At 38.8% G+C, this 144,179-nt stretch overlaps 1 long non-coding RNA gene across 2 annotated transcripts; it reads right to left on the reverse strand.

Moving 5' to 3' along the window:
- Positions 1-51,484: 51,484 nt before the first annotated feature.
- Positions 51,485-117,021, reverse strand: LOC129059563 (uncharacterized). Of its 2 annotated transcripts, none has more exons than XR_008525538.2 (3): positions 116,666-117,020; positions 95,743-96,063; positions 51,485-51,557 (listed from the first exon to the last, which is right to left on the reverse strand). It is a non-coding gene; the product is annotated as an uncharacterized LOC129059563 (long non-coding RNA). The 2 variants fall into 2 exon arrangements; XR_008525537.1 differs by lacking the exon at positions 51,485-51,557 and adding an exon at positions 56,978-57,136 and having other exon boundaries at positions 116,666-117,021.
- Between the last annotated feature and the right edge of the window lie 27,158 nt (positions 117,022-144,179).

Consider the following 144,179-nt stretch of genomic DNA (forward strand, 5'->3'; position numbering starts at 1 on the left):
CAGACTATCGCAAGGACAAAAAACCAAACACCACATATTCTCACTCACAGGTGGGAATTGAACAATGATAACATTTGTATATCTTCTTTTGAGAATTGTCTATTCATGTTCTTAACCCACTTCTTGACAGGATTGTTTGTACTTTTCTTACTGATTTGTTTGAGTTTATTGTAGATTTTGGATATTAGTCTTGTCAGATGTATATATTATAAAGATTTTCTCCCATTCTGTGGGTTGTCCATTTACTCTGCTGTTTCTTTTGCTGTGCAAAAGCTCTTCAGTTTAATTAGGTCTAGCTATTTATCTTTGTTTTTATTGCATTTGCTTTTGGGTTCTTGGTCATGAAATCCTTGCCTAAGCCAATGTCTAGAAGGGTTTTTCCAATGTTATCTTCTAGAATTTTTATAGTTTCAGGTATTAGATTTAAGTCTTTAATCCATCTTGAGTTGATTTTTGTGTAAGGTGAGAGATGAGGATCCAGTTTCATTCTCCTACATGTGGCTAGCCAATTATCCCAGCACCATTTGTTGAAAAGGATGTCATTTCCCCACGTTATGTTTTTGTTTGCTTTGTCGAAGATCAGTTGGCTGTAAGTATTTGGGTTTATTTCTGGGTTCTCTATTCTGTTCCATTGGTCTATGTGCCTGTTTTTGTACCAGTACCATGCTGTTTTGGCGACTATGGCCTTACTGTTTAGTTTGAAATCAGGCAGTGGGATGCCTCCAAATTTGTTCCTTTTGCTTAGTCTTGCTTTGGCTATGAGGACTCCTTTTTGGTTCCATATGGATTTTAGAATTGTTTTTTCTAATTCTATGAAGAATGATGGTGGTATTTTGATGGGGATTGCACTGAATTTGTAGATTGCCTTTGGCAGTACAGTCATTGTCACAGTATTGATTCTACCCATCCATGAGCATGGGATGTATTTCCATTTGCTCATGTTGTCTATGATTTCTTTCAGCAGTGCTTTATAGTTTTCCTTGTAGAGGTCTTTCAACTCCTTGGTTAGGGGTATTCCTAAGTATTTTATTTTTATTACTTTTTTTTGCAGCTATTGTAAAAGGTGTTGAGTTCTTGATTTGATTCTCTGCTTGGTTGCTGTTGGTGTATAGAAGAGCTACTGATTTGTGTACATTAATCTTGTATCCAGAAACTTTGCTGAATTATTTTATATGTTCTAGAAGCTCTCTGGAGGATTTGTTAGGGTTTTCAAGATAAACAATCATATCATCAGCAAACAGTGACAATTTGACTTTGTCCTTACCAATTTGGATACCCTTTATTTCTTTCTCTTGTCTGGTTGCTCTGGCTAGGACTTCCAATACTATGTTGAAGAGGAGTGGTGAGAATGGGCAGCCTTGTCTTATTCCAGTTCTCAGAGGGAAAGCTTTCCAAGGTATAGTTTAAATCCATTGTTTCTTTGTTGATTTTCTGTCTTGATGACCTGTCTAGTGCTGTCAGTGGAGTATTGAAGTCCCCCACTATTATTGTGTTGCTGTCTGTTTCATTTCTTAGGTCTATTAGTAATTGTTTTATGAATTTGGGAGCTCCAGTGTTAGATGCATATATGTTTAGGACTGCGATATTTTTCTGTTGAACAAGGCCTTTTACCATTATATAATGTCCCTCTTTGTCTCTTTTAACCGCTATTGCTTTAAAGTTTGTTTTGTCTGATATAAGAATAACTACCCCTGCTCGCTTTTGGTCTCCATTTGTATAAAATGCCTTTTTCCACCCCTTTACTTTAAGTTTATGTGAGTCCTTATGTGTTAGGTGAGTCTCTTATAGGTGGCAGATAGTTGGTTGGTGAATTCTTATCCATTCTGCAGTTCTGTATCTTTTAAGTGGAGCATTTAGGCCATTTACATTCAATGTTAGTATTGAGATGTGAGATACCCTTCCATTCATTAGGCTATTTGTTGTCTGTGTACATTGTTTTTATCTTTTTTGCTTTTTAAATTGTATTTTCATTTTACAGGTCCTGTGAGATTTATGCTTTAAAGAGGTTCTGATTTTATGTGCTTCCAGGATACGTTTCAAGATTTAGAGCTCCATTTAGCAGTTCTTGTAGTGGTGGCTTGGTAATGGCAAATTACCTCAGCATTTTGTTTGTCTGAAAAAGACTGTATCTTTCCTTCATATATAATGCTTAGTTTCACTGGATACAAAATTCTTGACTGATAATTGTTTTGTTTGAGGAGGCTGAAGATAGGGCCCCAATCCTTTCTAGCTTGTAGGGTTTCTGTTGAGAAATCTGCGTTAATCTGATAGGTTTTCCTTTATAGGTTACCTGGTGGTTTTGTCTCACAGCTCTTAAGATTCTTTCCTTCATCTTAACTTTACATAACCTGATGACAATGTGCCTAGGTGATGATCTTTTTGTGATGGATTTCCCAGATGTCCTTTGTGCTTCTTGTATTTGGATGTCGAGGTCTCCAGCAAGGCCAGGGAAGTTTTCCTCAATTATTCCCCTAACTATGTTTTCCAAACTTTTAGATTGCTCTTCTGCCTCAGGAATGCTGATTATTCTTAGGTTGATATCGGGGGAAATTCAGCCAGATATCGGGCGAAATTCACCTCCGATATTTCACATAGGTTCTTTTCTATACTCCCTAAGTTTCGGCTGGTCTGAGAAATAAAGGGACAGAGTACAAAAGAAAGAAATTTTAAAGCTGGGTGTCCAGGGGAGACATCACATGTGGCAGGTTCTGTGATGCCCCCCGAGCCGTAAAACCAGCAAGTTTTTATTAGTGATTTTCAAAAGGGGAGGGAGTGTACAAATAGGGTGTGGGTCACAGAGATTGCGTGCCTCACAAAGTAATAGAATATCACAAGGCAAATGGAGGCAGGGCGAGATCACAGGACCACAGGACCAGGGCGAAATTAAAATTGCTAATGAAGTTTCATGCAGGCATTGTCATTGATAACATCTTATCAGGAGACAGGGTTTGAGAGCAGACAACCGGTCTGACCAAAATTTATTAGGTGGGAATTTCCTCGTCCTAGTAAGCCTGGGAGTGCTATGGGAGACTGGGGCTTATTTCATCCCTACAGCTTTGACCATAAAAGACAGCCACCTCCCAAAGCGGCCATTTTAGAGGCCTACCCTCAGGGACACATTCTCTTTCTCAGGGATGTTCCTTGCTGAGAAAAAGAATTCAGTGATATTTCTCCCATTTGCTTTTGAAAGAAGAGAAATATGGCTCTGTTCTGCCTGGCTCACTGGCGGTCAGAGTTTAAGCTTATCTCTCTTGTTCCCTGAACATTGCTGTTATCCTGTTCTTTTTTCAAGGTGCCCAGATTTCATATTGTTCAAACACACATGCTCTACAAACAATTTGTGCAGTTAACGCAATCATCACAGGGTCCTAAGGTGACATACATCCTCCTCAGCTTACGAAGATGACAGGATTAAGATATTAAAGTAAAGACAGGCATAGGAAATCACAAGGGTATTGACTGGGGAAGTGGTGTCCATGAAATCTTCATAATTTATGTTCAGAGATTGCAGTAAAGACAGGCATAAGAAATTATAAAAGTATTAATTTGGGGAACTAATAAATGTCCATGAAATCTTCACAATTTATATTCTTCTGCCATGGCTTCAGCCAGTCCCTCCGTTTGGGGTTCCTGACTTCCCTCAACAGGTTGGGTCATTTATCATAATACCAGACATCTTGGAGGCTTTTTTCATATTTTCTTATTCCTTTTTCTTTGTCTTTGTTGGATTGAGTTAATTCGAAGACCTTGTCTTCAAGCACTGAATTTCTTTCTTCTACTTATTTAATTCTATCGATGAGATTTTCCAGAGCATTTTGCATTTCTATAAGTGTGTCCAATGTTTCCTGAAGTTTTGGTTTTTTTTTTGTTTGTTTGTTTGTTTTTTGTTTTTTTTTATGGAGACAGAGTTTTGCTCTTATTGCCCAGGCTAGAGTGAAATGACGCAATCTTTGCTCACTGCAACCTCCGCCTCCCAGGTTCAAGTGATTCTCCTGCCTCAGCCTCCCAAGTAGCTGGGATTACAGGCATGCACTACCACGCCCAGCTAATTTTGTATTTTTAGTAGAGATGGGGTTTCAATATGTTGGTCAGGCTAGTCTCGAACTCCTGACCTCAGGTGATCCACCCACCTCGGCCTCCCAAAGTGCTGGGATTACAGATGTGAGTCACCACACCCAGCCAATTGTTTTTTCTTTATGTTATCTATTTAATTGAATATTTCTCCCTTCACTTCTTGTATTGTTTTTTGGATATCCTTGCATTAGGCTTCACCTTTCTCTGGTGCCTCCCTGATTAGCCTAATAACCAACCTCCTGAATTCTTCTTCAGGTAAATCAGGGATTTCTTCTTGTTTGGATCCATTGCTGGTGAACTAGTGTAATTTTTGAGGAGTGTTAAAGAGCTTTGTTTTGTCATGTTAGCTAAGTTGGTTTTCTGGTTCCTTCTCATTTGGATAGGCTCTGTTAGAGGGAAGGTCTACGGCTGAAGGCTATTGTTCAGATTCTTTTGTCCCACAGTTTGTTCCCCTGATGTAGTATTCTCCCTCTTTTCCTGTGGATGTGGCTTCCTGAGAGCCAAGCTGTATTGTTATCTCTCCTCTGGGTCTAGCTACCCAGCAAGTCTACCAGGCTCTAGGCTGGTACCAGGGCTTGTCTGCACAGAGTCCTGTGATATGAACCATCTATGGGTTTCTCAGCCATGGATACCAGCACCTGTTCCAGTGGTGACAGGAGGGTGAAATGGGCTGTGTAATGGTACCGAGCTTTGGTGATTTAATGCTCTATTTTTGTGCTGGTTGGCCTCCTGCCAGGAGGTGATGCTTTCCAGAGAGCATCAGCTGTGGTAGTATGGAGAGGAACCAACAGTGGGCAGGGCCCTAGAACTCTCAAGTATATATGCCCTTTGTGTTCAGATACCAGGGTGGGTAGGGAAGGACCATCAGGTGGGGACAGGGCTAGGCATGACTCAGCTCAGACCCTCCTTGGGTGGGTCTTGCTGTGGCTGCTATGGGGGATAGGCATGAGGTTCCCAGGTCAATGGAGTTACGTACCTAAGAGGATTAGGCCACCTCTCCTGAGTCATGCAGGTTGTCAGGGTAAGTGGGGAAAAGCTGGCAGTCACAGGCCTCACCCAGCTCCCATGCAATCTGTAGGGCCAATCTCACTCCCACCATACCCCCACTAACAGCACTGAGCCTGTTTCCAGGCAGTGGGCAAGCAGGGCTGAGAATTTGTCCCAGGCTACCTGCCTCCCAGCTGTGAAAGAAAAAGGTCTTAGTTCTTCCGCCACGTGTGGAGTCTGCACGCCAGATTCATGCCCTCCCCCAACTTCTGGCCAGGAGGTTTCTCCACTGGTTCAAAGTTCAAAAGTTCAAAGTTCAAAAGCTACAAGATTCAGCTGGGGGCTTCCTTCTCCCTGTGGCATATTCCCACTGCCTGTGGCTGCCCTCCCAAAGGACCTGTGATGCTAGGCAGGAATGGCTTGTGTGGGGACCCAGCAAGCTCCCAGGGCCTTTTCCACTGCTTCCTTTACCCCTGTATTTCACTCGGCTGTCTAAATTGACTCAGCTCCAGGTAAGGTCAGAACCTTCTCCCGCAAACTAGACCTTCAGTTTCCCCAGCAGGAGTGTGAGTCTGGGGGCAGAGGATCTCCCTTTCCCACTTCCACAGTTTGGGCACTCACAGTATTTGGGGTGTCTCCCAGGTCCTTCTTGAAAATATGCAGTAAATTCCTGCTAACCATATTTATGCAACAGTGCCATAGAATACTAGAAGTTATTCCTCCAATCTAGCTATAATTCTCTATCCATTAACTAACCTCTTTATCCTCCATTCCCCCTAACCTTTGCAGCCCCTAATAGCTACAATTCTACTGTCTTCTTCCAGGATCTCATTTAATTAATTTATTCATTTTTGCCTCCCACATATCAGTGAGAACATGTGTATCAGCACTTCATTCCTTTTTATTGTAGAATAATATTTCATTGGTCATCACACATTGCATGCATGTATTAAAATATCACTTTGTATTTCACAAATATGTACAGTTACTACATGTCCACTAAAAGTAAAAGAAAAAAGAGAAAAAAAACTACTGATACATGCTACAACATGGATAAACCTGGAAAACATTATGCTAAGTGAAAGAAGCCAGTCCAATAAAACCACCTATTATATGATTCCATTTATGTTAACTGTCCAGAATAAACAAAGCTTTAGAGACAGAAAACAGATTTTCCATTGTCTAGGGCTGGGAGTTGAGGAAATCTAGGGAATAACTGCTAGTAAGAACAAAATTTTTTTCAGGTGGTAAATAAAATGATCTAAACTTTAAGGTGGTAATAGTTGCACAACTATGTGAACATATTAAAGACCATTTAGTTGCATACTTTAAATAGGTAAATTGTATGATATGTGACTTATATCCCTATAAAGCTGTTGTTCAAGAAGAATAGTAGTGAAATAAAGTCATTTTAAGATGAAAACTAACAGACTTTAGCAGTAACTACTTATGCTAAAGGAAATCCTAAATTATATTCTCCAGGAACAAATCTGAGATACAATGATTAGTGAGCAAAGAAACTGTTGGAAATATAGATGAACCAAACCAATTATATGCATGTGAGATAATAATAATATTTATTGTGTATTCTTTAATAAAAGAATTAACCTACCGGGCAAAAAATAGCATAAACTTGGGAGGGATCATTGGAGTTAAAGTATTATGATTTCCTTGTATTGTTCAAGAAGGTTATTAAGATATTTGAACTTTCTTTAGTTAAATAGAAAGTTTCAAAAGTAACTACTAAAAATTATAAATAATTTGGCCTAAGTTCTGAAAGTATAAATAGAGAAAAATGGAATAACTAATTTAAGATAAACAAACAAAAGACAGTAGGAAAAGCAGCATATAAAAAGCTAGACAAATTATCAGTATTTAAAATCCAAAAGAATCTATGAACACATTATTTACTATAAAAGTTTAACAAAGTGGCTAGATATAAGACATATAAAAATTTATTTTATTCTAACATAGCAGTAATAAAAGGTTAAATCACAATTTTAAAAAAAATTATATATTATTAAAATATCCCTTTTCCACAAATTTATCTGTATATTTGGCAGAATTTTAATGTAATATAAAGGTATTTTAGAATGGTAAATACTTTCCTGAAGAAAATGATAAGATAGTTTGGTGGTCAGGAAGAAGAATCACTTTTGCTACTAGATATAAGACCTCATTTAAACTAAAGCCACAGGCCAGGAGCGGTGGCTCACACCTGTAATCCCAGCACTTTGGGAGGCCAAGGTGGGCAGATCATGAGGTCAAGAGATCGAGACCAGCCTGGCCAACATGGCAAAACCTCGTCTCTACTAAAAATACAAAAATTAGCCGGGTGTGGTGGCGTGCACCTGTAATCCCAGCTACTAGGGAGGCTGAGACAAGAGAATCACTTGAACCCAGGAGGCAGAGGTTGCAGTGAGCCAAGATCATGCCACTGCACTCCAGCCTGGGTGATGGAGCGAGACTCCTTCTCAAAAACAAAACAAAACAAAACAAAAACTAAAGCCACAGTAATTAAAACAATGTAGTGGCATTGACACAGACTTAGACAAACTGAAGTGAAGTAGTATATAAAGCCAAAAAACTGATACATGTATCTGTGGAAACTTGAGATAGACAGACAGATAGATAAATAGATAGGTAGGTAGATAAGTAGGTAGGTAGGTAGATATCCACACCTTGTGGATCATTGTGGAAAGCAAAGGTTATTCAATAAATAGTGTTAAAATAAGCATTTCCCCATATAAGGCTCTGAACTGTTTTTGCTCATACTTCTGACGGCAAATGCATACAGCTTTTCCAACAGCGCTCTCCAACTCTCCAACACCAGCTGGGTGGTCTACATTTCAATTCAATTCTGACACTGTCTGCCGGGAGTTAGCATCAGATCCCACAAGTTAAGGCCTCAGCCCCACAAGACTGCCTTCATTTCAGATGCCAGTTGCAAGTACCAAGTTGTCACCAGTATGTCAGATGACCAGCCGTAAGTTCAGGGATTCTCATGCCTCCACCCAGATTTAATAACTCACTAGAACAGCCCAAATAACTCACGAATGTGCTTTACTTATTATTACCACTTTATTATAAAGGATATAACCTGGGGACATCCAAATGGAGGGCACACACATAAAGCAATAGTGGGGAAGTGTGCTGATCCTCCATGGCTTCTCAGAGCATACCACCTTCCCAGAACCTTGATATGTTCACCAACTCAGAAAGTCTCCAAACCCCATCATTCAGGAGTTTTTATGGCAGTTTGATTATATAAGTATGATTGATTAAGCTATTGGTTATGGTTGATTAACTTAATCTCCAGTCCCCCTCACTTCCCTGAAGGTGAGGGAGAGGGATGGGACTGAAAGTTCCAGTCTTCTAATCATGTCTCGGTCTTTCTGGCAACCAGCCCCTATCCTGAAACTATCTATGGACCCCCAGTCACCAGTCATCTTGTTTGCATACAAAAGACACTCTTACTGTCCTGGAGATTCCAAAAGGATTTGGAAATATGTTCCAAGAACTAAAGACAAAGATCAAATATATATTTCTTATGCCGTAAGGGAAAAAATGAAACTATGTATCTTTTCTTATCCCACACACAAAAATAAAATCCAATTGGATTAAAGGCTTGAGGTAAGAAACACAACTGTAAAGGTTTTATAAGAAAATAGAGAATATATGTATAAAATCACAGTAAAAAATTATTTCTAAACAATGCACTAAAAGCACTAATTATAAAAGAGATTTATAAATTTGGCTACATTAAACATTAACAGTTTCTGTTCATCAAAAGACCCCAGAAAGAATATGAAGCATCACGCCACAAACTAAGAAAAGATATTTGCAACATGTGTAATCAACAAAAAATTAATAGCCATTACATCCAAAGAGCTCCTATAAATCAATGATAAAAAATTAAACAATACAATGGAAAAAATGTCAAAATATATCAACAGTAATTTTATAGAAGAGAGGAGCAAATATCCCATAATCATAATACAACAATCAACCTCATTAGTAGTCAGGAAATGCATACAAAGATACCATTTTATACTTACCAGAAACACAAAGTTTGATAATATGCTATTGATGATACCAAGGGTTGGCTAATACATAAGGATCTCTTAAACTCTGCTTGCAGTAGTATAAATTGGTACAACTATTTCTGGGAAATAATTTGTCATTACCCTTCAAAGATGAACTTTCTCATATTTTTATAGTCTATGAACTAGCAATTATACTACCAATCATAACATACAGAATCTCTTGTCCAGAACACATGTACAAAGACATTCATAACACTTTTTCCTTACAGCAAAAATCTACAAACAACTCACTGACCATTGACAGGAAAATAAATAAATTATTTACTACATATTTATATAATGAATTGTTATATAGCAATGAAAATGAATGAACTGTAGCTGTGCACATCATCATGAATAAACCTTAGAAACAAAATAATGAATTAAAAAACAGGTCACAGTAGACCACAGACAGTTTATGCTAGCATTTTTATAAAACATATTTATTCTCTTCAAATGCAGACAGCAAATAGTCATTTTTTTAAATTCCAATAAAAATCCAACATCTTTTTTTTCTCTAATCAGAATTATTGGAATTCACTGTGTGAAGAAAACATAATGTATGTAACTGTAATTCTCTTGCTTGGTTAAGCAAATCTTTAGAGTGAGCCAATTCGTGTACTGAAGGAAGAACCAAACAGCACTGTAAGCCTCTGGCACTGTCAGAAAATGGAAAACTGTGGTTACTGAAAATGTATACTTTAAATAGAGTGACCACTAAAACCATATGTGGATTACAAAGTTAAAAAGGACTATAAATGTACTATAATTCTTGACTTCCCTCCATCTTACCAACAACTATTGTTGGCTCTACTTTCAAAATAATCAACTAATCTTTGACAAAGTTGGCAAAAATATACACTGGGGAAAGAATACCCTATTCAATAAACGGTACTTGGAAAATGGAAGGTCATATACAGAAGATTGAAACTGGACCTCTGTCTCCCATCATATACAAAAATTAACTTCAGATGGATTAAAGACTTAAAAATAAGACCTGAAACTATAAAAATCCTAGAAGAAAACCTAGAAAAAAAACTCCTGTGGAAATTGGCCTAGGCAAATAATTTGACTAGATCTTCAAAAGAAACACAACAAAACCAAAAATAGACAAATGGGATTTAATTAAACTTAAAAGCTTCTGCATAACAAAGAAATAACCAACAGAGTAAGCAGATAACCTACAGAATTGGATAAAATATTTGCAAATAATGCATCTAACAAAGGGCTAGTACCCAGAATCTACAAGGAACTCAAACAACTCAATAAGAAAAACATAATAACCCTATTTAAAAGTGGGCAAAGAAGAGCTATTTTTCAAAAGAAAGCATACCAGCAGCCAACAAACATGAAAAAATACACAACATCACTAATCATCAGAGAAATGTAAATTAAAACCATAATGAGATACCATCTTACACCAGTCAGTATGGCTATTATTAAAAAGTAAAAAAATGTAGATATTGGAAAGGATGCAGAGAAACGGGAATGCTTATACACTCTTGGTGGGAATGTCAGTTAATACAACTTCTATGGAAAACAGTACGGAGATTTCTCAAATAACTAAAAATGGAACTACCTTTCAATCCAGCAATCCCACTACTGGGTATCTACCCAGAGGAAAATAAATCATTTTATCAAAAAAAGATACCTGCCCTTGTATGTTTATTGCAGCACTATTCACAATAGCAAAGTCATGGAATCAACCTAAGTATCCATCAACAGATGAATGGATTTAAAATGTCATGTATAGGCCAGATGCGGTGGCTCATGCCTGTAAATCCCAACACTTTGGGAGGCCAAGGTGGGTGGATTACCTGAGGTCAGGAATTCGAGACCAGCCTGGCTAACATGGTGAAACCCTGTCTCTACTAAAAATACAAAAATCAGCTAGGCATGGTGGCAGATGCCTGTAGTCCCAGCTATTCTACAGGCTGAGGCAGGAGAATCACTCAAACCTGGGAGGCAGAGGTTGCAACAAGCTGAGATTGTGCCACAGCACTCCAGCCTGGGCGACAGAGTAAGACTCTCCCCCCCCCAAAAAAAAAAGTCGTGTATATATACCATGGAATACAACTCAGCCATAAAAAAGAATGAAATCATATATTTTACAACAACATGAATGGAACTGGAGGCCATTATCCTTAATGAAATGATTCAGAAACATAAAGTCAAAAACAACATGTTCTCACTTACAAATGGGCGGTAAACAATGGGTACACATACCTATGCAGAGTGGAATAATGGACATGGGAAACTTCAAAAGGTAGGACAGTAGAAGGGGGTGGGTACAATGTACCCTATTCAGATGATGGGTACATTAAAAGCCCAGACTTCACCACTATGGAATATATTCACATAACACAACTGCATTTACACCCTTGAATCCATAAAAATTTAAAATAAAATAAATATCCAGAACCAACTATCTCTCACAACTGCCAACACTACTTTCCTAGTCCATACCACACCACCACCATTTCTCAGCAAAACCATAGGAAAAGCTCATTACCTGATCTCCATACATCAACCCTGGACTACCTCTCTCACATAACAAAGCTCTTCTCAAAGTAGCAATTACTGTTTGAAAACTTAACTTCTAATCAACAATTCTAATCAACCCATCCACAACCACTACCAGTGGCTTCTCATCTCACATAGAATAAAATCCAAGTTCTGTATGATCATGGCCCCAGGCTACTTCTCCAACTTGATCTTATAATATTCACTCAACTCATCATGCTGACCCCTTTCCATTTCCTTATATGTGCTAAGCAGGGCCTTGGCAATTACTGTTAAATAGCTAACTAAATATAATATGTCCTGGATGTACAAATGGTGAAAGTGTGCCATGCTTCAATGTTTATTATTTATCCAATTCAACACACCTGTGACCCAATAAAAAACATCCTTATTAGGCCTGATATGGAGGAAGTGGTGTCTTCCTTTTGAAGAATTTTGGGAATATTTTACACACATGACTTGGGAACTATTTACACATTGTATTTTACACAGAACTGTCTAATTGCCCAAAATATACTCTCTCTACAAGGCAATTAGGCAATCTATACAGGTTCTATTAAGCATACATATATATCATCTCCTCTCTCCTCACCTCCCCAACTCCCAAACCCGTCTGCCCACCCCTCACAAGAAGAAATGTGTTTTCTTTATTGAATGCTTTCTGGAGAAATCTGAAGGATTCTTGAAAAATGCATTCTTTTTTTTTTTTTTTTTTTTAATACGGATTCTCACTCTGTCATCCAGGCTGGAGTGCAGTGGCGCCATCTCAACTCACTACAACCTCCGCCTCCCAGGTTCAAGCAATTCTCCTGCCTCAGCCTCCTGAGTAGCTGGGACTACAGGTGTATGCCACCATGCCTGGCTAATTTTTGTATTTTTAGTAGAGATGGGGTTTTGCCATGTTGGCCAGCCTGGTTTTCCACTCCTGATCTCAGGTGATCCCCCCACCTCAGCCTCTCAAAATGCTGGGATTATAGGCATGAGCCACCGCACCCAGCTGAGAAATGTATTCTTAATGAGATTTTGAATAATAACTTGAACTGGAAGGAATAACCCCTTTATCATAGCCAGCTCCTCCTGTTCTTTCAGGAAGAACTATGATCTCTGGTTATTAACTGAGCATTTTATGGGCAGAAAATGGAAATTAAAGACAAGAGAACCATGATATAAATCCTGATCTGGCCTCTCAATTAAAATGATATTAAAAAGCAGTATAATTTTCCACCTCAGCCCACGTGGAAAATGGTTGCAGAATGAGTGGACTTCCTTTCTGGAAAGGAAGATAAAAAATGCTTTTAGCCCAGCACAGCTTGTAGCACATACAGAAAGTCAAAAGAAATTCAGAAAATGGGCAAGGAAGGTGGTTTGAAAATTTGCTTCGCCTGAGCTGGCTGAATTTATTCCTGGTCCCAGAAGAGTAAAAATTAGTGTTTTCAAGTCTAATCTACCAGAACCACTAAGTCAGCCCAGCTTTGATAGCCTTAGCTGCACGTGGCTGTTCAACAGACAAATGGAGCTTAGGAACTGCTCCTAACACCTGCCTCCTAGGCCCAGGAGCTCTGGAAGAACAGGGTTGTGACTGGGCCCTAGGGGTCCTTGAAACAAGTGTCAAGAAGAGATTCTAGAGCAGAAAGGTCGCACTCTATGAGGAGAGAGTATGAGTAGCCTGGTGTGCACATCTACATTTGTCTCCCAGCCCAAAGGCAGTTTTGTTCAAGTCCTTTTTCTTTTCAAGGAGCATCTTGACATTTTGTCAGTACTTGTGGTTTCTACTTAATGACAGATAAGAAGTGCTGGGTCCTGACCTCCCTTTGTGTACTTATCACCGATGAGAGGAGCATGCCTGCCTATGGGAATTTGGAAGTAAAGTGGCCCATGAAACAGGCAGGTCTATGACAGGTAGATTTAGAAACCAACTATGTGAAAACCACAATGATGATAGTAACAATTATAACAAGTATGGAGGCTTAATATGTGCCAGGCACTTTGCTAAATTCTTTAGAGGAATTATCTAAACTTGATCCTCATAAAAACTCTATGGGAAAAAATATTGCTGTGTTACCAGTCCCTTTTTATAAATGAGGAAACTGAGGCATAGAGGGCTTTAAAACTTCTATACTCTACTGTCTCCTTAAGTAGGATAAAAACCCATCTTGCACCATCCTTTTAAAATGCCTCCTTCATAATGCTTTTTTTTTTCTTTTATTATTATTATTATTATTATTATTATTATACTTTAGGTTTTATGGTACATGTGCGCAATGTGCAGGTAAGTTACATATGTATACATGTGCCATGCTGGTGCGCTGCACCCACCAACTTGTCATATAGCATTAGGTATATCTCCCAATGCTACCCCTCCCCCCTCCCCCCACCCCACAACAGTCCCCGAAGTGTGATGTTCCCCTTCCTGTGTCCATGTGTTCTCATTGTTCAATTCCCACCTATGAGTGAGAATATGCGGTGTTTGGTTTTTTGTTCTTGCGATAGTTTACTGAGAATGATGATTTCCAATTTCATCCATGTCCCTACAAAGGACGTGAACTCATCATTTTTTATGGCTGCATAGTATTCCATGGTGTATATGGGCCACATTTTCTTAATCCAGTCTATCATTGTTGGACATTTGGGTTGGTTCCAAGTCTTTGCTATTGTGAATAATGCGGCAATAAACATACGTGTGCATGTGTCTTTATAGCAGCATGATTTATAGTCCTTTGGGTATATACCCAGTAATGGGATGGCTGGGTCGAATGGAATTTCTAGTTCTAGATCCCTGAGGAATCGCCACACTGACTTCCACAAGGGTTGAACTAGTTTACAGTCCCACCAACAGTGTAAAAGCGTTCCTATTTCTCCACATCCTCTCCAGCACCTGTTGTTTCCTGACTTTTTAATGATTGCCATTCTAACTGGTGTGAGATGGTATCTCATTGTGGTTTTGATTTGCATTTCTCTGATGGCCAGTGATGATGAGCATTTTTTCATGTGTTTTTTGGCTGCATAAATGTCTTCTTTTGAGAAGTGTCTGTTCACGTCCTTCGCCCACTTTTTGATGGGGTTGTTTTTTTCTTGTAAATTTGTTTGAGTTCTTTGTAGATTCTGGATATTAGCCCTTTGTCAGATGAGTAGGTTGCGAAAATGTTCTCCCATTTTGTAGGTTGCCTGTTCACTCTGATGGTAGTTTCCTTTGCTGTGCAGAAGCTCTTTAGTTTAATTAGATCACATTTGTCAATTTTGGCTTTTGTTGCCATTGCTTTTGGTGTTTTAGACATGAAGTCCTTGCCCATGCCTATGTCCTGAATGGTAATGCCTAGGTTTTCTTCTAGGGTTTTTATGGTTTTAGGTCTAACATTTAAGTCTTTAATCCATCTTGAATTGATTTTTGTATAAGGCGTAAGGAAGGGATCCAGTTTCAGCTTTCTACATATGGCTAGCCAGTTTTCCCAGCACCATTTATTAAATAGGGAATCCTTTCCCCATTTCTTGTTTTTGTCAGGTTTGTCAAAGATCAGATACTTGTAGATATGTGGCATTATTTCTGACGGCTCTGTTCTGTTCCATTGATCTATATCTGTGTTTTGGTACCAGTACCATGCTGTTTTGGTTACTGTAGCCTTGTAGTATAGTTTGAAGTCAGGTAGTGTGATGCCTCCAGCTTTGTTCTTTTGGCTTAGGATTGACTTGGCGATGCGGGCTCTTTTTTGGTTCCATATGAACTTTAAAGTAGTTTTTTCCAATTCTGTGAAGAAAGTCATTGGTAGCTTGATGGGGATGGCATTGAATCTGTAAATTACCTTGGGAAGGATGGCCATTTTCATGATATTGATTCTTCCTACCCATGAGCATGGAATGTTCTTCCATTTGTTTGTAGCCTCTTTTATTTCATTGAGCAGTGGTTTGTAGTTCTCCTTGAAGAGGTCTTTCACATCCCTTGTAAGTTGGATTCCTAGGTATTTTATTCTCTTTGAAGCAATTGTGAATGGGAGTTCACTCATGATTTGGCTCTCTGTTTGTCTGTTATTGATGTATAAGAATGCTTGTGATTTTTGCACATTGATTTTGTATCCTGAGACTTTGCTGAAGTTGCTTATCAGCTTAAGGAGATTTTGGGCTGAGACAATGGGGTTTTCTAGATATACTATCATGTCATCTGCAAACAGGGACAATTTGACTTCCTCTTTTCCTAATTGAATACCCTTGATTTCCTTCTCCTGCCTAATTGCCCTGGCCAGAACTTCCAACACTATGTTGAATAGAAGTGGCGAGAGAGGGCATCCCTGTCTTGTGCCAGTTTTCAAAGGGAATGCTTCCAGTTTTTGCCCATTCAGTATGATATTGGCTGTGGGTTTGTCATAAATAGCTCTTATTATTTTGAGATACGTCCCATCAATTCCTAATTTATTGAGAGTTTTTAGCATGAAGTGTTGTTGAATTTTGTCAAAGGCCTTTTCTGCATCTATTGAGATAATCATGTGGTTTTTGTCTTTGGTTCTGTTTATATGCTGGATTACATTTATTGATTTGCGTATATTGAACCAGCCTTGCATGAAGCCCACTTGATCATGGTGGATAAGCTTTTTAAAATTCTTGCAATAAATATACCCTTTGAAATGAAAACCCCTATGAACTATAGATATTATCTGGAAAACACAGTACATAATCAGCCATTAAAATCTTAACACAAATTAATTTATCACATTAGCTTGCAAGGAGCAGGGCCCTAACTGTGAAGGAAAACAAGGCATTTAAGCTTTAATGGGGATGAAAGATTCAAGATATTTTTGGAAAATGTCTGCTCCTTGAGGTCAAGGGGTATGACTTTTGTCTTAGCATATTCAGACTCTATTATGCTACTAAGTGAAAAGTATGTGCTCAAAAAAATGTTTGGATGGATAGATGGATGGATGGATGGATGGGTGGATGGATGAGTGGGTGGATAGGTGGATCTGTGGATAGGTGAATGGATGAATGAGTTATTCTCTCTAAAGACCACTGGGTTTCATGAGCGGTCAGTGGGTAAGTGGAGGGCAATGGAGCAATGAGGTGATTCCATAATTGGGAAGAAACAGCACTGGTTGACTATGGAAGGGGAACTGGGTGACTGGAAAAGGTGGTAGAAAAAAAGCTTCCTTTTTTAGTGTATACTTTTTGTGCCCTTGGGTATGCCTTACCTATTCCAAAAATTAATTTGCTTTAATTTGGTACAAAAAAGGACAAGGAAGAACTGTAAGACAAACATTCTCCATTGCACAAGCCTGCCTTGAGTGAGTCTGAGTAAGCTCTATCAGTAACAACCCATTAACTGTAAAAGCTGTCTTTTCTTTCCTTAAAACATGTTCTTCCTTGTGTCTGGTTGTTAGCCAAGATAAGAAAAGCCAGAGTCCAAATAACTTTTAGGATGCAAGACCTTCTAAAAGATTTGGATGAATGAAAAGAGGTACTATTCACCCAAAGAACTACCATGAGACCATGGGGAAGGCCTGGGTGGCATACCATTGGCTGCCTGATTTAGAAAGTATGTGCACCTAAGACTGAAAAAGAAACTACTGCTCATCTTTTAGGTCAACATATACATAAAACTCCTGGCATTCTCATTATTCCTGTGACTACTAGAATTCTACAGTCTAACGCATTTTTTAAGAGAATATATAAACAGAAAATATATACTCTTGGTGCTTACCTATCTCCATTAGATGTTCTGCCACTGAGTACCATGCAGTTTGGGCCAAATCAATTAATTTCTCTAGGACTCAACTTTCCTCATATGTGAAATGGGGATAAACCACTACTTCTGCTTTCAAAGGATCATGGAGATAATTAAAAGAAGTGATTGTGAATGTACTTTGTAAATGAAGCTCCACACACAAATGTAAGAGCACAACTATTCTCTTCCCAGTATGCACCCAGCCCCCATTTATAGAACTTCTTGAGAAAATGTTGAGTCCAGTGATCCCCCAACCACACCAGCTTTCTGTGGAATGTTATCACACAACAAAGTCTCTTCTAAGAAACTAAGCACCTGGAAGACCTTATTAGGTGCACCAGTTGGCAAGTCACTGCTTCAGAATATCAGTCAGCCAAGAATCTGTGTGGCTGTGTGCCTGCCTCATTCTCAGAAATACCATAACTAAAGGTCTTGTCTCACTCCCAGTTATAAGCCATGTGACCCTGGAAGAGTCCTCCAACCTACCTGATCCTCAAATTTACATTTACAAAATGGGAATCATAATACCTTTCTTCCTTATCCTACAGGCTTGTAGGGTATGAATCAATAAGACAATAGGTCATCACAAAAAGTTATTCTCATCATACACATTGTCTGCCCCTATTGAAATGTAAGCACCATGAGTTCAAGGGGTTTGGACTGTTTTATTCACTGACACATTCTCAGCATCCAGAATAATACCTGGCACATAATGGGCATTCAATAAACATTTGTCAATGAATGAATAACTAATAAAGGCAGTAACTCTATATTGTCACCAATATTATTCTTCCAAATGTTCATTTAAAATTGGAAGTCCAAAACTTAAAGCACACATTTTGTGTACATATTCATTTATTTGTAATTTAACTCTACAATGTACATTACATACTAGAGAAGTGATTTTCCTTTAAAATACAAAAGAGAAACAGAACATAAAAAACTGTACCTCAGGCTTCACAGTGACCATTGCACCTGCAAACAGGGAAATCAGTCTTTGAAAATTTGGCTCTAGATATTTTCTGGAATAATTAACTAATTGCACTATTTAAAATAACGTCTGATCCAGTAATAAGGGGAATGCTGAGGTAAAATAAATAATAACCCCTTAAGGCCTAGCTAAGCAGGAACTGAGACGCTAGGTCTTTGCAGACTGGTTATAATTGTAGCTCCCAAATCCATTGTTCTGCCTCAAACCATTCTGTGAAACCTCTCTCTCATCCTTAGGTAAACAAGCCTCAGAGGTCTATATCTCTCTCTTTCTTAGGGTAATTGTAAATACTTCAAAACGGCTACCATTGACACCCTTCCTAGAGCAGAATTTAACAATATTTATCAAAAAAAATCACTGAACTTTAACATTGTTCATACCCTTTCACCTGGTTAATTGTAATAACAAAAATTACAAATCACTTAAAGATCTAACAATAAAAAGTTGATAATTTTTAAAACTAATTATTTTTAAATGGTGAATATTAGAAAAAAACCACATTCAGAAAGCTGCTTGGTGGTTTCAGTGGACACAGCTCTTCTTGTATACAGAGAATTTAATAATTTATAAACCACAAATATAATATCACTTGTGACTCTACCTGCTCAGGGAAAGGTAGGACTGAGAATGTACCCATTTTGCAAATTTTGAAATATTCTCCATAAGTTTAGAAAGTCTGCCTGTAGAAAGAACCTGGTAGGTAGTTGTGACTGGAAAAATTCTAAGGCAGCCCTCAAGAATCCCACACCCTGGTGTACGCATCCTCTATAATCTCCCTTGAGTGTGAGTTGGACTTATGTATGTAAGATAACACTCCATGATTATGTTACATTATATGGCAGAAAGGATTTTTCAGATAAAATTAAGGTCCCTAATCACTTAACTTTGAGTTAATAAAAAAGAAGCCTATCCTAAGTGGGCCTGACCTAATTAGGCAAGCTCTCAAATCCAGTTAGAATTAAAGTGAGACAGAAATCTGCTCCCAGTCATGAAGGAGAAAGTTCTCATGGTACGGAGAGGGCCATGTGGCACCATGTGACAAGCAGCATCTAGAAGCAAAGATTAGCCCCAGTTGAAAGCCATCAAGAAAGCAGAGACCTCAGTCCTACAGCTGAAAGAAAATAAATTCTGGCAACAACTCAAGGGAGTGTGGAAGTGGATTTTTCCCTAGTCAAGCCTCCAAATGAGGACACAGCTGACTAAAGACCTTGATTTGAGCCCTGTAAAATGCTGAACAAAGGACCAGTGAATCCATGCCTAGACTCCTGACCCACAGACACTTGGAGACAATAAATTCTTGTTGTTGTAAGCCGTTAAATCCATAATAATTTGTTATGCAGCAAATTTTTTAAAAACCTAATATAGTAAGGAGACATGTTCTAGAATCAAGTTACTCACCAGCTAGAGACTGATTTTCAAGTCCGATGTGTTTCATGTACCTCCAGTTCCCCAGGTCTAAGGTCTGACTCAGCCTCTGCATGAATAGCAAACTCTAGTTCACATTTTCCTGGCCCTCTCTCGTCAACCACAGCAGAGGCAAATGGCCAGCAACAGAGAGAATAAGCTACATGTCTGCAGGACCAAGAAAAGCAGCTCCAATCATCTTCAATGATCCTACAGGACTGCTCCATTTGACAACGGAATCAGACAAGCTCTGAGTTGGGAAGCTTTGCATCAGCACACTCCAATATCATGCTGTTTGCTATTTTGATTTCCTAGGGGAGAAAGAAAAATTTCACAAGTACACTCAATTGCTGTCAAATCAGCCGCCCTACTTGTGTTTCTCTGGAGCTGCTGCTGCTGGCTTTACGTCTCATTAGAGTAAATGGGCATGGTTTTCCCTGATTCTCACCCCTATAGGCAAATATGGATCTCTTAGAAAGCAATGCAACCATTTCCAAGTAATTTTGCGAAATACTTCCTGATGTCCAGCAAACTCTGCCACAAAGATGCAAAAGCCATGTTCCCTGCATTCCCATGGCAGGAGACGGGATCCTTTCCTCCTCCCACTGGGAGAGCACAGATGCCTCATGTTAGATAATTGCTAGAAACATTGCTTAACATGATATAAGCCCCATGTGCCCCAGCTCCCGCAGGCAACCAAGTACATTCTGCACATCAGCAGGGTGAGGAGATAATCCCAGAAAATAGTTGCTCTTTCTTTCTTCCAGTGTGGTACATTTTGTGGCAATGTAAACACAGACACATTTGCTGAAACAGCTGCAATAGTCTCAAAGTTAGTCTTCTTCCTTCTGGTCTTGCTTCTTGCAGTCCCTGTATTTCAATCTGCTGAGAGTTATCTTTCCAAAATAAAAACATCACTGGGTCATGCAAACACTCTGCCTCTCCACTCCCAAAGCAAACACTGCTGCAAATTCTCTCAGGCCTTCAAGATAAAAATCCAGACTCTTCAGCATGACACACCATGTTCTATGATCCCCTTATCCCTCCAAACACCTCGCACTCAATGGTCAACCAGTATTGAACTAACTTGCAATTCTCGAGACCCACCATGATCATTCTCACCTCTAAGTTATAAGGTGCTATTTCTTCCACTCACTCAGAATATTCTCCCTCTATTCCTTTCACCTGATTAACTCCAAGTCAGTTCCTTAGATTTCAGCTTAGAGTCATTTCCTCTAAAAGCCCTCTCTGATGCCCCTACCCCAATGGTGGGCTAGGGCATCTAACAAGATGCTTCCCTCCCTCCCTGGCTGTTGAGGCATTCAACATACTGTAATAGAATTACTTATGTAATAGTCTTTCTTCCTCACTAGAAACTCTTCAGCTTTATCTAGTTCACTGCTTTATCTCCATAACAGTACCTGGCAGAATTCAGGCACTAAATAAATGTTGAATAAAGGAAGAAAGGAATCAGTAAATGAAGTTATTCTTTTAAAATATACTTTTGCTAAAATTTTATCTGCGTATTCAAGGCCTTCTAGGATCAAAGCTTAGCCCAATCTTCCAACGTCTTATACAACATCTATCAACACTCTGTAGCAGCCAGTCACAGTTAACCATCCCCTATTTCCAACCCACGCTCCACACAGTCCTACCTCTGAGGCTTTGTTCACACTGCTCACTCAACAAGAATGTGCACATATCAGAATGCTACTATCAAAACACTCCCTCTTTAAAGACTTAGTTGGTTTCCCTGATGCAGATTTAATCTCTGCATCCCTCTTGTCCTTAAAGTATGGTGCTTGTACCTTCTGTTTAGCACTTTCAGGTTTTTGTCTAGGATTGTTTGTGTCTGTCTCTTCAACTGAAACATAAATTCCTTAAGGACAACAGTTTTTATATGCCTTCGTCACAGAATCTAAAATGGGTTTAGTCATCACAGAATCTAAAATGGTTCTTAATAAATATTTATAGTATTATATAATATAGAGTTCACTTTATACAAGATGATTCTGTGCCTTAATGTGGTTTTAGGATTAAATAATAGCAATAATAATGTTTAATATAATATATACTAGGTATTAACTTCATACACCGAGCTCTGGTTGAATACTTTATATTCATTACTTGTGATCTACTCAATATGACATGGCAGATATTAGCATCCCCACTTGAAGAAGAAACTGAAATTTAATTTATGTAAGCTGACAGAGATCACACAGTGAATAAATGGCACTCAAGCCTGTCTGGCACCAGTGCCTGAGCTCTTGCCTCTAACATTCTGTCTTTGGCCACTTTGAGTGTGCAGCATGACTCTAAATGTTTGCATCATTTCAACAGCATAAGCCTCTAAAGTGAAGCCTGGCTTTCCACAAGGTCCTTCGATGTTTGAAATAAATCAGACCTACAAAGTTTCACAAACCTTTCGCCTACTCTGTCTTGCTGGCCACAGGCTGTCAATGATCTTTTAGTGAGAGCTTTACTCCCTAGGGCATATCCATAGGTGATACCCATAAGCTGGACAACACTCGTCTCTACCTGCTCTTCAATCCTGGATCTGGCTTACACATTTACAAATCCATACACCTGTGATAAAATAAATACCTCTGCACTTGTGGCAGCTGAACCATGAGTGTGGACTCTTCGCAGGGAAAGTCAAGGAGTAGGAGGGAAGACCATTGAAGGCAACACGGTAGCAGCTAAGAAGCGAGGCACAGCACATTACCACATCCTGCTGAATTATTTTCCAGTTGCCTAGCACTATTCTAAGCACTTTACATTCATTATTGTGTTTCATCCATACAACTCCCTACGATGGGTGCTATTGTTATACCCAATGTAGAGATGACAAAACTGACAAAGTAGTTAACTAATATTGCTTAGGTCACTCAGCTAAGAAGTAGAAGAGCAGTAATCAAACACAAATCTGTCTAACTCCATAGCACATGCTCAATGCCATTCTGATATACTGCTTCTGACATCTATCCATCTCGGTCTGTATAATATACTGACAAGCATTACCCAAGCTTATATCTAAACAGTGTGCTCAGAATTGCTCTCTTTCTGCATAAGTGCTTAGAACAAAACAAAGAGAGCCCCAGGCACATCAACCCAAATAACTTCTCACTCCAGGGCGCTTCTAATCCCAAAGCTACTTTCTCAAGCATCTGGATATATGTCCCAAATCCTGACCTATTTCAAACTTGCGTAATTATATTGTCTTCCTAATTGCCCTTGGGTATTCCACTGTGTGAAACCATGGCACAGCCAGTTCTCAGCCACTAGGCAATGTTGCTAGGCAGCCATTAAACAGCTGTTTCTATCCACCAGAAGAAGTAGATACATATCTAAAGGGAATGAAAATATTCTTTCCGAGTTTCACCACTTAAACAACAGAATATTGCCTGGGATTTCTTTTGGGGGCAAAGGTTCCAAACTTTGAAGATGTGCACTCTTAAAGGATTAACCCAGTGATCAAACTGTAGCCTTAGAGAAGCATTACTGAATTATTACATTTTTTAAAGCAAATAATTCCTCTGGAGGTGAGATAATCATCCTTTCTCCCTTTCCAGGCTATTTCCACTATTTTCAAAATTTATCTTTTTATCAAAGTTATTCTATCAATGGAAAGATGAAGTGAACTGCTCAAGGCAGAACACAGTCAAGCAGAGAATAGACATTCATCATTTACGGGGTCTAAATAAAGGCCATTTGCCTCAGACGGGAGGTTAGACCCAAAGACCCTTCCAACTGGAATTATCTCACATTCAATTCAGATCAGAAACTGACCATGAAAAAAACCAGTTCTAAAGGTCTTCAGGTATACTGAAATAGTGATAATATTAACAAACAACGTTTATTGGGCACTGCATAACAGATATTTTACCTGCATTATTTCATTATAACCTCATAAAAATCCAATGAAGGAGATACTATCATTGCCTCCATTTCATATGCCAGCAAAGAAAACATGAGAAAGGTGAAGCCATTCGTCCAGTGCCCCATGCCTGGGAATGGTGGAATCAGGAAATGAACCCAGGTACCTCTGACTCTAGAACCTAGTCCCCTCATTTCTGCACTGTGCTATGTCCACACATTTTCAAACTCTGTTTTCTCTTTGGAATAGTCCTAAGGTCTTGCCCAGAATTGGGACTTCTTCGCCAAAAAAAAAAAAAAAAAAAAAGAAAAGCATTTCTCAGAACTGAATCATATGGTTAACTCTCAGAAGAAAACTTGAAGATGAAGGTGAAATGAATAATGAATAACCAGTGGGAAGAAAAACCCAGTATAAGAAGAAAGCACATGAGGACCAAGAGAATTTAAACACTTTTTTCATTTAGTAAGAGTGTGGGAGGAAACATAGAGGTCATCAGTTCTAACTGCCTCTTTGAACACACACATGGGAAGGGGAAAACCACTTTTTCGAAGTCTTTCTTTTTTCTTTTATTATTATTATTGTACTTTAAGTTTTAGGGTACATGTGCACAATGTGCAGGTCAGTTACATATGTATACATGTGCCATACTGGTGCGCTGCACCCATTAACTCGTCATTTAGCATTAGGTATATCTCCTAATGCTATCCCTCCCCACTCACCTGACCCCACAACAGTCCCCAGAGTGTGATGTTCCCCTTCCTGTGTCCATGTGTTCTCATTGTTCAATTCCCACCTGTGAGTGAGAACATGCGGTGTTTGGTTTTTTGTACTTGCGATAGTTTACTGAGAATGATGATTTCCAATTTCATCCATGTCCCTACAAAGGACATGAACTCATCATTTTTTATGGCTGCATAGTATTCCATGGTGTATATGTGCCACATTTTCTTAATCTAGTCTATCATTGTTGGACATTTGGGTTGGTTCCAAGTCTTTGCTATTGTGAATAGTGCCTCAATAAACATACGTGTGCATGTGTCTTTATAGCAGCATGATTTATAGTCCTTTGGGTATATACCCAGTAATGGGATGGCTGGGTCAAATGGTATTTCTAGTTCTAGATCCCTGAGGAATCACCACACTGACATCCACAATGGTTGAACTAGTTTACAGTCCCACCAACAGTGTAAAAGTGTTCCTATTTCTCCACATCCTCTCCAGCACCTGTTGTTTCCTGACTTTTTAATGATCGCCATTCTAACTGGTGTGAGATGGTATCTCATTGTGGTTTTGATTTGCATTTCTCTGATGGCCAGTGATGGTGAGCATTTTTTCATGTGTTTTTTGGCCATATAAATGTCTTCTTTTGAGAAGTGTCTGTTCATGTCCTTTGCCCACTTTTTGATGGGGTTGTTTGTTTTTTTCTTCTAAATTTGTTGCAGTTCATTGTAGATTCTGGATATCAGCCTTTGTCAGATGAGTAGGTTGCAAAAATTTTCTCCCATTTTGTAGGTTGCCTGTTCACTCTGATGGTAGTTTCTTTTGCTGTGCAGAAGCTCTTTAGTTTAATTAGATCCCATTTGCCAATTTTGGCTTTTGTTGCCATTGCTGTTGTTATTTTAGACATGAAATCCTTGCCCATGCCTATGTCCTGAATGGTAATGCCTAGGTTTTCTTCTAGGGTTTTTATGGTTTTAGGTCTAACGTTTAAGTCTTTAATCCATCTTGAATTAATTTTTGTATAAGGTGTAAGGAAGGGATCCAGTTTCAGCTTTCTACATATGGCTAGCCAGTTTTCCCAGCACCATTTATTAAATAGGGAATCATTTCCCCATTGCTTGCTTTTCTCAGGTTTGTCAAAGATCAGATAGTTGTAGATATGCAGCATTATTTCTGAGGGCTCTGTTCTGTTCCATTGATCTATATCTCCGTTTTGGTACCAGTACCATGCTGTTTTGGTTATTGTAGCCTTGTAGTATAGTTTGAAGTCAGCTAGCGTGATGCCTCCAGCTTTGTTCTTTTGGCTTAGGATTGACTTGGCGATGTGGGCTCTTTTTTGGTTCCATATGAACTTTAAAGTAGTTTTTTCCAATTCTGTGAAGAAAGTCATCGGTAGCTTGATGGGGATAGCATTGAATCTATAATTGACCTTAGGCAGTATGGCCATTTTCACGATATTGATTCTTCCTACCCATGAGCATGGAATGTTCTTCCATTTGTTTGTATCCTCTTTTATTTCCTTGAGCAGTGGTTTGTAGTTCTCCTTGAAGAGGTCCTTCACGTCCCTTGTAAGTTGGATTCCTAGGTATTTTATTCTCTTTGAAGCAATTGTGAATGGGAGTTCACTCATGATTTGGCTCTCTATTTGTCTGTTATTGATGTATAAGAATGCTTGTGATTTTTGTACATTGATTTTGTATCCTGAGACTTTGTTGAAGTTGCTTATCAGCTTAAGGAGATTTTGGGCTGAGATGATGGGGTTTTCTAGATATACAATCATGTCATCTGCAAACAGGGACAATTTGACTTCCTCTTTTCCTAATTGAATACCCTTTATTTCTTTCTCCTGCCTGATTGCCCTGGCCAGAACTTCCAACACTATGTTGAATAGGAGTGGTGAGAGAGGGCATTCCTGTCTTGTCCCAGTTTTCAAAGGGAATGCTTCCAGTTTTTGCCCATTCAGTATGATATTGGCTGTGGGTTTGCCATAAATAGCTCTTATTATTTTGAGATACGTCCCATCAATTCCTAATTTATTGAGAGTTTTTAGCATGAAGGGTTGTTGAATTTTGTCAAAGGCCTTTTCTGCATCTATTGAGATAATCATGTGGTTTTTGTCTTTGGTTCTGTTTATATGCTGGATTACATTTATTGATTTGTGTATATTGAACCAGCCTTGCATCCCAGGGATGAAGCCCACTTGATCATGGTGGATAAGCTTTTTGATGTGCTGCTGGATTCGGTTTGCCAGTATTTTCTTGAGGATTTTTGCATCAATGTTCATCAAGGATATTGGTCTAAAATTCTCTTTTTTGGTTGTGTCTCTGCCCGGCTTTGGTATCAGGATGATGCTGGCCTCATAAAATGAGTTAGGGAGGATTCCCTCTTTCTCTGTTTATTGGAATAGTTTCAGAAGGAATGGTACCAGTTCCTCCTTGTACCTCTGGTAGAATTCGGCTGTGAATCCGTCTGGTCCCGGACTCTTTTTGGTTGGTAAGCTATTGATTATTGCCACGATTTCAGAGCCTATTATTGTTCTATTCAGAGATTCAAGTTCTTCCTGGTTTAGTCTTGGGAGGGTGTATGTGTTGAGGAATTTATCCATTTCTTCTAGATTTCCTAGTTTATTTGCATAGAGGTGGTTATAGTATTCTCTGATGGTAGTTTGTATTTCTGTGGGATCGGTGGTGATATCCCCTTTATCATTTTTTATTGCATCTATTTCATTCTTCTCTCTTTTCTTCTTTATTAGTCTTGTTAGCGGTCTATCAATTTTGTTGATCTTTTCAAAAAACCAGCTCCTTGATACATTAATTTTTTGAAGGGTTTTTTGGGTCTCTATTTCCTTCAGTTCTGCTCTGATTTTAGTTGTTTCTTGCCTTCTGCTAGCTTTTGAATGTGTTTGCTCTTGCTTGTCTGGTTCTTTTAATTGTGATGTTAGGGTGTCAAATTTAGATCTTTCCTGCTTTCTCTTGTGGGCATTTACTGCTATAAATTTCCCTCTACACACTGCTTTAAATGTGTCCCAGAGATTCTCGTATGTTGTGTCTTTGTTCTCATTGGTTTCAAAGAACATCTTTATTTCTGCCTTCATTTCGTTATGTATCCAGTAGTCATTCAGGAGCAGGTTGTTCAGTTTCCATGTAGTTGAGTGGTTTTGAGTGAGTTTCTTAATCCTGAGTTCTAGTTTGATTGCACTGTGGTCTGAGAGACAGTTTGTTATAATTTCTGTTCTTTCACATTTGCTGAGGAGAGCTTTACTTCCAACTATGTGGTCAATTTTAGAATAGGTGTGGTGTGGTGCTGAAAAGAATGTATATTCTGTTGATTTGGGGTGGAGAGTTCTGTAGATGTCTATTAGGTCTGCTTGGTGCAGAGCTGAGTTCAATTCCTGGATATCCTTGTTAACTTTCTGTCTCATTGATCTGTCTAATGTTGACAGTGGGGTGTTAAAGTCTCCCATTATTATTGTGTGGGAGTCTAAGTCTCTTTGTAGGTCTCTAAGGACTTGCTTTATAAATCTGGGTGCTCCTGTATTGGGTGCATATATATTTAGGATAGTTAGCTCTTCTTGTTGAATTGATCCCTTTACCATTATGTAACGGCCTTGTTTGTCTCTTTTGATTTTTGTTGGTTTAAAGTCTGTTTTATCAGAGACTAGGATTGCAACCCCTGCCTTTTTTTGTTTTCCATTTGCTTGGTAGATCTTCCTCCATCCTTTTATTTTGAGCCTATGTGTGTCTCTGCACATGAGATGGGTTTCCCAAATACAGCACACTGATGGGTCTTGAGTCTTTATCCAATTTTCCAGTCTGTGTCTTTTAATTGGAGCATTCAGCCCATTTACGTTTAATGTTAATATTGTTATGTGTGAATTTGATCCTGTCATTATGATGTTAGCTGGTTATTTTGCTCGTTAGTGGATGCAGTTTCTTCCTAGCCTTGATGGTCTTTACAGTTTGGCATGTTTGTGCAGTGGCTGGTACCGGTTGTTCCTTTCCATGTTTCATGCTTCCTTCAGGAGCTCTTGAAAGGCAGGCCTGGTGGTGACAAAATCTCTCAGCATTTGCTTGTCTGTAAAGGATTTTATTTCTCCTTCACTTATGAAGCTTAGTTTGGCTGGATATGAAATTCTGGGTTGAAAATTCTTTTCTTTAAGAATGTTGAGTATTGGCCCTCACTCTCTTCTGGCTTGTAGAGTTTCTGCCGAGAGATCCACTGTTAGTCTGATGGGCTTCCCTTTGTGGGCAACCCGACCTTTCTCTCTGGCTGCCCTTAACATTTTTTCCTTCATTTCAACTTTGGTGAATCTGATAATTATGTGTCTTGGAGTTGCTCTTCTCGAGGAGTATCTTTGTGGCATTCTCTGTATTTCCTGAATCTGAATGTTGGCCTGCCTTGCTAGATTGGGGAAGTTCTCCTGGATAATATCCTGCAGTGTTTTCCAACTTGGTTCCATTCCCCCCCTCACTTTCAGTACACTAATCAGACGTAGATTTGGTCTTTTCACATAGTCCCATATTTCTTGGAGGCTTTGTTCATTTCTTTTTATTCTTTTTTCTCTAAACTTCCCTTCTTGCTTCATTTCATTCATTTCATCTTCCATCACTGATACCCTTTCTTCCAGTTGATTGCATCAGCTCCTGAGGCTTCTGCATTCTTCACATAGTTCTTGAGCCTTGGCTTTCAGCTCCATCAGCTCCTTTAAGCACTTCTCTGTATTGGTTATTCTAGTTACACATTTGTCTAAATTTTTTTCAAAGTTTTTAACTTCTTTGCCTTTGGTTTGAATTTCCTCCTGTACCTCAGAGTAGTTTGATCGTCTGAAGCCTTCTTCTCTCAACTCGTCAAAGTCATTCTCCACCCAGCTTTGTTCCGTTGCTGGTGAGGAACTGCGTTCCTTTGGAGGAGGAGAGGCGCTCTGCTTTTTAGTTTCCAGTTTTTCTGCTCTGTTTTTTCCCCATCTTTGTGGTTTTATCTACTTTTGGTCTTTGATGATGGTGATGTACAGATGGGTTTTTGGTGTGGATGTCCTTTCTGTTTGTTAGTTTTCCTTCTAACAGACAGGATCCTCAGCTGCAGGTCTGTTTGAGTTTGCTAGAGGTCCACTCCAGACCCTGTTTGCCTGGGTATCAGCAGCGGTGGCTGTAGAACAGTGGATTTTCATGAGCCGCGAATGCTGCTGTCTGATCATTCCTCTGGAAGTTTTGTCTCAGAGGAGTACCCAGCCATGTGAGGTGTCAGTCTGCCCCTACTGGGGGGTGCCTCCCAGTTAGGCTGCTCGGGGGTCAGGGGTCAGGGACCCACTTGAGGAGGCAGTCTGCCCATTCTCAGATCTCCAGCTGCGTGCTGGGAGAACCACTACTCTCTTCAAAGCTGTCAGACAGGGACATTTAAGTCTGCAGAGATTACTGCTGTCTTTTTGTTTGTCTGTGCCCTGCCCCAGAGGTGGAGCCTACAGAAGCAGGCAGGCCTCCTTGAGCTGTGGTGGACTCTACCCAGTTCGAGCTTCCCGGCTGCTTTGTTTACCTAAGCAAGCCTGGGCAATGGCGGGCGCCCCTCCCCCAGCCTCGCTGTCACCTTGCAGTTTGATCTCAGACTGCTGTGCTAGCAATCAGTGAGACTCCGTGGGCGTAGGACCCTCCGAGCCAGGTGCAGGATATAATCTCCTGGTGTGCTGTATTTTAAGCCCATCGGAAAAGCACAGTATTAGGTTGGGAGTAACCCGATTTTCCAGGTGCCGTCTGTCACCCCTTTCTTTGACTAGGAAAGGGAACTCCCTGACCCCTTGCACTTCCCGAGTGAGGCTATGCCTCGCCCTGCTTCAGCTCGTGCACGGTGCGCTGCACCCACTGTCCTGCGCCCACTATCTGGCACTCCCTAGTGAGATGAACCCGGTACCTCAGATGGAAATGCAGAAATCACCCATCTTCTGCATCGCTCACGCTGGGAGCTGTAGACTGGAGCTGTTCCTATTTGGCCATCTTGGCTCAACCTCTCAAAGTCTTAATGTTAATGTTACAGTGATACAAACACAAAACCATTCTTTTTTTTTTGAGATGAAGTCTTGCTCTGTCTCCCAGGCTGGAGTGCAATGGCACGATCTCGGCTCACTGCAACCTCTGGCTCCTGGGTTCAAGTGATTCTCCTGCCTCTGCCTCCCAAACAGCTGGGATTACAGGCGTGCACCACCACATCCTGCTAATTTTTGTATTTTCAGTAGAGACGGGGTTTCACCATGTTGGCCAGGCTGGACTCAAACTCCTGACCTCAGGTGATCCCCCTGCTTTGGCTTCCCAAAGTGCTGGGATAACAGGCCTGAGCCACCACTCCCAGCCAACCATTCTTAATATAATTCACAACTGTCAGTTTCCTCATTGCTAGTACTATTATTGATATTAGTGCTACTACTACTACCAGTACTATTAATACAACCACTGTGATTTTACAAGAAAATCCAGGAGATGCCTAACTTAAGCTGTTCCATGCTGTGTTCTCCACTAAATGGGCATTACAATATATTCTGGCACTTGTGCTTTATTTATGTGATAATGATATACACTACTACGGCATACTCAAAGCTGCTTCTATCCTGACAACATGGCCTCCTCACCCCCTTCCCACAGACACACAGTCACCCTCAACTCCATTCCTTTGTTTAATTTTTTCCAAGTACTTATTATTATCTAAAATTATTTTTTATTCATTTAGATGTTAACTGTCTATATCTTACCCTTGCTATTCAATGCAAGTACTAGAAGAGCATAAGCCATGTCTGTCTTGGGTGCCACTATATACATAGAGCCTTAACAGTGTTTGTTGAGTGAGTGAAGGACAGTGCCACTGGCATGGGTCAGTTCAAGTACGTGAATGTTTCCTTCCTCTGGAGCAAGATAGATTCTATGGCCAAAAAAACAGAAAGATGAAAGAAACACAGAACATTTCTATATTTTATGTCTTATCATGATATTATCTCTGGCATCATCATTTGTAAAAAATAAAGCTTGTAAGTAGCATACATCTCCCTCAGCACCCAAGAAGCAGAGAGAAGAAAAATGGCATGTTGTCCTATCTTGTTCTATAATGAAAATTTGTGTAGACATTGTTCAATACTTGCTACTTCTTGGTATAGGAGCTTATGCCAGCTTTGGTTGCCCACATGACTTTGTGGGCAAGCTAGAGTAAAATAGTGTTTTAGATCTTAAATGGTGTTTTAGACCTGGTTTAGGTATTTTGGACTTAAGAGTCTATTCTTCAAGATAATCAGTAGTCAAATAAACAGCAAAATATGAAAGAAGTAGATTGGCCTTTCCCAAAACATATAACTCTAGCTTTAGAAGACCACTTACAAAGGTCCCCACACAGCAGGTTTCAAACTGTAGCTAATAGTTAGAAGGAAAACCTATTGCATATATAATTCTAAGAAGATAACTTTGGGCCCTCTTATTTTGTTAAGAGCAATCTCAGTACGATCATATACTGATCATAATAAAGATGTGGAGGAAAGTGAAATAATTATAATAAAACTCACTTCTAAGAAGAAAGAACACAGCTTGAAAACCAGAGGGAGGAGGGCAAGAGGGCAGGTGGGATCACAAAGGTCTAAGCATAGTAGAATGCATTGTTTTTGCCATCTAGAATCCTCTTATTAAAATGCCCCATGCTATAATTCCCTGAAAACCGTCTCAAACATTTAGAGCTAAAACATCTAGCATTGAAATAATTACTTCGGAGTCTTGGGGCTCATAGAACTATACTCTGGATCCACTGATGAGCTCACAAACATAGCACCTCAATGTCACATTACAGCCCCAAGAGTCTTTGCTTCAAACTTATGCTTCTATCTGCTTTTTTCCTATTCAATGTGATCTGGAAAGTATACAAATCCAATGTTGGGAAAGTGCCTTGGGTTGGGCCTCAGGGATATTTTCTTTAGTCCACACATTTCATAAAGAATTGAAATAAGATTTAGCAAAAGTAGGTATGAGCTGAGAGGTACAGAAAGAAAAAAAGACTTAATAAATAGAAAAATTCATATTGAAAAAGAAAATACAACTTCCCAGATTCTCCTGAATTTTGTTTTTTCTCTTTAACTTAGCCTATACTCCCAGATTGCCAAAAGCAGTGGAAGCTGATGAGAAGTGCCCCTTGGAAAAGGGCATGTGTTCTTCAGTTTTGCACAGTCCCCACCACCCTCTATTGTCTCTTAGCCTTACGGCCTGTATATTGGCATTTGTCATTACATTCACATTGATGGGTTTTTTTTTAATATGTAGTATACAAATGTTTCTTGGAATTGGTGTCTCTATCAAACATGCGAAATCAAAAGATGAAGAGAGCTGTGATGGTTCAACAAAATTCACTTGGAAAGGTGAAAACCCATCTGTACTGAAAAAATACAAAAAAAAAATGGCCGGCCATGGTGGCAGGTGCCTGTGCTGCTGGCTGCTCCAGAGGCTGAGGCTGGAGAATGGCGTGAACCCGGGAGGTGGAGCTTGCAGTGATCCGAGATCGTGCCACCGCACACCAGCCTGGGTGGCAGAGCAAGACTCTGTCTCAAAAATAAAAATAAAAATAAAAAAAGAAAGAAAAGAAAAGAAAATTCACTTGGAAAAGGCAAGGCCAAGTGTCATCAAGACAGCTTTGAAGTACAAGTTGGAGGATTCACCAACCCCCCAATAACAAAACATATTATAAAACTATAGTAATGAAGACAGCATGATATTGGCACGTGAACAATAAACGATCAACAGAACACAACAGATGCTAACTCATATACATGACAAAATGATATATGATGAGTGTGGCATTACAAATCAAGGAAGGAAGAAGGTCTGCTCAATAAATAGTGGTAGAACAATTATTTAATTGATCTCAATGTTGTAAAATAAATTGACATATAACCATATTTTATACCAGGCCCTAGTGGGTTAATACCCCAAATTTAAAGAAAAAACAAAATTTAAAAATTTGAGAGACTATAGAGCAATACACTTACAATATTGGGGTAGAAAAGGATTTGTTTAAATAATGTATATAAAGTGCAAGCCACAGGAAAAAGTGAGGTAAATTTGACTATTTAAAACCTAACAGTTCCTCTCAAAAAAAAAGACACCATCAATAAGTTAAAACATAAATTACAATATGAGAGAAGATATTTGTAATATACCTAACTGGCAAAGGATTAGTATGCAAAACTACTATAAATCAATCAGAAAAAAAAGAGAGAAATAGGTAAAAGATGTTAGCAGACAGGTCTTAAAGAGAGAAAATCTAAATGGCCATTAACACCATAAAGAGATGGTAAACTTTGTTAAGATATCAGAAACACAAAAGTTAAAACAACAATGAGATGCCATTTCACAAACACTAATGACAAAAAAATGTAAAATTGATAATATCAGTGTTAGGATACAAAGAAATGGAGATTTTCTTTTTTTATTATTATTATACTTTAAGTTCTGGGGTACATGTGCAAAACATGCAGTTTTGTTACATAGGTATACACTTGCCGTGGTGGTTTGCTGCACCCATCAACCAATCTCCTACATTAGGTATTTCTTCTAATGCTATCCCTCCCCAAGCCCCCCCCAGCCCCTGACAGGCCCTGGTGTGTGATGTTCCCCTCCCTGTGTCCCTGTGTTCTCACTGTTCAACTCCCACTTATGAGTGAGAACATGTGGTGTTTGGTTTTCTGTTCTTGTGTTAGTTTGCTGAGAATGACAGTTTCCAGCTTCATCTATGTCCCTGCAAAGGACACGAACTCATCCTTTTTATGGCTGCATAGTATTCCATGGTGAGTATGTTCCACATTTTCTTTATCCAGTCTATCCTTGATGGACATTTCGGTTGGTTCCAGGTCTTTGCTATTGTGAATACTGCCGCAATATACATACGTGTGCATGTATCTTTATAGTAGAATGATTTATAATCCTTTGGGTATACACCCAGTAATGGGATTGCTGGGTCAAGTGGTATTTCTAGCTCTATATCCCTGAGGAATCACCACACTGTCTTCCACAATGGTTGAACTAATTTACACCCCCACCAACAGTGTAAAAGTGTTCCTATTTCTCCACATCCTCTCCAGCACCTGTTGTTTCCTGACTTTTTAATGAATGCCATCCTAACTAGTGTGAGATGGTATCTCATTGTGGTTTCGATTTGCATTTCTCTAATGACCAGTGATGATGAGGTTTTTTTCATCTGCTTATTGACTGAATAAATATCTTCTTTTGAGAAGTGTCTGTTCATGTCCTTCGCCCACTTTTTGATGGGGTTGTTCATTTTTTTCTTGTAAATTTGTTTGAGTTCATTGTAGATTCTGGATATTAGCCCTTTGTCAGATGAGTAGGTTGTGAAAATTTTCTCCCATTTTGTAGGTTGCCTGTTCACTCTGGTGATAGTTTCATTTGCTGTGCAGAAGCTCTTCAATTTAATTAGATCTCATTCGTCAATTTTGGCTTTTGTTGCCACTGCTTTTGGTGATTTAACCATGAAGTCTTTGCCCATGCCTATGTCCTGAATGGTATTGCCTAGGTTTTCTCCTAGGATTTTTATGGTTTTAGGTCTAACATTTAAGTCTTTAATCCATCTTGAGTTAATTTTTGTATAAGGTGTAAGGAAGGGGTCCAGTTTCAGTTTTCTGCATATGGCTAGCCAGCTTTCTCAACACCTTTTATTAAATAGGGAATCCTTTCCCCATTGCTTGTTTGTGTCAGGTTTCTCAAAGATCAGTTGGTTGTAGATGTGTGGTGTTATTTCTGACACCTCTGTTCTTTTCCATTGGTCAATATATCTGTTTTGGTACAAGGACCATGCTGTTTTGGATACTATAGCCTTGTAGTATAGTTTGAAGCAAGGTAGCATGATGCCTCCAGCTTTGTTCTTTTGACTTAGGATTGTCTTGGCTATGCAAGCTCTTTTTTGGTTCCATATGAAGTTTAAAGTAGTTTTTTCCAATTCTATGAAGAAAGTCAATGGTAGCTTCATGGGGATAGCATCGAATCTATAAATTACTTTGGGCAGTATGGCCATTTTCATAATGTTGATTCTTCCTATACATTTGTTTGTGTCCTCTCTTATTTCCTTGAGCAGTAGTTTGTAGTTCTCCCTGAAGAGGTCCTTCACATCCCTTGTAAGGTGGATTCCCAGGTACTTTATTCTCTTAGTAGCAATTGTGAATGAGAGTTCACTCACGATTTGGCTCTTTGTCTGTTGTTGGTGTGTAGGAATGCTTGTGGTTTTTGCACATTGATTTTGTATCCTGAGACTTTGCTGAATTTGCTTATCAGCTTAAGGAGATTTTGGGCTGAGACGATGGAGTTTTCTAAATATAAAATCACATCATCTGCAAACAGAGATAATTTGACTTTCTCTTTTCCTATTTGAATACCTTTTATTTCTTTCTCTTGCCTGATTGCCCTGGCCAGAACTTCCAATACTATGTTGAATAGGAGTGGTGAGAGAGGGCATTCTTGTCTTGTGCAGGCTTTCAAAGGGAATGCTTCCAGTTTTTTCCCATTCAGTATGATGTTGACTGTGGGTTTGTCATAAAAAGATCTTATTGTTTTGAGATATTTTCCATCAATACCTAGTTTTTTGAGAGTTTTTAGTATGAAGGGGTGTTGAATTTTGTCGAAGACATTTTCTTTATCTATTGAGATAATCATGTGGTTTTTGTCATTGGTTCTCTTTATGTGATGGATTAAGTTTGTTGACTTGTGTATGTTGGACCAGCCTTGCATCCCAGAGATGAAGCCGACTTGATCGTGGTGGATAAGCTTTTTGATGTGCTGCTGGATTTTGTTTGCCAGTATTTTATTGAGGATTTTTGCATCTATATTCATCAGGGATACTGGTCTGAAATTTTCTTTTTTTGTTGTGTCTCTGCCAGGTTTGGTATCAGGATGATGCTGGCCTCATAAAATGAGTTAGGGAGGATTCCCTCTTTTTCTTTTGTTTGGAATAGTTTCAGAAGGAATGGTACCAGCTCCTCTTTGTACCTCTGGTAGAATTCGGCTGTGAATCCATCTGGTCCTGAACTTTTTTTGGTTGATAGGCTATTAATTACTGCCTCAATTTCCGAACTTGTTATTGGTCTATTCAAGGATTCGACTCCTTCTTGATTTAGTCTTGGGAGGGTGTATGTGTCCAGGAATTTATCCATTTCTTCTAGATTTTCCAGTTTATTTGCGTAGAGGTATTTATAGTATTCTCTGATGGTAGTTTGCATTTCTGTGGGATCCGTGGTGATATTCCCTTTATCATTTTTTATTGCATCTATTTGATTCTTCTCTCTTTTCTTCTTTATTAGTCTGGCTATCAGTTTATCTATTTTGTTAAACTTTTCAAAAAAAAAGCAGCTCCTGGATTCACTGATTTTTTGGAAGGGTTTTTCGTGTGTCTATCTCCTTCAGTTCTGCTCTGATTTTAGTTATTTCTTGTCTTCTGCTAGCTTTTGAATTTGTTTGCTCTTGCTTCTCTGGTTCTTTAATTTTGATGTTAGGGTGTCAATTATAGTTCTTTCCTGCTTTCTCTTGTGGGCATTTACTGCTATAAATTTCCCTTTATGCATTGCTTTAAATGTGTCCCAGAGATTCTGGTATGTTGTGTCTTTGTTCTTATTGGTTTCAAAGAACATCTTTATTTCTGCCTTCATTTCGTTACTTACCCAGTAGTCATTCAGGAGCAGGTTGTTCAGTTTCCATATAGTTGTGTGGTTTTGAGTGAGTTTCTTAATCCTGAGTTCTAGTTTGATTGCGCTGTGGTCTGAGAGACTGTTATGATTTCTGTTCTTTTGCATTTGCTGAGGAGTGTTTTACTTCCAATTATGTGGTCAATTTTAGAATAAGTGTGATGAGGTGCTAAAAAGAATGTATATTCTGTTGATTTGGGGTGGAGAGTTCTGTAGATGTCTATTAGGTCCACTTTGTCCAGAGTTGAGTTCAAGTCCTGAATATCCTTGTTAATTATCTGTCTCGTTGATCTGTCTAATATTGACAGTGGGGTGTTAAAGCCTCCCACTATTATTGTGTGGGAGTCTAAGACTTTTTGTAAGTCTCTAAGAACTTGCTTTATAAATCTGGGTGCACCTCTATTGGGTGCATATATTTAGGATAATTAGCTCTTGTTGTTGATCCCTTTACCATTATGTGATGCCTTCTTTGTCTCTTTTGATCTTTGTTGGTTTAAAGTCTGTTTTATCAGAGATTAGGATTGCAACTCCTGCTTTTTTTTTTTTTTTTTTTTTTTGCTTTTTGCTTTCCATTTGCTTGGTAAATATCCCTCCATCCCTTTATTTTGAGCCTATGTGTGTCTTTGTACATGAGATGGTCTCCTGAATACAGGACACCAAAGGGTCTTGACTCTATCCAATTTGCCAGTCTGTGTCTTTTAATTGGAGCATTTAGCCCATTTACATTTAAGGTTAATATTGTTATGTGTGAATTTGATCCTGTCCTTATGATGCTAGCTGGTTATTTTGCCCATTAGTTGATGCAGTTTCTTCATAGTGTCGATGTTCTTTACAATTTGATATGTTTTTGCAGTGGCTGGTACCAGTTGTTCCTTTCCATGTTTAGTGCTTCCTTCAGGAGCTCTTGTAAGTCAGGCCTGGTGATGACACAATCTTGCTCAGCATTTGTTTGTATGTAAAGGATTTTATTTCTCCTTCACTTATGAAGCTTAGTTTGGCTGGATATGAAATTCTGGGTTGAAAATTCTTGTCTTTAAGAATGTTGAATATTGGCCCCACTCTCTTCTGGCTTGTAGGGTTTCTGCAGAGAAATCCACTGTTAATCTGATGGGCTTCCCTTTGTGGGTAACCCGACCTTTTTCTCTGGCTGCCCTTAACATTTTTTCCTTCATTTCAACCTTGGTGAATCTGACAATTATGTTTCTTGGGATTGCTGGGGTTGCTCTTCTCAAAGTGTATCTTTGTGGTCTTCTCTGTATTTCCTGAATTTGAATGTTGGCCTGTCTTGCTAGGTTGGGGAAGTTCTCCTGGATAATATCCTGAAGAGCATTTTCCAACTTGGTTCCATACTCCCTGTCACTTTTAGGTACACCATTCAAAAGTAGATTTGGTCTTTTCACATAGTCTCATATTTCTTGGAGGCTTTGTTTGTTCCTTTTCATTGTTTTTCTCTAATCTTTTCTTCTCACTTTATAACATTAAGTTGATCTTCAATCTCTGATATCCTTCTTCCTCTTGATCTGTTCGGCTATTGATACTTGTGTATGCTTCATGAAGTTCTCGTGCTATGTTTTTCAGCTCCATCAGGTCATTTATGTTCTTCCCTAAACTGGTTATTCTGGTTAGCAATTCATCTAACCTTTTTTCAAGGTTCTTAGCTTCCTTGCATTTGGTTAGAACATACTCCTTTAGCTTGGAAGAGTTTGTTATTACCCGCCTTCTGAAGACTACTTCTGTCAATTTGTCGAATTCATTCTCCATCCAGTTTTGTTCCCTTGCTGTTGAGGAGTTTTGATCCTTTGGAGGAAGAAAGGCGTTCTGGTTTTTGGAATTTTCAGCCTTTTTGCACTAGTTTCTCCCCATCTTTGTGGATTTATCTACCTTTGGTCTCAGACTGCTGCTGTGCTGGCAATGAGAATTTCAAGCCAGTGGATCTTAGTATGCTGGGCGCTGTGTGGGTGGGACCCACCGAGCCAGACCACTTGGGTCCCTGGCTTCAGCCCCCTTTCCAGGGGAGTGAACGGTTCTGTCTTGCTGGCATTCCAGGTGCCACTGGCGTATGGAAAAAAAATAAATAAATAAAAACTCGTGCAGCTAGTTCAGTGTCTGCCCAAATGGCTGCACAGTTTTGTGCTTGAAACCAAAGGCCCTGGTGGCAAAGGCACCAGAGGGAATCTCCTGCTCTGTGGGTTGAGAAGACTGTGGGAAAACTGCAGTATCTGGGCCAGAGTGCATGGTTTCTCAGGTTCGGTCCCTCATGGCTTCCCCTGGGTAGGGGTGAGAATTCCCCCACCCCTTGCATTTCCCAGGTTATGCAATTCCCCACCCTACTTTGGCTTGCCCTCCGTGGGCTGCACCCACTGTCCAACCAGTCCCAATGAGATGAACTGGGTACCTCAGTTGGAAATGCAGAAATCACCCAGCTTGTGCGGCTGTCTCACCGGGAGCTGCAGACCAGAGCTGTCCCTATTTGGCCATCTTGCCAGCAATCTGAGAAATGGAGATTTTTATACACAACTAGGGGAGATAGACATTGCTTCACTGCCCATTTTGGTAAGGAATGAGTATAACTAGTAAAGTTGAAGATGTATATATTTTTTAAGAATTTATTGTAGTAAAGAAGATGCGTACAACTTTTAGTTCAGTAAGTCCCTAAACAAAAGAGTTCCTTCTGAAACTCACACATATATGCTAAGGAGACATGTTCAAGAATGAACTAATACTGTGCGTATCAACATGAATACATCCCTAAATAAAATGCTGGAAGTTTTTAAAGTGGACTACAGTGTCATTTATAGAGTTAAACACTAAATAATGTTTGAAAGGATGCAAACAGTACTGCATTTTGTTAGCAGGTCCATGCATATAAGACAAAAAGATGTTTTTAAATAATAAATAATAAAAATAATAAATAATAAAATAACAAAACTTTATCTTCAAGTTAATAGTTATCTTTGGTGAGGGAAGGAGATTATTAGGATTGAGTTTTCATTTTTTGTTAAAAAGTCAGTTGTCAGTTTTATTGTTGGTTCATGAAAGTAATTTTTTTCTCTCTGCTATTAAGATTTCTTCTTAGTTCCTGGTTTACCTCAGTTTTATTTAGATGAGTTTAGGTGGTCTTTTTTGTATTATCCTCCCTGGGGTTTGAGGCTCTCTGTAAATTAATAGATTAAGATTTTTTGACAATTTAGAAAAATACTTGATTATTACATTTTCAAATACTTCTGCAATATCCTTTACTCTTTCTCTGAGCCACCCATTATAGATATATATAATAATATACATATATAAATATATATAACATAATATACATATAAATACATAATATACATATACATTTTAAACCTTTCATCGTGTTTCGTCTTTTATACAGATAGTCCCCAACTTAACAATGGTTAAATTTATGATTTTTCCACTTTATGATGCTGTGAGAGTGATAATCATGCAGTAGAAACCATACTTTGAGTACCTATAAAACCATTTTGTTTTTCACTTTTCATACAGTACAATCAGGTCTCCAAATCCATAGGTTTCCATATTTTTGCATTCAATCAACCACAGATCAACAATATTCCAGAAAGAAGCAATAAAAGAGAAGGCAAAAATAAAAAATAATACAAATAAAAACAAAACAGTATAACAACTATTCCTGTAGTATTCATATTGTGTTAGCTATTATAAGTAAGCTAGAGATGACTAGCATGAGGGAAAGTGTGTGTAGGTTATATGCAAATACTATGCCATTTTATATAAGGGACTTGAGCATCCACAAATCTTGGTAGCCTTGCAGTGGAGGGACGGGGTCTGGAACCAATCCCCTACAGATATAGAGAGATGACTGTGTTCAATAAATTACATTACATATTTAATACTTTATTATAAAATAGGCTGTGTGTTAGATAATTTTGCCCAGCTGTAAGCTAATGTTAAGTGTCCTGAGCACATTTAAGGTAGGCCAGTCTAAGTTGTGATGTTCAATAGGTGAGGTGTATTAAATGCATTTTTAATTTATGATATTTTTAACTTATGATGAGGTTATCAGGACATAACCTCATCGTAAGTCAAGGAGCATCTGTACTCTCTTTTCTATTTTCCGTCCTTTTCTTTCTCCACACTTGAGTCTGGTTGTTCTCTTCCGTCCTTCAGTTTACTAATTCACTTATCAGCTGCATCTAAGCTGTTTAAACTGTCCATTTAATTCTTTATTTCCGTGATTGCATTTCAAGGCTCCAAATTTTGTATTTAGATTTTTTCATAGTTTCCAATTTTCCATCAAACTTCTACATCCTGTCTCTTAATTCCTTGAACGTATTAATTGCAATTGTTTTAACACTAATATCTGGATCTGCTGTGGGGTGGTTTTCACTATCTGTTTTTAATCTCTTGCTTGTTTTATTGTCTGTTTTTATCTCTTGTTTCTTGTTGTTTGGGTCAAATCTTCTATGCAGGAGATATTTTATTGAGTATTATATATTACATATGAGAAATGTAGAAAATATCTGCAACTCTGAAGGATGTTATCTTCCTGCAATGTTTCAAATTATATTGATCCAATCACAGAGTGAGATCATTCAAAGTTGGACTTGAATTTCTCCAAGAACTAATCTATTTTTAATTCACCATCACTCCTAAGATCTGAAGTGAAACTTTAAAGTTTTACCAAGGACCCTCTTCCTTAGCATGCCCTGAATTCTATTTTCACCATTTTGCCTGATGAGGATTCTTAATGCTAAATTCAGCTTCTCGGTCCCTGAGCTACTACTTTTGAAATCAACAATCATCTCAAGGAGACGAGTAGCACTGAATGCCAGGATCACCTCTATGGGATTCTCTGCTCCCAGATCTTTGCCCGATCCTCTCTTTCTTCGTGGCTGTCTGTTTCCTTCATCCATAATTTTTAAATGTATCATTCCACCTGTTTAGTTGTTCTCATCCAGAGTTTTGGTCAGAGACAATCTGATTTGGCATCACCAGAAGCAGAATACTGCTAAGGTGAATTTTGAGCATATTGAATAGCATATATATATATCTCTCTCTCTCTTTATTGTCTCAAATATATTTTTTGAATTTGGTTAAAATCTATTCAGTCATTTTCACACAATATAACAACAAGCAAACAGAAAAAAAGTAATTTTATTTATATTCTTATAGAGGCTCTTCACAGGAAAAAAAAAAACCTAGAACTTGAAATCTATCATGTCTTAGTTTTAACTTATTTTCTGTGATACCTCATGCAAATGACACCGACTCGGTTCCAAGATGGCCGAACAGGAACAGCTTCAGTCTACAGCTCTCAGCGTGAGCGATGCAGAAGACGGGTGATTTCTGCATTTCCAACTGAGGTACTGGGTTCATCTCACTGGGGCTTGTCAGACAGTGGGTGCAGGACAGTGGGTGCAGCCCACCAAGCATGAGCCAAAGCAGGGCGAGGCATCCCCTCACCTGGGAAGCACAAGGGGTCAGGGAATTCCCTTTCCTAGCCAAGGGAAGCTGTGACAGAAGGCACCCGGAAAATCAGGTCACTCTCACTCTAATACTGTGCTTTTCCAACAGTATTAGAAAACGGCACACCAGGAGATTATATCCCGCATCTGGCTCAGAGGGTCCCACGCCCACGAAGCCTCACTCATTACTAGCACAGCAGTCTGAGATCGAACTGCAAGATGGCAGTGAGGCTGGGGGAGAGGCGTCTGCCATTGCTGAGGCTTGAGTAGGTAAACAAAGCGGCCTGGAAGCTCGAACTGGTTGAAGCCCACTGCAGCTCAAGGAGGCCCGCCTGCCTCTGTAGATTCCACCTCTGGGGGCAGGGCATAGCTGAACAAAAGGCAGCAGAAACCTCTGCAGACTTAAATGTCCCTGTCTGACAGCTTTGAAGAGAGCAGTGGTTCTCCCAGCATGGAGTCTGAGATCTGAGAACAGTCAGACTGCCTCCTCAAGTGGGTCCCTGATCCCCAAGTAGCCTAACTGGGAGGCACCCCCCAGTAGGGGCAGACTGACACCTCACACGGCCAGGTACCCCTCTGAGATGAAGCTTCCAGAGGAAAGATCAGGCAGCAACATTTGCTTTTCAGCAATATTCGCTGTTCTGCAGCCTCCACTGCTGATACACAGGCAAACAGGGTCTGGAGTGGACCTCCACAAACTCCAACAGACCTGCAGCTGAGGGTCCTGACTGTTAAAAGGAAAACTAACAAACAGAAAGGACATCCACACCAAAATGCCATCTGTACGTCACCATCATCAAAGACCAAAGGTAGATAAAACCACAAAGATGGGGAAAAAACAGAGCATAAAAGCTGAAAATTCTAAAAATCAGAGTGCCTCTCCCCCTCTGAAGGAACGCAGCTCCTCACCAGCAACAGAACAAAGCCGGATGGAGAATGACTTTAACGAGTTGAGAGAAGAAGGCTTCAGAAGATCAAACTTCTACAAGCTAAAGGAGGAAGTTCGAACCCATCGCAAAGAAGCTAAAAACCTTGAAAAAAGATTAGACGAATGGCTAACCACAATAACCAGTGTAGAGAAGTCCTTAAAAGACGTGATGGAGCTGAAAACCATGGCACAAGAACTACGTGACGAATGCACAAGCTTCGGTAGCAGATTCAATCAACTGGAAGAAAGGATATCAGGGATTGAAGATCAAATGAATGAAATGAAGTGAGAAGAGAACTTTAGAGAAAAAAGAATAAAAAGAAATGAACAAAGCCTCCAAGAAATATGGGACTATGTGAGAAGACCAAATCTACGTTTGATTGGTGTACCTGAAAGTCACAGGGAGAATGGAACCAAGTTGGAAAATACTCTGCAGGATATTATCCAGGAGAATTTCCACAACCTAGCAAGACAGGCCAACATTCAAATTCAGGAAATACAGAGAACACCACAAAGATACTCCTCGAGAAGAGCAACTCCAAGACACATAACTGTCAGATTCACCAAAGCTGAAATGTAGGAAAAAATGTTAAGGGCAGCCAGAGAGAAAGGTCGGGTTACCCACAAAGGGAAGCCCATTAGACTAACAGTGGATCTCTCGGCAGAAACTCTACAAGCCAGAAGAGAGTGGGGGCCAATATTCAACATTCTGAAAGAAAAGAATTTGGGAATTGAACAATGAGAACACATGGACACAGGAAGGGGAACAACACACTTAGGGGACTGTTGTGGGGTGGGGGGAGGGGGGAGGGATAGCACTGGGAGATACACCTAATGCTAGATGACGAGTTGGTGGGTGCAGCGCACCAGCACGGCACATGTATACATATGTAACTTACCTGCACGTTGCACACATGTACCATAGAGCCTAAAGTATAATAATAATAATAATAATAATGACAATAATAATAAAAAAAGAAAAAAAAAAGAATTTCAACCCGTAATTTCATATCCAGCCAAACTAAGCTTCATAAGTGAAGGAGAAATAAAATCCTTTACAGACAAGCAAATGCTGACAGATTTTGTCACCACCAGGCCTGCCTTTCAAGAGCTCCTGGAGGAAGCACTAAACATGGAAAGGAACAACCGGTATCAGGCACTGCACAAACATGCCAAAGTGTAAAGACCATCAATGCTAGAAAGAAACTGCATCAATTAACAGGCAAAATAACCAGCTATCACCATAATGACAGGATCAAATTCACACATAACAATATTAACATTAAACGTAAATGGGCTGAACGCTCCAATTAAAAGACACAGACTGGAAAATTGGATAAAGAGTCAACACCCATCAGTGTGCTGTATTCAGGAGACGCATCTCACATGCAGAGACACACATAGGCTCAAAATAAAGGGATGGAGGAAGATCTACCGAGCAAATGGAAAACAAAAAAAGGCAGGGTTTGCAATCCTAGTCTCTGATAAAACAGACTTTAAACCAACAAAGATCAAAAGAGACAAACAAGGCCATTACATAATGGTAAAGGGATCAATTCAACAAGAAGAGCTAACTATCCTAAATATATATGCACCCAATACAGGAGCACCCAGATTTATAAAGCAAGTCCTCAGAGACCTACAAAGAGACTTAGACTCCCACACAATAATAATGGGAGACTTTAACACCCCACTGTCAATATTAGACAGATCAATGAGACAGAAAATTAACAAAGATATCCAGGAATTGAACTCAGCTCTGCACCAGGTAGGCCTAGTAGACATCTACAGAACTCTCCACCCCAAATCAACAGAATATACATTCTTCTCAGATCACATCACATTTATTCCAAAATTGACCACATAGTTGGAAGTAAAGCACTCCTCAGCAAATGTAAAAGAACAGAAATTATAACAAACTGTCTCTCAGACCACAGTGCAATCAAACTAGAACTCAGGATTAAGAAACTCACTCAAAACCACTCAACTACATGGAAACTGAACAACCTGCTCCTGAATGACTACTGGGAAAGTAATGAAATGAAGGCAGAAATAAAGATGTTCTTTGAAACCAATGAGAACAAAGACACAACATACCACAATCTCTGCGACACATTTAAAGCAGTGTGTAGATGGAAATTTATAGCAGTAAATGCCCACAAGAGAAAGCAGGAAAGATCTAAAATTGACACCTTAACATCACAATTAAAAGAACCAGAGAAGCAAGAGCAAACACATTCAAAAGCTAGCAGAAGCAAGAAATAACTAAAATCAGAGCAGAACTGAAGGAAATAAAGACACAAAAAACCCTTCAAAAAATCAATGAATCCAGGAGGTGGTTTTTTGAAAAGATCAATAAAATTGATAGACCGCTAACAAGACTAATAAAGAAGAAAAGAGAGAAGAATCAAATAGACGCAATAAAAAATGATAAAGGGGTTATCAATACCGATCCCACAGAAATACAAACTACCATCAGAGAATACTATAAACACCCCTACACAAATAAACTAGAAAATCTAGAAGAAATGGATAAATTCCTCAACACATACACCCTCCCAAGACTAAACCAGGAAGAACTCGAATCCCTGAATAGACCAATAACAGGCTCTGAAATTGAGGTAATAATTAATAGCTTACCAACCAAAAAAAGTCCAGGACAAGATGGATTCACTGCCAAATTCTACCAGAGGTACAAGGAGGAACTGGTACCATTCCTTCTGAAACTATTCCAATCAATAGAAAAAGAGGGAATCCTCCCTAACTCATTTTATGGGGTCAGCATCATCCTGATAACAAAACCTGGCAGAGACACAACCAAAAAAGAGAATTTTCAACCAATATCCTTGATGAACATTGATGCAAAAATCCTCAAGAAAATACTGGCAAACCGAATCCAGCAGCACATCAAAAAGCTTATCCACCATGATCAAGTGGGCTTCATCCCTGGGATGCAAGGCTGGTTCAATATACGCAAATCAATAAATGTAATCCAGCATATAAACAGAACCAAAGACAAAAACCACATGATTATCTCAATAGATGCAGAAAAGGCCTTTGACAAAATTCAACAACGCTTCATGCTAAAAACTCTCAATAAATTAGGTATTGATGGGACGTATCTCAAAATAATAGGAGCTATTTATGACAAACCCACAGCCAATATCATACTGAATGGGCAAAAACTGGAAGCATTCCCTTTGAAAACTGCCACAAGACAGGGATGCCCTCTCTCACCACTCCTATTCAACATAGTGTTGGAAGTTCTGGCCAGGGCAATCAGGCAGGAGAAAGAAATAAAGGGTATTCAATTAGGAAAAGAGGAAGTCAAATTGTCCCTGTTTGCAGATGACATGATTGTATATTTCAAAAACCCCATCGTCTCAGCCCAAAATCTCCTTAAGCTGATAGGCAACTTCAGCAAAGTCTCAGGATACAAAATCAATGTGAAAATATCACAAGCATTCTATACACCAATAACAGACAAACAGAGAGCTAAATCATGAGTGAATGCCATTCACAATTGCTTCAAAGAGAATAAAATACCTAGGAATCCAACTTACAAGGGATGTGAAGGACCTCTTCAAGGAGAACTAGAAACCACTGCTCAATGAAATAAAAGAAGACGCAAACAAATGGAAGAACATTCCATGCTCATGGGTAGGAAGAATCAATATCATGAAAATGGCCATACTGCCCAAGGTAATTTATAGATTCAATACCATCCCCATCAAGCTACCAATGACTTTCTTCACAGAATTGGAAAAAACTACTTTAAAGTTCATGTGGAACCAAAAAAGAGCCCGCATTGCCAAGACAATCTTATGCCAAAAGAACAAAGCTGGAGGCATCATGCTACCTGACTTCAAACTATACTACAAGGCTGCAGTAACCAAAACAGTATGGTACTGGTACCAAAACAGAGATATGGATCAATGGAACAGAACAGAGCCCTCAGAAATAACACCACACGTCTACAACCATCTGATCTTTGACAACCTGAGAAAAACAAGAAATGGGGAAAGGATTCCCTACTTAATAAATGGTGCTGGGAAAACTGGCAAGCCATATGTAGAAAGCTGAAACTGGATCACTTCTTTACACCTTATACAAAAATTAATTCAAGATGGATTAAAGACTTAAATGTTAGACCTAAAACCATAAAAACCCTAGAAGAAAACCTAGGCAATACCATTCAGGACATAGGCATGGCTAAGGACTTCGTGTCTAAAACACCAAAAGCAATGGCAACAAAAGCCAAAATTGACAAATGGGATCTAATTAAATTAAAGAGCTTCTGCACAGCAAAAGAAACTACCATCAGAGTGAACAGGCAACCTACAGAATGGGAGAAAAATTTTGCAATCTACTCATCTGACAAAAGGCTAATATCCAGAATCTACAAAGAACTCAAACAAATTTACAAGAAAAAAACAAACAACCCCATCACAAAGTGGGTGAAGGATATGAATAGACACTTCTCAAAAGAAGACATTTATGCAGCCAACAGACACATGAAAAAACGTTCATCATCACTGGCCGTCAGAGAAATGCAAATCAAAACCACAATGAGATACCATCTCACACCAGTTAAAATGGCAATCATTAAAAAGTCAGGAAACAACAGGTGCTGGAGAGGATGTGGAGAAATAGGAACACTTTATTACACTGTTGGTGGGACTGTAAACTAGTTCAACCATTGTGAAAGACGGTGTGGTGATTCCTCAAGGATCTAGAACTAGAAATACCATTTGACCCAGCCATTCCATTACTGGGTATATACCCAAAGGATTATAAATCATGTTACTATAAAGACACATGCACACGTATGTTCATTGCGGCACTATTCACAGTAGCAAAGACTTGGAACCAACCCAAATGTCCATCAATGATAGACTGGATTAAGAAAATGTGGCACATGTACACCATGGAATACTATGAAGCCATAAAAAAGGATGAGTTCATGTCCTTTGTAGGGACATGGATGAAGCTGGAAACCATCATTCTCAGCAAACTATCGCAAGGACAAAAAACCAAACACCGCATGTTCCCACTCGTAGGTGGGAATTGAACAATGAGAACACATGGACACAGGAAGGGGAACATCACACACCAGGGCCTGTCGTGGGGTGGGGGGAAGGGGGAGGGATAGTATTAGGAGATACACCTAATGTAAATGACGAGTTAATGGGTGCAGCACACCAACATGGTACATGTATACCTATGTAACAAACCTGCACATTGTGCACATGTACCCTAGAACTTAAAGTATAATAAAAATAAATAAGTAAATAAATAAATAAAATGACACAGACTCTCTGTTCTTAGTCTCCTTAGCCTATCTCACATGTTTATTTGCAAGATTAATTAGAACACATAGACAAAAGCATCTAGTACAGTGCCTGGAACATGCTCATTACTTCATAAATATTAGTTTAATTATAATGTGTAGAAATAAGAGAGTATTCATTTTTTATCTTGCTATTCAAAATTTTACTGCTGGACTTGCTGGAAGGAAAGGGGTCAAACAGATAATAATAATAATAATAATAATAGCTGATTCAATAGAATTCTCAGCATGCATGCAAGGATTTAGTGTTACTTTAAGGATTCTGGTGCATAATTACACTATTCTTTCCCTTAAAATGGATCCAATTGTGAATTTTGTTAAAATAGAAAATCAACGTGAGAAGAAGAGTTTTCAAAAAAATAAATAAATAGGCATGCTCAGATGTGAAAATTACTGGATGACTCTATCCGCTGGCCTCATCAAGGATACATTAGCTGAAAGTGAAATGAGGATCGTGGCTTATGCCTGTAATCCCAGCACTTTGGGAGGCTGAGGCAGGCAGATCATGAGGTCAGGAAATCGAGACCATCCTGGCTAACATGGAGAGAGCCTGTCTTCAATTAAAATACAAAAAAATTAGCCAGGTGTGGTGGCACACACCTGTGGTCCTAGCTACTCAGGAGGCTGAGGCAAGAGAATCATTTGAACCCGGGAGGCAGAGGTTGCAGTGAGCCAAGATCATACCACTGCCCTCCAGCCTGGGCAACAAAGCAAGACTCCGTCTCAAAAAAAAAGAAAGAAAGTGAAATGAGCCCTTAAGTGCTAACAAATACATCAGGCACAAACTCTGGACTCCTCAAATGTTGACTCTGCCTCAGGGACAGGTATCCAAGGTTACTTCTCCAAAAGGGAGACAAAGACTCAAAAAGACTAATTTTTTCTCATGAATTCTCTATGCTAGTATCTATGATGGGTTAAGCATTCCACAGTCATTATCTTTCTGCATCCTCTCAAAATCTCAATAGTAGAGGTATCATTATTCCCCCATCTCATCCCATATTCTACGAGTTATATAAATAACATGCTCATAGATGTCATATAACTTACCAAAATCACACAGTCAGTGTGCTACAGACAATTCAGTTAACATATTGAGTACCTCTTGTGTGCCTGGCAATGTGTTAGGCACTGAGGCTACAACAGTGAACAAAACGTGTCTCTGCAAAAAAGATAGGCCAATGGCCATGCTCTAAAATCATCTCCTTTTATTAAGAGATGTTAATGTGACAAGTGTTAGGACTATGAAGAAAAAAATGTTAAAGGAAGAAGAGTGAAAGCAAAACCATAAGGCAGATAGAAAATGTGGTCAAAGGGTAGCCTTGTACCCCACCAAGTTCCATTCCCTGCATAGACCCAGCCCTAGACCCCTCCTGAAATTCATACTCAGTTCTGCACTTAATGGAGCATGCATTTCCATTGAGATGCAATATGTGATAGGATCTGGATGTGTGTCCCTCCAAATCTCATGCTGAAATGTGATTCCCAGTTTTGGAGGTGGGGCCTAGTGGAAAGTAGTAGATGATTGGGGCAGATCTCTCATGAATGACTTAGTGCCATCCCCTTGGTGATGAGTGAGTATTTGCTCAGTTAGTTCACATGAGATCTGGTTGTTTAAAAGAATCTGGGACCTCTCTCTCACTCTCTCTCTCTAGCTCCCTCTCTCATATGTCAGCTCCCTCTTTGCCTTCCATCATGACTGAAAGCTTCCTAAGACCTCACCAGAAGCAGAGCTGATGCTGCTGCCATGATTCCTGTACAGTCTGCAGAACCATGAACCAAAATAAACCTATTTTCCTTATAAATTACCCAGTCTCAGGCATTCCTTTATCACAATGCAAACTAACACAACATATAAATCAATAAATAAGCTAGATAGTTACAGAGTAAGGGCTAAGAAAAAATAAAACAGAGTAGTGGAACAGAGAGTAACTGGAAAGGGGGTACTTTAGGTACTGTGTTTCAGAAAAGCCTCCATGAAGATGTGGCATTTAAGCTGAAATCGGGAAGATGGGAAGTTCAAGGCAGATGCATGAGAACTCAAGGCAGAAAGAACTCAGCAGGCTGGGAAAATGAACCTACAGCAGAGGGAGCAAAGGAGAGTCTGACCTAAGAGGAGGCTGGAGTTAGGGAAGGGTCGGATCACACACAAAGTGGTAGGGCTATGGCACAGATTTCAAGGTCAGCAAGCTGGTGCCCATCTCACTCTCCAGCTGGCAATAGCATACTGTTATTCTCTAGATCACAGAGACTACTCACCAATAGCCCAGGCACTGGGGCAGAATCAAGTCCAGCACCATTATCTCATTGATTCCATCTGGAACTTGGTAGCTGGTTCCTTTTCACTTCAGTTCACAATTAGAAACTTCCTTGTCCCCATTTTCCCCTTTTATACCCTATGTGTACATTTATTTCACCATATCAGACTATAATACCATTTTATGGCAGACTCCACAAAAACTGTCACAGTGCTTTACACATAGTAGGTGTTCAACAAATGTTAGCTAAGTTGATTATCAAAAGCAGACATGGATCTAGCAGCTGGAAAGTTGGAATATTCAAAACTGTAGGCTGGTAGGAGTCAAGAAGTAAAGGACTCTCCTAGCTTAGAATGGGATATGGGGAAGGCGTGGTGGAAAAGGGACTCACTGGCATGCCTTCCCTGTTTCCTTCTTTGAATTGCTTCTGTCACTTATACTTACCCTTAAGCTTTGTGGAGGGAGATATGGACCTCAGAATGTGGCCTCTGGTCACCCAGCCTCATGTAAATGCACTATCGATTTTTCCAGAGACAGCAATTCAAAGAAAAGGAAAAATACATTTTTACTGTTATGAATAACGTAATACAACTTCATTTAACACTGTAACTGAATACTTACAATTTTTTTAAATTGTATATTTAGTATTGAAATATGGTGAGTCTATGTGGGAAGGGATAGAAAAGAGTAGCAGGAGAGTACTTAATGCCTAGAAAAAGACCTACGATGCAAAATAATAATCATCACAACTCTAATATTAATAATAGTAACAGTAGCTACCATATATTGAGCTACAGTGTCAAAGGGATTGAGCGCTTTATCATTTTCACCTCTGCTTACAAAATCGCCATGAGGATGATTACTCCATTTTGAAGGTAATGGGAAACTCAGGTTCATGGAGGCTGTCTCTTGCCTAAGGATTCATAGTGAAGGATGAGCAAGGTCAGGAATCACAGGTTCCTCTGGAGGACAGCACAGTGGTTAAGAGTATGGCCTTTGGAGTCAACAGAAGAGACATCCTGGGAAACATGCCTTCCCTAATCTTGTTGTGTTTCTTTTCTAAATTATGGAGGTGTTGAATTCCATCATCTCCACAGCCCTTTCTAGCTCAATGGTCCAAATTATCACAATCCAGCCCAAGGCAGGACCACACTACTGTGTCTTTCTTTCCTGTTCTGATCCTCCTACATCAGCTCCTGACTCCTCCTCCTAACCCTCTAGGCAGAATAAAGCCCAAAGGTAAATTCGAGGAGACAACTTATTCCTATATTCTATTACCGATAGGGAAGACTGAGAAAAGATGCACTCACTTGATGGCTCCAGCACTAACAGCTGTGCTTTCTAAGCCACCAAAAGGACTCTTGAAATAAAGAATTAATGGACGCCAGAACAAGCATCAGGCCTATTGGTGCCAATGGGGTTCTGCATGCATAATTTAGTGTTATACTGTCAACTATGAAATATCTTTGGGCAACAGCCTACATTTCCTTTGAACAACATGAATCTTCAGAAGAAATAGGAACAGGAGAAGGGAGAACAGTGTCAAAAGCACTATACGAAAGAAGATATCAAAAATGCATCTGAAGAGTTTGAATAAAATTGTCTTAAAAAATATAAAAGTGGGAAAAAGCAGTATTTCTAAATTAATATATTACCTCTTGAAGTATGTATGTGTAATGAACTAAATAAACACTATTTGTAGATCGGCAACTATAGTATTTCGTCTACAGACTTAGAAGTATATATGTTCAATTGAACCAAAACTTTTTTTAAAAAATCTTATTCTTTTTGGAGAAAGTGCAGGATCACCTAATACAAGATTGCCTTACATTGGGGCATATGAGGTAAAATAGCAGGTGCTAGCCTCAATCTTACTGCTTAGGTTACAAAACAGTTCTTGAATGCCTTCCTTACGTCAGGCATCAAGCTAGTCTCCGGAAATAGAAAAAGGTACAAAACACTCTAGCATAGTGATTTCCAACAAATGTTTGAGTAAAAGCATTGTCTTCCTTAACTTTGACTTTCATATACATATACAAGGCCTGCTTTTCCTTACGTTTCAGTAAGCATACGGTCTCTTTTGGCACCAGCTTAATGGTATGCTATGTATCTTTTATTTGCGCCAAGTCTTACTCAACTCTGTGTAGCATTGCATGACCCACTTAACTATAAATTGGAACAGATGTGACTTTACCCACATGAAGCCTCAGTTACAGCAAAAATCAGTTCACATATTATTATTAATCATTTGACAGCTCATTTCTGCTAGGGATGCTGGTTGAGATCCACTGCCTGGAAGTATTCAAATAGAAGAATGGACCCTGTCACTGTATGATTCAATGAAAACCTCTAAACCAAAGGTACTTCCTCCACTGGCCTGTCACAATGCCTGAGATTCACACCATGAACATGATTCCAGGATGTTAAAAACAAACAAGCCATTTAAAAAAAAAAAAAAAAGCATGTTATGCTTGCAAGTGCCATTTAGAAGGGAAAATACATTAGCCACCTGAGAATAAGTTATTCTAAACAGCATGTAGTCAACAAGCTAAGAGAAAAGGTTCTGCAAGAATGTGACCCAGGATGCTGCTGAGTGAGTTAGAATTGAGGAAATAATATAAAAAAAAAGATTATATTTTCTCAAGAAAAGAGGGCCCTGCCCTGGAGACAATAAGCATCTCAGAACAGTGTAAAGAATAAATAGAGCATGGCCAAAGGAGAGATGAGCAGAGCCTGAATTGGCACTCTGCTTACTGCATAGTTTTGTCAAGAAATGCCTAAGCTAGATGAATATACAGGATTCTGTTTCCAAATCATTTTTCCCCAGCTATAATTGAATATCTCTGAGTCCAATGCAGGCACTTGTCTAGATCAATAGCCCACTGTGAACAGATCTTGACAGCTGCTGTTTTTCACCCTAACAAGATGCTGGTGAACTCTCAAGCAGAGACCATGGACCAACCATTCCTAGCTATCAGCCATCCGTTCTTTGGCAACAAGTAATGAAATCATAGAGAAAACCAGAGAGACATGAGATCAAAGGAGCAAAATGATTGACTAAGACTGGATTCGCATATGAGAAAAACTGTCTCCCAAATCTTATTGTGGAAGCTCACTTTGGCCAAATGCATTGCTTTACTGATCCACTCCATTTCTTGGCTTCTCTCCCACATCCTTAAGTCTCCTGTTCAGTACTTGCTGGATTACAGTGTAGGGAGAAAGAAAAGGGCAATGCTCTTTGGTAAGCAGCTATTTTGTCTTTGTTATAGCTTGAATGCCCCCTTCAAAACTCATGTTGAAACTTCAACCTCAATGTGGCAGTATTGAGAGGTAGGGCTGTGAAGAGGCTATTGGATCATGAGGGCTTTGTCCTCATTCATGGATTAATGGGTTAATGGATTAATGGGTTGTCATAGGAGGGGAATTGGTGGCTTTATGAGAAGAGGAAGAGAAATCTGAGCTAGCATGTGAACAGGCTTGGCCCCATTGTCTGTAATTCTCTGAGCCACCTTGGGACTCTACAGAGAGTCACCACCAGCAAAAAGGCTCTTACCAGATGTGGCCCCTCACCCTTTGACTTCTCAGCCTCCATAACTTAAGAAATAAATTTCCTTTTCTTTATAAATTACCCAGTTTCAGGTATTCTGTGATAAGCAACAGAAGACAGACCAAGACAGTCTTCAAACCAGAAGTACAGATTCTACACCTGTAATCGACAGTGAAAATATAATGGCTTCTCATTCTTTTTTATGTTTTCTAAATTATTATTATTCACAGAATACTCATTGAATGGCTTCTGATTCTCATGGAATTTCAGAAATGGTCTTCAAAAGAAATGAGAGAATCAGTGAATTTATAGATATGTGACATGCTGAGGGAAGTGCAGTGTATGAAGAAGCCATGGATCATTTTCTCAAAGAGTTACCTTCTAGCTAGAGAACCAAGATGCAAGAATGACAAATGTGCAGCACACAGGCCTCTTCTCACCTCACCTGCCCCATGACAGACATTACTGTCGATCATGGTGTCCTTTCCTACTAAGCTCACGTGCAACCTCAAATTCCTTTCCAGCATAGCACTTCAATAGATGCTATCCATCTTTCAAAGTTACAACATGATTTGAGATATATTTGCCATCTCTAGTCACAATTGAAGAGAAACAATAACTGCATATTACCACCAGATATTCATGTAAAAAGCCCAGTTTTGTGGTACAAGCGGTAAGACAGCAGGAATTCAGAGGGAAGCTTCACGGAGGAAGGGACTTATACTGGCTGTGGACATCCATGTAGAATTTAAAAGTGAAATAGTGAATTTGGTAGTGAAACAACTACTTTAAAAAAGTATTTGTTTATACACCCCCTAAAATAATCTAACGTGTCTCCATTAATAAGTCTTTATTAATATGTGCCACACCAGCATTAGTGATTAGGAGGATGGGTCTTGAAAGCAAAGTAGATCTGAATCCTAACCCCAACTTCATCACTGAATGTCTGGGAGACCTTGGGCCAGTTAACCAGCATCTCTAAATGTCCTCATTTGTAAAATTGGCAAGTAACAGAACCCAATGCATAGTGTTATTCCGAGGATTAATTGAAGAGATTCCTATAATGTGCTCAGCAGTGCACCCATTATCATTATTTTTAGAGATTTTAGGTCATTCTATTTTATCCTGGCTAGGGACATCTGTTCCTCAAGGCATTTTCTATACCAGAATATATCAAGGTAGAATGAAACGACAATGGTCTAGAAATTAGATAGATGTGTCATTAAATCCAGGCCTCAACATTTGCTAGATGTGCAGGCTGCGTAAGTTACTTCTGTAAACTCTACTACTTCATTTGTAAAATGAAGGAAATATTGAAGAATGTAAATAAGTCATAAAGAGGAAGTGCTGGTAAATTGTTGTTCCTTGGTAGATGGTAATTCTTTTTATATACATTATTGTGTCCAGATTTCCTTCTCTGAATTTTTGAAAACAGATATTGACAGGCTTTTGAAATTTGAAATCCTCAGTTGTTTCTCTGCTTTAGATCTACTTTTATTTGTTGTAAAACCTTGGATTCTAAAAAATAATTCTCCTTTCCATTTGAGCAAGCAAGAACAAGACTATGCTAAGAAGCAGAATGAAGAAGGCCATCAGAACCTTAGCACCCAAGAACTAGGTTTCTTTCTTCCTGGCTCCTGTGCCCTCCAAATGAGGAATTTCTCTTCTTGAATTGAAATGCAAATTGTATATGACTCTAAAGATCCTTTATGTGACAGATCTGAGAAGAACAGCTCTTCTCTGCTATCTGTGGGGTGGGCCACTTCTCTTAACTCTGAAGTTCCTGCTTTTTTTAATCTAACTCTTTGAGCCAGCAAAGGAATGCACCCCCCGCCCCACTGCCCAACATTGTCCTTTCTCCAGTGAAAGCTCTCACTGTAGCCTTTAACCCAATGGGCTTCAAGGTGGCTCTGGCAAAACCACTTTGACAAGTGGATAGAGTAGCTCTGTCTCCATTTATACCTTTTCCTTTCAGTGTAGCACTCCCTCTCCAGCAGTAACTCCAGCACGGCTTTGCTGAAGTGGACTCCTGCTACAAGGAATGGTCCTGAGATCCATATCTTATTTCACAGCAGCTGCCAAGGAGCTGTCAGAAGGTGGTTCTTATGGCCACAGGTCAGATTTAAAGCTGTGACCTCAAGGAAATGCACATGCTTCCTATCCCATTAAAAGTAGCTTGAGCTAGACACTGGCCCCCATGGAGTCCATCAACTTTGTTTTGGTTGCTGGATTAGGGCTGTTGCTTGCATTGAGAGAAGAAGGAAAGTTGCAGTCTCTCTTAGAGACTGAGATTTCACCCAAAATATTTTTTTTCTGCTCAGCAAACACTCACCTATTTACTTCTACAAGTTAAAAAAAGAAGAGTTTTAACTCTACAATACAACCTAAGAATCTAAAGCAAGAGTCAACGCAAGAGAGTTTCAGTCCCATTACGGCATCCATATCAACTACTTACTGAATGGTCTGGAAGAGCAGGTAGATTTCAATGTGAGCAGCAGAATTGACAAATCATTGGCAATCGCTGTCTGGAACACTGTGCTGAGAATGCTACATTGGAAAGGGGGTGGTCAATTAGCAGTCTGCTTTAGATCCAGAATTGGGAAAAGACAGCAATCATGCCATATATTTACTGACTTTACTCAATGCCATAGCCTCTAAGTCAACTTTTCTGCTTACACGTCTCCATACTTCAACCCATTCCCCATTCTGCCACCATAGTCAGTAATTTAACACTCACATCTAATCACATCATTTCTCCTATGGCTCACATTGCTCTTATGGGTATGTTCCCTAGCATGGTATATAATGCCTAGTATGATGTACAATGTATAACTGGGCTCTAGCCCATCTCTCCAGCCATTCCTCTTATCACTCCCCACCACAACACTATGTCCTGGTCATCCCAAATTTCTCATATTCCCTAAAATGTTGATTCTTTTTGCACATACTGTTCTTCTCTGAAGTGGCTTTCCCTACCTTACTCCACTTGTGAAATTCTATACATCCTTCAAAGCTCAATTCAAACGGCACTCCTTAGTCTCTCCATCCTGGATGCCAGGACTTTTTGTTCATACGACTATTATGGCACTTTTTATATCATAGTCATATTAATGAGAAACTTTTTTTGTAAGTGATAGAAACCAATTCAAACTGCCTTAAGAAAAAATAGCAAACTTGGTTGTTTTTTTTTTTTAAAAAAAAAAAAAAAAAAAAGAAAGTACTATTTATTCTCTTATGTTAACAAAAAGTTTGGAGATAGAGTCTTCAGACATAACTGGATCAAGATGCTCAAATTGTGTCTTCACAGCTGGCTCCTTCCTCTCCAGGTATTTCTCTCCTTTATGTTGACTTAATTCTAAATGGTTGGTTTCTACTTGGAGAACACTCCAGCTTCAGGTCTGCGAAAAGAGATTTCTTTCCTAATTGTTTCAATAGAAGGTCCAGATGTGAATCTTATTTGTCTGTCTTGGATTATTTGCCCATCCTTGAAACCATCACTGTGACCAAGACAAGTGAATTTTCTGATTCTCAAGATATGAGTCAGCTTCCACCTCTGAAGCAGGAAGGGTAAATCAACTACTCCACCCAAGCCATACAGAGCTACAATGGGAAAGACTAGTTTGACCAAAGGAAGACTGGGAGTGTTCTTTTTCAGAAAAGTGAGGCATCTATTCCAGACAGGTAAAATATAACAACTGTACATACACACAAAATGGTGAGTTTTTAGTTTATATGCGTCTTTTCCCCACCAAACTGAGCCCATCTCACTCATTCATAGTACCCTGTGGCACGGCGCTCAAGGACAATATAAGGACAAGCACTTTTCCTTAGCTTTTTGGGAATGTGTAGTAGCTCCATTTAGTCCCTTGAGAACATGGTTATTAATTATCTGTGTTTACTGAATATTTCCTCATTCTGTGAAGCAATTTATGAGTCTTGGTGCAGCTTGCAGAGACAAGCATTTCTCGAGTCCTTGCTTGACAAGCACGGAAGGAAATTTATGTGTTGTACTGTGATATGTGTTATGTTTACTTGCTAATGAAATTTACCCCAGTTTTTGTGTTTATTTATAGTACACCAATTCAGAACTGATGCAGTCATTAGAGAATGGCTTATACGTGACCAATTTAAGATATTTAAAACCTCTTATTGTAGTGACAAAAGATAAGGGAGTTAAAATGAATAAGGAAAAAGAAGTTTTTGTTACTGGCAAAAGACAAAACAGGGAATGAGAGGTCTCTAGTGAATACAGATATATTTGCATTTTATCTGAACATTTATTTGAAATCATATTTGATTTTTAAGTCTCAATATGCAGAGAAAAATCCTAGTCACTCATGGCTAATCCAGAAAAGTCTAAGAAGATTGTATGACTATTAGCCTTTGAGTGGGTTATAATACCTTTAGTAGGTTTTTTTTCCTCTGTAACTCCCCAAAGTCTCCCATTCTGTACTTGATACAGTAGGAAACACACTGGCTTTAAAGTTTTAAAGACCTGCATTCAAGTTTCTGCCTGCAATATTCTGGCTCTATTATCAAAATACACAGTTGTATATTTTGATCACCAAGGAAAGGAAACCAAGACAAATTCAAATGCATTGTTCTATGTGCTTTATATATATTTACTCACTTAATCCTTAATACAAGTTTTTGATGCAGGTACTTCCCATTATACAGGTGAAGACACTGAGGCACAAGGCAGTTAAGTAACTTGCCTAGATTGCACGCTCAGTGAGTGACAGAGTCATCAATTTGACACAGGCAGTTGATACTGCAGTTCACGCTTTTGACCATGCAGTATGCTGCTATTTACTATGTTGAATGGCTTCTCCAGTATGGCTTGGGAGTAAGACAGGTCTAGGATCAAACTCCATCTCTACTACCTGCTAACCAGTCACTTAGGCAAGTTATTTCAACTCTCTAATCCTAGGTCTACATCTGTTAAATGACGATAATAATATCAATACAAACCCACTAGCACCACACCTTGCACACAAATGTTAGCTTTCTTCCTGCAGACACACACGCCAATTGTAGACCGGCTTAGTGTCTAACCTCAGCCACTGAGTGTATGTGGCTTTAGTAGAATATTCAAAAGAAAGCACAATTCTAGAAGTCACCCAGTGAGTTCGGGTAGAGACAAAAAGAAAAAAACAAGTATTTCAGGCTTGATGCGCAAAAGCAAGTTTTGGCTTTGAATCATCCAATTCATTTTGGGAGTGTCAACCTAACTTGTGAAATGTTGTCAGCGGTCCAAAAGTCACATTAGAATTTCAGGAAAGAAGAACTAGGCTATTGATCTGCACATTCAAGAAATATCAAAGATTTAGTGTTCCCCTGTGACAGAATAAGTGAATGTGTACTGCCAAAACAATCCCTACACAGTGGTGTCATATGTATGAAATCCTTCAACAAAAGACAGGGAGGCCACAGCCAAAGAGAAGATTCTGTCTCCAGTAACCACCCAGCTGGTGTTTTCTGACAACCTAATGACCAAATTGAATCATCTGCATAACGAATCTAATTGATTATATTGAAATGGATTATGAAGGTGGTTAAAAAAAAAAAAGATATCCAGGCAGTCTAGGGGTACATTTGCATGTCCCTATAGATACCCAATATAAATCTAGATTTTAAAAAAAAGGCAGTATAGCTGTTTATTTGCTTCCAAACAGTTGGCTAGTATATGACCTGCAGACACATAGCCATATGTAATCACAGTCCATCCTTACTGATATAAAATATGAGAAGGAATTATTATTCATCTCCATAGCAACAATTTATTGAACAACTCTTTGTTGGGCACTGGGCTAAGCACATAAGGTATATTATATAATATAATCCTCACAACCCTATTTCAATGGAACATGTATAACTATTACCTACATTACAGATAAGGAAAGTGGCTCAAAGACTGTAATCAGCTTTCTCAGGTCCACACAGCTGGTTTATTGGTTTCAATACTTTCATCTGCAAATCAGAAAAACCTAAGTTCAAACTAAAGACTTTATTATCCCATGTAACAGGAAGGATATTAGAGGCAGAGTGAGCCCTGGAGATGATTGATTTGCTTGACTAATAGCTTAATTGTCCTGTTAAGGTCAGGTCCAAAGTTCTTTTCTATTTCTCAGCTCCCCCTTTCACAGGCTGCAGCAGTTTCATATCTAGAGTCACTTCCTGTGGATTTCTTTTATGAGACAGAAACTTTCCTCAGACACACATCCCCGTGCTCCCCAGCTTCCCTTCATGTCTTCTGGACTCAGAATATGTCACATAGCCATTCCTAAGCCAATTACTTAGGAAAAGATATAGAATTATCGTTAAACTAATTGGGCCACATGGAGGCAGTATGATGCTCAAAAAATACTGGTTTCAGATTATTGGATAGGAAACAATATTGGATGGGAAAACAAATAGCAGATTGGCTCTTTGTTTTCCTCTGGTTGTTGGCTATAAATGAACAGTAATAGTCATTGCAATCAAGATATCAATAAAAAGCAAACACAGTTGTGTCCAAAGTAGGTGTTCTTAATTAGTGAATTCTACCATATGGTTGGTTTATATTCCACTGTCCAGATAAACCAGGGGTCTTTATCCCAGTGCTATCAACCCAGAGACACTGCAAAACTCCTGTTAACTGGTCATCTTGGGAGGCGATCAGTGCTTCTAGACATAGATCCAACTGTGTTAGCCTTCAAACTGAACTATTTGCTTCTGTTCTTGCCACCTTCCAGTCTGTTTCTCATCATGGCTCAAGGGATCTGATTCAAATTTAAACCAAGTCATGCCATTTTATGTTTAAAATCCTCAGCAGATATCTATAGTTATTGGGATAATGGCCAACACCTTGAATGTGGCCCACAACCATGCATGTTTGCCTCCTGCCTATCTCTCCAGTAGCCTCTCTCTACGCTCTGGCAACATTGGCTTCTTTCACACCATCCTCTCATGATTTTCACATGCTAGTCACTTTCTTGGGAATTCTTCTCCTACTGTCTTTACCAAATCGACTCATTCTTCTGATCTGGGATAAACCATCTCTTCCTCAGAGAAGTCTTTCCTGACCCTTGATAATATCAAATCCCCATCTTAGAGCCTCTTATAGCACTACGTTCACCTGCAGCAAACTTACTAAATTCAGCGTGAACTATTATGCTCACTTACCAGTTTCATTTTCTATTTATTTGAGAGGTAAATTGATTAATCATATGTGTTCATTAGTCTATAAGCCCACTGTCTTTGTCCATTTTGTGTCACTATAAAGAAATATCCGAGGGTGGGTAATTTATAAACAAAAGAGGTTTATTTGGCTTGCACTTCTGCCAGCTGTCCAAGAAACATGGCATTAGCATCTGCTTCTGGTGAGGGCCTTAGGAAACTTCCACTCACAGCAGAAGGCAAAGAGAGAGCAGGTGTGTCACGTGGCAAGAAAGGGAACAAGACAGCGAGGGGAGGACAGTGCCAGGCTCTTTTTAACAGTCAGATTTCACAGAGACAAAGAGTGAGAACTCACCCAATCTTATGAGAATGGCACCAAATCATTCATGAGGGATCCATCCCCATGACACAAACACCTCCCCACTTGGCCCCACCTTTAACATTGGGGATTAAATTTCCACATGAGATTTGGAAGGCTCAAACATCAAACCATATCACCCATGAAGGCAGAGATAGATTCTGTGTTTGCTCATTTGTATCCCTGGTTTTTAGCACATTGCCTGGCACACAGTGAGTGCTCAAGACATACTAGTTAAACTAAAAATAAACTAGAGAACCTAACAGTCCCACTCTCTATTGCCTTAGCCTCTTCACTACTGTAATTCATCTCCATTCATTCTCCCTCTCCACCTCCACCTAAGCAGATTCACATCTTGACCCCAACCTCCTCACTCCCAATCTCTCTCTGTCTTTTTTGGCTCTGAAAACTCTAAGGAGTTGGACTCACCTCCAGGATCTTTATAACTGATGCATAGTGTAGCCTGATCTCAGTAGCTGGATCCAGAAAACAACTAAAATGTTCTCTTCTTAAAATGTATTGTAAATAATGAATAAGCAAACAAGTAAATAAATTAGCAGTACAGTGTATGATTAAAAGCCCAAGCTTTGCAACTTACAACAGTGAGAGATCTTAATATACTAAATATATACCCAGGTTAGCTACATAACCTCTCTGAGCATCAATTGTTTCAGCATAAAATGGGGATAATGATATTGATTTCACAAGATTTTCATAGGTATTCAATAAGCTAATGTATGCAAACATTTAGCCCAGAAATGGGAGCTATTATTAACAAACCAAATTTCATATAATGACAAAAATGTTCCTCTCAGAAAATTTGTCTTTATAAAGAGCCAAACTCTTTAATAAAATGATGGAATGAATTAACGAAAAGGGGGTTAAAAACTATCGCTATACAGATTTCAGGCAATGGATATAGTTAATATAAATTATTCACAAGGCAAAGCGCTTGACTTTTTGAACCCAGTTAGTCCATGCTGTGCTCAGAATCCCAACAAAACTTTTAGGTCCAATAGAGTACTGAAATCCTGGTCAATTGTTCTGTTTCCCAAAGTCCAGTCCTAGATTAGATTCTCTGAATTAAAAATTTTTCTGTATTAATTAACTCACTCCCTTCTGCTCTGTTAAACTTGGTATTATTCTGCCACTTAGTTTTGACAACAAAGAGCAGTTGTCAACAGCAGTTTTGGATGTTTGCATATTCTAGTTGTCTTCTCTGTCACTTTAGCTGTATGTCAAAAGAAAAGGCAAGAAGAATGTTTTCCAGCAGCTGTGGCAGAGTCTATGGCATATAAACCATTCACCAGCATTCGACACCGACAGCAGACATCATTAATCAATTAGAATGTTCTTTCCCACTAAAACCCACATGGGGTTTCTTATTCCTTTTTAATGCCAACCTACAGAAGCTGCACCACTTAATTAGAGTTGATATGTAAGATATAACCTATTCTCCATGCTGGACTTAGGAAAATGTTCTATAAGAAACCAGAAATCTAGTTATCATACCAAGAAACGCAAGTGTAACCTTATAAAGGTATCACCCATGAGGACTAGCTTTGGAATGTTATCGCAATCAAAGAACTACAGCACAGAAATAAAAAAGAACTGCAATCCAGAAACAAAAAATTATAATAATGGTAAAATTGCCCAAGTGCTTTACTTTATTTTCAAATGCCTTGAATGGAATACCAATGAGCTCGGACATACTCTATTTTAAATTTTCACTTTTCTTTCTTCTCCACTTCCTTCACGCACTTCTTCCATGGCTCACTTGTCAAAATCCTCAAAATATTTGTCACCAAGCCCTATAACATCCCCTCTTGCCCTTGTTCTGCTCCGAATTTTCTCTAAATTTGTATCACTGAAGCACAAAAAGCTAGTCTGGAATGATATAGAAGGGGAAAATACTGAAAAGGGTCATATCAGCATCATCTTTCACAGCAGGGTTAAAGAGAGGATTCAGAATTCTCACACATTAGAAATTTTTGGATAGACCTAGGCTGTAATTTGGGGGCCATTACTTCACCCTTCCTCCATCTTGGGAATCAACAGTCCCCATTACCAGTGCTGGCATTCGCAAAAAGGATCCCAAAAAGCCAAATCTAAGTGCAGCTTTGACATAAGGAATGGCTTTTTTGAAGCTAATGCTCAGAATTCCCCATGGAGCTTGTGGAAAAAAAAAACAGCCACTTCAAATGATGAGAGCCTATTTCCTCCTGTATAGCCACCTTCTGTCTCTCTCATCTCTTCATCATGTAACAGAAAATGTGAAATGAGAGGAGACTGCTAAGAAGGAAACAGCCTTGATTTCATTCATTAAAAGAACCAAAAATTAGAAACAAGTAACAACTTCATTGGCTTCTACCTCATCTCAAAACATAAAGGCCCTGAGCAATAAAAGATCCAATAAAAACACAAAAAAGGACTGATAGAAAATGCAACCCATCACCATCAATTCCCTAACTTTAAAGGAATCTTGATCTTTCCACTGAATGCAGAATTTTTCTTCTAGCTTTGAGTCATATAAATTTTCCTTGGTGACATCCAATTTTATTTGAATTCTAAAACTTTTAGAATATGTACCTTACACAGCTATGAAACCCAGGATAGCACAGCTTTCCCTAGGGCCCTCTGTAGTTCAGGACAACCAAGCACCTATGTTCTGATTCTATGAGGGATGAATAAGACAAAAGTCTGGAGGAAATAGAGTGCCAGAAAAGCTCACAGAAGGTCAGAAGCAAGTCTTTAGAAGAGAGAGAACCATCTGAGTCAGAGATTCTGAAGTCCACCAGGCCTACTTAGAAAAGACATATATTCAAATCAGCAAAGTTCTCAATATGCCTCTTCCAACCTAGGGTTGAAGGCAGCCAACCAAAAGCCCCTATGGCTACACTCCAGCACCTCAGGAGATGGCTTTTAGATATTAACTGCAGCAAAATGATATCACATCAGCATCAAATTACATTAGATGCTCTGAGAGAGAGGAGGGAAGGGAAAGAAGGGATTGCTGGCCAACTTCAATAAGTGTATGGAAGTATCAGACACTATCCAAAACAGATAAATGTTTTGTATAAAGGTATAATAAGGGTAACCATTAGACAGAGCATCCGGATCTTCCTAAATGCTGATATATCAAGAAGAAAAAGGAAAGAAAAGAAAAAGAAAAAAAGAAAGCAATAAAATAAACCCATAGTGAAACATTATTAATGTACACACACCACACATCACATAAAATAAAACAACATAACACAACTGAGATCGAAGCTCTCAATCATATCAATAAATATAAATGGGCATAACAAATCTATAAAAAACGTTTAGATTTGCTAGCAAACCAAAATTCAACACATCTGAGAGACATATGCAAAACAAACAAATTATGAAAGATTAAAAGTAAAAAATGGATCTATAAATAAGCAAAATCCAATACAAAGGCATCATTGGAAGGGGAAAAGCCTGTTTACAAGGACAATGACTATTATTATTATTACAGTAATAATAACACCTAAGTAAAATCCACATGAGAAAAAGTATAAAATATTTCTGAAAAACACAGAAGCAGACTTGAACAAATAAGAAGGCTTTCTTTCCATATTCTAGGCAAGGATGTATCAACATCATAAAGTTGGCAGTGCACACAAAGTTAACTTTCATACTTAGTGAGTGCCAATAAAATGTCGTCAGGTTTTTATTTTCCTAAATATAAAGTTGATCATACCATTAATTTGGAAAAACACCAAAAAATATAAGAAATAGGAGGGGGAATCCTAGCCCTGCTTGGTATTAAGATGGTTTTTCAAATCTATAAAACTTTTAAAATGTGGGTTTGGTATTTTTTAATTATACTTTAAGTTCTAGGGTACATGTGCACAACGTGCAGGTTTGTTACATATGTATACATGTGCCATGTTGGTGTGCTGCACCCATTAACTTGTCATTTACATCAGGTATATCCTAATGTTATCCCTCCCCCTCCCTCCACCCCATGACAGGCCCCGGTGTGTGATGTTCCCCACCGTGTGTCCAAGTGTAAAATGTGGTATTGGTATTTGAACAGACAGAAGGACAAATGGAACAAACAGAAAATCCAGAAATAGATCTGATCACATATGAAAATTTAGCATTTAATAACTGAAATGTGTAAAATTAATATTTTTTATTAATTCAGATTCAGCATCTGAAATTAGCTGGGAAAAGATGAATGTTTTAATAAGTGGTATTGAGAAAACCTGGTAAGTCATATGGAAAATGATAAAACTGGATCTATTCCTCACTCCATATACCAATATAAATTCCAAATGTGTCAGATTTAAATGTAAGACTATGGCCAGGCACAGTGGTTCATGCCTGTAATCCCATAACTTTGGGAGGCAGATGCAGGCAGATCGCTTGAGGCTAGGAATTTGAGACCAAAAGCCTGGCCAACATACTGAAACCCTGTCTCTACTAAAAATACACAAATTAGGCAGGTGTGGTGGTGCACACCGGTAGTCCCAGCTGAAGCAGGAGGATCACTTGAACCCAGGAGGTGAGGGTTTCAGTAAACCATGATTTCACCACTGCACTCCAGCCTGGACAATAGAGTGAGATTCAGTATCAAAAAAAAAAAAAAAAAAAGATACAATAAATGTCAGACTACCACTATATCAATACTATTAAAAAATGTTTGAACTTGGGAGTAGGAAACATTTTCCTATGACTCAAAATCTAGATGCAATAAGAGAAAAGTTAGATAAACTTGACATACAAATTAAAATTATAAAAACTATACAGCAAAAAATTCTTAATTTAAAATTTTTTAAACCCAGAGAAAAACACTTGCCACTTTTTGCAGGAATAATGAGTTAATAGTATAAAAATAGAGGAAAAAAATAAATCAATTAATTATAGTAAACTGGGCAAGAGCTATAAAGAGATATTTCACCAAAAAGTAAAGTAAATGGCTCTTAGTCTATATGAAAAGAGACTTAATATTACTAATAATAAAATAAATGCAAATTAAGATTATATATGCTATTCACTCAGAATGACAAAAAATCTAAAAGTTCAATAATCCACTCTTTTGGCAAGGTTGGAGGAAACATTCTTATACATCGCTGGTACAAAACAGAACAAACCCATTGAGAAGAGATTGACACTATCTAGCAAAACTAATAAGAATTTGCCCTTTGACTCAGTAATCTCACTTCTAGGAGTCCATCCCAATGGCAAAAATGAAAAAGATGTATGCAGAAAATTATCTGTTACAGCACAATTGATTACAGTAAAAGTCTGCAAACACACCAAATAGCTATCAATAGAGAACTGGTTTAGTGGTCTGCAAACCACAGTGCACAGGCCAAATCTCCAGGCCTGTTTCTATACAGCCTGGAAGTTGAGAGTGGTTTTACATTTTTAAAGGATTATAGAAAACAAATGTGACAAACATGTTATTATCTGGTTCTTTACAGAAAATGTTTGCTGAACTCGGCTATGAACCAGCAAGGTACATCCGCACAATGAAGAACTACACAATTGTAAAGAAAAATAAGAACTAAAAATAACAACTGCAATAGATTGAAACACAACAAATATGTGAATTGATACCAATATTAAAAACAATAATGTGGGGCTGGGTGCGGTGGCTCACGCCTGTAATCCCAGCACTTTGGGAGGCCAAGGTGGTTGGATCACCTGAGGTCAGGAATTCGAGACCAGCCTGACCAACAAGGAGAAACCCCGTCTCTACTAAAAATACAAAATTAGCCAGGCGTGGTGGCACATGCCTGTAATCCCAGCTACTAGGGAGGCTGAGGCAGGAGAATCGCTTGAACTTGGGAGGCAGAGGTTGCGGTGAGCCCAGATTGCACCATTGCACTCCATCCTGGGCAACAAGAGCAAAACTCCACCTCAAAAAAAAACAATGATGTGGCTCATTGTTTGTGTGGCAGTGGCTCACGCCTGTAATTCCAGCACTTTGGGCAGCCGAAGCGGGCGGATCACGAGGTCAGGAGTTCGAGACCAGCCTGGCCAACATGGTGAAACCCTGTCTCTACTAAAAATACAAAAAATTATCAAGGCTTGGTGGCAGGTGCCTATAATCCTAGCTACTCAGGAGGCTGAGGCAGGAGAATCACTTGAACCCAGGAGGTGGAGGTTGCAGTGAGCCGAGGCCACACCACTGTACTCCAGCCTAGGCAACAGAGGGAGACTCTGTCTCAAAACAACAACAAAAACAACACAACTCATTGCTCACTTTTGGAGAATGCCAAGAAACAGGCAAATAAAATGAAAGAATTGAGCATTTAACCCACTTTTCCTGAGAAACCAGTTGCTACTATCATAACAAAAAGAGGGACAATAAGGGATATGGCTCCTTGATATAAATAAACACCACCATCCATGAAATAATGTGGAAAACAAATCAAATCTTAATCTGAGTCAGCCCTTAAATCTGGTTATCACTTTATAGAATATACAGAGGACAGAAAAATATACTTTTAATAACACCACAGGAATAAAATTAGCAAAATTTAGACTACAAGAAACTCTACTGACAAAGTGACCAGATTTTTCAACAAATAAGTTGCAAAGAACGAAAGAAAACCTTAGATCGAAGGAGGCTTAAGAGACCTATTAAACAATTAAAATATATGAGTCTTATTTTCATCATAAATCAAACTAATTTTGAAAATGAATTGTGAGAAAGCATTTCTGTAGCAGCTGAGAAAATTTTAACACGGTGCAATATTTGAAAAAATTAAGATATTATTAATTATTTTAGTATAATGATTGTATTGAGATTACGTTTTTTTTTGTTTTTGCTTTTTGGTTTTGGCTTTTTTTTTTTTTTTTTTGAGACAGAGTCTCACTCTGTCATCCAGGCTGGAGTGCAGTGGTGCAATCTTGGCTCACTGCAACCTCTGCCTCCTGGGTTCAAGCAATTCTCATGCCTCAGCCTCCTGAGTCACTGGGACTACTGCCGTGTGCCATCACGCCCAGCTAATTTTTGTATTTTTAATAGAGACAGGGTTTCACCATGTTGGCCAGGCTGGTCTCCAACTATGGACCTCAAGTGATCCACCCACCTCGGCCTCCCAAAGTGTTGGGATTATAGGCCTGAGCCACCGTGCCTGGCTGAGATTATGTTTTTTAGGAATTGTTAGTTTTCAGATTGAAATATTAATGGAAGAAATGATATCAAGTCTTGGATTTTCTTCAAAATAATCTAGAGGTAGGGTGGTTAGCAAGTGCGGCACAGATGAAGTTGGCCAAGAATTGACCATTATTGACGCTGGATGACACATTCGTCTAAACAGGCGCAGAGGTTCATCGTGCTTTCTTTGTATATAATTGAACTGTTTCATAATAAAAGTATTATGTTTAAATAAAACCAGAGAAAAAGGAAATAAAAAACTGAAGGACCACTATTCACCTCAAGCACTGGGGATAAAGTGTGAATTATGAATTTTGGGGTCAGCAACTGTCTGTGGTTTCATTAAAAATTCACCACTGAGGCCGGGTGCAGTGGCTCACACCTGTAATCCCAGCACTTTGGGAGGCCGAAGTGGGTGGGGCGCATTTTACAGAAAAGGAGAAGTTGTGGGACAGGCATTCACATAGGTAACCATATATTTGTAAATCAATGCTGTGACATGGTTTTATCTTTTCTTGAGAGTCAGTGCAACATGCTAACTATTTATATGAGGGCAATGTCTGTAGAAGTTCATTCTTGCTTCTTGGAACAAATGGAATTCACTTGTGCTGTGTAAAGAGGACTAATGAAACTATCCATATAATCCAGGCAAAAACTTGATGCTGAGGGTAAAGAGGCTTGGGTTGTTCTGAACTAATTAGGCCAGCTAATATTGTTCAAATACACAAGATAATTGCTTAGGCATCCTCGTGAAAGTATGAGTAAGATTTGGGTGGTTCTCACTGGCATTGAGAACCTAAAACTACCTCCCTGCCCCATGCCTTTTCTGCACAGATGCCTCTTTGGTGTCCCAAGGCAGAAGTGATCTTTCCCTCCTACAAACATCCAAAGAAATGCTTTGTACTTCTCTTCTAGTTTATTTAACTTCCTTATATTTGTTTGCATGCTTTTATCTACTGGTAGATTGTTGCTTGCACAGGACAGTATCTGTCTTATTTTATTGCTCCTAAGACTGATTACAGTGCTTTCCTTATACACAGTAAATTCCTAAATCATAACGCTAAATATGTAAGTCATTCAGTGACCCATTGTAAACCAGACCAACTTATTATGAGTTCAAAACTCTTTGAGCCAGAGGTTTTTCAACTGGCCAATTAATAAATAAAATAAATGTACTAGTACTGTCAATATACCCAGCACAGTGTTTAGTACCACTAGGTAAATGGTTTTAAAATTCATTTGCTAAGACCTTGGGAAACCTTACACCGAGCCTCAATGTCCTATCTGCAAACTGGGGGGTCGAGGAGGAGTAATAACACTTCCTTTGTAAGATGATTGTAGGAGTTAGAAATTATATGTAGAAAAGAGCAAGTACAGAGTAATCTTTTCTGTTTAACTGTAGTTGTCATTCATTGTGGTAGGTATGAATTTTCAGGCATAACCCTCAAGTGCGAGAAAACTCACATTTCTTTATTGCTCATGAAATTCATGTTGTCCTTGCTGATCTCTCCACTTTCCTTGGACAGAAATTGAATTTCAGTTGTATTCTAGAGATCTCTAAACAGTCCAAAGATGTGGAAAGTCTCCATGTGTTTTATGCAGTCCTCCGCATTTGGGAAAGGCTCTCTGGACTTCAGTCTACTCTGCTTATCACTAATAAACTCTTCCAAGCCCTTCTTGGCCCCTTGGGATTGAAACTGTCTATCTTTGGTTCCCAGAACCATAATTGCTATGTTCCCTATTCCCCTTGGGCTGAGGACTCTTCCACTCCCTTAGTTTGAACTTTTCTGCCCCCACTCCCTTATAGAAGCCTGAGGCCAGGTGGGAGGGTTGTCGTGTAGGAATCTGGAAACTTCTGCTTTAGTCTCTGAAACTCAAAAGTTGAGATGTCATTGAGTCTTAGTTCAAATGTTATCTCTTTGTAGAGATCTTTCTAGAATATCCCTTCTAAAGTAAAGTGTATACTCAATCCCAGCCAATTACATCACCCTATTTTATTATTTTCATAGAGTTCATCACTATCTTGACTTATCATAATCATTAATTGTCTTTGCATGCTAGGATATAGTCTTCTAAGGGGCGGAAATCTTATTCACCATTGTATCCTTAGCACTATGTCTGGCAAATATCAGATGCTCAGTAAATACTTCTTAAATAAAATAATTAATTATTCTGCCAAATTGTGAAGCTGATGGTGATGAAGTTGATGAAAGAAATATGACATAGTACTTAATTTAAGGTTGCTTAAACTATTTTGAGTTAATAATCAAGAAATAATTTGAAGGCTGACCCAAGGCTTGAGTGGAGAGTTTGGAGAGGTGAGGTAGTTAGAATAAATATATATATATTTATATATTCATTTATACAAATTCATAATACATTTATACAAATAATTTTATACAAATAATATATAAAATATGTAAAATGTATACAGTACACATTACATATAAATATGTATAAAATAGAAGCTTTCTACATAGTTAGAAAAAGTTCTTGAAGTTCCAATGTTTGTATTAATAATATGAAAGGTAGATATAATATATTTATGTTTAGCAAAAGGGGACACGGATTATAAAAGCTTGAGCAATATTGGTTTAAATTTTAGTGCCACAGTGAGTCGTGAGCTAACTCCACCTGAATCACTGGAGCATTTAAAAAATATAGAATCGAGGACACTACCCATAGAGGTCCGGGTTCTGTAGAACTGGGATGAGACTCCAAAATCTGTGTTTTGAAAAGAGAATCTCTAGATGATTCTGCTTCTTAACCAAACTTGGGAGCCAGTGATTTATGTGAAAAGTCTATGGAAAGGAAAGAAAAGGAAAGTGAATTTAAAGAGGGATATCTTTGTGGATGATGTAGGACTTCAGCTCAAACACTGTGCCCCCTAGGGGCTGGGGAAAGAATAAGGGCCTTTCTCTACTACCTGATCCCTGCTACAACCACAGCTGATTGGACCCAGCCTGGAATAAATCAGGCTTCTCTCTCCCAGCAGTAGAATTGGGATCTAGTGTGAATTTCTTTTGTTAGCTCAAACTGAGAAGATGGGCATTTGGGGGCTACGGAAAGCCATATTCTGGCATGAATCTATGAGAAGATACAATTTGTTAATAGGGAAAAGTAGACAGAGATGCAAAAACAATCAGAAACACAAGTCCATGTAATTAAGAGAGAGAATTGCCAAGAGGGTAATTAATTGCCTTGGCTTCTGGTGTTTTTGGTTCCTGGGTGTAGCCCCTGAGATTCTTATAATAAATTCCCTTTTATTTGCTTAAGATAGTTTTAGTGCTTCAGCTACCTGCAACCAAAATACATTTTCAGGAGGCCAGAAGGAAAAAAAAAAAAATAGCGTATAACAAAACCGGGTACGGGAGAAAGTACTTTGTTCCATCGCCAAGGAAGGCTATGGTTCATGAGATGTCATGTTCCGACACTCAGCAGAAGGCCCTGTGCTGTTTTTATGAGGAGTTCTGACAGCCTGTATCCAGCCAGGACTGGGAAGGCGCTGTGACTTTCACACCCTCACGACCATGGCAATTTGAAAGCAGAGGATAATGAACCCCACAGCTGGGGTTGGGATGCTTCTGTCTGCTTCAGCAATGGACTCTTCACTCCCGTACTGGAAAAAGTACTCAGGGGGAAGCTGCTTCCCAGGTCAAAAATGATCCTTGAAAAATGCTATCCAGGGGCCACTTTCAAAATCATAATGTCCACAGTAGGCAGGAAACAGGGAGGCTCGAGCAAAAATGGAAACCAGTGCTCCTCTGAGGATAAAATTTTCTCTCTACTGAGATGGAAATTTTTCTGCCTTTCCTTTGCTTCTGCTACCATGGAATGGCCCTCTATTTTTCTTTTTTCTGAATTCTCTTGGCTACATGATATGGTTGTTTGTCTTTTCTCTCTTCTACAGGAAGATAAACACTCTGAGAGTAAAATCCAGGTCAACTTCATTTCTAGACTTACACAGTGCCTCACACAGAAAATGTGCTCCAGGATAAATGTTTATGAAGGCTCTGCCACTTACTACCTGTGTGATCTTGGGAAACTTTCTTAACCTCTTCAAGTCTTATTTTCTTTACTTATAAAATAGTGATAATATTCCTTTGCTTTCTGGATTATGTGTAAGTGAAGATTAAGACATCCGTAAAGTGTGTTGCATGGGATAAGCACACCATAAACGGTAGCTATTATTTGTAAGCTCTGGGCATGAGCAGTGGCAAAACCAAACTGCACCCCCTTCTCTCCTGCCTTGTCTATCCTATCTGGCTTCTGTTTCAACCCGTGTGCCCCAGTAGCAATAGTGCATCCATTCATCCAGCAGAGGGAGCTAGGCTAGAAAGTAACTACACTAAGTGAACCATAAGTACACAACAAATATTGCATCATACCCAGCTTTGAAATGTGCAAAAAATTATACCTGCTCACGCCAAATTAGAAATGGCTTTCAAGTGCCTGATGCTACATTCATCACCATGTCCCAGAAAGATGCTGACTGAAGGTTTTCAAAAACTTCAAAAGACTCTTGCAATAATTGCATATTCATTAGACAAATTAGTTCTAGATTATTTTTAAAACCATAACTTGGAGAAAAAAAAGACCAACAAAGAATTGAATAAAATTATGCAGGAGTGGTGTTTAGAATATAAAAATGTAGAATACTATTCATTCTGTATGAAAGCATTAAATGGAAAAAAGTGGGGAGAGGGAGGAGGAAACCTAAAAATAAAAAGCCACAAAGAGAAAAATAATCTGTCTTTACAAAATTCAGTCCTTGGGAAGTAGATAGAATTTTTCTATTAGTTTTGGTTGGGAGGAAAATGTACGGTTTCCACCTCTGATGGGGGAACCTCATTGGGAAAATAATAACCACTATCATCATAATACGACATTGGCTGAAGTAGGTGATTAGCACAGTGTGACGTCTACCATAAGTATCTGCTGGGATCTTGTTCTTTGAGGAGTCACAATCTGGTATAACAGACCTGGCTTCATTTTTTGTAGGCTCCATTATATCCGAAATAAGCTGCTGCCACTTCGCCCAGATGTACTAACAGGGTAGAAGGTCAGGAAAAGCAAAGAAAAGCCACCAAGGGTGCACCCAGTGGCTCGCAGCTTCCTGCCTTGAAGTGCGTTTCTAAATGGAAAAACAAGCCCGAGAACGCCAGACCAGGCTGGGCTCTTCATAACAGCAGCCATGAGGAGGGAAATGATGGTATTCGCCATGTGGGAAGGTTAGGTGACACGCTACCTTCCTGAGGCCACATGTGTACAATATCAAGGTATAAATTAAAAAGCCCAGCAGCAGTTCCTGTTACTTGCCAATGACCATTGAGGTTGATCATTTCACCATATGCAAAGGGCTGGCTGGCTTTCACTTGGCATAAAAATCAAGAAGCTTTTCAACACCACTGGTTCCAAAACTAACATCATCTTCATGATATAAGCACAGTGCTATATCATGGGACTAGCAGGGGAGGAAGGCATTGAGAAAATAATCACATAATTAATTTATGATTCTAAATTGTAGCTCATGCTCCAAAGGGGAAAAAAGACCAGAGAGCCGTAGAGAAAAATACGGAGCATTATTTATATTGGGTGAAAGCAGTAAGAGAAGACCAGTATTTCTAGGTAGTACAGAACAGTTAAGAACCTAGGTACTGGTGTCAGAAAGATTTAGATTTGAGCCCAAATTTGTCCTTTACTAGCTCTGTGACTTTGACTTTAGGTAAGTCATTTTCTTCTTCAAGCCTGAGTTCTCCCATTTGCAAAATGAGGATAATACCTAGATAGTAACTAAAGATGTAATGATGTGTTCTATACTACCCCTAGAATAGACTCAGCAATCAACAAAACTGTTATTATTGAACATGATAGTCCAAAAAATATCATAACCAGTATATTAGTGTGCTAGGGCTACTGCACCAAATACCACAAACTGGATGGCTTAAATAATAAAACTTTATCTTCTCATAGTTCTGAAGGCTAGAAGTCCAAAACCAAGAAGTCAGGATGTTTGGTTTCTTCTGAGGACTCTCTCCTAGACTTTCAGATGGCCATCTTCTTGCTACGTCCTCACATGGCCTCGCCTCTGTGTGCATGCATCCCTAGTATCTCTCTGCATATCTACATTTCCTCTTGTTAAAAGCACACTAGTCACACTGGATTAGGGCCCACCCTAATGCCTTTATTTCACCTTTATCGCTCTTAAAAGGCCTTATCTCCAAATACAGTCACACTCTCAGATACTGGAGGTTAGGGCTTCAACACATGAATTGTAGGGGAGAGGGAGAACACAATTCAACCCATAACAACCAGTATGGCATGGAGCTGACCAATCAGAAAGGGGGCTGCTTGGTCACTGGCCAGTAGAATGAGCTGCTGATTGTATAGAACAGCAGAGTGCACTGATGCACATTGCTTATTGGTATTATTATTATTACTGAGTTTTATTAGCACTGCCTCTACTCAGGAATATACCAGGTTTGTAAGCAGAGTGACACAAAGTTTTCTAGAGGGGAGATTCCAGGAAGCAAAACAGTCTCCAACAAATGTTAACTTCTACATCCTGCCATGCCTGGAAATGGACAAATACAGAGATGCTTTAGAGCTACCTTGTGAAAAGAGACAAAAGGGGAAGAGCAGGAGGGGGAAGGATAAGAGAGTTAATGGTGACTGAAATTCGAACAAAGACACTGAGGAAGAACATGTAAGTAGAGGAGAAAAATGACATGAAAAGAGTCAAGAGTCCAGGGGTGAAAGAAGCCTCGATGGGTCAGGCCCTAGCTTTGGTTCTAGTCCAGGCTCGACAAACCAATCTGAACTTTTACGCGATCAAAATAAACTTCTTTGCGGACCTCCTTCATGAAATCCTGCTAAAAGAGATTCTTCCTCTTCCTCTCTATCCAAATGGATGCTTTTGTTATCCTGTGTTGTTTCAGACTGTAGGTCATGGGAGGGAAAGGAAAAGAAACCCACTAAAACCTATCACTCTCTTCCATATTGTTTCCTTGTTCCTCTCTTTGGTTAGCTTTCATTTTGTGCTTGCCCATGTGCAGGCACTGTGCTTCACATTCACGCTTTCATTTAATCCTCATAGTTGTTCTGTTATTATTTCACAGATGAGAAAATGTGAGGTTCAGAGACGTTCAGTGACTTGCCAAAGGTCGAACTAAGAGTAAGTGAATAGCTGGTACTTGAACTTAAATCCATCCCACTTAAAGTCCCTGCTCTTAATCACCATTATCATCCTGTGGCTGTATATTCAGGAAGCAAACACATGGATGAACCAATCCTGGGGGCAGGTAATGACCAGCACCAGCATTTGGAGTACAGATTGTAGTCATGGGTGCTGTTGGCACCAGTAAGGCAATAACAGTCATCATGGGGTCTAAGGTCAATGCCAGGATTCGAGGACACAGCTTTAGGAAAAACTGAAGATGCAGGGAGGCTTCAAAGTCCAGACCAAGGTTGGGGTATAAGACAGATATGAAGAAAGTTGGGCTGTTGGTCTCCGATTTCTCTTCCTCCCTCACTGTCCGCATCCAATTAATCATCAAGTCTTGTTGCTTCTACTTCCAAAATATTTCTGCCATTCTTCTGCCTGTCCCCATCCTGACTGCCACTATCCCAATACACTGAGAGAACCAGTTGGTCTCTCTGTTTTCAGCTTTGCCCCTAAACCTTTTATTCCACTGCAGCCAGAATGCTTACTCTGAAATATAAATCTAATCCTACCATTTCCCCACTTATGTGGCTTCAGTAGCTTCCCATGGCCTCAAAGGCTTCCAAAGCTTTCAATTACCAAACTCACCTGTTACCTCCCTGTTTTCACTCTTCCATAAGCCATACTGAACAACTTTCAGTTTCTCTGATGTAATACGCCATGTTCTCTCTAGTCGCTAGGTCTTTGCAAATGTTATTCTTGCTCTCTAGAGCCCAGTTTCTACCCTAATATTTTCAAGTCTCAGCTTGGACATTGCTTCTTTGCAGAAGCCTTCTCTGGCATAGATAAGAATTTAGAGAACAAACCTATATCTCATCACATTGAAGTTCCTCCATGACCATTTTTTTTCTACCCTCAACACTCATTACAGAAGCAACTATAATGCTTCATTACAATCCCACATCTGTTTCAGGAGTGCTATAAAACATTCTCTATGAGTGTAGAGAGGGAAGTTCTATATATTAATCAGAGAGAGAGAGAGAGAGAGAGAGACCAGAAAACAATTGCCTGTAGTAAATATTAAGTCAGTACCACTGTAAAAAGCAGGAGTCCCAGTGTATAGAGAAAAGAGGTAGAAAGCCGCTGACCCACAGGAGCAAGTAGCCTTCCTCTGCAGAGGGTCACCTAGAAGAGAAGCTAAACAAACTTCAAGCTCCTCAGCTTCCCTATCCTGGACAGTTTCTGTCTCTGAGTTCTGTGAGGAATCTCCTCCAAGATTTTCTGAGGAAGGATCCAAAAAAGCTGCTTGACTTCTCTGTTCACCCTGGTCCCTGATATCACCATTCTTTGAAAAGCCCTTTGTCATGGGTTTCCCATGTTACATGGGAATGAACAGCATGATGATGTATAAATTCTTCACCAAATCAAGCTTTTCTCTTCTGCCTTTGTTCTTCATCATAGGTAAAAGTGTCTGTTACAGAGGAAATTACACATGTAAACCCACTCACTTTACCTCCCTCCTAAGTCTGTTACATGCCTTCCTGTAGCATCCTGTGCTCAGCCAACAGAATTGCCTCACCCAAATCCTACATACACAAGATTATAAACTCCCTGTAGGTAGGGACCACATCTGAGTTATTCATTTTAAATCCACTGCCTAGCACAGTGCCTGGCTTATAAGGGGGATTTTCAATAACTAAATTTGAATGAATATTTATAATATAAATAAACAGTCTACCAATATGTATGCTCTCTCATTAATAAGATGCATAATAGGTGAAATTTCCCTTCACCACCCAGCCCCACCATACTCTGTAGCAACAAGATCTAAACGGGGGAAGGGTCTTCCCCCAGCCCCACCTAAACACGTCTTCTAATCCCACTTTTGGAACAGCAGAAGAAACATTCAACCAGAAATAAGAAAGCTGTGAAAAGGCAGAGTCCATTTAGGGTTAGTTTTGTGTGTGTTTTTTTTAAAACAACATCTGGACAAATTTTAAAATGTACTTGTGGTCCCATTCATGAAACGGGAAGCAGATCATGGGCTCAGAGCACCAATTACTTGCCCTTTTGTTTCCCCCATTTCTTGGAGAAAATTTAGTGAGCTAACTTGCAGCATGTCAATATAATAAAGTACTCAACATTTGGGTAAATTATAGATTAGCTGCAGTAATTGTTCAGCTTTTAAAAAGAATTTTCCAAATAAAAAATTTTTGCTTTAATTTTAATGCATTTTGTTCAATGTCCTATAGTTTTGAAAAATGCATCATAATAGAACTGAAACAATCTTATGGCATTTTACCCACATTTGATCTAATTTCCCTAATGATTTTTCCAGCTCTTCTATTAAAGCAGGACAAATTGTCATCTAGAGAGATGATAACAAAAAAGTAAGAAAATAATTAGAGTTTTTTTTTTAATTTGTCATTCAGACCTGGAGATGCTAAATGATGACCAAGAGGATCACCAGGTTAACCTGGAAGAAGGTGTTCTCTCTGGTTATTACCATGTCAATACTGCTGTTATTTAACAACCTGGCAGTGTTAATGGGACTGTTCTTCTGGGGATGAAGCTATGGGAGGGTCTTCTGACCTCCAAGTCTCTTGGCAGCTTTTAAGAGAAAAATGCACAAGACATGGGGTCAGGGAAGCCGGGTCCCAGTCTTAGCTCTGCCATTTGCTTCCTGCATGGCCTTAAAAAGCACATCGTCAAAAGACAATCAGACAAACCCAGTTGAGATTCAATCTACAAGATAACTGGCCTGGACTTTTCAAAAATATCCATGTCATAAAAGTCAAGGAAAGGCCTAGGAACTTATTCTTGAATAAAGACAAAGAAATATGACCGCTAAAATGCAACATGTGATCCTGGACTGGATCCTGGATCAGGAAATAAATGTGCTATAAAGGACACGATTAAATTGACTAACAAAATTGTCATTCTTTTGTTTATCAATGTGTTACCTTACAGATTGTCTCTTTCCAGTACAAACTCCATGACAGCATGGACATTGTCTCATGTATTTGCTTATGTATCACTAACATTTAGGGGATGCTCAATGATTTTTTTAATGACTAAATGAATAAATGAGTAGAATCAGATCTATCAATCCAATCATTGTCCACAAACTACCAGTATTTCCTAACTTTAAATCAATTAAATATTTAGATGCTTTAAATCAATTATCTCATTTAAATAAATAAAGTCAGTGCTATTAGTCCCATTTTACAGATTAACAAACTAAGAATCTTATCAAGGTTTCTATCTCCCAGTGAAACTAGAGGCAAAGCCAAGATTTAAATCAAGTTCAGACGCCCAAGTCTTTGTTTCATCATTGCATGGTGCAGCCTCAGAAAAGCAGTCACATTCACAATCTTCTCCTCTGATCCAATGCCTCTCATTGGCATCCTGAAATCATATATGCAAGGGCTTGACAAGGTTTCATTTTCTTCTGCCACTTGTCTTTGACACGACGCCTTCAGCTGCTGTGGGTGATGGGAAGGCTTTTAACCTGGTAAATCAGTAGCTGATCCCTGTCCACCTTCATCAGTGGTGTGACACATGGCAGCCTCAGAGACATCTCAGGTCTTTAAGGCATCTTGTTTGTTGCCCTCCAGTCTGACTTTGGCAATTTTCACAACATTAACTTGTCGTTTGGATGAAAGATAAAACCCTCAGTAGTCACTTAGGGCGTGACTTGCATCAGCAGTAATGGTAGCTGGAGTTTTGTCCTTACTTCATAAAAGTAAAAAGAAAGCATGGAAATTTTCTAAGAAAGTCCTCGTCAAATATTTATTCAGCTACCTATTGAGTTCCAGGCATTTCTCTCAAGCAGCTTGCAGTCCAGTGACAGAAACAGATAATCAAACAATATATGCCATCAGAAAGCAAGTACAGCATACCACAGGAAAGGGGAAGAAGCCAAAAAAGGTTTGGGACATGACATCTCTGCTGATGCATGAATAATACATAGAGTTACCCGGTTAAAAGGGTGGAAGATGTCAATGTTCTTAGCAAAAGGAACTGCACATTTAATGGCCTGATCATGACAGAGCGTTACACATTGGAAGAACTTAAGGAAGACCCATGTACCTAGAGCATAAGGTGCAAACTTTCAAACGATGCAACTATAAAATCAGGCAGGAGGCAAAGGTATGGACCTTCTTCTAAAGGCAATGGGAAGCCAATATTAATTTTCTATCAGAATGATTTTCAGGCTTCATTGAAATAATGGCAAGACAATTCAGGTAGACTGACACTGTTTCAATCATTCTAGTCAAGAAATAAAAACTGCACCGGTTATTTTAACAAAAATAATTTAATGTAAAGAATTTTTAGCCAGGTATTGGACAATTGGGAGATCCGAAAGGGGACACTGAGATATCATAAGCATAGTAAGTACAGGAAGCAGCTACTACTTCAACGGCTGGGAAAACAAAGAGAAGAAGTTGGTGTTATTAAAAAGTACACATTTGGAAAAGGGCCGCTGGAGAGATTGAGCCCAAACCTCTGAGGAGAGGAAGCTGCCTGGCTGGTGCTCATTTCCCAAGAGTTCAGAGGGTCCAGCAAAGCTGGGATTTAGGCTTCCCAGGAGAAGCCATTTGGCAGGAGCTGATGTCTCCAAGAGACCTCTGTGAGGCAGGTCCTTAGACTGTTAACAAAAAAACTGCAAATAGGAACCAGCTGCTGCTACTAGAAGCAAGTGACACTGCCAAGGAGAAGAAGCATTGCTGCATTACAGAAACAGAAAGGAACAAGACCCTGTTCCTCCTCTAGTTTCACATCTTCTTCCAGCTTCCTCTCTCTCATTGGCAAAGCCTACCGGGGAGCCAACCAGCAAAGGAAAAATGTGGTTTGCAGAGTTCCAGCCCCAGTATCAAAAAGCCAAGTAACAAAGATGACTTTGAGCTGAGAAACAATAGCTTAGTATTCATCACATCAGAGGTTTGCAGGCTTCTGTCTCCATAAATACCTTCCTCACAGCTCTGGGGATAGGACCAAACTGAGAGCCATGGATTTAAGCAAGCTCCAGGGAGAGGGGAGCAAAAAAAGGAGATGAAGCCCACCCCAACAGTCAGAATAAGAGGGAGGAATCTGAGCATTCAAAGATCATGGCAGCCCTATTTCTACTGCCCACTGGAAGGGCACAGCCCAATTGGGGGCAGCCTGAGGCCACATAGAGCAAAGGACAATTTATCCTCAGGGCCTTGCATCTCCATTTACAACTCCCATTGTGGGGCCCCTTACCAAACTCCAGCTTTTCTAAACAATGGCTCTTTGGTAATCCTGGAATACTTTAAGTGCTGTTCACCTTACTTCCAGTTTCCTTCGGGGCCGGAGGCGGGGGGGGGGGTCTTATTTATTTATTTTTTATTTTATTTTATTTTTTTGAGACAAAGTCTCGCTTCATGGCCCAGGCTGGAGTGCAATGGTGCAATCTCCACTCACTGCAACCTCCACCTCCCGGGCTCAAGCGATTTTCGTGCCTCAGCCTCTCGAGTAGCTGAGATTACAGGCGCACACCCAACCACGCCCGGCTATTTTTTGTATTTTTAGTAGAGATGGGATTTCACCATGGTGCCCAGGCCGGTCTTGAACTCCTGAGCTCAAGCGATCCACCCACCTTGGCTTCCCAAAGTGCTGGGATAACAGGCCAGAGCCACCGCATCTGGCGAGGGGATCCTCTTCCCTAACCCTTCATGCTTAGGGTGAAGTTCCAATTCAGTTTAGCAGTGGAATATATGACAGCCTTGAGCCAATCAGAACGCCACGTGTTTCTGGCCACCGTGATTGGTTCAGGGTGTTTAGGTGATCCAATGAGACCCAATGAGACTAAGAAAGGGACTGTTCTCCATCTTAAACTTAAACCGGCATTAGAGTGTAGGGGAACTCCTGCAGCTATATGACAACCGCAAGAGGCAAGCTTGTTTGAATACAGGGATGCTACATCAACATGGAGAGCACAAAATCCAGAAATGGGTCCTGGTGCCGTCATTTGAGCTCCGAGCTGTAACTGAAGCCAAACCAACGGTCAGGCCTTTTCAGTAGGGTGATTACTGCATTTCCTTTTTTATTTAAGCCACGTGAAGTGAGATTTTCTTTCACTAGCTATGAAAAGATGCAGTCCAAAAAGACATAGCACCTGTTTCTTGCACTTGTCTCTCTACTCTTTCCTTATGTGCAAGATAACCTTTTCTTGCCCTGCTTTTAGATCACAGTGCTAGCAGGAATATGACTTCACGCAATAGGAAATAACAATATTAAGCAAATGAAAATTGTTCAGCCTCACTAGCAATCAAAGAAATGCAAATTACAATGATCTCATCCTGATTAGATTGTCTCCCTAAAAAAAAACTTTGAAAATTATAATAGCCAATTCCAACAAAGTTATGATGAAATAAGTACATTTATGCACTGCATGTGATGGTGTAAATTGTGACACCTATTTTGGAAATTGTTTATAATAATCTTGTCAACTCTCTTTTGCCTATAACTGTTACTTAAATCTTGCACTGTGAATTCTTTACATGTTTTTAGCTCATCTCCCCAAAAAGCCAGGAAGTTCCTGGAAGCTCTCATTTTTATAACCATTCAACAACGTTTCAGCCAACAAATATTTACTACCAACTAGAAAGTGGAAACTGTGCATAGTAGCTAACATAGGACCAAGCACAGTTGGTGGTGGTCTTCCTGGGAATATATACACTTAAAGGAATGAGAAGTAGAGCCAAGGCCAGCCACAAATGTATCAATCAAGCCTAACTGTAGAATCCCACACAGCTTCAGTAATTATCTAAGACTCGGCCGGGCGTGGTGGCTCACGCCTGTAATCCCAGCACTTTGGGAGGCCGAGGCAGGGGGATCACGAGGTCAGGAGATCGAGACCATCCTGGGTAACACAGTGAAACCCCGTCTCTACTAAAAATACAAACAAACAAACAAAAAATTCCAGGCCTGGTGGCACGTGCCTGTAGTCCCATCTACTCAGTAGGCTGAGGCAGGAGAATTGCTTAAACCTGGGAGGCGAAGCTTGCAGTGAGCCGAGATCACGCCATTGCACTCCAGCCTGGGCGACAGAGTGAGACTCCATCTCAAAAAAAAGTTATCTAAGACTCCTGGGTTTTCACAAAGTCTAAAAATCTTAATCAAAAGACAGCCAGTGGTTGCTGTGGCCTCAGTTGTCCCTTCATGGAGCCCAAGATTGATCAGAAGAAGGGCTACTTCTCTAGCACCTCAGGATCCTCTGTCTCCAGCAGCACAGAACACCCTACTGAATACCCTGAATACTCCATGCCGTTTCATGCCTCTGTGCCTTTGACCACTTTCTTCCTTTTGTCTGGAATACCACCCTGGCCACCTGATGAATGCATCCTTCAAGACCTATCACAAGTGAGTCCTCCTCTATGATGCTTGCTTGAATCCCCTCCCTCCCTGATCGCAGTTGATGCTGTTACCTGCTCTTATCGTTATCTGTGACGCTATCACATGGATTCCAAATACTTATTTTCCTGTCTCATATTTTCACAATGCCACACACTCCTTGAGGTTCTCATTCATCTTTCTATGCCAGCATTTAGAACAGTGCTGAGCACATAGTATGCTCAATAAATGCTTATTGAGTTGATTGGTAAATGGATTTTAAACTGATTGTACTTGAATGTTTTTGAGAGTTGCAATTGATGGGACAGGAAAGGTTTATATGTATTTTTGTCCAGCCAATTCTACAAGCTTGTGTGTACATGGAGGTACACACACACACACACACACACATACCCCTAGGCCTCATGTGTAACCCTGCTGTGTGTTTCTGAATATTAGCAAAGGGAATACTTGACCAGCTGGAGCCTTTCTCCAGGAATAGCTCCATGCATCAATCAGAAGAGTCTGGGTTGACACCAAGAGGTAAAAATGCTCAGTGTTTTCACCCAAAGGGTGACATTTTGTCTAATGATGTTAATTTTGCACCATAAACACTTTTTATACTACAAAAAAAAATCAAAGTAAATGCCTGTCAGGTCAACAATTACAAATGGCAAAGGAGAGATTAATTCCTGCAAGTGTGAACTTGAATTATACCAAAAGACAAGTATTTAAAAAAACAATTTGACATAGATTAATTAGCTCTGTGTCTTCATAAAGCAAGATCTTTGTTTGGCTTCAAATGCACTCGTTTCCTTAATGTTAAGTATACAGATTTGCTTTATTTTACTTGCTCAGTTTTGCCTGAATTTTTATCCTGAATTTTCCATTATTATTTATAGCTCTTCCCATAGTCAAAATGCCTCAGTTTAGGAACACATTTTCACTCATACATGGTTACCAAGTGGATTTCTAGCAGAAGCAACCATTTGAAAATAAGAAGAGAAAATACAGGTGTACGTCACCTAAAGAAATTCATCAAGGTACTGCCTCAAACTACAGCTGTACAGAACTAAAAAATTATGCACTTTTAAAAATTGTTCCTCATAAATTCCTTAAATTACCTACTTTTGTTGAACTTTGTTCCTAGGAAAAAATAAATAAATAAATCTTTTTTTTTTTTTTCTGAGACAGGGTCTGGCTCTTCTGCCCAGTCTGGAGTCCAGTGGTGTGATCTCAGCTCACTGCAACCTCTACCTCCTGAGCTTAAGTGATCCTTCCATCTCAGCCTCCCAAGTAGCTGAGACTACAGATGTGTGCCACCACACCCAGCTAATTTTTTGTATGTTTGGTAGAGATGGGGTTTCACCACGTTGCCCAGGCTGGTCTCAAACTCATGAGCTCAAGCAATCTACCTGCCTCGGCCTCCCAAAGTGCTGGGATTGCAGGCATGAGCCACTGCAGCCAACCAGAAATAATTCTTAAAATTAAAAAAAAAATAGACAAATTAGCCAGGTTCAGTGACTCATACCTATAATCCCAACACTTTGGGAGGTCAAAGCTAAAGGATCACTTGAGGCCAGGAGTTTGAAACCAGCCTGGACAACATAGCAAGATCCTGTCTCCAAAATAAAAAATTTTAAAAATTAGCCAGGCCATGGTGGTGTGCACCTGTAGTCCTAGCTACTCAGGAGGCTGAGGTGAGAGAATGGCTTAAGCCCAGGAGTTTGGGGCTGGAGAGAGCTCTGATCACACCACTTCACTCCAGCCCAGGTGAAAGAGTAAGACTCTATCTCCAAAAAACTTAAATTAAAATTATAAAAATTGAAAAATTAGAGTATCTATGTACTGAAACATTATATAGACTTTACAAATGATGTTGGAGAAGAATATATAACAGTTGGGAAGATGGTCTTGATATAGTGATAGGGAGGGAGCAAATCACAAACAATATTTTGAGGCAGCAAAAATCGTGATTATGAGCATGGATTCTCAAGACACACTGCCTTGGTTCAAATCCCAGTCCTATCACTCACTAGCTGTATGACATCAGGCAAGGTAGTTAATCTTCTAGTGCCTCTGTTTCCTCCTCTGTAAAATGAGGGCAAATACTAGGACCTAGAGCATCAATTTGTTGTGAGAATTAAATCAATATAAATAAATACACACAAATAAAGCACTTAGTACCCGAAACATAGTAAGTGCAACAAAACTTTGGTTCTTGTTAACATTTATAGTATGTTTGTGTTTTTAAACACAGTGTATGAATATATTGTACATAAGAAAAATATCTTGGAAGTATATGCCTCAAAATATTAGCCAAGATTTTCTCAATGGGATAAAGGGTAATTTTGGGGAGGGGGCGGTCTTTATGTGTATTTTTTACTTTTCTAAAATAAAGATGCATGATTTTTAAAATATTTTAATGTTGATAATTTTTAATGAAATTTACTTTTCTTATGTGCTTTTGCTTTTAAAATATTTTATTAATAAAACACCATGTTTAAAAAGATGTATAATGTATTACAATAAAATATAATGTACAGCTTCAGACTTTGCTTGAAATTAAGTACAAATTTATTGTATTTGAAGAATCTGAAGTCCACAGTATGAAGTAAGGTATGACTGTAGTTTTTGACTGTTGTTTTGTTTTGTTTTTTAATAATTTATTTCATGGATTCAACTTTCCTATATGACATTCAGAAATGTCATTCGTTTGTTCACTTCACAAATATTTTTAGTGACTACTGTGTGAATAGAATGCACAAAAATCATGCTTTCATATTATGTAACATAATAGAAGACAATAATTGGGTCCAAAGGAAAAAAAAAAAAGGAAAGAGTGACAGGAATTGGGCAGAGGGACAAAGGGGAACAGAGAAGAGCCAGCTACAATGTTTAAAGGGTAGTCATGCTAAGCCTCAGTGAGCACTTACTAATGCCAGAACTGATGAAAAGCCCTTTGAGAAACACAAAGACAAGTATTCCATCACTCCCCACGTAGTTATTGGACACTTAGAACATGTCAGGTCCTCGGCTGGTTACTACGGATTCAGTAGTGTCCCAAAAAGTCATGGGTCATGCCTTACTTTGCAAAGTATAAAATCTTATGGTCAAACATCACTAACAAGTAAAGAAAAAGATATAAATAATTACAGATTATCCTAAGTGTGCTGAAGGAAACAAACAGGTACAGGGAGGGGAGCTACCCCTTTAGAGAAGTTGGAGATGATCTCTCTGTAGAGGTGACATGAATGCCAAGACCTGAAAGATGAGAATAAGTCAGTCATGTCAAGAGCCAGAAGAAGAGCTGCTTAAGTACAGCAAAGAGCGTGTGCAAAAGCCCTGAGGCAGAAAAGAGGTGGGTGCATTCAAAGCCCTGAAGGAGATCTGAACGACTAGAGGCTAGTGGACTAGGAAGCAAGTGGTAGGGAAGGGGGAATAAGGTAGAGAGAAGCCAGCTAATGCACAAAATCAGACTATATCACTTTTTTAGAAGAGAAATGTGGTCTTGGTCAATTTCCAGTACCACCTCCAACCTGCTCTTCTTCCTTGAGTTGTCCCACGACATCACCCTTGCCCAGGAGAATTCAGGTTCTGGTTCAGAGTCTCTTGTGGAATTGCAGTGAAGCTTGCAGGTAGGCCGCAATCATCTGAAGGCTTCATGGGGCCTTGGGCATCTGCTTGCAAAATGGTTCATTTACACGGCTAGGGGCACAAAGTCTCGTCCCTGCTTAGGTGGGCCCTTCCACAGGACCCTCACAACATGGCAGCTGGCTTCTCCCCAGAATGAATGACCCAGAGTGAGCAAGGAGGAAGCTGCAATGTGTTTTATAACGTAGCCTCAGGAGTAACGTATCATCACTTCTACCATAGTCAACTGATCACATAGACTGACTCTGATATAATATGGGAGGGGACCACACAAAAGCATAAATATCAGAGGGGGAGGGATCACTGGGGTCCATTTTAGACCCTGGCTAGCTAATTAACTATGTTAACATATGTGAAACTTTAATCTTCAAGCTTATATGTGTGTGTGTGTGTGTGTGTGTGTGTGTGTGTGTGTATCTCGATATAACTCTTTCTAAATATGCATATATAAATATAACTCTATATATCTCTAAAACTTGAAAATCATGTATATATGGCTTAGTATAGTTTCTGGCACATAGTGAGCAATAAATAATAGCTTTTTTTTTTTTTTTTTTTTTACCAGTGTTGCTCATAAAATAGCCATTTGCCAGTTTAGCAGCCACTTCTGTGCCTCTCCCTTCTCAAAGTATTTCACCTCTTTAAGAGGGCTCCTGAGACAGGCACTGCTTGACACAAAAATATCACACATCTAATGGTGAAAATTTCATAATTCCAAGATTCAGGAATTATGGTCCCTTCCAAGCACATATACCTCAGGGACACCTTTCATTCGTTCATTCATTCATTAATTTATTCACCAATATGTCTTTGACCTACCTAAACATTCCAGAATTACTTCCTTATCTCTAAAATATCTTTTTGAGATAGGGTCTCACTCTGTCACCCAGGCTGTAGTGCAGTGATCTCTGCTTACTGAACCCTCGATCTCCCAGGCTCAAGTGATCTTTCCACCTCAGCCTCTTGAGTACCTAGGACCACGGGTGCATGCCACCACACCTGGCTAATTTTTTTGTATTTTTTGTAGAGATGGAGTTGCACCATGTTGCCCAGGCTGGTCTGGAACTCTTGAGCTCAAGTGATCTGCCCACCTCAGCCTCCCAAAGTGCTGGGATTACAGGTGTGAACCACCACACCCAGCCATCTCTAAAATATTTGAAAAAATCATTACGGTTGTTAACATTCCCAGCAATTTGTTGAGAACTCCAAGACTCACCAATAAAAGAATTAATTGTTTAATTTTAAAAATAGGATGCATACGGTATGTACTAAAAAATAGTATATATTCAGACCACTTTTGGTAATAAAGGCTGGAAGAAGCCAAGACATGAAGAATAAATCAGAGTAAGCAAACGATGGAGGCAGGGGGTACTGATCAAGCAACAAAGTGGATGTAGGAAAGAGAGGAAAATTATATATATATGTCATATATATATATGACATATATATATGTCTGACATATATATACACACACACATAGGCATACATACAATATAAATAAATACCTGATAAATAATATAAGACATATATTTGTCTGGTATGGTATACATATGTGTGATATATGTAGGCAGATAGAGACATAGATATAGGCATCCTCGTGTGCAAGTCTTGCCTGGAGTGCTATTCATGCTTCTCCTCATTTAATCTCACAGCAACCCTGGGAGTCAGTGCATTCACAGGTGAGCAAACTCAATGAGGCTAAGAAACTTGCTGAAGGTCTTACAGCTTCTCAATGGTACAGCCAGGATTTGAACCCATATATGTCTGGCTCCAAAGCCTATGCGTACCAGCAGGGGTCAGCAAACTAACCACCTATGGGCCAATTCTCTCTGCTGCCTGCTTTTATAAATAAAGTTCAGTTGCAACAAGCCAACAGCATTTCTCTACGCAGTGTTTATGCTGCTTTTATGCTAGCAGAGTAGAGGTCAGTAGTGACAACCGAGACTCTATGGCCTGCAAAGCCTAAGATATTTACTTTCTGCTTCATTACAGAAAAAGCTTCCTGACCCTCTACCCTTTATCATCATCTTATCTGAAAAACTAACTTGAAGATTTGGGGGAAACTGTCATAAATGCAGTCCATTTCGATAAGAAAAGTCTCTTGGGTGTGGTTGTGTCTCCTTACACAGTTTAAATTTATGGTGAGTTGGGAAATGGAGACTGTGCCTTTAAGGTTTAAAGCATTTAATGCTTGAGAATTACAAGAAGACATTTTGTGACATTTGAAGCTGTTTCGATTTCAGCTGCCTGTTATCTGACACTCCAAAATAAAATCACTAAAAATTTGGAGCCTACTTACTTCAAAGCTTACATATGAGAACCGTGATTGTCCTAATGTCCCTCAAAAAAAAAAAAAAAAAAATATATATATATATATATATATATGACGTTATGGTTTGCGAGGCAATTTAAAACATAAATGCAAGATCTTTGGTATTATTATTAACTAAAAATATCATTCAGTCCTCTTTGCAAGCTCCAAAATATGAATTTATGTTATAAAGCTATAGAAAGTTTAGATTTCAATTCCAATTCATAAAACCTCATATATTTATTCATTCAGAAAATTTTGACTGAGGACCTATCAGGCAATGCTATTGTTTACAGAATGGTTATTTGTCAGGTACCAATTGCCTTACCTGTAGTATACATTCATCACCAATGATATTTTAACTTTTAAATGAGATTTAAGAATAGCTATGTCCCTATTATCTTGGAGCTTATAGTCTACAGGAGAAGAGAGAACTCAAATAAACACAAGTAACTAAATATATCATTACAAAATTGTCTTAGTCTGTTTGGGCTGCTATAACAAGTACTAGAGATGACTGGGTGGCTTACAAGCAACAGAATCTTATTTCTCACAGTGCTGGAGGCTGGGAAGTCCAAGATCAAGGTGCCAGCCAATTTGTGTCTGTTAAGGGCCCACTTCCTGGCTCATAGAACAGTGCCTTTTCACTGTGTCCTCACCTGGTAGAAGGGGCAATGCAGCTGTCCGAGCCTTCTTTTATGATGGCATGTATCCCATTCAAAGGAGTTTCATTCTAATGATCTAATCACCTCCCAAAGGCCCCACCTGTTTGTTTGTTTGTTTGTTTGTTTTTTGAGATGGAGTTTCACTCTTGTCGCCCAGGCTGGAGTGCAATGGTGTGATCTCAGCTCACTGTAACCTCTGCCTCCTGGGTTCAAGCGATTCTCCTAGTGGCTGGGATTACAGGCATGCGCCACCATGCCCAGCTAATTTTTTTATTTTTAGTAGAGACGAGGTTTCGCCATGTTGGCCAGGCTGGTCTCGAACTCCTGACCTCAGGTGATCCATCCACCTCAGCCTCCCAAAGTGCTGGGATTACAGGCGTCAGCCACCGCACCTGGCCAGCCCCACCTCTTTATACCATCATCACCTTGGGGTTTAGCAATTCAACATAAGAATCTTGGGAGAAACACAAACATTCAGTCCATACCAGCAGAATGTGTGAAGAATAGAGTTCTAAGAAAGATAGTAACAGCGTACCCAGTTCCTTTTGGAAGACTGGGAATGCTTCTTGGGGTAAGAGACATCTGAGGTGGGACCCAGAGATGGAGCAGGGCAAAGCTATGTGAATTATTTGAGGAAGAGGAGCCTTGCTGCAATGTTCACATGTTGGAATGCTGAGGATTTGGGAAAACTGGGACCAGTATACAATACCTAACATTTGCAAGTTGGATATTAGTATTATTATTACACTTCTGTACACACACACATCACACACGCACACACATCCCAATTTACAAATGGGCAGACTAAGGGTAGGAGAACTGCAGAGCCATCCATTTGCCAGGTAAATGACAAATCTGAGGGTCATACCTAGGCTGACTCCAAGGGCCAGAGCTTTCCACTGACCCATGATTTGCATCTCTTCCCTGCTCATTGACATTGATGAAATAGGAAAACCCTTGCACCACAGCCTTCTTCCCATTTCAGTTTGTGTGACACTAGGGTATTTTTAAAAGAAACTGATTTCAGAGCCATGTGATTTTGCTTTAAGATTTCCAAATTCAAAGAGAAGAAATGTCAAAAGCTGTCATTTAAACTAAGTGTGGCCCCAGACTCTCCAGCTCTCCAGCAACCCACTCACCCTACCCTTAATAGCACAGCTGCCGCACAAATTTCTTTTCTGGAAAGAAAACATCACCATCCATTCTTTGTATTCTTGGGGATTCCAAAAACAGACCCTGTGTTTGGTGTTTGTCGCTTCTTTTGGTTTCCTGGTCCCAAAGGGGTCACTAACTTCCTGGGGATGTAACACCAAGTTCAGAAAGCTGAATATAAATTCTGCAACTTCCTGAAATTTCCCAACTGAAAAACAATTTTACTTTTAGAGCAACCACAGACATGGATAAGCACAGTCACATATCTCTCTGTGGTCACTTAATTCCCTCTTAATAGGTGAGGAAAAATGGTTAGAGTGGAATAATGTAATCTCTGCAAGCCTAACAGACATTTAGACTATATTCCCAAAGTGACATCAAAACCCAGTGGTTTTTCTGGTCATCAACAGCATCCCCAACTTTCCATCTCCTCTAGACATCAACCTGTAATGATTTTAGGACCCACAGACCTAGATTCAAATCCCCAATCCTCAGCACATGAACTGCATGACCTTGGACAACTTCAGTGACATATGTGAATCTCAGTTTACCAAATCCATGTACTCAAAAAAATATTAACTTACTTTCTTAAATCCCCCTTTCCACTCCCCCACTCTCAACATGGAAGATTGATATGCTGCTGGTTTTCACCAGCAAGGTAGAAGCATTTATAAAAATATTAAATATTATCTGTAGTTTTCATAAATAGCCACTGCCAACATCACCAGAATCTCTCCATAATCTAGCAACAAAAGGGTTAATAACTGGCACATCTGGGACCTCTAGGACCCGCAGCTGGTATCGTTTCTTACTGGGAGATGCCCAAGACAGTCAAAGTACCCAAAATTATCTGTCCTTGCTGCCCACCACAGTTTCTCCCAGGGGTCCCCAAGGACCAGCCACACTCCCTCTATGTATTCCTCTCAGCCTTGGGGATCCCTGGGTGAACACTACCAGACTATATGGGAGCATCCAATTCACTGTAGCTCACAAACACCAATATCGGTTCCACCTGCCAGAGTGTGTCCTAATCTGGCAAAAGCAGTATGGGGAATACCTTTAGCAGCGCATCTAACACCCAGGTGAGCAAGCCCCTCCATGGCCATACGGACCACAGAGACCATGGCTGCCTATCTCAGGCCAGCATGCCATAGAATTATCTCTGTGTGACCACTTGTGGAAATTACAGCCACTGGGAGCCAGGCTCTGAGAGGACCAGAGAAGGATGAGGACAGCAGATGGTCAAGTCAGGAGATATTAGGTGCCACTGCAGGCTCAGGCCAGTGGCCGAAGGCTTCAACTCTATGGATGGCAATTCCAAGAGAGAAGAGTACTTTTTGAGAGTCCTATAATTACCGTGATTCTCCCCATTTCACAGATTAAGAAATTGAGGAACAAAGAGATTATTTAAAATGTAGGTGACAGAGTCTGAATCCAAACCCAGGCACCTTGGCAACAGAGGAAGCATGCTTAACCGTCACACTGACTGCACTGCCTCTCATTTGACCCGAAGTATACTTTCAACTTAATTAAAAATGACATTCCAGTAAATGATTTTCATGGCATAGTTGATAAGAGAGAATTTGACCATATAAAAATTTTAGACAACATTATAAAATCTAGAAAAAAATTAATGTAATTGCTTAGTTCAGCAGAAGCTGAGAAAGGTCTCAGGACCCTGAACAATAGTATTGATTTTAAAAAGAAATTCTCTACTTTTTGAGAATGCAAGTCTCCTAACGACTATCGACCAACAAATGAGCAAAGAGGTTGGTGGAGGAGTTTGATGTAATTCCCTGTGTCAAACCACAAGCTGTCACTTAGCATGTGACAGCTATGCCATCAACAAATCACAGCAACAATTTCTAAAAATCAATAAATGACCTGTAAATCATTATCTTTTTAATGAACTATGTGCATTTCAACTTGTATCACTTGGTAAGCAGTTTAATAATTTAGATTAGAGAATTATAAAATATACACTGAAGGCCGGGCGCAGTGGCTCACCCCTGTAATCCCAGCACTTTGGGAGGCCAAGGCGGGCAGATCACCTGAGGTCAGGAGTTCAAGACCAGCGTGACTAATGTGGTGAAACCCTGTCTCTACTAAAAATACAAAATTAGCCAGGCGTGGTGGCACATGCCTGTAATCCCAGCTACTCGGGAGGCTAAGACAGAAGAAATGCTTAAACCTGGGAGATGGAGGTTGTGGTGAGCTGAGATCATGCCATTGCGCTCCAGCCTGGGCAACGAGCAAAACTCTGTCTCAGGAAAAAAAATATATATATATACACACACACACACACACATATATTTAATGTTTTTATTAATAGCTTGATTTATATATTAGCATATTACTGTAATGCTTATTAAGTATTTTTAATGCCACCTCTGTAAATACTTATAAAAAGGATATTTTCATAAGTATGTATGAGAGTGAGCTAGCAAATTTATGATCATCTGAGTATGGTGTACAAGCACCACTACTTTGCACAAAACAGCCCTTCAAATCTAGTAATCACACAGACCACTCCTTGTCTCATCTGTGTCTGAAGGTAGAATCACGCACAGAGAAATAGGACGTCAAGATAAAAGTAAAGGAACTATAGTAGATGGGTTTAGATGTGTTTTTCTTTTCTCTGTTTCTTTTTTCTTATTTTGGCTCTTGGATCCCTCCTTGGGGGAATCAACAATTCCCTACTTCATGTGGTCCTAGCAAAATGCATCAGGATGCTTTCTTTGACATAAATTAAGAAAGAAAGAAAAAAACTCTGACAACTAGCTTAAAATCTCACACAAGAAGGCAAGAGGTAAAGCAATTCAATGACATTCAGGTCTCCTGTTCTCTAACTAGTTAAGAAACTTGCCTGAAGCACCCCCATGCCCAGCAGACTTCCAATTCATGCTTCATATCAATTGGCCAAAATGAGGTCACAAAAATTTGGCTGCTTCTAAGCCAAGGAGCACATAGGGAAAGGAATTATCTTAAGTGATACAGACTAATCAAGACTCCCTACCTACCAAGGCACCCCTAATAAAACTTCAGCAGCCAAAAGTCAGAGAAGATACCACTTCTCTGTGGGCTTGAGTTCCACAATCATTAGAAAAAAATGTTAAAGGTAGATCTTAAGGAGGAAAGAAAGTCATTTAGCAGACTGATATATAATTATTTCCCTTTCTATTAAAACACGGCAAATACTATCAAATAAAGCAATTACTCAACTCTCAACCCTGACAAAAATGTACACTAGACATGCAAACAGAAAGCTGGGTCCAAGTTGGAAGCTAGATTCACCATTTACTGGTCTGTGCAGCACCCATTGGCCATCAAGTGTCAAGTATACTAAGTCTTTGGAAGAAGCCAGACAAATTACCAAGAAAACATAATCTATTCAGAGCAGAGAGTTAGTAATATTAATTGTATCAGATAGGAATTTTTATGCAAATTGTTTAAAACTCAGCTGAAATGCCTTAAGCAATTGATTCAGAGTCAGGATGGGCTTTAAATGAACTTTGTTGATTCAGCAGTTTAGACATTATTACCAAAGACCCTTGATGTCTCATCTTCCTTCTGTCTCTTAGCTCTCCCTTCCATAGGGATTGTTCCATCATCAGATTCCATGTGGTAGACATGCCCCCAAATACACACAGTAGCTTCAGCTTTACTCTTATGACAACCAAATAGCTGCCCCAGTTTCAAACCACACATGCTAAACCTAAATGCTCCAGGGAAAAGAAAACGTCAGTTCCAATAGCACATAGCCAGGTCTTGGGATTCCTTTCATTGTCCTGAAATGGGACATTTGACTAAGCCCAAACTAATAACTGCAGCTAGGGAAAGATATAAATTGGCTTAGGTCCATTGCAGTCTAATCCTTGAACTTTGTGACGGATCAACTCCACACCAAAATCATATAGAAAAGAGAGATGTTCAAGATATAGTTAGAGGGAGAAAAGGAGAAGAAAGGAATGGGTACTGGAGCATCATACAACAAATTTCCCCTGCACCTGTCCTCCACACCTGAGTGCATAAAGAACTCTTTCCAGCAAGCCTCAAATTTTCAGGTCTCTTTCACAGCTATGTTTTACAAAATCACATGGTTCATTTTACTCATGCAACTTAGAGAGAAAATAAATCCATAAAGTCATGGCATATTTTATTCAACAACTGCCCCAGAATTAGAGTCACAGTACCTGAGGTGTCTTCCTCGGTTGGTTCAGAAGCAGGTTTTGTGGCTATAGTTCTCCCTGATGAAACATCATGTCAAGGGGGTTTCTGGATTTGAGCTCACTGGGCTGTAACCATTGCTAATCGAGCTTGGAGATTTAGTTGCTGGCATTACACACAAGATGTGAGACAAACACTGGGCTAAGCGATGAGATGCCAGCCCAGATTGGCATGTGGATCATTTTCACTCAATTTCCCTCCACTGATGGATCAAAACTCTAAGCACAGCAGTCAACCAGGAGAAAATTCCAAAATTTGCATCTGTCCATCCAGCTTCCAGCTGCAACCTGGAAACAAAGTAAAAGACACAGAGGAAATTCCCAACTTCCAATGATATACCAAGCAATGAGATAAGAAATGAGCAAAACACGATCTGCAGCTCAAATATGGTATTACTGGGGTAACATCCCAAGTTCATAGCAATCCATGAGCAACAGTCTAGTGTACTCAAAACACACTTGAAATCTGGAGTCTGCATATTCATATTTGACAAAGTACTTTGAGAATCACTTGTCACTAAGGTTAATTTCTTCCTCTGTAAAATAGGAAACAATATAATGAAATAGATAATTTTTGAAATATCTGCCTAACCCACAGCTGTTCCTCTTAATGTCCCCCAGTGTATAGAGGAGCCATTTTGTAAATAGTTTTCCGCAGGAGCCATTTTTGACAATGGCTGCAGTTGACTGGACCAGGAGTGAAATCTGGCGAAAGCTGGGCCACCTATGTTTCCCTCCTAGATAAAATTTAGAACTGGGCCTGAAAGGGAATATAGTCTCCTTCAGAGTGGTGGGACCAGTAAAACAGAGAGTTGGGCTGTTAGCAGCCAGATGCACTTGTACTGACAGGCAGAGGCAGATGAGCTGTGCAAAGAGATTAAAAAGCACACACAGGAAGGAGCTGAGAGTCATGGCTGCCTTCCAGGCCCTTTCAGAAGCCCAGCTGAGCCCAGGGGTTGCAGGGCAAATCCCCTATTTTTAAAGTCGGTCTTTCTCAATTCCATTTTCTTGTTTAAGACACTCAAGGTGGTTTCCATTACTTGCAAGCTAAGAGTATTTATGAACATATAATGTCTAACTCACTTGGAGGCTCTGAGAATTAAATAAAATAACAATGCTTTACAAATGGAAAGCACTCTAACAACTGACAAAAAACAACAAATCTGAACCCAAAAAGTACCTTTTTTTTTTTTTTTTGAGATGGAGTCTTGCTCTGTCACCCAGGCTAGAGTGCAATGGTGCAATCTCAGCTCACTGCAACCTCCACCACCTGGGTTCAAGCAATTCTTCTGCCTCAGCCTCCCAAATAGCTGGGGTTACAGATGCCTGCTACTATGCCCAGCTAATTTTTTTTTTTTTTGTATTTTTAGTAGAGACGGGGTTTGACCATATTGGCCAGGCTGGTCTTGAACTCCTGACCTAGTGATTTGCCCGCCTCGGCCTCCAAAAGTGCTGGGATTACAGGCATGAGCCACCTGCCCGGCCAAAAGTACCATTTTTAATGAAAGACTAAGAAAGATGATTTTGGAGATGATATTTATTGACATAGAAAGAGGTTTATCAATAAGCAAATAGTTAGGCTACCAAAATAGAAATTGTTTATACCAGGGGTCAACAAATACTTTTGGTAAAGAATCAGATAGTAAATATTTTAGGTTTTGTGGGCCATATGATACCTGTCACAACTAATCCATTTTACTGTTGTTTTGAGGAAGCAGCTATAGATAATACGCAAAAACAAAATAGATGTGCTTGTGTTCCAATATTTTATTTATGAACATTGAAATGTGAATTTCATATAAATTTTACATGTCACCAAATAATATCCTTCTCGTGATTTTTTTCTCACCATCAAAAAAATATGAAGTATAAAATCCAATCTTAGCTGTGGACCATACACCACCCATGCACACATGTGCACCTACACACACACACACACACACACACACTCCCCACAACTTTGATTAAAAATGTTAGAAAGAAAAAAAGTTTATCTTAAGGTAGTGGATTTCAGGGATACTTATTTTCTTGTTTTTGTAGCATAGGCATATATTACTTGTGGAATTATTTTTAACTAAATGGGGAAAAAAAAGGTTAAGTCATAAAGTGTAGATGAAAGACAAAGAAGGAGGCAGGAAAAGGGCAAAGTTGGAGTGCACAACTCCACCAAGTTCCCCCAGAACTCTAGCATTCTTCCTGCAAGCTAAGCTAGCTCCGAGTTGCACTGGAAGCCACAACTACACCACTGGCACAAAGCAGGAATACTGTCTGTATCATCACAGAACCACCTTACTAAGGACCTCAGCATCTAATTCCAGAAGTTATAATAAGAACCCCAGTTATAATAAGAACCACAGTGTTTTCCAGAAAGAAAGAAACAAAAATTGATGAGTGTAACTCCTTTTTTTTAGGACCCAGTTGATCAATGGATAGTTGATTTTCCTTTATAGAAGGGAGTTCAAGGGAGCACCCACTCAAACTCTAACCACGGCCTGAATATTTCTATGGAGCAGCTCTGCCCGGTCTTCATCTAGCCTCCACCCATATGAACTTCATAGGGGAAATACAATTCAATGTCTATGCGTCACCTCCTGTGCACTAGGCACTATGCTAGGTGCTGTTCGAAAGATTTGCTCACTCTGCCAATAGCTGCAGTTCACTCTCTCAGTGTCAGCATTGTTCAGTCTAATATGACTGAAATATAAAATAAAATAACAATAATAATAACAGTGTTATACTTGTGGCACCACTAAGATGTTGTCTCATTTTAAGTCTTCATGTTACCTATGAAACATAAGTAACCCCAGTTGAGAAATGAGGCTCAGAAAGACTCAGTGTCTTAATGAAGATCATCCACCTGGAAGCTGGCAAAGCCGAGATTCAATCACATGCCTGGACTTCACAGTGACTAAACATCCTTTCCTAGGACCTTGCATGCAAGTTAACACTTGGAAGCCTGTTGGAAATACAGTGTCTCAGGCCTCATCCTCAGGCCTGCTCATTCTGAATCTGCATTTGACACAATCCTTAAGTCACTCAAGTGTCCTTCAGATTCAAAGGAAATGAGGACGTGAAAAAATGTATTAAGCATCTGTGGGTGAGGCACTGTGCCACTGTGATACGATTATTTTTCTTTTAATCTCCACAATTACTCTGATTTTATACTCATTTTATTAATATATTGGTGAAGAAGCTGAGGCTCAGGGAAGCTAAATAATTTGCCCAGGATCCATAGCAAGCAAGTTGCAGTGAGTGGCAGAGTCAGGATGTGACCCCAATGATCGTGACTGCACTCTCCCCTTGATTTTGTGTCAGGACTGAAGGGAATTGAAGGGCCAAGTGGCCAACCTGTAAAAGGCTCAGCTGACCTTTGGAATCTGAGTGCGCCAGTAATGTCGGAAAGAAGGTAATTTCTATATTATGAGCTCCAAGCTTATAATAAACCACAATAGAGAATAAGGTATAGGATCCTTAAGTGTGTCCACCAGGAATGAGACTTTTTAAAAAATCTCCGTTAAGTTAGTATGTTTAGTTTCCTTAAGAAGCTTATCCATAAGGTACTGGAATGGTGGCCTTTAGAATTGACAATTTTCTCCTCTCTGATACAACTGGAAATAGAAATTAGTCTCAGGGCAACTACCAAGTCCACTACCAGCTGAGGAGAAATAAAAGGCTCTGAATGAACACTGAGAAATATTGGATCTTTTCAAAATAAAGACAGACAAAAAAAATTACTCAGATCAAGTCAAATCCAAATCTTCCTGATCTGGAAGTTCCTAGGATTGTTTACATTGTATTGTCCCTATTCAAATTATGAAGTACTGTATACCCAAAACCACAAGGAGATCATGCAAAAGGCTGCCACAGACAAGAAGGAGACAGAGCCTGGGAGACACCCAGCATACTGCGTGACCTCAGCCCCCACCCCACACAATCTTGCCTTGTTCAAAGCTGTATTCTTTTCACCTCAAAAGATGCCTGGCACATAGCAAACACTCAACAAATAGCTGTTGAATAAATAAATGACTGAATAATATAATGGAATGATTTTTCAATGTATCTGATGTTGCTCTAGGAAATTTGAGATGTGCTATTGGGGTGTCTCCAAAGCATTCTTGGGGTGGTTGGGGGTAGAGAGAACAGGCCCGCTCTTCCCCTCCCCACCTGCTTCCATCCAACTGGAACAACCCTGTTTTATATGTTGGGCTTCAGAGTAATATTTGACCTAAAGAAACAGTCTCATCACTAAAAAGGAAAAAATAAATTTTGGAAAACCAGTAGTACAGCAAGAAAATGATTAATCAAAAAAAAAAAAAGGATAGATTCTAACTCTTCTTATTATTGGCTGTGTGACCTTAAGCAAGTTGCTTAACCTCTCTGGGAACCAGTTTGATCATTTATAAAATAAAATAGTTTATTGAGTTAGATTATTTCTAAGGTCCCTTCCAGCTCTAATGTAATTTTATTACATCATTTTAATTGTCATCCAATTGTACTGTTTTTTCTTGTATGTATGTTTTCTGATTATTCTAATTTCTTTACAATAAGCATTATTTTTGTAGGAAAAAAGATTTATTTTCAAAGACATATATATTAAACAGAAAATTTTTCTCAACTATTCTCTACATTTGCATTGCTTTTAACAAAAGCTAGAAGATGTGTTTTCCCCCATTCTTGCCTGGGGAGAACAACATTTGAAGTCACGCTGTAGGGAGAGCTGAGCCTTCAAAAGCAAGTAATGCTTAATCTGTTCTATTTCTGAAGCACAAAATAAAACCAAATAAAAAAGAAAAATAAGCTACCGCTATGCCAGTGCCAAGTTTCCTCATGCATAAATAGAGATCCATCCAGAAAAACAGCATTCTCAGTCAGGTGGGACAAATCCTCGTGTGCTTTTGTGGAAAATTCCCCCAGCAAGCTGGCATCAAAGACACTGTCTACAGCTGCCTCTATATATGGCCAGAAAACTACACAAAGGTTGTGAGATGCATGAGCTTTGCTGTGGCAAGCACCTGGGTGAGAAAGCTGCTTCAGCCCTGATCCTATGGCATAAACATGGCTGACAGCCCTAGACCTGATTGCAAGACCACCTTGAGCAAAACTAGCATAGGGCAAGACCTACAGTTGCTATTCTTTCGTCTTTTCCTGGACCGCCTACCAAACCCTACCGAAGCCCACCCACTGATTATCTCAGTAGTGCTCAGCTTCCCTTCCCCAGGGACCTACAGCTAATCCTTTCTTCTTGCTTCTTCACCAATACCTCTCTCAGGAAGGGACCCATAGCCACAATCATTTCAAAGTGCAAATAATTATGTGGCTTTCTGCGCTATCTCCCCCAGGTGATTACACTTTAATGGAAACCAAGGAATAGTTTTCTACTTGTGGAGTTTCTGACTTTGGTGAGATTGGTGGGAGACAGCAGGAGCAGGGGGAGCTTCCAGATCCATCTGTAGTTATACATCAGAACTGCTTCATCATGCAAGTGCAAGACTGGCCTTCGCTAATCGCGTTGTTGGATTCCATCAGGTGGAATGAACATTCTGATGGGAATAAGAAAAAGCAGGTTCTAGTCCTTGATCTGTATTTTTAAAAAAAAAAACAACAAAATGAAGTGTGTCTGCTCTGTTTGGGCTAGACCATTTTTCAATTTTTTAATAATAACAAGATAGGCATTTTAGAACATCAAGAGATAGGAGCCAATCACCAAACTAAATATTTTCATACTTCTTATTCTCTTTCAAATACAATGCTCAAACAGTATGTAGATAGTAACGATTGCCAACCCCATTTTTAGCTCCTCATTCAGAAGGCCCCAGATCCCAAAGCTGTGGTCACTCCCTTAGAGACTGGAGCAGATGATATTGGAGGAATTGAATGTGATCTTGCAATAAAACTTCTGGAGGTCAATTCCAGTTTTCTTCTAATAAAGAGAGATTATTCCAACCCATTTAATTTCTGTCCCTGGAGAAGCGAGATCTAATATTTAAATCTAATTATGGGTTTTTTTAATTGCTTTTTTGGGGAAAGGGACAAATTTCTTGCCAATCTATTTCAGAATCTATACTTACTAAAAGGATGATGGAAGAGGATTTCTAATCCAAAGGAACTTCTTCCAAGCAATTAGTAGGTACTATTAATTTTTCCTCCATGAAGGTTTGGACGTGTGCCAAGACACTGTCTACTTTGCTTAAGGCACAATATTTTACTGATCTCTGATATACATAAATATGTTATATATATGATAAGTATAAAAATATTTACTATCTTTAGTACTACTTTTGTTTCTATAAGAAGAAAATTGTGTTACATAGCTGTACTAATAAATCCTAGGTCTATGTGGGATATTTTCCCAAGTGCTATCTAAAGCAAACTGTCATTAACCTTGGGAAAACAATTAACCTTTCTGGGCCTCAATTTTTCCCTTTTTTTAAAAAAGTAGGAAATGGAATTAAGTGCTATTAAAAGATTCTTCTAGCTCTAAGATTCTGATTGCATGATTCTAGTTTACCTACCAAATCAGTCAGACATAGGTTTAGCTTCATGTCAGAGGAATTCTTCTCCCCTAAACTATGGCTAAAACAGAGAATGAACTATTCTCCCCCATGAAAGAAGTCAGGAGGCAGGCAATCTAGACATAGCATAAGTGTCCATGATGCCAGGGCTCAGACACTTTTGTTCTTACTGTTCTACAAGAGTGACACTCACTCTTAACATCACTGCCTGGTCCAAAATGTCGCTGAGGCTCACGCCATTTCATCTGCGTGCCAAGTAGCAGAAATGAATAAGGGATAAAAAAGAAGGTTCTTTACAGAGGTTTCCCAGAAGCTGACATAAGACATCTCTGCTTACAACTCAGACCAGAGCTTAAACACATTGCTGCACCTCTCTGCAAGGGAGGTTGAGGAACAGATAATTTCTTCAGGTGGCCATGCGTTCAGCTAAGCACACAGGGTTCTGTTTCTAAGAGGATAATATTAGAATAGACAATAAGTAATCTCTGCCACACATACCATGAAGCTATACTCTGCAATTTCACTTATCTTTGTTTACACCCCTTGACCCTCAGCTCAAACCCTTTTAATTTCCTGAACCCAAGCATTCAAGAAGATCGATGTCTACCATCTGCCCGCTTTTAGAAGTAATTTTCTAACTACCAGTACACAATTTAACAGAACAAAAATCATGCTTAGAATTTGAATCAAGAAAATTTCATTTTCACTTAGAAAGTAGGAGGAAGTGAAGAGTGTTGTTGCCATTCTAACAAAAAGAACAGGACAGTGACCTACAAAATCGCAGTTTTGTGGAGGCCATTAAAAATCTTGGGTTGCAAAGAAATCCAGAAGAACCAAAGTCCAGAAAATAGTGAGCTCCTGCTAGGAGAGAAGATACCCATGGCTGCTTTCATCCTTGGTGAAGTGCTGAAATGAGCAGGAAGCTGCCATTGATTTGGATAAGAAGAACCATCTGAACCATTTTAAGTTGTTAAAGGCTAAGTGAGCGCTATCATGACTGCTTAGTATCTCCAGGAGCCCCAGCCACAAATCTGCAGCCACCTGCCAAGTCTCTCCCACAGACCTTCACTGGGTGCTTATATGGAAATCTTGGGACAGAGTAGAGAGCTGCGAGAGACTCTCCCTGAGTTGCAAGTGTGTAGTGTTTGCTGAAGGCTGAGGGCAGAGTAGGAGAACTGAGAGAATCCCCCAATGCACTCCAGTCCCTGAGTACTTACGGCTGTGGGTTGGGTTGGGTTGGGTGGGGTGGGGTGGGGTGGGGTGGGGTGGGGGGCGGGGGCAAGAGGACTGAGAGAAATTGCTCACAGGCACTCTGGGCTTCACTGAGTGCACTACGACAGGCAGAGGCAGGGTAGCACAGTGGGGCACAGAGAGCCAGAGGCAGGACTGAAGACCAGGGAGAACGCCCCAGTGACCCAGTAAGTTGGCAGCCAGACTGCAAAGCAAAGTGAGCTCTCCAGTGGTTCAGAACGCTGGTAGCTGCACTACAAAACACAAAGGTATCTCCAGAAATTCCCTCTACTCAAATCCCAAACCCTACTGAAGGGAGACTCCTGATGCTGTCCACAGATCATTTGAATCCAGTGGTGAACTAAATCTAACTAAAACAACAGCAAAGCCCTGATACAATCAGCTAACGCTGGTGTGCTGGAGCCATCATGTACTGACTTGAAAGAGCTGATTGTCAAATGTTCAGCAATTTTGTGAGTCAATGTTAAATACCTGCACTGTTAAATTATATACACTTAAATAAATGAATTACATTTTAGAAGGTAATAAACACTTAAAACTCATCACTTCCTAATGATTTTAAGGTATTTTATAATTTTATATATATTCTTGCAGTTATAGCTATTGTATTTGTATATTAGAAATATTACATAATAATATATTACTGTGCTTCTCCCAACTCTCTGTTCTGTGACATCATGTTGATAGTTTGAAATTGGCAAGGGTAGAAATCAGCAAATGCTGTAAGCCAAGACTTCTTTTCGTTCCAAAGATCCAGGTGTTAAACATCAACTAGCACGCCACTGATAAATTAGATTGACCAGCCCTCTACACTAGCAGCCTAGCATACAAAGAAGCAATACCCTTTTTTAAGGATAAATAGCATTTATTTCAGCTGCTACTGTTCTTTTATATATAATATCCAGCATACAATTTTAAAAAATACAAGGCATGTGAAAAAGCAACAAAATGTAGCCCATCAAGGGAGAATATAGTATATGGAAGCAGACCCAGATATGGCTCACATGTTGAAAATATAAGACAGTAAATTTGAAAGAGCCAATACAAATATGTCAAAGGATCTAGTGGAAAAGGTAGACAAGAGTGGGCTATTTCAGCAGAGATGAAAGTTATTATTTATATATATAAATTCAACACATATATGAAAAAATGGAAACATGAAAAGTGAAAAATGAAATATCAGAGATGAAGAATATATTTGATAGGGTTATCAGAAGACTGATCAAAGCAGAGGAAAAGGTCAGTCAAGCTAAAGATAGGTCAATAGAAACTGTCTAAATTGAAATACATACAGAAAAAAGAATGAGGGGAAATAAAGAAGAGAAGAACAACATAGAACTGCGGGACAATATTAGATTAACAAACATATAACTGGAGTTCCAGACAGAGAGACTGAAGCAAAAGAAATTAATATAATGATCACAATCTTCCAAAATTAATGACAAATCAACTACAGATCCAAAAAGCTTAGCTAACCCTAAACAAGCTGAACAAAAACAAAAAACATACCTAGACACATTATAGTTAAACTACTAAAAGCCAAAGATATAGAGAAAAATCTTAAAAGCAGCCAAGGTGGTAAGTGAGAAGGGGAACATTGCATACAAGAGAACTCTAAGAATGATATCTGACTTTATATATATATATATATGTATACTTTATATATATGTATACTTTATATATATATACACACACAATATATACTATATATATATATGCCAGAAGACAATGGAATTACATTTTTAAAGTGCTTTATATATATATACTTTATATATATACACTAAAGTACATATATACTTTATATGTATACACTAAAGTACATATATACTTTATATGTATACACAAAGTACATATATACTTTATATATATACACAAAGTACATATATGCTTTATATATATACACTAAAGTACATATATGCTTTATATATATACACTAAAGTATATATATGCTTTATATATATACACTAAAGTATATATATGCTTTATATATAGACACTAAAGTATATATATGCTTTATATATAGACACTAAAGTATATATATGCTTTATATAGACACTAAAGTATATATATGCTTTATATATAGACACTAAAGTATATATATGCTTTATATATAGACACTAAAGTATATATATGCTTTATATATAGACACTAAAGTATATATATGCTTTATATATAGACACTAAAGTATATATATGCTTTATATATAGACACTAAAGTATATATATGCTTTATATATAGACACTAAAGTATATATATGCTTTATATATAGACACTAAAGTATATATATGCTTTATATATAGACACTAAAGTATATATATGCTTTATATATAGACACTAAAGTATATATATGCTTTATATATAGACACTAAAGTATATATATGCTTTATATATAGACACTAAAGTATATATATGCTTTATATATAGACACTAAAGTATATATATGCTTTATATATAGACACTAAAGTATATATATGCTTTATATACATAAAATATATATAGTATATAGTATATAATATATATTTATATATTATATACTATATATAAAGTATATATTAGTATGTGTGTGTGTATATATATATACACACTATATATATATAAAGTCAGATATCATTCTTAGAGTTTGCTTGTATGAGAGTTCTTCTGGCACATATATATGCCAGAAGACAATGGAATTACATTTTAAATGTAATTACATTTAAATGTAATTCTGGCACATATATATATGCCAGAAGACAATGGAATTACATTTTAAAGTGCTGTAAGAGGGGGAGAAAACCTGTCTATATTCCGTGAAATTGTTCTTCAAATATGTGTTCTATATTCAGTGAAATTGTTCTTCAAATATGCATGGGGAATAAGCACATTTTCACATAAACAAAAACTAAAAAAAAAAAAAGTCTATAGCAGACTAAGAACTGGCTAACTCTACAGCCAACATTTTGGGACAAGAACTGAACTGAGCTCCTGATGACTGCACCTGTAAACAATAAACCTTTATTTTTACCCTCTCGTCCCCTCCCCAACTCCCAGCAAGATGTCCTCAGGAAGAGAGCATGAATATGGTAATGAAATAGGCTCCTCTGCGGTGTTTGGTCAATATTTTAGGCACAACACCACTCACTTTTAGCCTCAATCCACTCTGTTTATGTTAGAGTTAAATAAGTGTGACAGATTGGCATGAAACTTCATGACCGAGATTTAACAAGCACAAATGCCCAAGGAACCAAACAAGAGCTAAGAAGAACTCCCCATGGGACTCCAAGGGAATAAACTTGTATTAATATCCTTCTTGGACAGAAGTAACTTCCCTGAAGTATCTTCCCTCCAGGTCAATAAACCCTATTCCCTGCTTTCAAAATAAGAATCAAATCGTTTTTGAAGCCGGAGCTTCAAAAACAAAACACCAGGAAGCTAGGACCTCTTCCCTAGCATATTTCAAGAATTCTGCCTTTCCAGGAAATAATATGTGTTAAGTTCCTCTTAAGTGCTAAGTAATTTCATATATTTTACCTCATTTAACCTTTACAACCGATCTTTGAAGTTCAAATTCAAATCCAATTTTGTCTGATTCTAATATCTGTGTCATAACTTCACAAGTCTCCTTCTTGTTGCCAAATCCAAACTCCCTTTCTCTCCTTTCATTTTACCAGGCCTTTCAATAAGCACTTAACAGTTAACTCGCCTGCATTCTTGAAGCACTTTCTTCTTGTTGCTTCTGTGCCATTCCTCTTTCCTGCTCTTCTTTCTACTTCATTATCTTCTCTCAGTCTTTTTTCTGGGCTCCGCTGCTTATTCCTAACCACTCAGCAGCTAATCCTGGGCCTCTTTCTCTATTTTAAACACATACTCCATCTAGGAGTATGTCGATAACTTAATCCTGGACCTCTTTCTCCATTTTATCTACATACTCCATCTAGGCGAGCCTTCCCAATGCCATGGATTTAAATACCACATCTGTATTGAAGACTTCAAAATCTCTCCTGGAAATCCACACTCATACAATCAACCCTTTATTTGTCATTTCCGTTTGTATCTCTGATAGAAATGTTTACTTTTTTATTATCAAAACAGAACTTTTCCATTCCCCAGGAATTCCTCAGTCATCTTCAGAATAAATAGCATCTCCACTCACTGAATTACTCAAGCCAAAAATCTAGAGGTTATCTTCAGTCCCTTTATTTCTTTATCCCCCAAAATCAATGCAATAGCAAATCTAGTTAACTTGTCTTCAAATGAATCCCAACAGCCATTTCTCCTCTTTACTTCTACTACCCTAATCTGAGCTGCCAACACCTCTTCCCTAGACCATTGCTATACTTTCTAACTGATCTCCCTGATTCCAATCTTACTAAAATCCATTTTCTGCAGAATAGCCAGTGAATTTTTTGGAACTTAAATCCAATCAAGTTACTCTCCTACTTAAAAATCATCCAATGCTTCCATCCCACTTAGAATGAAATCCAAACTTCCCACCCTAGCTTACAACCACCCACATGATTGGATGCCTGTCTTCTTCTCTGACCTCATTCTGCTCCCACTTCACTCACCGCTGCCCATCCACACTGGTTTCTGTACTTCACACCCACCACACTGGCTTCCACCTTAAAGCCTTTGCGGGTGCTAGTCACTCTCCAGAAATGTTTCTCCCTATGAGTGTCCCATGGATGGCGTCTTCTTGTCATTTAGGCTCAGTAGATAAACTGTTACTTCTGCAGGGAAGGCTTTCTTGACCATCGATCTAGAGTAGTCACCAAGTAAAATATCATCACATCATTGTATTTTAATTATCTCCATGGAAAGTATCATTGTCTATTTTCTTGTTTATTTATTTGTTTAGGTCTAACCAAACTTGTCCAACCCATGGTCCTCTGGCTGCGTGTGGCCCAGCATGGCTTTGAATGTGGCTCAACTCAAATTTGTAAACTTTCTTAAAACGTTATGAGATTTTTTTGGCGATTTTTTTTAGCTCATCAGCTATTGGTAGTATTAATGTACTTTATGTGTAGCCCAAGACAATTCTTCTTCCAATGTGGCCCAGAGAAGCCAAAAGATTGGACACCCCTGGTGTAAGTCTTCTGTTAGAATATAAAATCCAAAACCTATCCTGCCTTGTTCGTCATTGTGTATGTAGCGACTAAAACAGTGCCCAGCACATGGTGGGCTCTCAACAAATGTCTACTGAAAGGATTGGTCGATGAATAACCAAGGAGACAAAGCAAAGATGTTTATCATAAAGGAAGAGAAAACCACCAGGAATCCTTCACTGAGAAGAAATCATGGTGAGCTACCATGTCTTGACACTTCCATATCAGAGCCACCTTGTTTTGGGGTGGGGCCCCAGTCTGAGGGTGCTCAGAAACCTCTTTCTCATCTTCAAAGGCAAGTCAAGATTTCTTCTATCTATATATTTCTTTTTAATTTTATACTGTTATAACATTAAAGACATTTTGAAAACATAAAAAGGTAATCTATGATACCATCATAACAAAGCAGTTTTCACGTATTCATCTTTCCTTTGAGTTTTTATTCATAAGCAGACATAGTTTTCACACAATTGCAACCAAAGTATATATGCTATTTTACTGGCTTGATTTTTACACTTACTATTATATTATAACCATTTTCTATGCTACTGAAGATCTGAATATTTTTGTAATAGTAATAACAGCTAGCATTTATTGAGAGTTTGCTATGTGCCTGGCATTGCTCTCAGCACTGGTATTGTCTTGTTTTATCTGCACTATAACTTTTTAGAGTGTGTCCTATTATTTCCATTTTGTTCTATTTTCTCTTCTGGACAAGGCACTTGCACCTGCACACTATATGTATGAACACAAAGTTGATTGTTGATACTGACGGACACAACTCATATACCTGTCAATAATGGAATGTGTGAATAAAGTATGATACATCTAGTCTGTGTGCACTATACTGCTATTAAAAATAAGTACACGAAACTATATAAGAAGATATGGAAAAAATACTAAGGGAAAAGAGAATCAGAAAAATATGCTTATCATGATCCCATTAATGCTTATTTTAATAAATCATGCATAGCTACATTAAAGAAAGCCACATATTATTTTATTCTATTTCTGTGAAATGTCTGGCCCACACAAATCCCTAGTGACAGAAAGTAGATTAATGGTTGACAGAGGCTGGGGAGAGGGGGAAATGGAGAGTGACTACTAACAGGCATGAGTTTTCTTTGAGGGTGATAAAGATGTCTGAAAATTAGACAGTAGTTACGGCTGGTTGCTCAACTTTGTGAATATACTAAAACCCACTCAGCTGTACACTTTAAAATGGTGTATTTTACGGTATGTGAGTTATGTTTCAATAAATAATATGTTTTTAAAATAACTGAAGAAAAAAGTCTTATTTTATATACGCATGTATTTGAGTAAAGAAAGGGGATAAAACGATGCACAGAAAATTGGTAGTGGTAGAAGAAAGATGAGGTGGAAATATGTAAGACAATAAAGGGAGTTTCTTTCTGCCTAGTTCTATTTCATTTGAATCATATGATTTGAATACAATTATAATTTTATTTCTTGTATTATTTAATATAATAAATTAGATTAAAAATAATTATAATAAAAATTTAAAACTTCAAATCAAGTAAGTAAAATTATAATAAAATATTATAAATTAAAATCAAGTAAGTAAAATGGGCCCTAATATTTCATTTTTTTAGCTAACCAAAGTGCTAAGATCAATACTATCAACAGATGTAATGTAAATGAGAGGATTGCAGGGTAGTGTTTCTCCTCCTTAGTTCATTTGTCCTTCAGAGGATGAGTATTTTCTTCTCCATGGTGAGAATAACTTTTCTGGATTCATAATGGGTTTTGACATTATACTACATTAAAAATATATATAGCTACTGTCGACTCTTAAATAATCACCCTGGAGAGTGACAGTAAGGATAATTGAAGTTCATGGAAAGCAAAGAGCAAATCTGACACTGCTATATTTTCTTATTTTTGTTTCATCCAAGAATGCAAAATAAAATGCTCAAATGCAACAGTGAAAAAGTAGAGGCATTATCTGTAGATTACATATGGTCATCTACTTAGGAAAAACAACAGAATCTAGAGACAAGCTATTAGAAAAAATAAGAGCTTAGCAATGATGCTGATATATGATTGACCTACAAAAATCAATAGTATTCCTCAACACCAGCAATAACCAATTCGAAAATATAATAAAAAATAAAATAAGCAACAAACTATGAAATATCTAGGAATTAACCTAAGTGACAAAACTGAATATCTCTCCAGAAAACAATCCTAAAATCTAATAAAGAATGTAAAAGATGATTAGAATAAATGGAAAGATCTTCCATGACTTGAATAAAATTAATAATAATTTTAAATAATTTTAAATTTTAAAATTTAAATAAATTTTCCCATAACTAATGTATAAATTCCCAGTCAAATTTCAACTTGAATGCATTTGAGAAATTTATCATATTTGCTCTAAAATTTACATGGAAGAATAAAGACCCATGCTTAGCTAAGTAAACCATAAAATAAAATACTAAAAAGCAAGCTTCTAGATATTAAGATATGTTTATTAAGCCATAAAAATTAAAAAATAGACCAGTGGAACAGAATAAATAGCAGAGAAACACACTAGTGTGTTTGAATACTTGACATATGACAAAATGCAAATAATTAAGAAAAGATTTGATTGTTTAAGAGAAGGTATTGGAAAAAAATGTTTATTACATGGAGAAAAATAGAACTGGTTTTCTCCATAATATTACATGAAAAGGGCCACTCTTGATAAGTGTAAGATGTGAGAGTAACAGGTAGAACCATAAAGTTAACTGAGGAAAATGTCTTGGACTTTATAAATAAATGAAATAAAATAAAAGCATACACTATATGGGAAAAAGAAGGTGACTGATTTGATTGCATCAAATTTAAAGAGTTCTGCTTTCTGGGTATCCTGAGGATAATGAAGGTCATCTAAATCTGAATCACTTGACAACATTTCCAAACTATAAAGATTAACGAAAGAACAAATAAAACCACAGGAGACTTCAGGATAACTGGAAGATAGAGAACACTAGCTCCCCCTGAAAGCATTTGTAGAGAATGTGGGAAGTCCAGGAAAACTGTGGGAAGAGAAAAAGGGGAGTAGCATGCCTAAGATTAAATTAAAATCACCCTGAGAAAGAGAAGGCCTACACTAATCAGGAAAAAATTTAACAAGAAGAGTGACTGCAGGCTTTAAGATGTGTAGGACTCAAGGTGGCAGCCTCAGAAGGGCACAATAATTTGAGAAAAAGACAGTATAAAGAAAAACACTTAGGAGTCTTGATGGTGAAGAGAAGCATGTAAAAGAAACAGAATCCTACAAGACAAAAGGGAGTAAAAATATTGGGAGATAAATGGTAACTTTCCCATTACGAGAGAGAGAAAGAGAGAGAGAGGGAATATATACATATGTGCATGCATACATATATTCATACATAATGATAGATCAATATCCATTGAAGAAGCTCCACTTCATTACACAGATAGAAGAGGGATCTCTTGAATTAATGCTTATAATCTCCCCGGATTGCCAACCTGATACACAAAATAAACACTGAAAAAGAATCTACATTTATACAAACCTACCAGAAGGATAAAATGGAAACTTAAAATTGAAACGTTCAAAATGATAAAATTCCTCCCCCTCCAACCTCCAAAACAACTACAAAGCCAAAGAAACTATAGTGTAATACCCCAAACTAAATCCAGTGTCTTCAAACAAGCATGTAGGAATATGAAAAACACCATAAATCAGACCATCAAAATCTAAGGAACAGAAATGGACATAAAACAGAAAGAAATTAAGTAAGAGTTGATTGAAAAAAAAAAGAAATCTTCTCAGAAAAATGAAAAATTAAATTACAAATTACCCAAGGAATATTATATGCAAATGAACATGTGATAAGAGGAAATGAAGAAAAGCAGAAAAACGAGACAATAAAAATAAAACATTAAAAGGGTCTAAAAGGAAGTGATTTAAATGAAGGACAAGCAAAGAAGATCCAATTACATGTAATTGAACTCTCTGAAAAAGAAAAAAGAGTGTAACAGAACTAATATTTTAAAATATAATTTCAGAAAATGTTCAGGAAATTATAGAAAATCTAAATCCACATACTAAATGGGCACACCAGATACTTGAGAAAATTCACCCACAGTAGTCAACCCTCAGATATATTCCAGTAAAATTATGAGACATTAAAGATAATTTAAAAAAAAAAAAACCTCAGGTCTCCTAGAAGGAAAAAAAAAAAATCTTACAATGGCAACAGAATTGTTAGCATCAGACTTCTCAAGAGCAACATACAGATCAAGGCAAGAAGCAAGCAGTATTTGCAAGAAATTCAAGAGAAAAAACATGTGGACCAAAGATTTTATATTCAGCTAAGCTGTTCTTCAAGATCAAGGTCTAAAAAGATAAATAAGTAAAAACTAGTTTTACATATGTAAAAACTTGGAGAGTCCTGTATTCATGACTCCTTATTGAAGAAACTACTAAAGGATTAGTTTCATCCATCCATGTTATCACTGTGAAAATTTAGGTAAAAAGGTTAACAGTGAGGACTTAATACATTTAATTTTAGATTTAAGACTAAAACAAAAATAGAGACAAAGGTAGAAGAATAACATAAAATGTCATATGCTCCCGTAAAATAAAAATAATCTGAAAAAAAGGTGAAAGAAAATGGTGAGGGGAATTGGAAAGGAGAATAAATGCACTGATTGTTGTATAGAAGCAGTTCTCAAATGTTTTGTCCTCTGAAATCTTTTACACTTCTAAGCTTTTTGAGGACCTCAGAAAGTTTTTGTTTATGTGAGTTATATCTAATATAAAGTAGATATATCTGCCATATTAGAAATTAAATTTGAAAGGTTTTAAAATATTTTTTATTCTAAAATAATAAACCCATTACATAATATAAAACTTTTTTCAAAAAATATAGCAGCAAGAATTATTTCATATTTTTGCAAATCCCTTTAAGGTCTGCCTTAATAGAAGACAGCTAGATTTTCATATGTGTTTCACATTTTCATTAGCCATCAGAGCAATGATATCATCACTTACCATATAGCCTCTGGAAAACTTTCACACGCATTCATGAGAAAAGGAGAGTAGAAAAGTGAAATGTCATCTTAGTATTATTATGAAAATAGTTTTGATCTCACAGACTCCATGAAAGGGTTTCAAGGATCCCCTACTGAACATTTTGAGAACAGCTATTGTATAGATCAAGGGGAGGAGTCAAGGGTATGTCAGAAACTGACAAACCAGAGAAGAAAGGCTAACCAGCAGAGAAGGGAATTTTTAAAAGGTGTAAATACAAATGTTATCACTAAATACCTAATCCTAATACCAAAAGAAATTTTAAAAATTAAAGAGCAAAGCAAACACACCATATAGAGAAACAGAAAATGTAATAAAATCACATAGTAATTTTATAAAAACTACAACTGAAATAAAGTGACAGAGTATAGATCAAACATAACAAGGATATTAGTTAATTGTGGATTGGCTTAACTCATCTTCTAAAATAAAAATATTTCTGAATTAACTCACCAACAGGTATCAAAGTCAGGATGTGTGTAAGAGCCACACCTAAAAACAGTGATTCAGAAGAGCTAAATCTAAAGGGATGGACACAGACATAACAGGAAATAGAATTAACAAGAAGGCAGGGTTTGCAATCCTGACATAAGACAAGGTAGAATGCCAACCAGAAAAACCCTTTAATGTAAAAAAAAGCACTTTAATGTTAAAATCTGTAATTCAAAATAGAGATAAAACATTTAGGAATATTTATGTACCAAATAACAGAGCAACCACCTGCATAAAGCAGAAACTGTAGGAGAAGCAAGTAGAAATATACAGAAGCATGCTAAAAATAGACTTTAGTATCCTACACCAGGTCAAGTAGACAAAACATTGATAGACTTAAACAACATTCTCAATAAGACAGATCTTACAGATCTTATAGAAATGTATCAAACATTAAACCCTGATAATAGAAAATACATTTTCCTCTTTAGCACACATGGAGCATTTACAAAATTGATCAAGTATTAGGTAAAAAAAAAATCGGTAAGTCACAAGGAGAAGAAATATTACCGACAACACTCTCAGATTATAATACAATAAAATAAAGAATACGATAATTCAAAATTTAAAAACTCAACTGAAAATAATTTGGGATTTTTTCTGAGACAGAGTCTCGCTCTGTCTCCCAGGCTGGAGTGCAGTAGCACAATCTCAGCTCACTGCAACCTCCGCCTCACAGGTTATAGCAATTCTCCTGTCTCAGTCTCCAGAGTAGCTGGGATTACAGGCATGTGCCACCACACCTAGCTAATTTTTGTAGTTTTAGTAGAAACCAGTATCAACTTAATAATTTTTTTTTTGAGACAGAGTCTCACTCTGTGTCACCCAGGCTGGAGTGCAGTGGCACAATCGTGGCTCACTGCAGCCTCCATCTCCTAGGTTCAAGCAATTCTCCTGCCTCAGCCTCCTGAGCAGCTGGGACTACAGGCACAGCACTACAATGCCCAGCTAATTTTTGTATTTTTAGTAGAGACGGGGTTTCACCATGTTGGCCAAGCTGATCTTGATCTCCTGTTCTAAGCTGCTCTGCCCACCTCGGCCTCCCAAAGTGCTGGGATTACAGGTGTGAGCCACCACACCTGGCCCCAAATTAATAATTTATTTTAAAAAATACAGTTTACCAACATTGACTCAAGTAGAGTTTAGAAAAGCTTAAACCAACTTTTATAGAAAAAAATTGTATCAAGGCTATACCCCCCAAAAAAGCACCAGGAGCAGAAGTTTTCACAAGGAAATTTGACCAAACTATCAATAGCCAGAGAGACCCGATGTTACAAAAATTGTTTCAAAACATAAAACATGAAGGAAAATTGTCAAAAATCATTTTATGAAGCAAGTATAATATTGATACCTAAATTTGATTGTCAAAAATTTAAATAAAATTACAGACCAATATAGCTTATTTATAAAATAAATAAATATAAAATTTATAAAATACTAATGCAAAAATAGTAAATATTTACAAGCAAATAGAATTCATCACCATACTGTGAAAATAATACATAATGACCAAGCAGAGTTTATTCCAGGAATGCGATGTATCATAAATATAAGAAATTCATGAATATAAAGTAAGCACACAAACACACCATGATTTTGTAGCCACAGTTTTATTTTATACAAAAACGCTACAGACACGTGCAAGACTTGTACCAAATATCCTATTGGGTGCACAGACCAGGACTATTCAATGTAGAGAGGTCTATACAAAGGAGTAAATACATGGAGATGGGATTATTGAGACCATTTTGGAACATTTGCAAAACATATCACAGATAAAAAGCTATTATCTTTAATATATTTAACAACTGAAAAGGGGGAAATAACTAAAGCCTTAATAAAACAATAAGTTAAAGGCACAAGCCAAAAATTCATTAAAAAGGCATACAATGGTCCTTAATCATATGAAACTATTTTAATTTTACTCATAATAAGAGAAATACAAATAAAATTACAATGAGATACCATTTCTCTTCTATCACATTGGCAAAAAGTTTAAAAGCTTGGCAACACATTCTGTTGGCAAGGCTTGTAAGGCACTCTCATTCATTGCTGGTGGGAATGTAAATGATACAACTCTTACGTTGGGGGAATTTGGCAATCTCTAACAAATTGTATGTGCATTTTTCTTACAACTCAGCAATCTCAAATCTAGAAACTTACCCTGAATATATACCTCCAACAATAAGAAAAGACATTTGCATTAGGTTATTCATAGCAGCCTTATTTATAAATGCAAAATATTGGAAGTGACCTAAATATCTACATATAAAAGATTGATCAAATAAATTCTGATGCATACACACAATGGAATGTTATGCATTTGTAATAAAGAAAAAAGGATAGCTCTATGAGCTAATATGAAATAAGTTCAGCATATATTGATAAGTGACAAATGCAACATGCAAATATACATATATTTCAAACATGTCTATGTAAAAGTAGTTAATTACAAAGGGAAAAATGGTTATTGGCAGACTCACCTTAACCAAGTGACCTAGGTTAACAGCTTCAGTAACGGTATAAATTGGTATCATGGTCCCCTTGATATGATGTTCTGAGACCACAATATTATCTTTATATTTCTGCAAAAAAATTATGATCATAAAAAAATCAGACAAACCTAAACTTAGAAGCCATCTACAAAATAAAACGTTAAAGGCATGAAAAATAAAGAATCCTGAGGGTCTGAGATAATGAAAGGAAACAAAAGAGGCTTAAGCAGAATCCTGAATTGAAGGGAGAAATATCAATCTATAATATCAATATTAAGGTGATTGGCAAAAGTTGAACATAGATAATGGATTAGATAATAATACTGAATCAATATTAAACATCCTGATTCCATACTTGTACTTTCATTATTCCTCATTGATGTTTTTAGGGAAAACACTGAAATAACAAGAAGTAAATATATATATATAAAATGCCTGTAACTTATTTGCAAACAGTTCTTTAAAAGTATAAAAAAATGAATGTATGTGTATATATATTACATATATAATATATAATATAAAATATTATATATATTATATATATATATGACAGAGTCTTGTTTTGTCACTCAGGCTGGAGTGAAGTGGCATGATCATGGTTCACCATAGCCTCGACCTCCAGGCTCAAGCAATCCTCCCATCTCAGCCTCCAGAGTAGCTGAGACCACAGATGCACACCACTATGCCTAGCTAATTTTTTTATTTTTTGTAGAAATGAGGTCTCACTATGTTACTTAGGCTGGTCTCATACTCCTGGGCCAAAATGATCCTCCCACATCGGCCTCCCAAAGTACTGGGATTATAGGTATGAACCACCACTCCCAGCCAACAAATACTTTTTAAATGTGGATCTCTGTTTGACAATAATATAAACAAAGTAAAGTACTTGAAATGTCTAAAATTCATAAGTTATTGACTGTATGTGAAAGGAATTCAAAGCAACAAGAAAAGAGCAATCCCAATAGAATAAAAGACAAAAGCAATTTACAGAGGAGGAAACCCCAAAAGTTATCAGACATAATAAGGTGCTCAGAATCATCGGTAATTTGATAAATTCACATTTAAAAAACAATGAGACAGCACTTCACCTCTAACTCACAAACATTAGAAGTCTGAATAATTCTTGGAGTTGGTAGAAATGTAGGGATGTAAACCTTTAAGCATTGCTAACAGGTATACATGGAAAAGAAACCAGTATAGCCATTCCAGATAACAAATGAGCACTACTTCATTAAATTAAATATATGTCTGCCGTTAAAAAAAAAAAAAGTCACTGGATATATTTAAAATGGCAAGAAAGACCTTATTCAAGACTATTGCAATAGCAGAGAGAGGCTGAACTCAACTCTACTGAAACGAAAGGCAGTAAGATTCTTAAATGCTGGGAGGAGCTAATAGAAAACTACTAGAGAGTACTAAAGGACATCAGTGTAGGGAGGGTGGCCAATATGATTAGGGCATCTGTGTTTGCTAATTGTCACCTTCCAAGGGTAGGCTTTTCAAGAATAGGCTTCTACCCTCCCAGAGACTGAGAAATGTGGTTCTATTGCCTTCAATGATTATATCTCAAAAGGCTGACTCCAAGATCCTTGAGCAAGACTTTTCTGGGTTGTAGAAGATTTACATATTCTATAGGGAAGAACTTGATAATTAGAATTAAGAATTTAAACAGAAAAAATTTACAGCTGGGTGCAGTAGCTTATTTATGCCTGTAATTCCAGCACTTTGGGAGGCCAAGGCAGGAAGATCACTTGAGCCCAGGAGTTTGAGACCAGCTAGGGCAACATAGTGAGACCCTGTGTCTACAAAAAAAATTTTTTTTAATAGCCAGAGTGGTCTCAGCTACTCCAGAGGCTGAGGTGGGAGGATTGCTTGAGCCCACGAGATGGAGGTTGCAGTGAACCCTGATCCTGCCACTGCACTCTAGCCTGGCTGACAGAGCAAGACACTATCTCTGAAAAGAAAGAAAGAGCGAAAGAGAGAAAGAAAGAGCAAAAGAGAGAAGGAAGGAAAGAAGGAAGGAAGGAAGGAGGGAGGGAGGGAGGGAAGGAACGAGGGAGGGAGGGAGGGAGGGGAAAAGAAAGAAAGAGAGAAAGAGAGAAAAAGAGAAAGAAAAGAAAGAAAGAGAAAGAAAGAAAGAAAGAAAGAAAGAAAGAAAGAAAGAAAGAAAGAAAGAGAAAGAAAGAAAGAAAAGAAAGAAAAGAAAAGAAAGAAAGGGAAAGAAAGAAAGAATTTACAATTGCATATTTTCTCAAGTAAATGCTCTAAGCAAAAAGAGGTCAGGGATCTATAGTCAGGGAGAAATCAGTCTAAATTTTAGTCAAGCTGAGAAGAACATTAAGTCTGTCTTGGTCAACGCCTATTAGCAATTTCATTCCTGGAGATGGATGAATAGATAGATAAGTAGATGATTAACAGACGGATGGATAGATATGTAGACAGACAGGCGAATATGTACAAGTATGTTCACTGGCACTATATTTAGGACCAGGAGCAGGAAGTTGGAGCCCACCAAGGTGCCTATCTCTGGGAGAATGGATAGGCAAAGTATGATGGATATACAATTATGTAGGTTAAATATAAATTGCCTTGCATCAGTTCCCTCAACCCAGTTCTGACATCAGCTGTAGCTTTTCACACTGACAGCTTTCCACCTCAACCTTCTGTAACATGTCTATTAACTTTTCACACTTTGAACTTTCACTCAAACTGTGGGAGCTTGCTCTGCCCACACAAATTGTACACTAGCTCTTGAAGCTTCTGTCTGGAAGTAAATTATAACATTTCATTGTGGTAGGGTGATCAGACCCAACACCAGGTCATTGGGGCGACGAAGTCCAGTGGAGTCAAAGGAATGAGAAAAGACAGTTTGAGAGATAAAGTGAGTCCAGGGGGCCAATGTGAGTATGGAGGCTGTGAAGGCCCAGAGTTCTGGAAGCCCAGACTATTTATTGGTGATCAAACAAAGAAACAGGTGGTGAGAATGTGGGGTTGAAAGGGAGTGTTGCATTAAGCACCTGATTTACAGTTGTGATGGTTTAGCATTTATATGGCCAATTCTAAGACACAATCAATCTAGGAGACTGGGAGGGCTAGAAGCAAGGAGCCAGCAAGTCTAGACACATTCCAAAGCCATGAGGGGTTTCATGCCCTGAGCCCTGGATTCTATCCAACCCACGAGGGGTTTTATGCCCTGGGCTTAGATTATGGTGCATCTGGGTAGCCTTCCACCCTTTATCACAGAGCATGGTGTTCCAAAGGCCACCAGGAGTTTTAGACCCTGGACCCTGGACATGCTCCAAGACTCTTTTACATTATGTCAGACATGCAAGCCCTGCCTCAGCTTCTCCCAATACTCAGCTTTCCTCTCAACATGACCCCCTTTTCTTTTTCATAAAACCGCCACAGCTATCATTGCTTGTTCTTGATGACGGCTTTCTCTTCAGAGGCAGCTTCCTTTTCAGAGGTGGCTTCTGCATCTATAGACTAAAATGAGACAGCACAAGCACACAACCACCAGAACAAAATCCACAAATGTAGAGCCTCCAATGGCCTTCAACTATAAATCTTTTGGAACGGGATAAGAGTTTTTTAAGGATCTCAGTTACAATACAAATAGATGGTGATGTCTCCCATGGTCTATTTAGAGACACAGGGATCCAAACTCCTTCCCTGGCCTTAATTATCAAGACAGTTTGATTTTTATCAAAGGTTGAATTAATGCAGGTAAACAAGCAACATTCAGAGCATGTAACAAAGTGTGTATTTATATCAAGAGTAACATTTCCTATTGCTAGCACAACTTTGAATGCAAAAGGTCCCATTGGAGAGAAAACAAAGAGCATTTTTATCCTTACCTCCCTCCCCTCTATTCATTTTATATTTTCCCTCTCAGATTTTGACTGGACTTTGAGCCATAGCTAATTTCCATAATTCAGAATATTCCTGTCTGTCCCTGCAAATCTCCGCTAGTCTTTGCTAGTCTCTACTTTTGTACCTCTTTAGGGCACTGACCAGTACCTCTCTAGGGCACTGACCTTATATTGCTAGTCTTTACTTTTGTACCTCTTTAGGGCACTGACCAGTACCTCTTTAGGGCACTGACCTTATATTGCTAGTCTTTGCTTTTGTATATCTTTAGGCCACTGATCAGTATCTCTTTAGGGCACTGATCTTATATTGTTAGTCTTCATCTATCCCTGCCTGTCCCTGTCTCTCCCTATGATACCTGTTAGTTCCTGTGAGTTCCTGCAAGTCCCTGTCTTTTCCTATCTATCTCTATTTATCTCTATCTCTACTTACTATCTCTACATCTTCCTGGAAACCTTTTTTATGGCCCTGGGTAGAGCTCAGAAATCCACCCTTTAAGCTTCAGCAAGAGACAAAACAGGGACCCTGGACCTGGCACCAGATTGAAGGGAACAGGAAGTGCTCTCTCCTCCCAAAGCAGGAAAACCAGAGTTTGGCCCTTGCAAATTTCTACTCCACATCAGCATCATCCTCAATTTCCTGGAATGAATTGTTGATCATGGCAATTAACACATTTAGCAAAACAATGACCATTGTAACATTATAGACTCCATAACGAACATAACCAATATTTTCAATGAATTTGTGGTTATGGTTGATGACCACTGATTTCACTTCAGAAAGTCCAAATATAGCCCAGAACAGTGTCTTAAAACTCTCTTCTACTGTTGTGAAGGCTTCATTTTGTTTTGCACCAATGTAGTAGGGGTAGAGGTTGAACGTTCCAATCATAAAGGCCACAAATACCATAATGAATATGACCATGAACCTGAAGATGTCTTTGACTGCTCCTCCAAGCGACATCTGCAGAGGTCCAAAGCTTTCATTTGCTGGCAAAATACAAGCTATCCCAGAGAAACTCAAAACCACAGCAACTGCACAAAGACCTTTAGACACCATCTGAGGATCAGAGGGGTCCCACTCCCTCCTGGCCAAATTGTAGTATTTCACATTATCGCCCAGTGTTACTTTTGTCAAGTCCTTCAAAGTATCATTTGTATCAATGATGCTCTGGGTTTCGGAAGCATGCAAGAATGCCCTGAATCTTACAATGAATGATGCTGCAAAAATTGCTAACATACCAAAATCAAGCATATTCCACAACTCAAACAAATATTCCTTGGGGCCTTGAGTCCAAATTTCTTTACATTCAGCCCATATCATGCCTCTGTTCTCATTAAATCTGTTTTTCTCTAGCAGAGGCAGGTTAACCATGAAACTGAAGCTTCAAGATGACTTTACTTGCCCAGGTTCCTTCTAAGTCCTCACTTTGTCTTCTTTTTCTCTAAGTGGGGCCCTCTGAATAAACAAGCCTCAGATTCCACTGGGTCTTATACCCCATGCCTCACCCTCTACATAATAAATGCCTTAAGAAATTCAAGTAAGCAGAATGTCTGCTTTCACTTTGTCCCATTGTTACCCTGGTTCTTCTGAGTACTCAGCTTTCCTACTGAGCTTCTTTCAGTCACCCTCGGGTGTCCTTTGATGATGCGTCCTCTGCTTTTACACGCTCTAGCATTCCTTCACCGGGGTCTTTCTTGCCCCATGTTGGGCAGCCAGGAATGTTGGGGTGATCAGACCCAACACCAGGTCATGGGGGCAATGAAGTCCAGTGGAGTCAAAAGAATGAGAAAAGACAGTTTGAGAGATAAAGTGGGTCCAGGGGGCCAATGTGAGTATGGAGGCTGTGAAGGCCCTGAGCTCTGCAAGCCCAGACTATTTATTGGTGATCAAAGAAACAGGTGGTGAGAATGTGGGGTTGAAAGGGAGCGTTTCATTAAGCACAAGATTTACAGTTGTGATGGTTTAGCATTTATATGGCCAATTCTAACACACAATCAATCTAGGAGCCTGAGAGGGCTAGAAGCAAGGAGCCAGCAAGTCTAGACACATTCCAGAGCCACAAGGGGTTTTATGCCCTGGGTTTAGATTATGGTGCGTCAGGGTAGCCTTCCACCCTTTAGCACAGAGCTCAGTGTTCCAAAGGCCATGAGGAGTTTTAGACCCTGGACCCTGGACATGTTCCAAGACTCTTTTACATTATGTCGGACATGAAAGCCCTGCCTCAGCTTCTCCCAACACTCAGCTTTTCTCCCAACACACCGGTCAAAGTAATTCTCATAGCCATTCCCAATTTCAAAGAAGGGAAGAGAAGTGTAATTTTACCCCACGGCCGTAATGTAGAAAGCAGGTAATATTTAACGAGCAGCACTAATAACTAGCACACTCTCAAAATGCCAAACTAAGGTGATTTTGACTATTTATGCATGTCATGAAGATCCATGACCAGGAGTCATTTGTAATTTTTCTGAGGCATAAATTTGAATCACCCACGCTAATGAGGATGAGGCTGGTTGGAAGATGTACAAAAGCAAGTTTGTTACCTGTTAGTGAGCCGAGATAACTACTCAGCATCCACATCACATCATATCACATCACAACTTTGTTCTGACAGAGCAGGAGCATCGCCATCTTGGCCAAGCTCCTCATTCTAAAGTTCACCTTAATAAAAAAAAAACTGCCTAAATCCAAAGGGCATCAGTCTAATGACTAAGGTCAGCATGACCATATACCACAAATAACATCTCTAACCAGAAACATTCCAAACTCCTCCCCAACCAGAGACATGCTAGACCCGAGATAACCCCCCTCCAGCTGGGAAGATGCCAGTCTCGAGATGACATCCCTCTGGCCGGAAAGATGCCTGCCCCAAGGCAAACTCCCCTCCACCCAGAGACATTCCAACCCCACCATAAAACTTCTCCCTCAAACAGGAACATTCCAAGCTTCTGATAAGCCCCCTCACCCTAAAACTAATATATACTCTTAGTCTGTAAGAGAAAGCACTCCTGATCGAAATCAGCCAGGAGTGTCTCTCAGGTTTTAACTAAAGAAAACCTGTCTTTAACTGCCAGCTGCATTTCGTGTTTCTTTCCTATTTAACTCTTACATGTTCTACATTGTTGCATGCGTACTCATGTTTATAGCATATATTTGCATTTCACAGGGGAAATTATCTGCCAGGATTCCCAGAGTTCTTGGAACATACTCAGTTTTGAACATAAGGATCCTTTCATTGATCCATTGATCACAGCTATGGACCAAGGCAAATGTTAATATTGGCTTCTATTCTCAGCCATAATCCTGCTCCATTCCTAAAATGCAGAATGACTAAGATGCATACTGACAGGGAATCCAGTGAGTCCAATGTGTCAGAGAGGTATTCACCCATCAAAGTGGTTTGAACACTGTGGAACTCTTCATTCCAAATTGTTAGAGAGTACAACATGGGAAAAAGCACTGGATTTGGAGCCAAACGCTTACTATCTGAATAATCTGGGGCATGACATTGAACCATTCTTAGTCTTACTGTCTTCATTAGTAAAATGAGGCTAATTACAACATGGCAGGTCATTTCTCCCTTCCTCATTATACGTTGTTCCTTCTACCCCTCACTACTTTTGAAATTATGCTATGAGAAGTTGTCAAATTTAGCAAAGAAAAGAGTTTGTGTCTCCATTACGATGAATCAGAAATATCTGCTCCTCTTTCTATAAAAGGAGGCACAGGCCATAAAGATCTACCTTTCCCTCTCAGCAGGGACCAGAATAGAGGACTTCATGATTCCAGGGGGAAATCTGAACCCTCGGGAGTAGAAGGGAGATAAGGAGATTAAAGACAGCAGAAGCCTCTGAATTATCTCCTAGAGTAGACTTTTGTAGACCGAAGAATAGTTCAATGAGGAAAGTAAAAAGCTGCTATATATCACCTTCTGTGTTTTCCTCCTGGTAATGGGCTATGCCTGCATACCAGTCTGGACATTCTGTGACAATGGTTACAATAATTACAATAATAACACTGTCACTAAAGGTAGCTATAAATAAATAGGTGCTCGAAATCTGAAGTGTTATATCTAAATTTTGGGGATTATACTTGTGGCCTCCTGGATTACAGTTTATGTCACTGTAGAATTCCTCCAGAGAGCAACTGATTAGGAACACATTTTGCAATCCTTTATCTTGCCGAATCTAGAACCATTGCTTACAGTTTTCATGTCCTGAGCCTGTCTCTCATCTACTTTATCAGAGACTCCCTAACACACTTTCGAGAAATGAGTTACTCCACACATGTACAAAGGCATGACAGATAGAGAAGTTTTCCAACCAAAACTAATCATTAGTGCTAGAGGTGGAAGAGTTCATATAGATCACTAGCACAGTATTGTCCACTAGAACTTTCTACATTGATGGACATGTTCTATATCTGCACTGTCCTGCACAAATGTGCCACTAGACACGTACAACTACAGAGCACTTGAAATGTGGCTAGTGAGACCTAGAAACCAAAATTTTAATTGGATATAGTGTTAAGTAATTTTAATTTGAATTTAAATAGTCACATGAGCCTGACATTCACTGTACTGGATAATTCAGATTTATGGCAAAGTTTCTTGACCTGAGGCCTATAGATCCTCTGGTATCCAAAAACAACCTTCAGAGATGCACAAAATTACCAAAATTGTAGATGAAATGTTGAGTATGCAAAACGATACTAATTGTCTTTCAATGATACATAACCGAGAGCAAGTATTAAATAAAATAGTGGGTATCTATGGGGAGGATGGTACAGGGGTAGGAGTGGAAATGGGGATGGGAAGTGAAGATTAAAATATAATAAATACAAGGACCAAAAATGATAGTGGACCAAGAATTGAAGAGAATAATAACTCAACTCTTCATTATCCAAGGCACTAAAAATAAAGGAACACATTATTTGTATAGGTGTTTTTCAAGGTCAGTGTTAGCTTTTATATCAAATTCTCGGTGGAAGAATGGTTGAGCCCAGGAGTTTGAGATCAGCCTGGGCAACATAGTCAGACCCTGTCTCTACAAAAAAAAAGAAAAGAAAAACAGCTGTGCATGGTGGCATACACCTGTAGTCACAGCTACTCACTACTCAGGAGGCTGAGGTGGGAGGATCACTTGAGCCCAGAAGGTCAAGGCTGCAGTGAGCTGTGATCATGCCACTGCACTCCAGCCTGGGAGACAGAGTGAGATCTTGTCTCAAAAAAAAAAAAAAACTCAGTGGAATACAAGACTCCACCTAACACGTGAAGAATCACCAACATAAACCCATTCTCTAGCCTCAGAAACAAAAGGGATGGGAATGGGTGTGGGCTGGATTAAATAATAGAAAACCTGCACAATTAAGATTGGCAGTTGGCTGGTTAACTGAGAAAGTGAATAATTTTATCTTAAAGTGGAAAAGCTTTAAAAAACAGTACTCATATTACTCTGCATTATCTTCCTTCCATAAATCAAAACCATACTGCACCTTTTGATTTACCATTTGTTTCTCTAGATGAAGCAGGAACATTAACATATTTCTGAAGCAATCTGAGTACAGAATCCTTCTAGATTTTCACAAGTGTCCTAAAATTTTACACTTAGCCAGCCCACATCTAACTCAAAAGCCATCTTTTTTCAATTTAACTTAATGAGTTTTTCAAAAGCAAGAAAGTAGGGTTCATAAAAATATCCTCTCTCTCTTCTCAAATGTCACCAGTTGTGGTGAGCAGAATAGTGGTCCCTGAAAGATGTCCATGCCCTAATCCTTGGAACCTGTGAGCCTGTTACCTCACATGGCAGAAGGGACTTCACAGTTACAATGAAGTTGGGAATCTTAACATGAAGATACTATGCTAGATTATCCAGCAGGCCCAATCACAGGGGCCCTTATAAAAGAGAAGTGGAGAGCCAGAGTGTAATTTAAAGATGCTATGGGGAAGGACTGAAGATGGAGGTAGGGGCCAGCGACAAGCCAAAGAATGCAGGTGGCCCTTGAAGTTCAAAAAAGAAAGGGGACAGATCTCTCTCCCTTAGAGCTTCTGGAAGAATGCATCCCTGCCAACATCTTGATTTTTTAAAATTTTTTTAAAGATGGAGTTTCACTCTGTCACCCAGGCTGGAGTGCAGTGGCATGATCGTAACTCACTGCAGCCTTGAACTCCTAGGCTGAAGCAATCCTCGCACCTCAGCCTCCTGAGTAGCTGGGACCACAGGTATGAGCCACTGCACCCGGCTCAACAACTTAATTTTAGTCCAGTGAAGTCCATTTCAGACTCCAGTACTTTGGTAAGATATTACATTTGTGTTGTTTTAAGCCACTAAGTTTGTGGTGCTTTGTTAAAGCAGCAACAGGAAACTAGTGCACCAGTTTACATAATAGGTGATTAAATCAAATGATTATAAATGCAATAAGCATCAACTGGTTTGGGAACCAATGCAAATTATCCTTGGAAAACATATAACTCAACTTTTGAGACCAAAAGTCTACCAATGAATAAGTGAGGTGTACTAGCAGTGATTATTCAGGATGTTGTGGATATTAATTAGCATGTTTTATGAAAAAATTGAGATTACTCACTAATCCAGCCAGCCAATCTCTTAATCCAGAAAGAGACCATTTATTTTCATGGCTAACTTTTATTGAATCACTACCTGCCAGGGACTATGCTAATTATTTTTACAATGACTCTATAAATAGATACCGTTATCAATTATATTTTACCAGTGAGGAAACTTAAATTCAGGGTGATTAAATAACTTGTCTCATCACATAGTTAGTAAATGGCAGACTAACTAAGGAACACGTGAACTATGATCCACTAATGTGAAAGCTTAGGCTTTTAAGGCTCCTGCTGAACCTGAGTTTCTCTGTTTCCCAGAAGCTAATGGATATGTTTCATTTCACAGATAAAAAGCTACAGCCGGGCACAGTGGCTCATGCCTGTAATCCCGGTACTTTGGGAGGCTGAGGTGGGCGGATCACGAAGTCAGGAGTTCGAGACCAGCCTGGCCAACATGATGAAACCCCATCTCTACTAAAAATACAAAAAACTAGCCAGCCATGGTGGCAGGCACCTGTAATCCCACCTATTCGGGAGGCTGAAGCAGGAGAATTGCTTGAACCCAGGAGGCAGAGGTTGCAGTGAGTTGAGATTGCACCATTGCACTCCAGCCCGGGTGACAGTGCGAGACTCCATCTCAAAAAAAAAAAAGCTACAATTAGTCTAACTCATCTTAACTCCAACACTACAGTAGTCAAGATCACAGCAAGAAATAGAATAGCCATACCGGATAATTGGGAGGGAGTTTAATAAAGGGCTTTTACAAAGATGCATTTTTATACACACTCAGAAACACAAGTGAGTCATAACATAGTTCACTCCACCTCAGAGAAAGAGGGAAAATAAGATTTGTGACAATGACATGACATAGTGTAAAGAACATAGTTTGTGATAAGGAAGCATAAATCAAGAAGTATACAGATATTTCATGACTGGAGAAAAAAAGAAAAAGAAAGAAGTATAAAGACATTTATCTTTGGTGTATTTAGCATTACATGACATTACTATGCAATTACATTCAAGGCGTGATAAACATGTGGCCATGTAGTGATTCCTCTTTAGCCACTTAGTACCTGTGTGCTCCTGGACAAGTCACTTACCCACTGTGAGCCTTTGATCCTTCATCTTAAATCACCTGCTACCATCTTCACATGGTTGCTTCAGGGATTAAATGAGGTAAGGCATGTGGAAGTGCTTAATCAACTAAAGCACCCTCTACAGAGGTAAGGGATTGCAATTACATGTGAAATAAGTGAAATGGATGATCAGCATGACCGACCACATTGTGAGACTAAAACAATCTTACTCGGCGTTCTCTCTGAAGTGAGTAGAATTTTAGCTCATCAGAGAAATGCCAGCCAGGTTTTGTTTAAAACCTTGCTGATATTAAAGGTTTGTCACCCAGGTCCTCTCATCACTGCCTCTGACATCTGGGAAATGCAAATTGAGCATCACTTTAAAATAAAACAAGATGACAAATTAAAGTCTGGGCAGGTTCCTTTGCAATTACAACCTAACACTGCAACTGGTTCTTGTTAAAATGGTTCCATTAAATCCAGCTCTTCAATTCCTTCTTGCAATGTATAGTATTTAACTGTTGCTATACAGTGGGATCACACATTTGTTATAAAAATAAAGTGCCAAAAATCACAAGCCTTTGGCCTTTGTGCTCTTTAATGTTTTAATCGAGTTATTTGCATTTGTCAACCTGTCTTATTTATTCCTCATCGTCAGAATGATGAAGAATCAAAGACTCACAGAGGGTAAGTAACTTGCCCAAGAACACACAGTTCTATCTAAGACAGTGACTACTAGCCTCAAGTGACTATTAGCCTCAAGTGACTATTTGAATTCAAATCTCAATTACTTAAGATTATATAAAATTAGTGATAATGAGTAGACTATTCAGACTTGTTCTTTGATGAAGAGGTTTTTGTTTGACTCTGTGATCTATCTGGTGAGATAGAATACATGCTAACTGAACAGGGGAGAGGATTTTTAAAATTTTTCATCTTCCATACTTCTGAGCAAAATATTTGTTAAACCCTGTAAAGAAGGGACAGAGGGCAGCAGATAGATGAGCAGCTGATGTGGAAGGTAATTCCCAAAAAGAAATATGTAAATGATCAATAAACAGATGAAAAACTCTTCATCAGCTTCATGGGAAAACAGACTTTGTTTTGTGAACCCAGAGAGCTTAGCACATAGGAGATGCTCAATCGTTGTGGACAAGATGAATAAACATTCCTAGTATTCAAATAAGTGCAAGATAAAACCATAATTAGATGCCTTTATTCATCTAACAGATGATCAAATTTCAATTTTGCTTTTCATGATAAAATCTAATGTTGTCAGAGCTCAGGAGAAGACTTCAGGAACAATTTTATTTTGGGAATTATTTAGAGGGTGGTGGAGAAAAAGAGAAGAGAATTGAAAGAGGATACATGGGAGAGAGAAAGAGGTAAAAGGAAGAGAGAAGGAAAAGAGGAGAGAAAGAGAGACTGAGACTTTGAGTTCATCTATTTCAATTGTCTTACTTTACAAATGGAGGTGTCACTCATTTATTCAAGTTGGGACCAATTCTTGCCCTCAAGGAGTTTACAGGCAAGCAGACGAGACAGGCTCTGAACAGTTATTATAAGAAGTATAGGGTGCTAGGGGGGAATATAACAGAGGACCCAGACTCGTGTGCAGGCTCAGAATGAGCATCTCAGAAGAAGCAATGCTTCCGCTGAGAAATAAAGGAAAAGTGGAACTTAAATAGAGGAAGGCACACAAAGATTTGAACTTATAAAAAGTCAGTGGTGGTACAACTAAAATCCCTGGATGTTATATATTTAAAAAAAACACACACATAAAAAGACCGTGAAATGTGGAGTGAAGAAGCTAGGAAACTTGGGACCCAAAGAACAACACTGCTGTAAGTTCCTTGAGTTTTATTTTTGCCTCACACATCCCAGGCCAGGTACTAGAGAAGCTGGCAGCCTGAAAACAGCAACAAGCACAGACAATTTTTTTAAAAGGATGCTCTCTCCAGGCAAAAAGACCAGGAAAGGAGCAGTCTTGCAAGGCAGAAATGTTTAGAAGATAACCTCTGTACTCCAGCTAAATACCATAGAAAAAAACTGACTCACCATAACCCATACTGGCAAGGGCTGAGTGGGGAGCCTAGACTTTCATCCTCACAAGGATGCAATGTCAGGGAGGGCGGGGGGCCAATCCTCCTGCCAGGGTGTTGTCAGAGAAGACCTAGTAGGGAGTTGGAAGTGTCATCCCACCAGGAGGTAATGAGCCCCACTGGAGACTCTGTGAGGAGCCTGGACTTCCACCCCACCTGGCAGGAGATGCCTCTTTCCCGCCCCACTGAGATAGTTTCGGGAAAAGCCTAGTGAAGAGTTAAGACTTTCCCCAAACCCATACTGAAAGTGGAGGCCAGGTGGGGAGCAATAATAAGACACTCCTACCCTTCCCAGGGTGATATCAGTGGAGTCTAATGGGAAACCAGAACTCCCACTCCCATCAAGTGGTAAAAGGAGAACCCACTGCCTCAGATGTCAACAGAGACTGAGTGGGAACCTTTATCTCCACATCTCAGTAACAAGGTATTGCCCACCCTTCCCCAGCTGGAGTAATGTCACAATAACCCAGCAAAACAAATCATTTAAATAAGATTCATAACATAATACCCAAAATATCCAAGTTTCAATAAAAATATCACTCATTTCAGGAACCAGAAAGATCTCAACCTGAAAGGAAAAAGGCAAGCAATGGATGCCAACATTAAGATGACAGACATATTAGAATTATGTGACAAACATTTTTAAGCAGCCATCACAAAAATGCTTTGGTAAGCAATTACAAACACACTTGAAACAAATGAAAGTAGAAAATGTGAGCGAAAAAATAGAAGACATAAAGAGCCAAATGGAAAATTAGAACTGAAAAAAAAATAGCCAAAATTTTTAAAAATGCAAGAGATGGGCTCAACATCAGAATGGGGAAAGGAAAGAATTGGTAAACTGGAAGATACAACAATAGAAATTACTCAATCTGAACAACAGAGAGAAAATAAACTGAAAGAAAAAAGTAAACAGAGCTTCAAGGTATGTGGGACTAAAACAAAAGATCTAACTCCTGTCATCATAATTCCAGGAGAGAAGAAAAAGGGTGAGGCTCTTTGAGTGAGTACTCAAAGAAACAATAGCTGAAAACTTCCCAAACTTGGCAAAACACATACATTTACAGATTCAAGAAGATGAGTGATTCTAAACAGGCCAAACCCAAAGAAATGCATATCAAAACACATCATAGTCAAACTTCAACAAAAGTAAAGACAAAGAAAAAAATCTTAAAAAAGTGTGAGAGGGAAACATCACTTTTCCTATAAGGGAAAAACAGTGGATTTATCATCAGAAACCACGGAGGGCTACAGGAAGTGGCAAATTTTCAAGTGCTAAAAGAAAAGAATGATCAACCCAGAATCCTAAATATCCAGTAAAGATATCCTTCAGGAGTTAGGGGGAAATCAAGACACTTTCAGATGATGAAAAACTGAAAAAATTAGTCACCAGGAGACTACCCTAAAAGAATGGCTGAAGTAGATTCTCTAAACATAAAAACAATTTAAATAAGAAATTTTAAGGGGGGCTGGGTGCAGTGGCTCACGCCTGTAATCCCAGCACTTTGGGAGGCTGAGGCAGGTGAATCATGAGCTCAGGAATTTGAGACCACCCTGGCCAACATGGTGAAACCTCATCTCTACTAAAAATACAAAAAAATAGCTGGGCGTGGTGGTGGGTGCCTGTAATCCCAGCTACTCTGGAGGGTAAGGCAGGAGAATCGCTTGAACCTGGGAGGTGGAGGTTGCAGTGAGCCGAGATTGCACCACTGCACTCTAGCTTGGGCAACAGTGCGAGACTCCATCTCCAAACACAAAAAGAAATTTTGGAACATCAACAAGAAAGAAAGAATAAGGTAAGCAAAATATAAATAAATATAATAAAATTTATTTCTCCTCTTGAGTCTCCTAAATTATGTTTAATAATTGTAGAAAAAAGTTACCACATTCTCTGATGAGGTCCCAGATGAATGTACAAGAAATATTTAAATAATTGATTATAAACAGGAGAGGGTAGTAATGCAAAGGGAGGTAAGGTTTCTACATTTCACTGGGAGTGATAAAACGACCATATCAATAGGCTTTTTAAAGTTATATATATATAACGTAATATATAGAGCAACCACCCAATTTTTTAAAAAAACTGTACAAAACAATTTACTCAAACACATTATATAAATTAATCAAACAAATTATAAAATGTATCCAAATACCTAAAGAAAATTTTTAAAAAAGAAAGAAAAGAAAACAAAGAAAAAAATAGGGCAAATAGAAAAATAAATAAAAAACATAAGCCCTATGTCAATAATTACATTAAATGTAAATGGCCAAAATATACAAATTAAAAGTCAAAAACTGGAAGAGTGGCTTAAAAACCATGACTCAACCATATGCTATTAACAAGAAACTCACATCAAATATAATCACACAGGAAGGCTGAAAGTAAAAAGATTTAAGAATATATATCACGCAAACACTAATAAAGGAAGTAGAGTGGCTATATTAATACAGTTAAAGTATATTTAGTGCAAAGAAAAGTACTAGGGATAGAGTCATTATACAATAATAAGAGGATTTATCAAATATATATATATAGCAATCCTAAATGTGTATGCACCAAACAATAGAGCTGCAAAATAATGTGCAGCAAAAATTTATAGAACTGAAAGGAGAAATAGAGAAATCATTATAGATGATGACTACAATAACATTCTCTCAACAATTGGTACAACTAGATAGAACATCAGCTAGGATATAGAAGAATGCAATAATACTATTGAAAAAATCTAACTAGCATTTATAAAACATTTTACCCAACAACATCAGAATAAACATTCAAGTGCCCATGAAATATATATATATTATATATATAATATATTATATATATATTTATATATACATATTTTATATATAATATATATAAAATATATATATTTATATATACATATTTTATATACTATATATAATATATATTATATATATTTATATAAATATATATATTATATATATATAAATATATAAATAACATATTTATATATTATATATAAATATATAATATATAAATAACATATTTATATATTATATATAAATATATAATATATAAATAACATATTTATATATTTTTAAATATAAATATAATATATAAATAACATATATTTATATTTATATATAAATGTATATAATATATAAATTGTTATATATTTTATTTATATATAAATAAATTTATTTATAAATGTATATTTATAATAAATATATAAAAATTATCTATAAAGTATATAAATAAATAAAATATATAATTTACTTATTTATATATAAACATATATATAAATATATATATTTTTTCTGGCTACATCAAGTACTCTGTACTTGAAATAGTACAGAGTTTTTTCTAACTTAGTAGAATCAAACCAGAAATCAATAACAGAAAGACAGCTGGGAAATCTCCAAACACTTGGAAATTAAACAACAAACTTCTCAATAATCTAGGAGCCAAAGAAATCTCAAGGGATACAAAAAAAAAGAACTAAATTTAAAAGAAAATATACCATATCATAATGTGTGGAACAGAATTAAAGCAGTTAGAAAGAGAATTTACAGCACTATATGCATACATTATAAAAGAAAAAAGTCTCAGAACAATAATCTAAGTTCCCACCTCAAGATCTAGAAAAAGAAGAGAAAAATAAGCCCAAAGCAAGCAGAAGACAGAAATAATAAAGATAAGAGCAGAAATCAATGAGATATAGCAGAAAAGCCATACAGAAAATAAAACTAAGAACTGCTTATTTGAAAAGATCAATAAAATACCTGCACATTGTGCACATGTACCCTAAAACTTAAAGTATGACAATAACAAAATAAAATAAATAAATAAATTAATTAAACTTCTAGCAAGACTGACAAAGAACAAAGACAGAAGATACAAATTGCCAATATCAGGAATAAAATGAGATATCACTAAAAACCAGGCAGATACCAAATGGATAAGGAAGTACTATTTGACCAAAACTTGACAACTTACATGAAATTAACCAATTTCTCAAAAAATATAAATTACCAAAACTTATCCAATATGAAACAGAACATTTGAATAGCCCTTCAAGTATTAAGAAAATTAGGGGGTGGGGCCAAAATGACGGACTAGAAACGGGGGTGATCAGAGGCTCCTATGCAAAAGAGTCATAATGGTCAGGCGTGGTGGCTCACACCTAGCACTTTGGGAGGCCGGGATGGGCAGATCACCTGAGGTCAGGAGTTCAAGACCAGCCTGGCCAACATGGTGAAACCTTGTCTCTAACAAAAATACAAAAAATTACCCAGGCATGATGGCGCACGCCTGTAATCCCAGCTACTGGGGAGGCTGAGGCAGGAGAATCACTCGAACCCAAGAGGCGGAGGCTGCAGTGAGCTAAGATTGCACCATTGCACTCCAGACTGGGCAACAAGAGTGAAACTCCGTGGCAAAAAAAAAGAAAGAAAAAGAAAAGAAAACAACCATAATAGGCATGTGAATCCTTCACTGGCAACCAAGGTATCCAGGTTCATTCATCAGAACTGACTAGGAGGCTGGCACGATCCATGGAGAGCAAGGAAGAGCAGGGTGGTGTGGGGGACCACCAGAAAGCCACACCGGGAATCCCCACCCCCCAGCCAAGGGAGGTAGTGAGTGAGTGTGCTACCCAGCATGGAAACCGTGCTTTTTCCACGAAACTGTGCAACCCGTGGGTCGGAAGATCCCACTGGCGAACCCGCGCTACAGAGGCCTGGAGTCCCAACCCTGGAGCCCCGCAGATTCTCAACAGCCTCTCAGCCTCTCAGCTGGAATCTGCTTAAGCCTACCCACCTCCCAGGGGGAAGGACAACCAGCATCATAGCTGCAGCTGCCTGTTGTCTAAGCCATTTGAGCTCCTTGTGGGAGGCGCAGTGGCCAGCACTGGGACTCACAACTGCCTAACACGCTAAGTTCCCTGGGCTGGGGAAGGGCAGTATCCATCTCCACAGCCCCAGGCCATGCTTTTCCCCTGCTGCAGCCAGGGAGGCTGGACAGCTTGGTCCCAAGACATATTCCCCATAGCCCAACACACCAGCTGTGGCAGACTGTGGCCAGAGTGCCTCTTCAGGCCTGACCCTGACTCATCCTTCCTCATTGGGCAGGGCTTCCCTGCAGGAACTCCAATAACTCCATCCAGAGGCTCAGGGACAGAACCCAGATCTCCCTGGGCCTGAGCCCTTCAGGGGAGGGGTGGCCGCAGTCTCTGCAGACCAGGAGACTTAGCCTTTTCTCCTGTGGACCAGCAGACTTACTCTTTCCTCAGACTTAGTTCTGAGGAATCTGGGCAGACCAGATGAGGGGTTTCCCCACAATGAAGCACATCCACTCCACCAAGGGACAAAGTGCTTCATTAAATGGGTCCTGTTCCCTCTGCCACTCAATTGGGTGAGACCCTCCAACAGGGGTTGTGAGACACCCTGTACAGAAGCAATCCTACTGGCATCAGGCTGGTGCCCCTCGAGGTCAGAGATCCCAGAAGAAAAAGCAGCACCCATCTGTGCCATTTTCCAGCCTTCTTGAGTGACATCGCCAGGCGCGGTAGTGAACCAGATGAATAGGGCCTGAAGTGAACCCCCAGAAAACCACAGCAACCCTACAGAAGAGGGACCTCACTATTAAAAAAAAAAAACAAACAGAAAGCAACAACAACAGCATCGACAACAACAACAAAAAAGCCCCACAAAAACCCTATCCAAGGGTCAGCATCCTCAAAGATCAAAACTAGACAAACTCACAAAGATGAGAAAACATCAACAAAAAAACACCGAAAATCCAAAAGGCCAGAGTCCCTCCCTACTCGGGAGGACTTAATAGACATCTACAGAACTCTCCACCCCAAATCAACAGAACATACATTCTTCTCACTGCCACATGGCACTTATTCTAAAATTGATCACATAATTGGAAGTAAAAAACTCCTGAGCAAATGCAAAAGAATGGAAATCATAACAAACTGTCTCTCAGACCACAGTGAAATCAAATTAAACTCAGGATTAAGAAACTCCTTCAAAACCACACAATTACATGGAAATTGAATGACCTGCTCCTGAATGACTCCTGGGTAAATTACAAAATTAAGGCAGATATCAAGAAGTTCTTTGAAACCAATGAGAACAAAGAGACAATGAACCAGAATCTCTGGGACACAGCTAACACAGTGTTAAGAGGGAAATTTATAGCACTAAATGCCCGTATTAAAAAGTTAGAAAGATCTCAAATCAACACCCTAACATCACAATTAAAAGAGCTACAGAGGCAGGAGCAAACTAATCCAAAAGCTAGCGAAGACAAGAAATAACTAAGATCAGAGCAGAGTTGAAGGAGATAGAGACATCAAAAACCCTCTAAAAAAAAAATCAATGAATCCAGGAGCTGTTTAAAAAAAAAAAATTAGCAAAATAGATAGCAGCTAGACTAATACAGGAGAAAAGAGAGAAGAATCAAATAGACACAATAAAAAATGATAAAGGGGATATCACCACTGACACCACAGAAATATAAATTACCATCAGAGAATACTAAAAACACCTCTATGCAAATAAACTAGAAAATCTAGAAGATATGGATACATTCCTGGACACATACGCCCTCCCAAGACTAAATCAGGAAGAAGTTGAATCCCTGAAAAGACCAATAACAAGTTCTGAAATTGAGGCAGTAATAAATAGCCTACTAACCAAAAAAAGCCCAGGACCAGATTGATTCACAGCCGAATTCTACCAGAGGTACAAAGAGGAGCTGGTACCATTCCTTCTGAAACTATTCCAAACAATTAAAAAGGAAGGACTTCTCCCTAACTCATTTCATGAAGCCCGCATCATCCTGATACCAAAACCAGGAAGAGATACAACAAAAAAAGAAAACTTCAGGCCAATATCCCTCATAAACATCGATGCAAAAATCCTCAATAAAATACTGGCAAACCAAATCCAGCAGCACATCAAAAAACTTATCCACCATGATCAAGTGGGCTTCCTCCCTGGGATGCAAGGCTAGCTTAACATATGCAAATCAATAAACAAAATCCATCACATAAACAGAACCAAAGACAAAAATCACATGATTATCTCAATAGATGCAGAAAAGGCCTTTGATAAAATTCAACATCGCTTCATGTTAAAAACTCTCAATAAACTAGGTATTGATGGAACATATCTCAAAATAATAAGAACCATTTATGACAAACCCATAGCCAATACATTGAATGGACAAAAGCTGGAAGCATTCCCTCTGAAAACTGGTAAAGACAAGGATGCCCTCTCTCACCACTCCTATTCAACATAGTATTGGAAGTTCTGGCCAGGGCAATCAGGCAAGAGAGAGAAATAAAGTGTATTCAAACAGGAAGAGAGGAAGTCAAATTGTCTCCGTTTGCAGACGACATGATTTTATGCTTAGCAAACCCATCATCTCAGCCCAAAAACTCCTTAAACTGATAAGCAACTTCAGCAAAAATCACAAGCATTCCTTTACATTAACAATAGACAGAGAGCCAAATGATCAATGAACTCCCATTCACAAATGCTACAAAGAGAATAAAATACCTAGGAATATAGCTAACGAGGGATGTGAAGAACCTCTTCAAGGATAACTACAAACCACTGCTCAAGGATATAAGAGAGGACACAAACAAATGAAGAAACATTCCATTCTCATGGATAGGAAGAATAAATGTCGTGAAAATGGCCATACTGCCCCAAGTAATTTATAGATTCAATGCTATTCTCATCAAACTACCATTGACATTCTTCACAGAATTAGAAAAAACTACTTTAAATTTCATACAGAATCAAAGAAGACCCTGTATGGCCAAGACAATCCTAAGCAAAAAGAACAAAGCTGGAAGCAACACACTACCTGCCTATACTATACCAAACTACACTACAAGGCTACAATAACCAAAACAGCATGGCACTGGTACCAAAACAGATATACAGACCAATGGAACAGAACAGAGACCTCAGAAATAACACCACACATCTACAACATCTGATCTTTGACAAACCTGACAAAAACAAGCAATGGGGAAAGGATCTCCTATTTAATAAATGGTGCTAGGAAAACTGGCTAGCCATATACAGAAAACAGAAACTGGACCCCTTCCTTACACCTTATACAAAAATTAACTCAAGATGGATTAAAGACTTAAATTTAAAACCCCAAACCAGAAAATCTCCAGAAGAAAACCTAGGCAATACCATTCAGGACATAGGCGTGGGCAGAGACTTCATGACGAAAACAGCAAAATCAATTGCAACAAAAGCCCAAATTGACAAATGGGATCTAATTAAAGAGCTTCTGCACAGCAAAAGAAACTATCATCAGAGTGAAGAGGCAACCTGCAAAATGGGATAAAATTTTTGAAATCTACCCATCTGACAAAGGTCTAATATCTAGAATTTACAAGGAACTTAAACAAATTTACAAGAAAAAGACAACCCCATCAAAAAGTGGGCAAAGTATATGAACAGATACTTCTCAAAAGAAGACACTTATGCAGCCAACAAACATAGAAAAAAAGCTCATCATCACTGATCATTAGAGAAATGCAAATCAAAACCACAATCAGATACCATCTCACGCCAGTCAGAATGGTGACCATTAAAAAGTCAAGAAACAATAGATGCTGGTGAGGCTGTGGAGACATAGGAACACTCTTACAGTGTTGGTGGGAATGTAAATTAGTTCAACCGTTGTGGAAGACAGTATGGCGATTCCCCAAAGATCTAGAATCAGAAATACCACTTGACCCAGCAATCTCATTACTGGGTATATACCCAAAGGAATATAAATCATTCTACTATAAAGACACATGCACATGTATGTTTATTGCAGCACTGCTCACAATAGCAAAGTCATGGAACCAACCCAAATGCCTACCAATGATAGACTGGATAAAGAAAATGTGGTACATATACACTATGGAATACTACACAGCCATAAAAAAGAATGAGATCTTGTCCTTTGCAGAGACATAGTTGAAGCTGGAAGCCATCATTCTCAGCAAACTAACACAGGAACAGAAAACTAAACACCGTATGTTCTCACTCATAAGTGGGAGTTGAACAATGAGAACACATGGACACAGAGAGGCGAACAACACACACCAGGGCCTGTTGTGCGGTGGGGGGCAAGGGGAGGGAACTTAGAGGATGGGTTGATACGTGCAGCAAACCACCATGGCACATGTATACGTATGTAACAAGCCTGCACATTCTGCACATGCATCCCAGAACTTAAAAAATTAAATTAAAAAAATATATTCCATTTATAATTTAAAATCTCCCCCAAACAGAAATTGCCAAGCCGAGATGGTGTCACTGGAGAATTCTACTAAACATTTAAGAATGTATACCAACTCTGCAATCTCTTCTAGAGATTGCTGAGTATTTAACTATGTGCCAGGAACTGCTCCAATTGTTTTACATGTCTCAACTCATTTAATCCTTTCAACAACCCCATAAAGTAGGCACTATTGTTACTCCCTCACATGTGAGGAAAATGAAACCCAAAGAGCTTAAATAACACAGCTAGTACACAGCACTGCCAGGATTCCAGTTTAGCTGCTGGCTCCTAAGCCCTTATTCTCACCCACCACATTATGCAATCCCTAAATTTCACAGAGCTTGGTTTGTGGCCATTGCTCAAAAAATATTGGAATCAAATCACATGCTAAGATTACTTAAGTTTTCATCTTAATCTATTGCCAAATTTTCAAATTTCACTTTTATAACAGGAAATTCAGATCTGACCAGGATATACTATTTCAACAAAGAAGTTGGGATACTACCATATTTGCCATTCTTAATAGAAATATGTGCATTTTGTAAATTTTAAAAAAGGTTATTCCTGCTGGCAACTGCCATACAATTCCCATTCAGATAACAGTTGAAATATATCTGAGAGAATAAGCCAGAGAAGAGGTGTTATTGGAAACGGTTAAGAGCATCACTAAAGCAGAACCAGCTTCACCAATATAATTACAAGAATCAAGAATCACAACACAGCTTCATTAGTTTTTTCCACTGTGTTTGTTACTTTACCCCTTCAAGACTAATTATACCAACTCCCATTGATTTTAACAAGCACCCTGGATTAAACACTGTAGACTGACTGGTTAGAGATGTTGCGGTATATAGGTATATCTGAACTGCCTCCATTTAGGAAAAACTGGTATGTTACAAGCATTATATTGACAAATTACATTTTTTTCTGACCAGGAAAACAAAAGAGGAAACAGCGTTGCCCAAACACATACACTACAGGGAAAATCATCTAGAATTTAATGTCCAATAAATGCTCATTATGTTTATATATAGGACTTCTTTCTCAACTAAGAGCTTTAGTAACTAAGAGCTCTGTATTAACTCAGTATTCAAAATAACCCATGATGCTGCTGATGGCAAGGCTTACCCAGGCTTCCTGGATATGCTGCAAGAACACAGGCTGATTCTGCAGAACATGGAAATTCTAGGAGTTCTAGTGATTGGGGGTGGCCTCAATCACGGCTTCTCTAACTTTTCCAAGAGACCCCAGATCCCTACCAGCAGAACAGGGCTCTGGAGCATTTGGCAATGTACTGATCGCAAGTAATTGTATTAGGCTGAACCATATGCAATTGCCATTCTTTGGTATTTCCGTTACATTCAACCATCTATGACACTTACTGTGTGTTACGCAGCATTCCAAGCATTTCCAGTGCCCCAAACACAATTAAGTCTCACTTTTTAAAAATTAACAATCCATTCCAATTTTACTCTCTACAAAGTTATTTGCCCACTGTAATATAAAAATACCATTTTTCCACAACGCTTTGAGGAAAATTAATGCTCCAAAAGAAGAGTTTTTGGGCCAGGTACAGTGGCTCACGCCTGTAATCCCAGCACTTCGGGAGGCCAAGGCGGATGGATCACCTGAGGTCAGGAGTTTAAAACCAGCCTGGCCAACATGGTGAAAACCTGTCTCTACTAAAAATACAGAAATTAGCTAGGCGTGGTGGCGGGTGCCTGTAATCCCAGCTACTTGGGAGGCTGAGGCAGGAAAATCGCTTGAACCCAGGAAGTGGAGGTTGCAGTGAGCTGAGATCGTGCAAATGCGCTCCAGCCTGGGTGACAAGAGTGAAACTGCATCTCAAAAAGGAAAAGTTTTTGTCGGTCTATCTTGTGACTTAACACACCCCTCACAGAGATGACTGCAGATCCCTAAGAGAACAAATACCCTGTTTTGAGAATTGCATGCAGTATCCCCCAAGAAGGAGGTTTCAGAGGTAGACCAGCAGAAACGAAATGTCTAGCTGACTCCTCACTCTTCCCCAATACTTCTCTGCAAAACCCTTTCCTTTAATAAGGCTCAAAAAAACATTGTTAGCATTTATTTTTCCAAGAAGAAATGGTTCTCACAGCACTTGACAGAACAATTAACACCTAAAGAAACAAGTTACAATGCTAGCTTCTGAGTTGACACATACAGAAAGACTACTTTCCATACTGGAATAGCTCCAATAGTAATCTGATGCATACTGTTTAATGCAATCTGAAACCATAAAATTGTGGCCATCTAGTGCCACCAAAGCGACTCCAAGATTTTTAAGGACTTTATGTCCAGTCGCCAAGAAACTAGCAGAAAAGCATCATTAAACTCTTTTTTGCCGTACCTAAAGACATGTTGGGTGCAGGGTTTGGGAGACGGATTGAATTGAACACTACAGACCTCCATGCTACATCTTCCAATTCTCCAAAATGTCATTTGTGAAAGAAAATATCAGACAATAAAGGTTTTCCTCCGTCACCCTCATCTAATCAGTGACAGCTATGACCTTGGTAGGGTTCTCCGTTTCTTTCTCCCTCTCCTCACCCCACATCCTGTTGCCATTTACAATAACTATATTTTGGGGTGATTCATTCATTAAACCCTTCCTGCCTGCTTTCTGTAAGCCTCCTGTCCTGGGGCCCAGGGAATTGCTTTTTGTTTTTTGGGTTTTTTTCTCTGATTGACAAGAATGACTTTGGTTTCCACAAGACTAATGACTACATTCTTAAACAAACACAAATGAAAGAAGGGGCTTCAGCCCAGAAAATAATTTCCCTACAAACCACCGAAGAAACTGGCAGTGCAGTAATTTTAAAGTTTGAACAGTTGATGAGTTTTCAAATGTAGGGAGACACCTAAACTTAAAATGGGAAAACAAAAACATGCAATTGGACAAGTTCGCATTTTCTCCTTTGTCATTGGATCTAAAAGTTTATCCTGGCACCGGTACAAAGAAGTAATGATTCCATCAGCAGCCTAACAGATGGCAGGCACGAAATGGCTCTAACCTTCTCTGAGAATGCTGGAGAATAGCTCCGTGGAGTTTAATTTAACAGGATAGTGGCTGCTATTTTCTCTCTGCTGCCTCTTGCACAGCATGCAGTGCACAGCTACATCTTAAGGTCCGGCCCTGCAGTTACTCAGGTTAACCCCTCAAGACAATCAAGGGTCTGGAGTTACTGTGGGATCCTTTTTCTGCAAGGGATTCTGTTCCAACAAATGCAACTTAAACTTTTGATCATAACAAAACAGGCTGCGCATGAAGTAGTATTTTTAGAATCTCTTTTCTTCTATTAGCATTTAAGAGGCACTGGAGCACTTTCTTCTAGGACAGTGAATTGTATTTTTCTGAAGGACTTGAGGTAAAACACTAGAAAGGAGAGATCTTTTGTCTCAAACTTCCTTCTCCAGCAAGCTTCCTAAGGGTTACTACTGATAAGAGAACATCATGACTTCTGGCTTTCATAGGAATAACTGCCCATGGCTTCAGGATCACCTTGGGAGCTACATGCAACCCTGATGCTGGGGCCTGCATCAGGCCAGCAACCCTGACCAATAAACCAGAAAGAATCTCTAAAGGTGAGACCCTGGCATCAGTGTTTTTTAAAGTTCCCCAGGTTTTACCAATTGGCAGCTAAGGTATAAAATACTGCATTTAAAATTTTGAAGACAGCATTTTCAAAATTCTGTAAGTTAAGTTTCTTTGAGTTAACTTCTGTCCTGAGTCGCTACCACAGTGACTTTGCCATTCTTAGGACTCTCCCTTTCCACCTTCCTCAGTCTTTCCAAGGCTTGTGTTGAGGTTCTGGGGCTTGCAGGACTAGCCCACACAAGTCAGCATGCTACCCTCCTGCCCTGAGACATCAGAGAAACACTGTGCTGATACTGCAGCCTGAATTCAAGGATGTCCTCAAACCAGGCTGTAACCATCAGAACAGCTTGAAGGTAAAAAACATTTACACCTCAATGTCCTATACCCTGCAATTTGTGTACTGCAAAGCTGCTACCTGACTCAGATGAGGTGGTCTCATGCAGCCAGCTCCACCCTTCTGTATATAAGGCTGGGCTAGAGGGAAGCTGTTATCTCACCAAAGGTATAACATGCCCTTCTCTCACTCAGACATTATCATTCACAACCGTGCATTTGCTGGTGAGCTTTGGGGCCACCAACCTATGCGTTTCTGCTGATCTCTCCACTGTGCATCCTATGCTAATTTTTCTTCTGAATCCTTTAAATAAGTAATCATTGTTTGATATACCCAAGAGGTAACTGTATCTGGTCTTACCATCAATTGGTTCCCACTACTGCCATCTGTCAGTGCACAGAATCTTTTAAAAATTCATGGAAAATGCATATTATGAAAAACTATGCATGAATTTCAATTTTTTTCACCAAAATAAACTCATACTAAGTTGTTATAATATGTCTAAACAGGATCTCTTTTGAGGTACTAAGGAAGCTAAAACATTAGTTTGAAAAGAGCCCCTACCAGAACAACATAAATTTTGCTAAAATTGAAACAAAAACATCAAATTTATGGTAAAGCTTGGGATGAATGATGAAATCACTGATGTCTTACAATTC

This window comes from Pongo abelii, chromosome 4 (assembly GCF_028885655.2).
Source record: "Pongo abelii isolate AG06213 chromosome 4, NHGRI_mPonAbe1-v2.0_pri, whole genome shotgun sequence".
NCBI lineage: Eukaryota > Metazoa > Chordata > Mammalia > Primates > Hominidae > Pongo > Pongo abelii.